The sequence below is a fragment of the Raphanus sativus genome, chromosome 5, assembly GCF_000801105.2.
Source record: "Raphanus sativus cultivar WK10039 chromosome 5, ASM80110v3, whole genome shotgun sequence".
Taxonomy (NCBI): Eukaryota; Viridiplantae; Streptophyta; class Magnoliopsida; order Brassicales; family Brassicaceae; genus Raphanus; species Raphanus sativus.
In genome coordinates, this window is record NC_079515.1 from 21,254,191 (window position 1) to 21,375,357 (window position 121,167).

The following is a 121,167-nucleotide window of genomic DNA, read 5'->3' on the forward strand; positions in this document are numbered from 1 at the left end:
TATTACACCAATGATTATATGCATATTTCCTACAGTATATAATAATAAAAGATGTTAGAAAATACGAGAAAGTGTATGAAATTCCATAAATTGGCTATCAACTTTTCAAATATATAATCAATGAAAAATAATCTAATATTTAAGTTTTAGGTTTAGTTATTATAGTCTAAGGTTTAATATTTATGAACTTTTATTCATGTTTTATAAATTATTCTTAAAATATAAATGATTTATAAGGGTTATATTATTTTTCATCACAAAGTTAAGATATTTAGATATCACTTAAAAGTAAATTGAATATTAATATCAAATTTGCGATAAAAATAAAATTCTCTAAAACATAGGATTTTGATTGTTTAGACTTCTAAACCCCTTCATTATCAAATAGATAAAAACTGCGTATAGTTCTGTTTTGATAATGAACGGGTTTACACTTTCAAATTCAAATACTCATCAGGGACAATATTTGAAATTCAATACAAAATTACACTGACTAGAAATAACCATGGTGGGCAGCTGCCCCATCCACTCTCCATTAAGTCTGGACACGGATCAGATATCCAGGATTTTTGAAAGTATTTGTGATATTTTTTGTGTGTTACAGATATCTAATTTTCGATTTGCTTTGCTTTGGAAAAATACGGATATTCGTAAAAATGGATATCTGAAAAATAAATAGATATTTGCGGATATTTACAAATATCATAGGTGAAAATGAAATTACTTTTTTTCTAGTCGTTACAAAAATCCATAAGTTCCAGCGGTATTTCTCAATTCTGTTCCATTTGGATCTCTTTCTTATAAAAAAAAAATTCCAATTGAATCTAGTCTCCGTTCATACGGATTTCATACATTCCATATATCTTGGAGTTAGATAAAATTTCATGTGATTCAGTAAACAGAATAGAAATTCCATTATTGCTAGATCGAATTCTATCGATATGATTCGGTGAAGAATGAGAGATGGGATGAGATTTTTAATTAATACAAATAATCTTAAAAATTCGATACAAATTTATTTTGTAAAATTTTTTTTTGCATGGTATGTAAGATAAAACTTAAAAATAAATAGTGAAATTTATTACATATTTTGTAAAATTTTAAACTTAGTTAACAATTATAATAACACAAAACTTAAGAAAAACTATAATTATCATAAATTTTTTCTCTTCCTTTTATGTAATACTATTATATTATATAAGTAATAATGTGAATATTTCCCACATAGATCAGACCCAGCCGGACAGAGCGTCTCTTCGGAACGACTCATGTCCGCCTACCACTTGATCTTAAATATGGGCGCCGACAAAAAAAAAAGTAATAATGTGAATAGAATTTGTCAAATTATATGTTAGACTAATAATTATATAATTCTATACATTTAAAACTTTAAATATAATTAAGATATACATGTATTTATATATTGTCGGATCAGATCGGATAGGATAATCGTTTCTCAAAATTTTAATATTTGTGATTTACTTTAATTTTAACGTATATTAACATTAGTATTTGATTTGCTTCGACGGATATCTGGATCGAAACTAATAACAAATAAAATGCCCAGCCCTCCCCCGGGGGATGATAGCCGAATAATTATTGACCAATGAAGAATGAATAACTGAAGCAAAAAAAAAGAAGAAGCAGATCGTGATTGGCTTAGAACTGAACCTTTCTCTTTCGCATTAAGCAGAAAGTGAATGTGACTGAAGCAGAAAAGAGACAATGCTCCTAACTTGTTGACTTGAGTTGACACGTCATCGAGAGAGATAGAGATTCCGTACACGGAAAACTAGTTGTCATAGTTGATAGTTCCCTGCTGAATTAGAGAATATTGGAGTATTTTTTTTTGAAGAGTATAGTTTAAAAGAAATTTATTCCTCGTGGAAGTATACATTATATTCATTGATTTTCAGAGGCGTTAATCACGGCTTAATTAGAAAAAAACAAGAAGAAGAAAAAAGTATTGGAGAATTTATAGTCAAAGAAGAAAAAATATGGAAGAATTTATAGTTTCAGTGGTAATCGAGGTTTCGGTAATATAAATGGTGTAAAACAAAACTTCAATACGGTTTAACATCGGTTTATATGGTATGCATGATAAATGTGATTTTGATAAAATAAATGGTGCATACTAATGTTTAATTGGTGAAAAAGTATTTTACATTTTTTACTAAATAAATATTAAAAATAGAAAATATGTTTTTAATCAAAAGTTTATAATTTTTTCTAATTCAAATTTGAAAACAAAGTTTTGGTACTGAATCATCGGATTTGACGAGTTTAACCAATTTTTACAAATTGTTTTGACCTAACTCAAATACGGTCTTAATACAAACAATAATCAGATGGACATGCCGGTCAAACTTGCAGATAGTCTAGTTTTAATACACTGATTGAAATTTAATACAACTAGTGTCTTACGTATACATTAATATGTAAAATAAGTGAATATTTGATACAAACGATTAATAGTTTTAAACTTAATATTTGTCCATTTTGACGGAAGTAATAGATTTTTAAATACAATCCAAAAAATGTTTAACGATAACTTGTTATGACTAAATAATTTTTATTATTAATACACCAATTAATTTAATTTTGATAAATAAAAATACAATAGTTCAATATTTATTTTACTATTTAAACTAAGTTTTTGTTCGTGCTAAGCTGGTGTATTATAAGTTTTTTTTAATTTAATTTGATTTTTGTATGATAATAAGCATAAGTCGCTGAGCACAACAATGCCTCTTTTTTCTTTGAACACAACACAACAATGCCTCATTTCAAATATATTATAAACGATACCCTCAGTTTTTGGTTCGATAAACGTAGTTTAACCTCTTGTTACACATCTTACATCAAACGCTATTTCAGGAGGATCTCAATTCAAGCATATTTACCCATTTACAGACGACACTATTTCTGGAGGTTCTCACTTCGTTGGATCAAGCAAGGCAAGTTGTGGCAATCATGACTTGTATAAATTAAACACATTGAACATATAAACAAAAAGGCTAGAACATTTAGTCAAAAAAATCTAGAAAATTCATATTCAGGAACCAGAAGTCATAACGGAAGCAAGAAAATTAGTTGGTAATGATGTCCCAACGCCATATGTCCCGGCTTCGTAGCCAGAAAGAATTGTGCTAGAATGCCATGGAAAGGAACAGTGTGTCTGTGTTTTGACTTTGTTTACAACAATTTTTTTACTCATAAATCATCAACTTGACAATGCATTGGTGAGAGTGGATATAACTTCCATCGAATAAAGACACCAAAGTGAAGCTTAAATGCTTAATCATTTGATTTTAAGATTAGAGATTGTTTGAATTAGAAAGTACTCCCTCTGTTTTTAAATAATACATGTTTTGAGATTTTCACACTTTTTAATAAAACATATTAAAATTTACTTATTAGTGCATAGTTTTTTGTTATTTTATATTTCCTATATTTCTAAATTAATAAAATTTCAAGAAATGCAATTAATGTTTTTGAGATTCACAATTATTCATAATTAGTTGACAAAAATTACATTGAAAATATGAAAAATACATCTTTTTAAAACAAAAAAATTCCTAAAACATACATCTTTAAAAAACAGAGGGAGTAATTAACTTACTTGGTAACAATATAAATATAGACTGATATAAATGAATGAAATGTTCAATGGCATATATTGTAAATAATCTAGTATTTTTTTAACGTCTGATTAATTATACTATTATAATGCAGAAAAATATTACATAAACGATTTTACAGCCGATAATTCTACTACCATATGAGAATAAACGTATGACTACATCACTCGGAGTCGCCCTACGAGATCCATGTTCGATGATACGTCATGCACCATTCTAAAAACCTCTTATAACTATTTTTCTCCACAATCTGCATAATTTTCGTTTTCTGGAATTTAAACTCCAGACCTTCCGGTGTATAAGTATTAGTGGAAGACCCTTGTAGTATTACCACTGCATAAGTACTACCACTGTAGTATTTTTAGAAAAGAGATGTGAAAAGACCCATTATAGTAACACCTAAATATAATGACAATTTTATTATTAATTTACATTTATAATTCTTTTTTTAAAATGCTTCTTCTTTAATACTAAAGGAATTACTGTCAGAAAATAAAAATGATATTACTTAAGTTACTGCCTTAAACTCATAAAGCGGAAACTGAACCTAAAACTTACTGCCTTCCTTCATGCTTCTTTCTCAACAATTTAACATAATTTTAATTATCTAATGTAAATTCTTCTTTTTTTTTTTGAAACTCCTTTAAATTCTTCTTATATATACATATATGATGTGTACCATGTGTGTTCATCATGGGAGAGGTTGGATTGGTGATAACTAGTAATTATGAAAACTTTTTTTGTTACACTTTCATTGCTCATATTACTTTTGCAAAAGTGCAAAAAGGCTATGATAAAGATAAAATCTTGTTGGTGCGAGTTGTTTGGTTACGCCAAATTTTGTTCTCTCTTTTTTCTTAAATCTGTTTTTGTTTTTCCTTCCTCACTTAATTTAGTGAAAGCGAACCATTACCCATTTCACATATTAGTGTTTCTACTTTTAATCAGTTGGAAGGTATTCTAGTGGATAAAATCACGCCGAGACGCTCTCTTGCGTGAATAATGATCAAATACCACAAATTCATATAATTGTACTAGGTTTATAAATTCATTCCAGGTATCGACAAAAGATATAGTGGGTAGTTCGAATTATTTATATTTGTCGATAATAACCTACTATACATAGTATATATGAGCCGGACCACCGACACTCCCAAAACGTCAAAATATTATCGAATGGATGGAGCTTCGAACGGGAATATGTTTCAAGTTTTAGCTTACATATAAATTACATTTTTTCAGTATGAATATAAATTACTTTTTTAAACACGATTATAAATTAAATTTTACTAGATGATAATCCGCGCCGTACGCGGAGTGAGTTTTTTAAAATATGTTGTATTGAAATATTACAATTAGAATGCATCTTGTTATCGAGATTTTTTTTACATTTGATTTGGGGTGGACATTGGATACTATTTGGTTCAGTTTAGTTTGGTTCGGTTCAGTTATATTTCGATTTTTTGTGAGTTCGATCCGGTTCAGATCTGCGGGTTCGGTTTGGATTTGGACTCAGATAACTCATTTTATTTTTAAAAAAATAAAATTCGTATATACTTTAAATTTCTCAAAATATAAAAATAAAAAAAAATTATTTATAACATATAAATGCGTATAATGCAAGGTAAAATACTTAAACTTAACATAAAATTTGGTTAGCTTCAATATTCGGATAAGAAATCAATAGATATTTGAAGTATTAGTATTTTGAATATCATTTAACTATTTTAATCATGTATTTTTAACTATTTGTAAATATTTTCAAGTATTTTGGACAACTTAATAACATTTTATATATTTTTAATATTCTTTTAGATATTAAATTCTAAAAAAAATTAATATATTTAAGTATATAAATCTGGTTTCGATATATTCGATATCTGAAATATTTCGTTTCGGATCATGTTCTGTTCTAAAAAATATCATCTTAATAACATCTTAAAATTTTTGGTAATTTATAGACGTTTTAAAAAATTCAAAATATAACATATATGAAAAAACTATTTTTTAAAATATGTTTAAGTTATTTTTTTTTGATAATATTAATTAAAATAAAATGTAGAGGATACAAATTTTTTTATCAAATATTTTTGATTTGTAATCATTAATTATCATATATACGTTAATCATATTAGGTAATTTCGTAGCTTTTATTTAAGGAAATAAACTTATGTAGCTTTTATTTAAGGAAAGAATTTAAGACTATTAATTAATATGATAATTAGTTTAATAAAAAATATAATATATATTTATATGGACCAACATATTTTTCTAAGGATTTCTGAGAATCATCCTAGTGATGACACGTGGTTACAAAACATGTTGTAATGTTCCAGGATTAATATATAGGGGATTCAAAAAATACATACAAATGACTATCGATCCTAGTCAAACGAATGGCCAAAATGGAAATCAATACTTATTGTACATGGTCTGATGGTCATATATTTATTCAGATACTGTGGAGAATATCGTGAAGTTCTTGATACCCTTTTGCAAGAAAATATAATTTGTGATAAGAGTATAAGAAATCCCAAATAGTAATGTCACATGGCATCTAAAATGATTAGTAAATGTGATACATACAAGAAAATGGGCAGAAAACCTTACTTTGTTATACACACAGATTGCAAAACCATAATGGATAGCAGCAACTAGAAAAAAAACAGAAACAAATGTCAACCCTTGGTGGGAGATTTTGGCCAACTTTATAATCTTTGCCTTTCTGGTGGCCAATAATACTGAAATTTTCATTTAGATAGGTAAAATAAGCAAAATTCCACATGCCATCAAATGCAATATGATGACCTAATATCTACTTATAACTATAAACTTGATTCTCCAGCAATATTTATTAAATCTATAATTATCTAATATTCTTTACTTCAATAATATAAATGCATCCTTCTATCAAAAAGATAATTATGATAGTTACGCTTTGCCGATGACCTCCTAATATTCTGCGATGACTCTGTCTCCTCTGTTAATGCCATTCTTGATATCCTCAAAGACTTCAAGCTGCACTCTGATCTGACTATTAGCATTGAAAAGACTTCTCTATTTACAGTTGGAATAAAACCACATGAACTGATTCAGATTAAAGCTTCCATGGGACTAACAGAAGGAACTCTTCCTGTGAGATACCTAGGAGTGACATTATGCACCAAAAAACTCACTTTCACAGACTGTGCTCCGCTCATCCAAAGTATCCAGTCCAAACTGCACTCATGGACTGTTCGCACCCTCTCCTTTATTGGTCGACTGCAACTACTATCAACTGTCATAGCATGGATTGTTAACTTCTAGTCATGCGTCTATATTCTTTTCAAAGCCTCCATTGTGAATTTGTGAGGTGAATAGGGCAAAAGAAAAATCCAAAAAAACATAGGTTAGTTTTGTGGTTGACCTCATGTTTTGAGTCAATTTTGCAAAAAAAACCAAAAATATTTATTAAATGGTAAAAATGTATTTATAACATTTTGGTTAATTAATTTAATACTTAGGGTTTAGAGTTAAGGGATGATGTTTTAGAAATGTGTTCAAATTTTTAAAAATAAAATTAAAATTTTCAAAACAAAAAATGCTATTTTGGTCATTTTATATTCTAAGTGCTATTTTGTGATAAAAACTTAAAATTGCTATTTTGTGATAAAAATTTAAAAAGTGTTATTCGAAAAAATTGCTCTTATTTCTATACAAAAAAAGAATAGTAAGTTGTTCCTAGTCAGTCTAGCAATTATAAAAAGTTTCCTTTTATTTTTGTGTTAAAATATAACTTTTAGAGTTTTTAGAATTTTTTTATATAACTAGATTGATCATAAAAAAAAATATGTAAGTTTGTGACAAAGAAATAAAACATAGTATTTTGTCTTTAAGATCGTTAAAGATATTATGTTTGATTTTATTTTAACAGTTATGATCACTAAATTATTCCTAATCAGTCTAGCAATTATAAAATGTTTATTTTGTTTTTGATTTTAAAAAATAACTTCAAGGTCGTTAATAATTTTTTTTACATAATTAGATTGATAATGAAAATTTATGTGTAAATTTATGACACAAATAGTTGTTGGATATTTTTTCTATAGTTAGAAGTTTTATATGGTGTTGGTGACTAATAAATCTTTTTTTTAAGTGACTGGTAATTCAAGTTTGATACTTTTTATGTAATTATTTTATTTTATTTTTTGCTCCGGATGTTTGTGTAGAATAAAAAGATAAATAAAGATGGTAACCCAAACTTTATGGACATCTTTTCTTTTGATATAAGAATTAGAAATGTTTGTAACGATTTTTCCAGTAATCAACTAAATACATGTAATGGTAGTTCTTAAAATGATAACCTATAATGATAATTTTTAAATTGGTATCTTTTTTTTATAATTCATGTATTAATAACGGTAAAATGGTTATGATCGGAAATGCAAATAAAACATCTAATTTTACATATTCAATTAGTTTTATATACATCCATTTCAACAATCCAATATAACTAGATCAAACTTAATCAACCGATTTAAATTCATCCAATTAAAATTCAAATCTGAATATATATTTGGAATTCCTATATATTTCTCTATATCTTTTGTCAATAACTTTCGCTAAAGCCTATTTATGTTGGACCCTTGGAAGGAAGTGGTCGAAACACGGAAGATAGACGAAAAAAGAACTGTGCTACTTCTCCTACGAAGTCGATTATTAATTATCATATAGCACTGGTCTTTTTATCATCAATACTATTAAAACAGAAGGCCCTTTTTTTAGGTGCCCTCCTGTTTCAACAATATTTACCATTTTTTGCCACTGTATTATTTTTAAGCTATGTTTTTAATTAAAATCAGTATTTTTGTAATTTTTTTTATTCAAACAGAAACACATATGTGATAGCTATGTAATTCTTTTTATTTTCGTAATACATTCAAAGTAATCGAATATACCCTAAATCCCTAATAATACTGAACGACATATTACCTGAAATCCCTAATAATACTAAACGACATCTATTTAGTTTGATTTTGTACCACTTTCAACCGTGGTTTTTCGAAGATTATACAGATGAAGCTTGATACAAATGCTTTGAAACTTCCATTCCTACGATTGGCAAAAATATGCTTGATGATTTTTCTATTCTATCCTCCACTGATCTCCCGAACATCATATGTGAGTTTTATTTCTTTGATGCGATTCTTTTGTGTTCATCCGATAAGCAATATGTGTTGTTGATTTTAGTTTTTTTTTCTGGGTTTCATTTTGATGAGTTTAGTAAGAAGCTGTACAGATTGTGAAGCCTGCGGAAGGAACAACCACACCCGCTTTTTTCTTCTGAGTTGTCATGGTCGCTGCTGATTTTCGGGCTAGGAGAGGAGGCGAATCAATCGAGATGAAGGAGAAGATTGATGTCAATAAGAAGCCAATGACTAGGTATATACTTCTTTGCCCGAATTGAGTTTTATTTTGGAAACCCCAACACTTGATTTTGCTAAGATCCCAATTTCTTTCATTGTATGGTTTTGTTCTTGCTTCCACTGTCTGGGTTTCTTCTTGCGTATTGGGTTCGTATCGTACTTATTCCGATTTCGTTTCAATTACTCTGTTTTATTCTCAGTGAACGGTTATCTTCACCCATCTTTAAAGAGCTCAAAGTTTAAGCTTTTTATGTTTCTGCAATGTCTTTACAGAAAATAGTTTCTTTGTCTTCCCAAATTGATATGCTGATGAATCATTAGTAATGAGTACCTTATTTGTCTCAGATATTTTAAGGAAGCCAAACATTAACCCTGTTGTCTGTTTATTTGACCCTGGAGAAAAGACTTCTGTGGAGGGTCCTGTCACACCTTTTATTCTCCATAATTCTTTTTCTCTGCTTATGTATTTCCAGCTAATAAGTATAAGTGTTCTTGCTTTGAAACTTGGACTTTATTATATGTACTGATGCTTTTTGATCAGCTTAATGAGCAGCGTCAAACTGATTCCTGAGCAGCGTCGAACTGGTGGAAGGGTGATATGGAGAGCAGGAAGCGTGATGGTGGTTTATCATGGGTGTGACTCCTTCTGCGATCTCTAATCAAATTGCCAGACCTGAAGAAACTCTTTTTTTTTGTTCCAGATGTATCTTCAGCTGGCATTAAAGCAACAAAATGCCAAGTAGTCTAAACGCACCTCCGGAAATCAAAGATCCGATTGTCAAGAACCCGATTCGCAAGGAGAGTATGACAGAAGAAGAATCTGAGTTTAACAGTCTATTAAACAGCTTAGGCTCACGTTTTCACGAGTGGTGGGGTACTGGTGTGATTCCGGTGAGCGCTGACTTACTACCTCATACGATTCCCGGTTAAAAAACACATTTCAGGCTTCTTCCTATAAAACTCTCCCTTGCCATTTTGCTCTTGGTAAGATGCTTTCTAATTCCTACTTACATTTTTCTCGGAGGGTTCTGTTTCGTGTGCCAAAATTTTTGACTTGAAATATGCACTTTACAGGTAGGAACAGGAATCACTAAGAATTGGCAACGCTATACTTAAGCCCTGGGAGAAAAGTTTGATTGCAAAGATTGCCGTGAAGCGAGGTATCCAGAATTCAAATAACAAACTGATGGCGGATGAGATATTAGTGTTTGTACATAATTCTCTTTCTCTGCTTATGTATTTCCAGCTTAGAAATAAAAGGGAAAACAGAATTTAATATAAAAAATAAGTCAATGTTTATATACCTTTGTATTTTTATATGTGGCCAAGAGAACGTACCCACACTGAAAAAAATAATATATAAAGCATGTATATATTTTAATTTTTAATTAAAATTTCTGACAAAAATAATTAAATCCATATTTTGAAATGGGTGTAAAAATCAATATTATTAAGGTAGAATCACAAAATTGGATCCAACTGGTGTCTAAAATTGGTTACAACCTTATATTATTTAAAATAAATAGATAATTATTGTGAAATTTGAAAATTCCTTTTAAACTATTTTAAATTTTTTATTTTGAATTTTAAATATTTATTTATTTATTAAAATATTAAACTAACAAAATTCAAAATAAATAAATATATAGATAAATAAGTATATTTATTATTTAAAAAATGATATCAGTCTTAATATTTTGTTTATACACTCCATAATTAAAAATAAGTCTAAATCAATTATTTATCAAATATAAAATACATATATATATATATATATATATATATATATATATATATATATATATATATATATATAATTAAGCTTCAGGATATAAATCGAGAATCAAAGTCTAACAGAAACAGAACCGAATCAATTTAACAAAATATCTGAATGGTTCTTACATCTCTAAAATAGAAAAACTAAAATCAAACCAAGAATCAAATGGGTATCCGAATATCTCAAACACATTTTATATATCTAAAAATATTAATTATATTTAGTTTTAAAGTTATCAAATAGTCTAAAAATATTATTTATAAATCGAACTGCCCAAAAACTAGGTTACTCTATTATTTTTTATCTGTAATATTTAAAAGTATCCTAATTTCTTGATAGAACTGAATCACTTGAATATATTTTATTCAAAAAATTAAATTTATCCTATTTATCCGTTATTTTATCCAAAATGAATTTTAACTGAACTATTTAAAATTAGCCAAAAGTGGGAGCCGAACTCAAATGTTAATTATCAACAAGATCAAACTCGACCAAAGCAAATCTCTGAAACTAAAACGCACACACACACAAACTGAAAAATGAAAAATCCAAGGTAACAAACAGAAATATATTTTTTCTTTATTTAAAATTTTCAAAATACCTGTCTTCCTCTTAAGGAATTCATTTGTTTGACGTTTTGGATTGCTATAACTGATTATCAAACTCCTCCTGCAATTCGATCACCATTCTCTCTTCATCCGCCAAGAATAACCACCTATTAAAAGACATATAAAGTTTAGGCAAACAAAACAAAGACTGAAGAAGAATAATAAAAAAACCATGGATTGGATTAAGTTGTATACTTTTTGAGATTGGGCGGAGTATGTTGAACCAACGGAGACGGCATGATTTCCCGGTGCGTTGAAGAAGACCTTTGGATTGAATTGAGCTCCACTCACGCGGACCGTATCTTTGATGAACACTTCGTCTTCTTCGGCTTTCCATGGCCCTTTCTTTATCAATTCTTCTTTGCCGCGTCCATGTATTTTTGTTTTAAATCGGTCTCTGTTTGGTAAATCGTGATGTTTTGTCTCAAATATCTAACCTGAAATAATAATTAGGAAACAAGAATATTTAACAAACAGATTTAATTTCTACTAAAATATTAAACAAAAAAGCTCTAACCGGTGATATAAGGAATCAAAAAGAATGACCAATTCCTATGCGTTCCTTAAAAATTACATCATTTATGAATAATGGTAATGACCAATTCCTATCTATTCCTTAAAAATTACACCATTTATGAAGAATTTTTGTTATGTGTAACAAAAACAAAAGTAATAAATTTTTCTTTTCATTTCTTTTATTTTGTTCCTGCAATTTTTTTCCTACTCATTCATATTCCTATTTTAATGGTCACCAGTTAAAGCCAAAGACAAATGAATACGCAGTTGACATATGAATTCGTAAAAGAACAAAGATAGAAAAGAGAACATGTTCATATTGGAGAGCAACGAATCCGCGGTGTCCTCCGGTTTTGGTCGCTGAATCGGCATAGATCGTAGAAGACTTTTTTTTTATGAACAACGATCGGAATCGACTTTGGTTTGTGTTACATAGAATATAACTTATGGGATTTTTTTAATATAACTCATGGGCTTAAGACTCATTTTGCTTAAACCCAATATTAAAAAAACAATTCATCAAACCCCATTGTAAACTAAGGTTTTTATTTTCAAGTATAATTTAAATATTGACTATGTTTATTAAAAAATTTAGTTTATTTATATTATTATTTAAATATCTCATATTCATCAACCTCTTTTTTCATCTATAATATTATTTAATTATCTCATATGAATATATATATATATGTAAATTAAAGAAGATATTATTATTAAATTTTTTACATAATAAAAATTTACCAAAGCAAAGTTTTCAATTTTTTTAACATCTTATAATTAAGTTTTAGATCTAAACATAAGTAAAAATACAAACTTATCATAAATAACCAAAGAGAATAAGTTTTTTGAAATACAAATATAAAACTTTAAAATAACTTATTCTCTAATCAAATGATTTTTTTTCAACCATTCACAATACTAACATTTTGTATATATGAAAACCAATATAAACCTAAAAAACAACTTCTAACATAAATCATTAAAACACTTGATATACATTTTATGTTGAAACACATAATATATACAAACATAAATTTGCCAAAGAAACATATCCGCCATTGTCACTTTCTCAAAACATAAATTAAAATCTCAACTATTTAACTCGGTATATTATCAAAACATGAGTTACAATCTAAAACGTGTAACTCGAATTAGTATTACGCATCGTTATAATAGTATAGATTATACTTCAAAACCAAATTATACAATGTTTGATGTTTAAACTTTACAGGAAACAAATCCCGTCCGTCCAAAGGAAACATACCCGCCCTCTTAACGGTTGCTTGCCACGCAATCTGTCGGTAAGATTATACGTTATCGTAGTTGATATATATATATGTTGGACCAAACCAAATTTATTAACGACAATCGATCTCAATCCAGATATTCATGCCTAAACACACTTATGAAAAATTGAATAAAAGCATAAATTTAGAACAAAACGATTATCCCGCCCTTTATCCCGCCCTCTAAAGGGCGGGTCAAAATCTAGTAATCAATTAATTATCATATAGCACTGGTCTTTTTATCATAATCAGTTTAGTATCATCATCACCGTAAGCAGTCATCAGTCTTCAAAACCATTTAATAGCGCTATCAATCTCTTGGCGATACTGGTTCGCAAGGGATCAGCATCATATGTTGCAAGCAATATAGCAAATGAAGAAGCATAAATATATGTGCCTATCTATACAAAACCAATTCAAGCGGTAACATTAGAATCAATATGATGACCGAGTGAGAAAGATCTCAAAGAGTGTTTTTGATTTTTTTTTTTTATGTGCTTCTAACACTTGAAGCCATGGCAAACTGAGAGCACGATTATAAGAATCAGTGCGACGATGATGGCGAGAACTATGAGCTTAATCTTCATGTTCTGAAGCCACATCTTCCTTCTCATCTGTGTTCCCGTTGTTCTGAAGTCTTGTGCCTGCAGCATTTAGAGTTTAATTAAACACGAGATAAGACAATATGGTGAACCAGAAAGACATTTGGAGATAGCTGCCACATGTCAAACCTGAGAGCGAAGGTTCTCGGTTTTGTCAACCAGAAGCTCAATTTTCTCACCACGGTCAAGAACCTGCATATTGAATTGAGTTTAACAGGAAAAACATGTGTGACATCATCAAACACAAGGAAAGAAAGAGTTGAGATACAAAAACCTTCTCGATGTTTTCCATCATAACACCCTTAACTTCAGAGACTTGAGCCTTCACCTTAGCAAGCTTGCTAATCTCATCAGGATGATCCATACAATACTGCATGTGCTCTTTCAGCTTAGACCTTCAAAAAAAAAAAAAGAGTCAGTCCAAAGAGAGAGAATCAACAACATTAGCTAAAACACATACATAAATACATACATACCCAAACTCTTTATTCAAACTGTTGGCCTGAGCAGTAGCAGCCTTTCCACCACCATATCTCTTGTTAAAATCCTCCTTCACTCTCTCCAAAAACGCCATCGGAATCTGCCTCCCAGCAGAATCAACCGCAACAACACAGTACGCTGCACAACATCAAGAAAACACAATCAATAGATAATAAATCAGGTGTAGATCCAGCTACTGTGAGACACAGATCTAAACCCTAGAAGCTTGGTACAATCAGCTAAATCAGAATACTCAAAATCTACACAGATTAATTAATTAATGTAAGCGAGAGAGTGTGACACTTACTGAAGCCATCTTCGACGAGGTAGTTGAAGGTGTGACCGTCGCAGTTGTAGGTGAACTTGTTGTTGGAAGAAGGGAGCTTCTGGAGGCACTGTGCGGCGACGGAGGTGAAGTTTCCTTTGAAATCAGTGAACTCCACGAGGATCACGGTGCCGCGAGCGACGAAGCTGTAGATCAACGATTGCTGCTGCTGCGCCATTTCTTTCACAAACCCTAAATCCTCTCGATCCAGTCGATTTTTAAATTAATGAATGGGCTTTGTCTCGCCAAGAAGTAACTAGAGATCTATTAAAGACTAAACAATGAGAAAGCGGGGAGTGAAAGAAGAAGAAAAAAAAAGTATAAACGAAGTCAAGGGTAAAGTAGTTATTCCGCCTATACAGATGGGTTGATTGTTGGCCTTAAACAATTATAGTGGGCTTAATTTTAAATATTGGGCTTTCAAAATTTATGACCAACTCTTTGGATATCTGAGAGATTCCCGTTACTCTTCCACTTCTAGATATCCTTGCTAACAAAGTCAAAGCTATTCGGCGTTTAAGTGAGCTTATGACAACTAATGATCACCATCATCATATTAGTCAAATATGTTTTACGCATTTTTTATTTAGAGTTTGTATTTTTGGTTGCTATTCCGGTGATCCCTACGATTATATTTACAAAGTTTGAAGAGCTAGAAGCTATTGAATGTGAGTTTGTTACACCACCGTCGAGCCCTACTTCTTCAGTCAAGAACAGTCTTAGAGAGGAACACACAGAGCTCATCAAGCTCATGGTTTCAATGGATGAAACACACCGAGCCAACGTCCATCAACAAGCTCCATTTCAGGAGGGTTTAATATTGGTAACGCAGAAAACGATCAAGATCCATTTGCAATTCCAAAGTGAATACAATTGGATCACATCGGAAGAGAAGAAAAAAGAAGAATACATCTAAGAAGGGCAAGTCATCTCACAACAACAGCTGAAGAAACACAAAAAGAAGGATCTTGTCCCCTGAAAACATTTTTTTTTTGGAAAATCTAGCAGTTAATTGGAGATTCAATATTTGATTTTTCAGACTGTATTCGCTTGAAATGTAACACAGTCGAGAGCCTCAAACATATCCAGACATTGTTTCTGATAAATACATATGATGTAACTTTGAAACACAATAATAAAACAAAAAAATTTATGGTAAAATGATCTAATGTGATCGTCAAAAACGTTCCCAGCAAAACCTGGGAGATCAAAACTATGTTTTGCAAAAAAAAAAAAAAAATCTCAGACGATCCGTTCGTAGAACAAGATATACGCTTCTGAATGGAGAACCTTGTCCAACGAAACCTGACGAACATGTGCATCGCTTACGTTATACCACACACTGGAGGAGGAGGAGTCACTCTCTTTAACTTTCTTACCTCCTCCTCCTCCTCCTCTAACATACGCCACATAATGACCTCCTCTCATTGTCCCTGAATGCTCCACCAATCCAACCAATCTGTAAACCGGCGGGTCTTCTCCACTACTACACCTAAACGAACCAACAAAAGAACGAAGAAACAGTTTCATATTGTGAAAGAATTAAGAAAAACAGATCATGTAGAAGAGAGGAGATGGTTGTTACCTTGGGTCCATATACTGTCGAAGATCGATGACTTCTTTGAAAGCAACATGACCATTTAACTTACTTAGCCTACCACGCAGGTCTTGGCTGAATCGCTTTAGATGTATGGTTAAGACAGGTGGAACTTTGTTTATAAGTACTCTCTTAGTTGCATCTCTTTTCACTGTCATCACTTTCTCTGAATCTTCTTCCCCTTCGGATTCACTGTCATTACAACTCATAGCTTCTCTTCCATTATCCTTGACACTACTGGAACTACCACTTGGATCTTCCTTCATATCTGTTTCTCCCAAAACTCCATCTTCATTTTCACTCACCCATCCGTTGCTGGTGGATTTACGTTTCTCCCTCAACCGTTGGAGTTTCAGGTTCTTTGAGCAGTTCTCGCAATTCCAAGCATTGTCGTCAGACAAAATCTCAGGCTTAGTGAAATGAGCCAAACACCTCTCTACAGACACTGGTGAATCTGAATCATCGATTTCTTCAGGATCAGACTCGCTGCTGAACGCCATAGAACCAACAACTCCCGAAGCTTCAGGCTTACAAGGAGGTCCAAAAACAGGCCCTTCAGTAGTAACCTCAGGCTCATCAAATAAACCGCCTAAACCAACAAAATCATTGTTTTCTGGTTCCTGATCACCAGCAGCAACAAATGAAGATGAAGCCTCGCCCTCACCTTCCAGAGCTGTTGTTGTATCATCATTGGATATGGTTTCTTTGTATGGCATGTACAGTACTTGCGAATCTGCAACCATCAACGGAAGCTCTTCCTCATCCCATGGATTCACCGAGGAAGAACTTTCCGCTAAACCAATGCAACTATCTTGATTGATTTCAGCAGAAATAGCGTTTGTCGCTGTGCATTCCTCAGGCTGCGTCGCTTGTACATCTTTTTCATCCGAAATGGTTTCTGCCTTTGCAAACTCGTCACTATCTTGCATCAGCATCTCTGCGTTACCTTCTGAAGTCTGATCACCCAATGAAACTGAGGTATTGGCAGGAATATTTGGACATGGAACAATTTGACTAGCCTCAGGTGTTGGGGTTTGATTACTTACGCTATCTTCCATATCAAGATTTGTCTCATCTCCAGAGGTTTCTGGTGCAATGATGTCCAACCAGAAGCTATCAAAACCAGTATCACTTGGTGTTACAACCTCTGATACCTGCTTATTGTCAAGGGTTATAACCGAAGGGGTCTCTGAAACCGCACCATTGTCAATAGGTGCAACACTGGAACAGGACGTATCCGAATCAGCTGTAGCTTTTCCAGGAGGGCTCGGTTCCGACAGAGCCTTAGTTGGTAGCGCTTTTGAAACTTTATTAACCTTTGACACATTCTTAGAGACTCTCTTCGGTGGAAGCTTAGCTTTCTTTGCTCGAGAAAGGGCTTGCTGCTTCTTAGAGGGAGTTTTCTTAAACGGTACGGGTAAAGAGAGGTCCAAAAACGGCTCATAGACTTTTGAGGAGTGCCCACACTCAATACAAGAAACAATGCTCGAAGTTTCGCCTCCAAACACAGAATCTACGAGAGTAGTAGACTTCTCATCTTTATCAGAAACACCACGCTTCTTTCTCCAGGCAGATTCTTCGGTGCTCAACGAATCCAGCAAACAACGTAGCAACTCGTGGCTGTCATGCTGGTCGTATCCCCTGAACTGTGGCGCCTTAGCACAGAAAGTCGCAAAAAAGGCTCTAGGGTTTATCACACTCTTCACACCCGCCTCTGGTTTCGTCTCAGCGAATAGTTTCCTCAGGGAAGAAGCAAGAGGCAGACCAACACCAGAAACATCCTCTTTGAAGAAGTGGCTGCGTAACTGATCTAAAGAAAGAAGGTTCTGCATTATAGAGTTAAAGAAACACGTGTTCCCAAGGTTAACTAAACCTCTCACAACATAACCATCTATTGCTTCTATACCACTGGTCACAGCAGCACTTTCTAATCTGATGTCGCTAAAGATACTGCCACTTCCTGAGCTCTGCTCTGGATCAGATGGAGCTAAATTGTTTAAAGACCGTTCTTTCATCAGTTTTACGAGCTCCAACAACACATCTTTCTTCTCAGCACCGTTTTCAACAGGGAGGAGCGAATTGCAGGGGAAGCACCATCTCAGCTGAGGGTTTTCCCATTGAATGACCAAACGGTGACGAGTCGATCTGATATGCTTGAGAACATGACTCTGCGGTGCAGTTGGCAAACCAACACTACCACAAACAAAACAGCCGCATTCCAAACAAACCCAAATAGCTTTTCTGTCGGAAGAAGGAGAAGAAGAATGTTTGCCCTTACTACCCTTTCCTTTCAACCCTTCCTTGCATTCATGACACTTGATCTGCCCGGAAGTAGTCTTAATCTTGTCCAACACTTTATCCAAACTAAGACCCTTGTCGAAATGCACACAAGCTTGCTTCTTCTCCTTAACAGCTATTTCACTAGGAGGATGTTGAGAGACCTTCTTGGTCAGATTCTCCTTAGTTGGAGTTGGAGCTTTCTTCTTCGCTTTCTTCCCCATGACTTGCTCCCACCCTCAGCTTATCTATCCAGAATGCAATAAAAGAGTGAGTGAGTGGTTCAAGTTATTACATCAATGAAGAAAAAAGCTGTGCATAAGACAATAAATTAAAAATTAAAAAAAAAAAGTTTAAAGCTTTTTGACGAGTTTTCAAATGTTAGAGGATTCTAAGGACTTGCCAGAAAGAGAGTATGAGTAGAATCAAAGATCCAGAAGAATCCAATGAACTAATAAAACCTAGCAGCAGGCACGACGATTCAATCTTACTACTACTCAGCTGAACCACAATCGTAATCGGGAAGAAAAAAAGAAGAGATTTTACCCACAAAAACCTCCTCCAATGGAGAATTAGTAGACGTGGCTAATGACTGAGGAGAGTTATGGTATCACTGCTTCGCCGCCGTCACAAAGGAGATCGAGAGTCCGTCAGTCATGTGAAAGGATTCGCTACCCACCACACCAGACCAAAAGGCTTGATTCATTGGTTCATCATTAACCGGCTTTAATTATAACCGGTTTGTTTACGCTTTTAAATTTTAATAATACCGACCGTTGAACCATTAAAATACATGACTTTTTTTTTCAAGTAATTTTGTTGTTGTTAAAAAATAAAAAAAAGTACAAAACTTACAAAAAGAAACAAGAATTTGAAGTTTTGAATTCATTATTATTTTTTTCTGTTCTTCAGGTATTTTAAATGTTGGATATAATTTCAAAATATCGATTAGCTCTGCATTTTTAGCTAATAACATCTCCAATGTATATTTTTATATTTTCTTTTTAAATAAAAAATCTATTATAAAGTTGATTTTAATCTAATGTATGAGTTGGAAATATAGAATAGTGCTACTTTTATCTTTATATATAGGAGTTGGAAATAATATTTCTCTATTTTTTCCTCAGAGTATATGGGAAATTTATAACAGATGCTTATTGAAATAAATCACCACTATACTTAAGAAAAACGTTTTTAGAAAAAAATATAAAAATAAATATAGAAATGGTCTAAGCTAATAATTTTTCATTTTTTCCCTTAAGTATTACTATTTAGATGGGATAAAATTGATAAAAATATATAAGAATAAGCTCCTATGCAACAAAACAAGACTTTTGAGCTTTCCAAAAGACCAACAAAATGTTTTAAAAAAATTTGGAATTTTCCAATTTTTATGTTATTCCTGTAATTTTTGTTCTTCGAATATTTTTTTTACAAATTGGATTTTTATTTTGGTTCAACCATTGCTGGCTGCATCATGTGCTTACTAGTTACTAGTTAATAATAATGTCAATAAAACTGAAACTTAAAATAATGAAGAACCTACTATGGAACAAAACAACGAGTTTTAGCATTCCAAAAGACCCAACAAAATGTTAAAACAATGGGAAACAATTCACTCCTAAACATGTTTTGTTGCGGAAGAAAGCTAAAATAAAACAAAAGACAATGTCTTAGGCCGCAAGTAACCATATAAAAGCATTCCCTCTCTCTAATCTTTCTTACCTGCGGCACCAAAACGAAACAAGAGAAGAATCTTCAGTTCTGCTGAGCAGCCACCACCACAGCCGGTGCTTCGTCTTTCTTTTTTTTTTTTTTTGACTAAAATGCTTCGTCTTTCTTCCCTGGAGATGTTTCCATCACAACAACATCACTAGCTTTCTCCTTAGGAGCCACCACTATCTCACTCGGATTAGGGTTTAGGTTTAGACCTGAAGGAGTAAGAGATGGCTCCTCCATTTCAGCATCAGAATGTGGCTCGCTTTCCCCTGAGTCACCGCTTGAATCCCCTTCTTCTTCTTCTTCTTCTTCTTCTTCGTCTTCTTCTTCTTCAGCTTCTTCCATTGGAACTTCAGCAATCTCTACGTTTTGCTCAGGAAGCCTCTGCTGCAATGGAACAGCATTGCTTATAAGCTGTCCTGTCCTAAGCTTCTCTCTGTAGTCTTCCATTTCAGTTCGATACCTCTCTTTGTCCTCCATTGCCTTCCCTTGGTAAACCAATCTCTCTTGTTCATTAAGCTTGTTCCAGAGTTCACCAATCATCCTGCTGATCTCCCTATCCTTACCGGGATGCAGAGGTTTCAGCCTTGCGTGCTGCTCTGCGAAAAAGAAGTTATAACCGCTTCTGTTAGGTTTAGGATGAGCAGGATCACGTCTTTTGATCTCTGACTTCTTCCTTCTCCTGCGGCGTTTCCTCACTCCTCCAGTAACAACCCCCTGAGGATAAGGACCATTGTTGTTCCAAGTGTTTGGGAAACCACCATGATGACTCTGTTGTGGAGTTTGATGAGCACCAACTGTGTTCTCTGGAACAAGCTGGTAGAGAACTCCTTTAAGCTTTTCTGATCCCATTGTCACAGTTACAAGGTAACCGTCTTCGAATTTCCCATCCACAACTCCAATCACATTTGCACCATTTAAAACTCCTGAAACAATAACTCACAGTTTTTAGTAAGTCACTAGTTTTCTCAAGTTAGACTATTTGTTTAGAGAGAGACCGACCTCCAATGTTGATCCTTGGTTGTGGTGTAAAGGCTAAAGCTTGAAGTTCTTGTGGAGGTCTTATGCCCCCCTGCATAAGCCCTGGTGCACCAGATGGGGTATGGCGAGAGTCTACAGAAGAAATGGTGCCAAGTAAACTCAAGAAGAAAATGTGTTGTTGTAATGAGTTAAGAACCTGGAGGAATGTGGCTATTGGATCTGAAGAAATAGATTTGCTCATAGTTGTTAAGGAGGGAGAAGTAGTATTTGCGCAGAACATATGATGCGTTTGTTGCTGTTGGAGGAAAGACAAATGTTGCAGTCACTTCTTTCCATCTCCTTTCATGAAGTATCTGCACTAGTCACAAAGATGGAACATGATCCCAAGGACAATATGTATAATAAGCCTGGAGTTAGACTATAGTTTGCAATGCAATACATACCTTATTGATTCCACCACGAGAGGTTACCTCAACGAAAAGCTTGTGCAAGTCCAAATCTCTCCCTCCTATAATAGGAACCCTATAATCACATAGGCAACATGAAGAATGGTTAGAACCGAAAGCTAAACTTGTACATTGAAACATTGGTCTTGTCCCCAAAAGTATTAAAGGTTTTTTTACAAAGGCCCAAAAGTATTAAGAATTATTAAAATTCTTAAACAAATGTTTATATCCCCAAAATCCCAGATCTGATTGTTTCAGATACATCATGCAAGAAGCAAAAGAACACATTTGGTTAGAATAACTACAAACTTACTCTCATAAGTAATAAGTAAGAAAGAGACTTACATGAACTTAGTACCCAACCGAGAGTGTAGCCTTTCCAATGAACCCATGAAGAGCTTAGGGTCAGCAACCACAGCTTCATACGTTGCTTCGGGTGTAACGCGAATATTGTCCATAGGTACTGACCCTTGCTTAAGACAAGAGCTTGATGCTGCCATCCCTTTACACACCAAAAAAAAAATACAAAAAGGTAAACACTTTAAGAACCATTAACCCCTCTTTACCACCCACTAAAACCTTCTTCAGCATTTACTTTACTGTTTATTAATGAAACAAAAAGTCAGAGACTTTAAGGCTCTGCATATCTAAAACTCAAGAGGATAATGATGACAACAAGTATAGATGCAAAACAATAAAGGCTTCAAGGAAAAAGCTGCAGAGGGGCCTCTCCATGATTCTCCTCGTCCCTGTTTCTTATATGCAAAACAAAACTTGAATAGACATATTGCATCGTGTTCAAAAAAAAAAGAATAGACAAATTGCCATTAAATGTAAAAGCAACTACACTTTTTTAAGGTTTCAATGACAAGGCCACATCTAAGCCCCACCCAGTCTCTTTCTCTGTGTCAAAAAGGAGATCTTTGTATGAACACAAACCGAGACAATTCTTTAAAATAGACATATAAAGACAACTTAATGTCCAACAACAACCATTAGTTCTCTGTTTATATGACCACACAAGGAATAGATTTTCAATAGATGCAACAGAGAAAACAATGATAGTATATATACAAAGGCCACACGATAGAATGATGATAAAATAATAGTAGAGGAAGATTTAAAAATGATTGAAAAGATCTCACCTTTGCTGACCATTCAACCTTGAATATTCATAAAAATCAAAGCTTTGGTTTCCTTTTAACGGTGAAACAGTGCATAGAGAAATATAATGGAGGGTACGTTGATGCGTATTGTATGAAGAGGAACCCAGATGAAGCAAATAAACAGATGGGGAGGCTATAAAATAGGTCAGATTTATATATTTACCAAAGGGTGATGAGAGGATTTGAGCAATGAGAAATAATGCACCATATATAAGGGGGAAGGAAAATTAGATTTTGAAGATTGGCCACAAAATCAGTTTTCAAAAGTTGTATTTTAATATTTTATTTGTGGTAAATATTGGCCAATGAATTTTATTCAAACCCAGATTTCATGTAAACAATAATCATGCATATAATTTTGTAACATTTGTTCGAAGTTGTTATGTTTGAGTGGTGCAGAATCATTGAGCTATAAATTAATTAGAGCGGTTTTATCAAATAAAGTCAAGAAGCAAAAAAAGGAAGATATATATATATATATACACACAATTTTAAAATAGTTAAAATTTTGATATAACCTTTTCTACATTTATAACAGAGACAATAAATGAGTAATGATGATTTTCTGTATTACTATTTGTTCTAAATGATGAGACTTAGCATGTAAGGCATATTCAACTTTCCAAGCATACATTCCTAGAATAGTCCAAATAAGAATAGAACATAATTTTTACAATTATTGTCTAAATATAGATAATAATTATTATTATATGAACTGGTTACATGCATCTAGTTCAGTGGTTAAAATTTATCAAATATGTTGATTCAGTTTACTTTTGCAAAAAGATTGAGAAAATATTAATCCTTACAATAAGAATAAAAATATCTTATCAGATTTTAAATAGAGTAATTGGCTAAAATTTTATTGATATAAGGAACACAAAATTACTTTCCGTTTGTTTTTCTCTGGATTATGAAACTAACCTTTAAATCATATTCAATTTGGTAAGCATGTATTCCTAAAAATATTATTGGTCCAGTGAAAAGTCTATGACAAAACATTAGATTACCCATTGTAGGGCGGAGCTAGAAAAACAAATCAATGGGGTCAAAAGTTTATATATATGAAATTAGCTAAGTTATTAAGGGGGTCAAACTACCGAAGATCAACCAATTAAGCAAGATATATTACAAATTTATGTCTAAATTTGATTCATTTTCAAAATTGATATGGGTCAATTGACCCACATGGTGTTAACTAGTTCCGCCACTGACCCATTGCCTAATTACAGATAATGTTTAGTAATTATTTTAAATAAATGCATGTATTTGGTTCGGTGATTAATATGTATATCCAGGGGCCTCGGGTCCCCCATTTTTAGTGGCCTCCATTTTACAAAATTTCATTATAAGTTTTCATAATTTTTTTTTCTTTGGCAACAAGTTTTCATATTTTTTCTTGGATTTCACTGGTTTGTAAAGTAAAAAAAAATATTAATATAAAAATAAATTAAAGTTAATCCATTATTAATATTTTAGTGAAAAAACAAAAACACAATAACAGAAAACACTAAAAATAAATTGGATCTACAATTAAATAGATCCCAATTTTTTATTTATTTAGGGACTCCATATCTCTAGGGAGTCCATTGTGTATATTATATTTGTTTATTTCTATCAGATTTTGATGTCGTTTTCCAAAAAAAAAAACACTTTGAAAATAATATTTAAGATATATTTAAGAAAACAGAATATAAATATTTTTCCAGTTTTAATAAAATTATAGTTATATAAATTTGTATGTATATTATATATATTTATATAAGAAAAGGGAGTGAGATAATGGGATACGAATGCAGTAACGTACGAAAGAAATTTCATTGATAAAAAAACGTACGAACGATATTTTATAGTTCTTTCATTTTATATACTGATAAAATATATTAAATAAATGTTCATGTGATTTTCATTTTCGAATGTGGAAATAGACCGGATGTTTTATATATATATATATAATGAAATGTGCCAAGTCAAACTCAGAATGTCTAAAATGAGTATTTGTGGTATTATAAACAAACTAGATTTTGATATGTGCTTCAGATATATTTTTATCATTGTAATACAATTTAATAGAATTTATATTTTTTTGTTAAAAATAAATAATTTTAATTTGTTCTATTTGTGTTCTAAAAATTATTTTATTATAATAGTCGATTTTAAATAGTTTTTTATATATCTGATCCAAACATGTGGTCAGATCGATAGGTCCAGTAACATAGTAACATATGTATAATCTGGTTTAATTTAATAAAAAGAATTGTAACTGAAAAATTAAGAAAACCGGGTACATATCAAAAAACCCCGCTATTAACCTATGATCCAATATCAGATGGTCCGCTGAGAACTAAAAAGTATAATGATGTTTCTGAACTTTTAGTGAAATAATTTATATTTTTTAATATTATATAAAATTGTAAAACGTCTAATTCTTTAGATTTTAATGAAATTTATATTATGTCATTTGATGGAAATGAAACAATGGTAATAGGAAAAAAAATTCTTGTTATGAAACTTTATTTTCTTTATTTGGTTACTAATAAACTATGGTAAATTTGTATTTTTATTTATTTTAGATCTAAAAATTAAATTTAAGATAATATTTTTTAAAAAAACAGAACACTCAAAATTGGCCTATCAGTATTATTATGTATAAAATGACATAAGAATAATATTTTTTTTTTAATTTTCATGCATATATTCATGTCCAATCGTTAAACAAACCTATACATAAAAAATAATATTCAACTAAATGGAAAGTATAATCTGCATGAAAATGAAAATTATTATCATTCATAAATATGAAAAATATTAATTATCTTAAATATAAATAATATTCTATTGTTAGTTTAAATAAATAATAATCAATATTAAAATTAAATATTGATGGCATGAAAATTTAAATAATTTTTAAAATAAGGGCAAAATCCTAATATGTATTATGTTTTAATAGTATAGATCGATGATATATATAAGCTGTTATATGAAAAAAAAATTAACGCACTGCTAAATAAAAAACAAAGATGACTCACAATAAATACAATATATATATATCTTTCGTTTAATAGTTGATCAAATTCAACCATATATATAGCAAACAATGGTAAAACAAAAACTATTATCTGTTGAAAAATTGACTTATATTTTGTTGTTTAGATTTCTCACTTCTGTAAACTTTAGTTTATCAGTTTCTAAAAGTAAAAGGTGAGGAAAATCTTATGAAAATGATATTTAATAATATATATATATATCTACCTTTTAGTTTATCTTATTAGTAGGAAGAATATCATGTACATTAAATTATTCAAATCCATAAGATTCACTATCTCAATAATTTACAAAATGTCATACCTGATTTTTGATACACTCAAAACAGATTACAAGAATAACAACTAATATTTTTTTTTTAAAAACAGCTATTTTGCGAGTAAGAAAAAACAGAAATTGTTGATAGTTTTGTGTAAAAACAGCTATTTTACACAAACGGAAAGCATGGACTGTTGTTTTGTGATTTTTGTGTAAGTCCAACTATTCGTGTTAAAGATTTGAGTAAAAAAAGCTATTTTAAAACCAGCTATTTTGTGAGTAAGAAAATAGTAGAAAATGTTGTTTGAGTAGCTGATGCAAAAGTTTTACACAATTAATATTGTGTAAAAACAGGGTGGTGTATCTCTGTCCCATTTTCATTTCAGACTCATCAACCTCTGATTCGATAATCTGCATTTTATTGATGAAATAACAGTACTCTTTAAAATCCCTTTATTCTTCTTAATCCATGGATTAGAGACATTAAGTTGTGTAATATTTGCTTCTGTTCTCTCGCTAAGAATGAGAAACATGTAGGGACTAGGGCATATACCTCGCAAAGCTGGGATTTGTATTACTTGCAATCTCGATGAGATTCATATCGCTTTTGATCATTCTTTTTTTTTAAATGAATGTTAAATTTTATTCATCAAAAAGCCTTTATACATCAAGTGTGACCCTGTTTTTAAGTAAAATTTTCTCAAACTAATTAAAAAAAAACCAAAAATGGACTTAATCACACTCTAGTTTGAAACCAGAATTGCATAAGGTCTCCCTTTCCCTTCACGCCATGATTCCTCATCAGAGTGAACTTGTTTCGAATCTTTTTGTCAATCATCTTCTTCAAGACAGGGAGGGGTAGCAGCTTTTCCCCATGTATGATCTTATTGCGTTCTCTCCAAACCGCGTATCACACACAGAACAGCCTCTTTCTTTCCAAAGTTTCATCTTCAATGATGCTAACTATCTCAGACTATACATTGGTATAAGAACTGCTGAGAACTCCTCCAACGATATGCTCCCAAATCTGAGAGGTATATGTGCACATGAAGAACAGATGATTCCTTGATTCAGAAGCATTCTTACATATATAAGACATAAGTAGCATCAATCCCCTGATTCCATTTAGCAATCCTATCCAAAGTAGACATTCTATCAAGCATTGATAACCAGGCCATGAAAGCAAATTTCGGTAGCCGCTTTTGATCATTTATGTCAGTCTTTCTCTTGTACTTGTGAGTAGTATAGGCGTTGCAGCATCCCACAAGAAGGTAAGTGTTTTGGAAACCTACTTGGCCAATACCATCACAACATAAGAACATGAAACGAATCAAACCCCACATCAGGTAGACGTGGACAGGAGGATCATCAGGAGGCAAACTCTCCGTGACAGATGAGAGATGGAGTTGAGTATAACCGTCAACGGGTTGAGTTAGTTTGGAATATTTAAAAACAAATGAACTTCTTAATAATGTTAAAATTTGTTATGAAAAGTGACATAGGATTCGAAACTGGTTTACTGGTCAAAGAAAGTTTATAAACCACTATAATAATATATAGTCCGAACTTTTTTTGGTCTAGTGTAGTGTTTGTATGGGAAAATGGTATTTTTCAACCCGAACAATTACGATCGTGTCAAATACTACCTGAACAATTGATCAGTGCCAAATACGACCTCAACTCAATTATAATTCAAAAATACTACCCAAACTTTTTAAAACGTGCCAAAATCTACATTAACCGTACGTAATATAAATTAGTCAACCGTTAAAAAAACAAAACGACGACGTTTTGGTTTAATCCTTTACTAAAAAAACATATTCATTCTAGGATTCGAATTCGTGCATTGATACACTTTAAAATAGACACTAACCACTGAACTAGAGTAAATGTTTGTTATATTATTACGAATTCGAAAGTATATATACTACTATATTTCTTCATCTTCTCCAAATAAAAATTTGGTGATAATTTTTTCTCATTTCTATAAATATATTAAAATGTTTTATAATTATCATATCTTTAATACACTTATATTATACTAAAATATAAATAATAAAATATTTGAAATGATACAAAATTAAATATACTTAAAATTTTGAAACTATTTATAAAGTTTTCTTATATAAATTATTGTAATTTCAAAAATTATTGTAATTTTCTATTTAAAATTACAATAATTTATATAAGAAAACTTTATAAATAGTTTCAAAATTTTAATTATATTTAATTTGTGCAATTTAAAATATTTTATTATATTTATATTTTAGTATAATATAAGTATATTAAATATAAGGTAAAAGAATATGTTACATAATGTATTCATAGAAATGAGAAACAATTATCACCAAAGTTTTATTCAGAGAATATGAAAAAGTATATATCAAAAATTTACTTTAGTTCAGTGGTTAGAGTGTCTCTCCTCTTTTAAAGTGTATCAATGCATGGATTCGAATCTCATAATGAATATATTTTTATGAAAAAAGATTAAACCAAAACAAAGTTGTTTTGTTTTTTTAACGGTTGACTAACTTATTTTACGGTCAATTTAGATTTTGGCACGTTTTAAGAAGTTAGGCAGTATTTTTAAATTATAATTGAGTTGGGGTCGTATTTAGCACTGATTAGTTGTTCAGGTAGATTTTGGCACATTTTAAGAAGTCTAGGTAGTATTTTTGAATTATAATTGAGTTGGGGTCGTATTTAGCACTGATCAATAGTTCATGTAGTATTTGGCACGACTGAAATTGTTCGGGTTGAAAAAGACCCTTTTCCCTGTTTGTATCTATCATTACAACATTACATAATGGATGTTAAGTTCTTAGTATTAGACAAAGAGATACTATAAATAACAGATGATATGAGTTTGGTTGCAATGCAAGGTGAGAGCAAATTAAAGGAAAGTTTATCCAGTTGATTACTTAATGGGCCACTTTTTGAGTTTCCTTTGCATTCTGAGTCACTTTCAACTTGTGACATACTTTCACGAAAACCAAAACCGTTTGTTGACACAATTGCTCTTAATGAAGCGAACCACAAACTTTTGTATGTTGGTTCAGTTTAGTTAGCTTTTTTCATTTGTTAGGTTTGATGTCTGACTTTTTTGCAACATTAAAAACCACAAAATCAAAAAGAAAGCTGTAAATCTGACGGCTGATGTTTATAAAAAGGTAATACATGACAATGTAAAAATGTATTTATAGCTTCTTCTCGAAGATAAGAAACCTTTGGTCTGAATATTCTTTGTTACGAATTGACTTTGAGAAATCATTAAAATCCTCTCTAAACAAACCGATTACATGATTTTCAATAATTTTCTGGGAAACCTGATAGTATTGGACCATAACATTAACTCCTCCATGTACACAGCTAAAAAGTTTTTAAAAACATAAATCATAACATTAACTCCTCCATGGCTCACTTGTTCACAACTAACCCCACCATAACTAACACTTACACAACTCGCATGTACACACATTACCTGTAGTTCACCAGTCCACAGCTGACCCAACCACATGTTACCCGTCCACGACTCAACCTTTCACAACTCACCCGTCCACAGGTCACAAGTCCACAACTCTCCCGTCCACAGGTCACTAATCCACAACTGTATCATCCACATGTCGCTCAAACTCCTCAGTCTCACAAAGCGCATGACGGATTAAAGCTAAGAGGTCAAGGTGACTTTCACCAAACCAAAAGTTTCATTTCAACGTCGTACGGAGACTTTGTGTCGCTTCATTTCGACGATGCCCTGACGAGATTCTTCCTCTGACTCACACCAAACCAAAAGTTTCAATCTTTAGAAGTGACCCATGATGAGACGGTAACGAATTCGGTACCAGAGTTCTAAATCTGACTTTTTGAATTGAAACCCTAACGTTCGAAGAAATGAAAATGGCGCTTGACTTGATTTCACGCAGAGAATGACTGCTTCCCAGAGATGATCTAAGTCGGTTTAAGACATGTGTTCTCGACGACAAAGAAGAATCACGAGAAGGAGGACGAGGTAAAGCGAACAGATCTACGAGATGGGTCCCAGTGGATGATGTCTTGCATATTTGCATTGTTTTAACCATTCATTCATAAGCATTTTCATCATATAGAATAGGATTTAGACATGTTTAGGTTGCATTTTGCATGCATAAGTCTCTATTAGGTACTGGAGTGCCAAGTGAGGTTATTGGAGACATTTGGATGCACTTGGAGCTCAAAAGATGTGAAAAGGAGGATGATTGGACGAGCAAAGCATCGGAGCGACCTTCCTGAAGCGACCCTACGGAGTCGCTGTGCCCCACCTCTCAGAGCGACCTTCCCAGAGCGACACCTCCAAGTTGCTCGCGTTCTCATCACTCGGAGACACGAAGAAACGAGGTCAGAGCGACCCCTCAGAGCGACCACCCGAGGTCGCTCCCAAAGCCAGAGCGACGTGCTGGAGCAACTCTCGGGGGTTGCTCCGCATCACCAGCTGCACGATTTTATTATTTTTGAAGGACCTTTTTGCAATTTATTGTGCACGTTTTTGCACTGAAAAATCTAATGTTTAAGTATGCTTTGTAGCCACCATTGGCAGATTATCTTTTATCTATTGAATACACAAAACTCTCTCAAGAAAAGTTCTCTTTTGGATTTGATTGTTCTTGTGTTCTTGTGAGTTTTTATTCTATTTCTCTATATGATTCATCTGAAATCCACCATGGGTTTAAGAGGAATCATGGAAATTAGTGAGTAATCACCTTTTGGATTCATGGGTTAGGGTGATTAAGGGTGATTAGGCTAGTTCTAGGATGTTTTAGGTATAGATCATACTTGTTCCTTGCTAGTAGAGTGATCTTAATGCATTATTTGAGTAGGCCACTCAAAGGGTGATCTCTAGGCATTTCCCACCCAAAAGGTGTTTGATGAAATGCCTGAGTCAACTCTCCTAGGCTCTTAGTGTACTTTGCCAAAGATATTTGTTGTTAAAGATGCTAAGATAGCTAATAGACTTGTTAGTAATGATTGCTTGCATGTTATTCAACCAAAGACATTTGATGTTTGAGACATGTTAGCAAATGAGCATTCATCTAGACATAGAGCCTGCTTAGAATTGTGTCTAGGCTTAAGGTTAATAGTTTGATTGATTCATTTGTCGTCCTTAGTTCGAAACTTGATCACCCAAGGTCTGAAATCCCTATACCCATGAGTTCTCCTTTTCAATAGCTTAAGAGTATCATTTTACTGTTTTGCATTAGCTTTAATCATTAGTTTAGAATTCATCAAATCACTGGTTGCACTTAGATTAGGCAAATACTTGCATTCTCTCTGATTTTAAATCTCTCAGAACTGGTTCGACAACTTACTTCCACTATACTATCATTTGACTTAGGAGCCTCAAAACTCCTAACATCAAATTGGCGCCGTTGCCAAATTCTGAGTTTGATTTGAACATTGAGATTTAGTCATTTGCTTGAGACTAAGTCATTTTTATTTTTGTAAGTTACTGATTCTCTTCTTCACTCTTTGTGATTTTCAGGTGTATGAACTTGAAGAGCAAGGGTACATCAAACCTTGTTCCAAGAGCCGCAGACATCAGAGCTTTAAAGAGAGAGTGTGCTAGAAAAAGAAGAGAAGAAGAGCAACAAGCTTTACTGCAGACACAGGAAGCTGAGATGGCTGATCCACAAAATCCTCTGAACCCCAATGGAGTAAACAATGTTCCACAAGGGCCCCAACAGCGACCAGCTCGCCCCATTGGCACTTATGACTGCCCCAACATCCATGGTCCTAGACTTGGAATCCGAGCACCAGCTGTGGCTGCTAACAATTTTGAGATCAAGTCAGGACTGCTAAACTGCATAGAGAACAACAAGTATCATGGTCTGGCTGTGGAAGACCCATTTGATCACTTGGATAAGTTTGACAGCTACTGTGGTATGTCAAAGACTAATGGTGTGTCAGAGGATGTCTTAAAGCTCAAGCTATTTCCTTTCTCTTTGGGGGATAAGGCACGTCAATGGGAGAAGTCTCTACAAAGTGACTCCATCACCATTTGGAAAGACTGCAAAAGGGCATTCTTGGAGAAGTTTTTCTCTACCTCAAGAACTGCTAAGTTAAGGAATGAGATCTCCAGCTTCCAACAGAAGAACTTGGAAGGATTCAGTGAAGTTTGTGAGAGATTCAATGGTTACCAAGCTCAGTGCCCCACCATGGATTCTCTAAGAAGAGTTTGCTGAGCACATTCTACAGAGGTGCTCTTCCTAAGTACAGAGCCAGACTGGATACAGCTAGCAATGGGTTCTTTTTGGGGAGAACAGAGGAAGAGGCAGAGGCTCTGGTTGACAACATAGTTAAGAGTGATGCAGTCTACAGTGGGGACCATGACAGAAGCAGCAGAGGTGATGACAATCAAACAAGGAATGAGATAAAGGCTCTTCAGGAGAAGATTGAGAAACTCATTGCTGATAAGGCCACACAAGCGCAAGTGAACTTTGTTGGCAACCCAAGCCAGAAGATACTTCCTACTGTCAATGAGGTTGAGGGTTTGGAAGGGCAAGAAGAATTGTGTTTCATCAACAGTAATGGTAGCTGGTACAAGAAGGAACCCAACTTTTAGTACAACAACTACCAACAGAAGCCCTATTCAAACAACCAGCAGAGTGGTTATCAGCCTAGAAACAACCAGCAGAGCAACTATCAGCCTCATCAAAACTCCTCTCCTAGCTCCTCTGCCCCTCAAGAGAGCAGCACTGATGCCTTACTGAAACAGATCTTGGAGTCTCAGACTAGAAGTGAGAAGCATGTGGGTTATGAGCTGAAGAACCTTCACTCCAAGATTGATGGGAGCTATAATGAGCTCAACAACAAATTCTCCAACCTTGCTTCTTCTGTCAAGAATTTGGAGAATCAGTTTGCTTCCATGAGCACCCACCAGAATCGCCAGCCAGGATCTCTACCTAGAAAATCTGATCAAAACCCCAAGGAAGCAAAAGCTGTCACACTCAGGAGTGGTAAGCAGTTACCTCCTAGAATCCTCACCAAGGATGCTGAGAAACAAGGTGAGGAGGTAGCCATCAATCTAGATGATGAAGTGGTCATTGTTGATGAGAAGACAAATGATGAGATCTTGGAGAAGATTGAGAAAGATAAGGGTAAAGGAAAGGTTGGAGAAGAAAAGAAGACTACAAAAGATGGTGAATCTGCTGCTCGAGAAGGTGAGAGCTCTTCTGTCCCTCCTCCCTATGAACCCAAGCTTCCATTCCCTGGTAGATTCAAGAAGCAGCTGCTACAGAAGTACAAGGCTTTGTTTAAGAAGCAGATGAGTGAAGCTCAGGTTACAATGCCCATCATTGATGCTTTCATGCTGATTCCTCAATACATCAAGTTCCTGAAAGATGCAGTAGCTGCTAAGAAGAAAGAGATGGAGGGCATGATGGTTCTGAGTCATGAGTGCAATGCCATCATTCAGAGGCTTGATGCTCCAGAGAAGCTAGAGGATCCAGGATGCTTCACACTACCTTGTGCTCTTGGACCTATGGTATTTGAGAAATGTCTCTGCGATTTGGGAGCTAGTGTCAGCTTGATGCATTTGTTTGTGGCAAAGAAGCTTGGCTTCACTCAATACAAGAAGTGTAGACTCTCTCTGGTGTTAGCTGTTCGATCAGTGAAGTATCCTATGGGCATCCTAGAGAACCTTCCTGTGAAGATTGGAAGGTATGAGATACCTACAGATTTTGTGGTGCTTGAAATGGGTGAGGAGGCTCAAGACCCATTGATTCTTGGAAGGCCATTCTTAGCTACAGCAGGAGCTATTGTGAATGTGAAGAAAGGGAAGATTGACCTCCATTTGGGCAAGGAGAACATCCTCCACTTTGATATCAAGGAGAAGATGAAGAACCCCACTGTATTTAGACAAGCCTTCACCATTGAAGAGATGAATCCTTCTCCTGCTGATGATCACTTTGATGAGCTACCACCTGAGGAAGATGGGGTGTCAACTCCACTTTCTGCACCTAGTCCAGCCTAATCCAAAGGAGGCAAAGTCAAGCTAGAGACTTAAAACAAGCTCACTTGGGAAGAAGTCCCATGAGTATCCTTGTATATATTGCATTAGTATTTGCATTATCATTTTATTGCATAAAACAATGGGAAAGTGAAGTTGTGTGCAGGTATTGAGCAGAAAGTCGGACACCAGAGCGATCTCATCGCAGCGACACCTCTAGGTCGCTCCACCTGGGAGCGACATGTCCAGAGCGAGATGCTGAGGTCGCTCGCGTCACACCCGAGTGGAAACACAGAAACCGACCTCAGAGCGATCTTCTCACAGCGACATACCAAAGTCGCTCCAGCTGGGAGCGACCTGTCGCAGCGACATTCACACCTCGTTCCACAGAAGGTAACACACAACCCCACTTTTCTTTGTATTTCACATTTCCATTTGGTACCTCACTCACACAGAGACTGTGTGATTTAAGTGTGGGGGAGGTACCAAGTATTTAATCATGTTTGTTTTCATGATTTTGAGTCTCATGCATTGCATATTACATTCTTATTTGCATAGAAAAATCCAAAAAAATAAATTTTTTTTTGAAAAACACAAAAAGAATCATTTAGTTGCATCATTTGCATTTTTAAGATTGAGTCTAGAAGCATATAGGTTGCATTCATGCATTAGGGGAATTTCAACCTTGTAAAGAGCTCATGCTAAGTACTGAATTTGTTGACCTTTGTAATCATGACAAGTAGCTTGAGCACCCTTTGGAAAGCTTGTAAACTTCGCGCCTTGAATGCTCCTCTTGAAACTCATTTGACTGTTGATACTCTCTCTTTGAAGCAAGCTCCTGTTTTAATGTCTCTTGCATATGGTCTCTTGTGTACTAAGTCATGGATATACACACCTGAGTTGTCCCATCCTTTTTACCATTCTTCTTGACAAACTCAAGTGGTACTCCACTCCCAAAACCCATACCTCCTTTTTAAACCATCATTATTTGTTGAGTGAGGCCTCTTTGGAAAGCTTTACATGTGCATAATGTTGAGAGTATTGGGAACGACAATGCTTAGTCTCCATTCTTGCTAGATTAGTCGCTCTATTGTCTAGCTATAGGAAGGGGGTGAGTGTTGTGATTGTGATTTGGGAATATGAAAGGTTTGACTCTTTGTGCTTAAATGATTAGTCTTTTTGGGATAAGTGGAGAAGTATCTAGCTCTTATTGTGAAAAGTCTTGGCCCCCAAATAAAAAAAGAAAAAAAAAAGAAAAAAAAAGAAAAAAAAGAGAATAAAAAGGGGGCTAGCAAAGTTGTTAGGAGCTCAGATTTGTTTTAAAATTGTGAAAATCCCTTATTGATTTCAAAAGGAAAGAGTCTGATGTGAAAAATGTTCTTGGGATCTTTTGGTGAGAGATGTGAGTTGGGTTTGACATTGAGGAATAATTGAATATCTTGTGTGCTTGGGAAAGGGTAGAACAATGGAGATTGAGCATTGTATGCATGAGTTGATCCCTTTCTTAGATATATTATGTGTAATGTCAAAGCTACTTTGTTTTGAGAGTAAACTACCTTAAAAGATCATTTTGAACCTCTGATTTCACTTGCATTAAAGTCTTTGTCTTACCGAACCAAATGACTTGGACCAGTTGACCATTTGTGAGATGTCTATTGAGTTTGCTTCATAAATGTTAGAGAGATGTGGATTTGTGGTTTGTAGATGCATGATTAATGAGTGTAGAGATCAAAGGAGCTGAGATAGGCCTAGAGAAGTTAGAGATGGATAAAGTCCTTCCTCTTGCTATTTGGTATGATTATGCAAGGTTTTTAGGTTGAGAACTAAGAAGAGTTTCTTTTGATTATGAGTCCCCACCTTCAAACCTCTTCTGCTTGGTTCTTGAAAGTTTACTTGTGGACAAAGTAAAGGACTAGTGTGGGGGAGTTGATGTCTTGCATATTTGCATTGTTTTAACCATTCATTCATAAGCATTTTCATCATATATAATAGGATTTAGACATATTTAGGTTGCATTTTGCATGCATAAGTCTCTATTAGGTACTGGAGTGCCAAGTGAGGTTATTGGAGACATTTGGATGTACTTGGAGCTCAAAAGATGTGAAAAGGAAGATGATTGGACGAGCAAAGCATCGGAGCGACCTTCCTGAAGCGACCCTACGGAGTCGCTGTGCCCCACCTCTCAGAGCGACCTTCCCAGAGCGACACCTCCAAGTCGCTCGCGTTCTCATCATTCGGAGACACGAAGAAACGAGGTCAGAGCGACCCCTCAGAGCGACTACCCGAGGTCGCTCCCGAAGCCAGAGCGACGTGCTGGAGCGACTCTCAGGGGTCGCTCCGCATCACCAGCTGCACGATTTTATTATTTTTGAAGGACCTTTTTGCAATTTATTGTGCACGTTTTTGCACTGAAAACCTAATGTTTAAGTATGCTTTGTAGCCACCATTGGCAGATTATCTTTTATCTATTGAATACACAAAACTCTCTCAAGAAAAGCTCTCTTTTGGATTTGCACTACAAGAAAACAGGTCTTTAACGACTACGCGATTAGTTGTACCTTGGTCGTAAAAAGGGTATTACGACCAATGAACAACTAATAACGATTGGTCGTAATCTGCTGGTCGTAATCACTAATTGGTTGGGCTTTAACGATTAAATATATTAGTCGTAAGGGAGTCGTACCTTTACGATTAAAGTAATTAGTCGTAAATCAGATGTAATAAATGTAGTCGTAAACGGGTCATAAAGCTTTAGTCGTAAAGGAGATGTAATAAATGTAGTCGTAAGTGGGTCATAAAGTGTTAGTCGTAAAGTAGATGTTAAATATTAGTTGTTAAGTAGTCGTAAAGTCTTGTTTTAAATAGAGGTAAATTAGTCGTAATATAACGACTAACTTACATCGAATCTGTAATTTTAATAATTCGATTTTAAATATTAAAATTAATTTTAATAATTCAATTTTACAAAAAAAAAGATTTAAAAAAAAATAAAATATTTTACGAATTTCATTTAAATTCATAAAAACATAATAATATAACATTCATAAATTCAAAGTTTTCAAAATACAAAATAATTAAAACCGAAAACTAAGCATTAAGATCATAAAAAAACTCAGAACTCCTCTCCTCGGCACGCCGAGTCAAATCCTCCTGCTCTTCCGGAGTAGGGTTGGGGACGAAGGTCGGACGCAGGTTCTTCCACGATGCTGTAACCGACGGGTCGACGTTTGGAGTTGTCTCTAGAAGCATATCGAACATGTTTGCCATCGACTTAAATTTGTCGTTGTGGTCGGCTAACTTCTGGTTCGCAGTTTCCAACTCCCTCTGGACCGAGGACTCTTCTTCCCTTTGAGCAGCGTGTTCTGCTCTCGCCATGGGAACATCATTCACACTCCCGATCCCAATTATACGTCTCCTTCTCTTCTGAGCAACCTATATATAATTTATAAATAGATATTATTAGTACATATATCAAATAAATATATGCATATATATAAATTAAAAAGGTCGAATATTTTACCTGCTCGAAAATTCGATCTTGTTCGATGGCAGAAAGCTGGACTGGTGGACCATCCGGGTTTTGTTGCGTCCGCTGAGTCTGGACCTCCTGAATCCGAGCTTCTACATCGTTGTAGATCTGCTCTGCTCGTGGATGTACGAATTGGCCATCGGCATGGGAGTGGGTCTCCTTGTAGAGTCGGCTGAGAGTCGGCGGCGCTCCTTCTTTGGCAGCCTATATTTAAAAACAACAACAATATATATATTATATATATATATATATATATATATATATATATATATATATATAATATATATGTAATGAAAATGTAGAAAAAATCTAAAACTTACAATTTGCAATGCCCTTTTGGCATGTGGAGTCTGTCCGGAAGTATGAGGTATTGGTAGGTTACCTTGAGCATCACGGGTTAGCCGGGCGGCCGAGCATTTAAGAGACCTTTGGACTGACTTAGGCAAAAGCCAATAAGCCTTCAAGCCAGTCCAAACGTCATTGCTGAGGTACGTTTGTTTTGCATCATCCCCGATAAACCTCCACTTGTCCTTCCAGTCGCCAACAATGTTTTTGAGACGGAGCATTGCCTTGTTGTTGAATGCTTTCTTCACCGTCTCATTGATCCCAGTGGACCAATGCCATTTTTGCTATAAAAAATAATGAAAAATATTAATTAGCCAAATTATTTAAAATTTTAAACATAAATAAATAAATTTAATTTAAAACTAACCGCGAAGCACTTGAACCAAGTAATGCTAACGTGGTTCGGTGTAAGAGTCCAATTAGGAAGGGCATGCTGAAAGTTTGCTCTGATGATGTCCCCAACGCTCTGGCCCACATCATTGTCCGCTTTAAACCTACAAAATTTTAAAGAATTTATATATATAATTAAATATTAAATGTAAATTTTAAAATAATTTAATTAATTTAAAATTAATTACCAAGTCGTGCCGGGTCGTAGATATGGATCGAGGACGGGTAAACCTTCTCGTCCTGGCATCCCGAGAATGTCTTCCACAGAATATCTTGCATAAGGTGCATTCGGTGGCACCATCAAATCTGGATGAAGACCAGGAACTGCAGGAGCCTCCTCTGGAGGCTGGTATGGAACCTGCTCTGGAGTCGGCTGTGCCGGCTGTGGAGGTTGTTGTGGATGTTGTGGCTGCTGATCATGAGGCTGCTGATCATGAGGCTGCTGATGATCACGACCCTCCTCATAAGTAAAGTATGTAGTCGGGTCGACGTAAGGCTGCGGATAGTATGCATGTGGATCGTATGGCGCCTGCGGAGACACATACGGGACGCTAGGAATTTGGCTCTCAGGGACAGTTTCTGGGGTGCGGGAGGTAGAAGCTGATGGATCCGTCTGGCCGAGAAAGGTACTCCCGTAAGAAGTCCCCCCGCCACGGTTTCTAAGTCTCTTTCTACCGCCAGCCATATAAGATCGTCAATCTGAAAAAAATTAAAAACTAAAATGAATTCAAATAATTAATTAAAAAAATTATAAACACATTTTAATATCATACTAACTAATTCCAAACTTAATCTAATAACCTAACTAAATTCCAAACCTAATCTAATCACCTAACTAATTAACCACCTATAACTAAAACAAAAAAAAAATTACCTAGAGAGGGAGAAGCTCTGAGGTTGTAAGAGAGAGGGGAGTGAGAATGGAATGAGCAACGAAATGGCTTCGTGGTGAGGAGTTTATATAGAGATTTGACTGTGGTCGTACATTGGTCGTACTTGTACGACTAAAAAGGACTAATAGTGGTACATTAGTCGTAATTGTACGACTCATTAATGACTAAATACACAAAAGTCGTACAAGGGTCGTACCATTACGACCAACTAAATACGAATGAGTCGTACATTGGTTGTTAATCTATAACTCCTTTACGACAAATGCACTGTACGACCACATTGGGACCAACGTTTAATAAAAAAAATTCGAAGAGGTTTATCAAAAATTATGATAAACCTCTATTACCAATTTTACATAAATTATGAAAAAAGAGAAGAAAGATAATGGAATCACAAGTAGAAATGACGAAACATAAGGAAGTGTCTGTTTCTACTTATGTTTCCATATCTTTCTTCTTTTTTTTTTCTAAAATTTGTATATATGGATTAATTTTCATGTGAGCAAATTTTTAAAGTCTACAAAAAAAAAGGAAGAGAAAAGAGATGGAATCACAAGAGAAAATAGAATCAACATAACGAATAGATAACCGAATTCTATTTCCACTTATGATCCCAACTCTCTTCACTTCCTTTTTTTTTTAAGATTTGTAAATTTTGTTTATGATATCAGATGGTAAGAAGGGAGTATATATAGGGGCACATTTGACAACTTGGTCATACATTGGTCGTAATTGTACGACCAATGAGGGGCTAATATTCAGCTTAATCGTACATGAGTCGTAATTGTACGATTGCTTTAGGACTATTTGACAAGTTAGTCGTACATGAGTCGTACCTACGACTAATTAGCTTCGTTATACCTTAAACCCTAAACCCCAAACCCTCAAACATCATATTGTATATGTTTCGGTCGTAACGTGGTCGTACCTAAGCCCTAAAACCTAAACCTTAAACCCTAAACCCTAAATCCTAAACTCAAAATCCCAAACCCCAAACATCATAGATAAACATCATAAGTTTAATACTCTTTCATACTCCAAAAATCATATATATATAATTATCATAACATTACAATATATAAAGTTAAACACAAACGTTCTAACATAATGGAAAAAAAAAACGTTATAACATAATGGAACTTGACACTCGTCATCAGAAACATCATCCGCTTCATCATTTTCTTCAAATTCATCTTCATTTGCTTCATTCGTTGCATCGTCTAGAAGTTCTTCGTATCCCGGATTATGCGGATCAATAAGTAAGATATCATCTTCTACTTTTTCGGGTACTTCAACTTCATTTACTGCATCTTTTTGTAATGGCGGTGGGTCATCATTCACAACTCTGCCCCGAGGTGTAACTTTTATAGCGGCTAACCAAGATATTCCAGATTGTCTGATCTTCGGGTATGGAACAAAACAAACCTAATCTGCTTGAGAAGCCAATATGTAGGGTTCAAATTTGTTGTACCTCCGTGAAGCATTTATATCAACAACACCAAACTTGCTATATCGAACACCTCTATTGACTGTGGGGTCAAACCAATCACATTTGAAGAGCACGCATTTCAGCTTCACTACACCGGGAAACTCCACTTCGATGATCTCTTTTAAGATTCCATAGCAATCTGTTTCACCTTTCACACATACTCCATAGTTCATTGTTGCTCGTCGACTTCCATATTCGTAAGTGTGAAAAGTGTATCCTCTTGTGAAATACATAGATGCAATGGTGACCTTACCGACCAGACCTTGTATCAATTCGTGAAACCATTGAGGATAAAAATTGATCATCATAATCAACCTGGAACATCAACATTTATTTGTATAAAGACTTAACCAAATATATAATTAATTTTCATGTTAATTAATTAGATACACGACGTACCTGCGTTTTTAACCATTTCACAAAGTGTTGGTCTTTCCTTTTGTTGAGATCAGCAGTTGATATTCCTGGTATAGCTTCTTCGACTTGGGCAACAAAATCGCTGTTTTAAAAAAAAATTATCATTAAATGTTATATATGTGTGGTATAATTTAACAGAAATAATAATTTCAATTACCTTTCAAATGATTCAATCTCCTCGCAGTTAAGAAGTATATATGTGTGGGTACTATGTGCGTCTTCAGAACTTGACTACCAAACTTCTTTTAGTTTTCCACCAAGCCGTCCAATCTGAGTAAATATGTCTGGAACATCTTCAACAATATATGTCGGCATAACACCACCATCATCATATCTGCTCGTATTCCTTTTTTTGGTCCGGACTTGTGACGCAAAGTAGTAGGACGTAAAGTGAGATGTTTCCTCATTCAAACTCCCAGCAACTATTGAACCTTCCACCCTTGCCAGATTTTTTGCTTTGCCTTTCAAATATTTCATAGCTCGTTCGTAAAGATACATCCATCCATTATGAACAGGTCCACGTAGCATTGCCTCATACGGAAGGTGGATAACCAGATGTTCCATGACGTCAAAAAATGACGGAGGAAAAATTTTCTCCAAATTACACATCAAGATCCGGATATTCGCATCAAGTTGTGTGATGACGTCTACAGTTAAGGTGCGTGCACTAAGATCTCTGAAAAAAGCTCCGATGCCTACACATAATTTACAATCATAAGTTTTTTTCCAACAAGAAGAAATAATAACTTTAATAATTTGTTACCTGCAAGTGCTTCGTGAACCTCTTTTGGAAGCAACTCCGCAAGTGCAAATGGCAGAAGTCGTTGCATAAAAACACTTCATTCCTGAAAACTTTTGTCCCTGATGATCAATACATCTTGATAGATTTGAAACATATCCATCAGAAAACTTCACATCTGACGCCACCCACTTGAACAACGCAGCTTTTGCTTGTGCTGACAATCTGAAAATGGGAACTGGAATTCTCCCATCGTTCATAATATGCAGTTCAATCCGAGAACATAATGCAGGTAAATCCAACTTTGAGTTCTTGTTATCTTTTGTCTTCCCAGGGACGTTCAACAACGTATTCATGATGTTGTCAAAGAAGTTCTTCTCTATATGCATCACGTCCAGATTGTGGCGCAGCAGCAGATCTTTCCAATATGGAAGTTCCCAAAATATACTCTTCTTGTGCCAATTATGCTGAGTCCCGTAACCATTAGGCATATTCGGAGGATTATGCCAATTACCGCCTTTGGCAACTGTGTTTTGTCCACCATAGTAATCAATATCCTTCTCGATTTCCTCTCCAGATAAATATGGTGGAGCGGTGTCCCTTACTATCCTTTTTGACCGAAAGTGTTTCTTGTTCCTTCGGTACGGATGGTTAATGAGAAGAAATCTCCGATGACAATCAAACCAGGACGTCTTTCTACCATGCTTCAACTGAAATGCGTCTGTGCTTCCCATACAATATGGACAAGATAGCCTCCCATGCGTCGTCCAGCCCGACAACATCCCATATGCAGGAAAATCACTAATAGTCCACAGTAGAACTGCTCGCATTGTAAAGTTTGTTCTCGTTGAACAATCATATGTCTGCACGCCTGTTGACCACAATTCCTTCAATTCTTCAATCAAAGGTTGTAGAAAAACATCAAGGGATCTTTTGGGATGTTTGGGTCCAGGTATCAATATACTCATGAAAAGCAATTCTTTTTCCATACACATCTCTGGTGGAAGGTTGTATGGCGTCAAGAAGACTGGCCAGAGAGAGTATTGTCTTCCAGACATTCCAAATGGACTAAAGCCATCTGTGCAGAGCCCAAGATAAACGTTGCGGGGGTTGCTTGCAAAATCAGGATAGACATTATTCAAATGTTTCCACGCTTTGGCATCAGAGGGATGATTGATCTCTTTTTCCTTCTGATCATGTTCTGCATGCCATCTCATCGACGCTGCCATCTTTTCAAATTGATATAATCTCTTGAGTCTATCCTTGATTGGTAAGTACCACATCCGCTGGTACGGCACCCTATTTCGTCCACGTCCTTGCGGTTTATATCTTGGCTTCTTGCAAAATTTACACTCTAATAATTCTGCATCTTTTTCCCAGTATATCATACAGTTGTCTATACACATATCAATCATCTCCGAAGGTAAGCCAAGACTATGAACAAGTTTCTGAAACTCATAATAAGATTCAGCACACAAGTTATCTTCAGGCAAATACTCTTTAAACAACTCAGCCCATGCATCCATACAAACTTCAGGTAAGTTATGATCAGTTTTGATATTCATCATCTTAGCTGCCAAAGATAATTTAGAAAGACCTTCTCTACAACCTTCATAGATTGGCTCATTTGCTGCTGCTAGCATTTCATAAAATCTTTTTGCATCCAAATTAGGCCCCTCTACATTTTCAACCTCCTCTATTACTGATGTTGTTTCACGAAATGCATCGGTAACCATATCATGCATTCTATCATGATCTAACATATGATTTTCTTGAATAACACTTTCAGAAGGCAAATGTGGTTCATCTCTGTTACGAACATTTTCAACATGATTACTACCACTAGCTTCATTCCTATTATCACCCTCTCCATGGTTAAACCAAATATAGTAATGTGGAGTAAATCCTCTATTTACTATATGTTTCCAAACGGTTTCACTAGCAGCAAACTTCGTATTTTTGCATTTACGACATGGACAGAACATTTTACCCGTTTCCTTTGTGAGAGGCGTCTGTCCGGCCTGGTACATGAATATCTCTGCTCCGTTCAGAAATTCGTCTGTTATTTTTCCTGTTGAATCTTTATGCGCATACATCCAACTCCGAAGCCATAAATATTTTCGGACATTTTTTTAACTATTTCCCGTTTTTTTTGCTCTTTTTGTTTTTTTGTGCATCTTAAGAATGAGGGAGAAGATCATATTTATAGAGAAATTTCGATTTTGGTACGTACAATGTTACAACTAATTTACGTTTAAATTATAACTTAACTACCAAAGTGCAACTTTTTTCTCGTAAATCAGTTGTTAATTAGATGTAAACAATTTTGATGTACCTAAGTCGTAATATTACAACTAATTTATGACTCCTTTAGTCGTTAATTAGATGTAAATTATTTAGATGTAAGTTAGTCGTAATGGTACATCTAATGTACGACTACATATAAATTTAGTCGTAAATTAGATGTAACTTTACGATTAATGTACGACTCAGTGATTTAGTTGTAACTTTACGTCGACATTACGACTAATGTTGACTTCGTCGTAACCTAGTCGTACAGCAGTCCGTAATTTACGACCACCTTTTGATAGTCGTAATATTTGGTTGTTAGGCATGCGTTTTCTTGTAGTGTTGATTGTTCTTGTGTTCTTGTGAGTTTCTCTTCTATTTCTCTATATGATTTATCTGAAATCCACCATGGGTTTAAGAGGAATCATGAAGATTAGTGAGTAATCACCTTTTGGATTCATGGGATAGGGTGATTAAGGGTGATTAGGCTAGTTCTAGGATGTTTTAGGTATAGATCATACTTGTTCCTTGCTAGTAGAGTGATCTTAATGCATCATTTGAGTAGGCCACTCAAAGGGTGATCTCTAGGCATTTTCCACCTAAAAGGTGTTTGATGAAATGCCTGAGTCAACTCTCCTAGGCTCTTAGTGTACTTTGCCAAAGATATTTGTTGTTAAAGATGCTAAGATAGCTAATAGACTTGTTAGTAATGATTGCTTGCATGTTATTCAACCAAAGACATTTGATGTTTGAGACATGTTAGCAAATGAGCATTCATCTAGACATAGAGCCTGCTTAGAATTGTGTCTAGGCTTAAGGTTAATAGTTTGATTGATTCATTTGTCGTCCTTAGTTTGAAACTTGATCACCCAAGGTCTGAAATCCCTATACCCATGAGTTCTCCTTTCCAATAGCTTAAGAGTATCATTTTACTGTTTTGCATTAGCTTTAATCATTAGTTTAGAATTCATCAAATCACTGGTTGCATTTAGATTAGGCAAATACTTGCATTCTCTCTGATTTTAAATTTCTCAGAACTGGTTCGACAACTTACTTCACTATACTATCATTTGACTTAGAAGCCTCAAAATTCCTAACATCAGTGGATTTCGAATTTTGAAAAGAAATTGATGTGGATCTGGTTTGGATGGTTTGGTTAGTAATAAGATATGAGGAACACAGTAGTACTCTTCTTCTTCTAGTTAAAGGACAGTGTGATCTTTCTCTCAACAGAAATTATATCACAAGTTGTAAGTGACTAAGAATGAAAATGGAAAGTGGGCCAGAATGTAAAAAATTCAAGTTTGCCAAGATAAGATGAATAAGATACCTAACCTAACTAGAGGAAGATACTTGTTCCTCGTCTCGAGAATTGGACAGGATTTGTAAAGATTTTCATTTAGAGAGACATCACATCAACAAAGTAATATCCACTAGACATATAAAGCATTGATAGAAAAAAAAAACTCAAACCATGAAAAGTTTTATTTATGTTCTTAAGCGACCAATTTAGTCATCCCTCAATGAACATTTCAGTAGAAATATAAATATTAAATACAAAAGAATCTCTATAAATTAATAAAGTTAGGACTTTAGATTTTAGATATTTCTATTTTTGATTATTTTTATTTATAAAATAAGAAAATATTTGATTTTACCGATATTTTTTTTTTGATGATCCTGGTATCCGGAGTCTCGAGAGGATCTGACTAACGCCTAATGACCGTTCGGATAATCTGAGGTACTAAGGGTTGGCCAAACCCGTCGAAAGCATCGAGGAGGGTTGGTAATCACCCATGTAAATCTCACCAGTGGTTAAACTCAACCTAAGAAGTCATGGGTTCGAACGCTGCTAATAGGTGATTTTCTTGAAGTTATGTAGAGAAAGATTATTAATTTATGATTTTAGTGGGACTATATATTTGTATGAAAATTTTAAAATATTTTTATCTTATTGTTTTATCAATTTGTATCATATTTTACACTGATCCAAATTAAGACCGACGAAATTTATTAATTTATAGAAATTATTAATTTATCAAGTATTAATTTATAGAAATTCTCCAATATGCAAGTAAATAGGATGGTCTGAGTATTTATGTTAGTGAATAATGTCGTAAGTCGTGGGAATTGCTAAACGAAAACATCGACCTATTACACCAACTAACTACAATGCTCTCTTATGTTTAATCTAAAACTCAATTAAAGTGAACAGTTACCGAGTTGATCACGACGATGATATTGAGACGGACATCAATCAACAGTCTCAGTAATTTACACATGAAGAACGTTTCTTCTATCGGTAATAGTAAGGTAAAAAGAAATACAGTGTGGAAGAGATGGAACACCTAGAGTAGACCTGGACATTTTAACCTGCATCCGAAGACCCAAACCGAAACCGATCCGAAAATATCTGAACCGGAACCGATCCGAAAGTTTATAAGTAACTTTTAGGTTCAAAAAATTTATACCCGAATAGATCTGGATTCGAAAAGAACCGATCCAAATAATCCGACCTAACAAGAACCGATTCATACCTAACTTAAAACGTGAATATTATGTAACATTTTCTATATATGAAGCTTTAATGTAAAATTTAGAATTCATTTTTTAAATTTTTTTTTAATAATTTATTTTAAGTTATTTTGAAATATTTTAGATATACATGATATATTTAAATTTTTGACTAAATTCGATGAAATTTGTGTATTCTTGTCTTTTTAGTTCCTAGATACACGAATCCGATGCAGATCCGATATAGACCCGAAAAATTATGGGTATTATATAAGTATTTTAATTATATACTCGAACCGATCCGGATCTATGAAGAACCGATCCGGATTGATTAGACGGTGTTAATCTCCGTCTCTATTTTCCGTTAAGTTCTATTTTTTAAAAAAATGCATCAGAAGTGATTCAAACCCGTGACCTTAGACAGACTCGTAGCAACGCAGAACCACTAGACCACTATGAATTTTTTTAAATTAAATGAATACTAATAGATATTATCATGAAACCTCTAAATCATTTTTCCCACCCTAAATCTCTAAATGATTTTATAAATATTAAAAATTGTAAATAACTTAGTAGTTGAAAATTTTGTGAATATTGTTAAAATATTAAAACTTTTTTTTGTCATCAATATAGAAAACATACTCATATGGACTCTGTAAACCACTCAGGTACTATCGCATCCATGTGAAAATTGTTAAATAACTTAACAATTAAAACTTTTGTGAGTATTATTAAAAATATTAGAAAATTATACTAATTATTAAGTTATTTATAAGTATTATTAAAAATTATAATTAAAAAAAAACTTAATAATTAAATAATTGTTAACTAATATTTTTTAATTATTAAAACTTAGAATTTTTAATATTTTAATAATACTCACGATATTTTTATTTATTAAAACAATTTTTAATTATTAAAATTATTATAATTATTAAGTTATTTATAATTATTAAAAATATCAAATAACATTTTTTAATTATTAAGTTATCTATAAGTTTTATTATTTTAATAATACTCACAAAATTTTTAATTATAATTTTTAATAATACTTATAAATAACTTAATAATTATTATAATTTTTAAATATTTTTAATAATACTCACAAAATTTTCAATTGTTAAGTTATTTACAAGTTTAACATTTATAAAATCATTTAGAGATTTATGGTTGGAGAAAATGATTTAGAGGTTTCATAATAATATCTATTAGAATTTTGATTTAATTTAAAAAGATTGCAAGTAGTCTAGTGGTTTGGCTTTGCTACGAGAATGTCTATGGTCACAGGTTCGATTACCTTTGGATGCATTTAAAGAAAATAAAAATAAAACTTAACGGAGATTAGAGACGGAGATTAACACTGTCTAATCAATTTGTTACTCGAGTTAACGTCATGTGTAATTTGGTTTAGTCAAACTAAATTGTGGTTTAAAATGGCTATTCAAAGTTTATATTTTTTTCAACTAAATTTGAAAGTTCGTGATTTAAATGTCAATTTTCCCAATATTTTTTGTTAACAATCTTTATTATTATTTTAGTAACATTTTCAATTAATATAAAGCTTTAAATGTAAAATTTAGAATTCAATTTTTTAAACAAATTTTAATAATTTATTTTAAGTTATTTTAAAATATTTTAGATATATATAACATATTTTGGCTATATTAGATGAAATTTGTGTATTGTTTTTGTCTTTGTAGTTCTTAGATATACGAATCCGATCCGGATCCGATATGGACCCAAAAAATTATGGATATTATACAAGTATTTTAATTATATACTCGAACCGACCGAATCCAACTCGTAGCTGGACCGAAGGCATCAAAGCAAGTCCATCACTTTTAGGCCTCTCAAGTGCCAGTCGAAGCCTTTTTGACATTTGGAAAACCAAATCTTATCTGTAGTTGGCTTGGTCAACGGACACTTAGGTCAAGAAACAATTTCGGTATACCGGTGCGGTTAAACTCGGTTCCGATCAATTTCCTCATATGAGCATTGAAGCAGCAACCGTCTCCAGACCTACAAAAGCCAGGTTCAAAATTATCATATTCATCAAATCAACATAACTAGACTAATTTAGGAAATGAGTCTTATTAGTGTTCGAAAGATTACATCAGTAAAGAATCTTTTTTTTTGAATGCATGTCGTAAAGAATCTAATAAGATCCAAATACTCCATTCTTTTTATGTGAACTATCTTTTTACTTTCAAAATTTATTTTATTTTATTATAATTATCATTTTATATTTTTAGTGCCCATATTAAATATTTTTGTTAATGCGTGAATCTACTTTATTAAAACAGAAGGAGTTTAAATAAATCTACCTATACAAATCATTTTGAATTCTTTATTTTTTTTTTTAATTTGTTTGGACTTATTCATTATTAACTTAACATAATATTATCTACCTATAACCATTAATGATCCTTTCTATGTCAAACCTATATTCACATAATGTTTCTTATATTCACGTAATCACGTGATATCAGGAAATATATTCTTTATGTTTTATTTAAATTATTCACTATAATAAGTTGCATGTACGGATTTGCATAGATTATATAAAGGTAGGTTGTGGTGATTTGAAGCTTTTGTTGAATGTTTTACAAATACATTGAATTTAAACTATAATATATGAATTCATAATACTTTTTTTATTTATATTATAACTTTTTTATAACATACATCATCATCTTACAACTTGGTTTTAACCGGTACAATACTTAACCGGAATCTTGGCCAAGTAAATATATTACAGTCATGACCCGAGTTTAGATCAGTGCGAAATATGAATATATGTAAAATACAAGTATTTTTTATCCTAAATAACGGGTTGGATCGGTTCTGGTATTTAGAATCCAAAAAATCAAAGAATTCCAAAAACTCAAATAAATATTCGAAAAATATTCAAATACCCAAAAACTTATTTTTATCCAAAATCTAATCTGAGAAATTGAAAAATACCTAAAATTTTATCCAAATACCCTAAAATATAATTTTGAAAATTGAAATTTCACCTGAAACCCGAAATCAAAACTTAAAAAAATATGTAATACCGACAATATATCTGAAATATACAAATAAACCTAATATACACAAAATGTTTTAGGTATTTTGGATAGCCTCGATCGAGTTTCAGGTAGAACCAAACAAAAACATAGATCTGCAGGTCCAAAAAAATATCCAATTGGTATTTTTCATCCGAACCAAACCTATATTTTCTTATCAGTTTTGTATTTTTATTAGTCTAGGTAAAATGCTCATGTCTTAAAAGAGAATTAAACAAAATTGTACATACAAAATCAAAAATAACTAATTCAAAAATTTGTGTAAAAAAAACTATATAAGACGCTTTGTTATATAATAATGTACAACGATTTCATAATATTAATTTATATCAAAATTATTTATAATTTAAAAATAAAGCGCGACTCAAAATATATTTACAGTTTTTTTTTTCATTTTTAATAATGATTTGCAAGTTTCATTATTAAAAAAAAAGATGCAAAGTGTACAAGACTTCAAGCATGCTCCCATTTAATACCGAACTACCATAAGTTATATTATTGAGCAAGATACTATTAACTAATTAGAATAACTCGCTGTTAATATTTTCAATATTAACCCTTTAAAAATGTTTGTAACTGTCTCCTTTGTATAAATTTTTAACATTTGTATCAGGCTAATTTCAAACAAGCAACAAAAATAAATATGTACATCAAACAATGTTTTAAAAGAAAAAATGTTTTAAAATAAAAAAATATACTTAAATTTTTTCAAAAATAATTTTTAACTATTTTTGAATCCAAGTTGATGGTATTATTCTTCAAATTAAACGTACAGAACAATAAGTCTTATGCAATTCACATATATATTGATATATCTAATTTTTGAGAGGCAAAACCAAAATATTTTTTTTTCCAAATTTTGTTAATAACAGTCTTTTTGACTTTAACATAATTGATTGTTTTCGTTTCATTATATTATACTTTTACTAACTCGATATCTCGGATCGATAACCATTCTAATTCGGATATGAAAACACTATGATTCAGATATGAAGACTAGATGAAAACATTGTACCAGACCAAAATGATTATAATAGAATCCTGACCATGGCATATATGCAAACTGTAACAAAATAATTGTCATTCGGTCTTAACAATCAACAAAAAAATATCCGCACTTCTTAAGCGCGGATCAAAATCTAGTTGTATATTAATGCTCTACTTTCATGTATATAAGTGAAGCTTATGTTTGCCATTTCGTACGCAGCAGTACCTAAACGCTTTTCTAAACACAATTTTTTTCTATGGCTGCGATGAATTATGTTTTTCTTTTGTCTCTGATTTGTAAATTATGTTTTTATTATCTCCGATAAAATCAATACAATTAAAAGGGAATCATTCCTAAATGAAATTTTAATTTTTTCCAAAAATGTCGTTAATGATGTGACTAACTAAAAAAAATATTAATGGCATTATTGTTTTTTGATTTTGTGGGTCTATTTCAACATTTAGATGGACTTGCTAACTAATTAAATGAGTTATGTTTTTATATAATCAAATTTTATATCCCATAAACCTTTTAATATCAATACCATAAATTAAAGTCTACAATAATTTTAATAAGTTGATATTAGAGATTGAAATTTTGTAGCTACACGAGGATAAGACTTAATCAAAAAAATTATTGGCCACTTTATATATTTAGCAATATTTTATATAAATTATAAATCTTTAAAATTATATAATAGTCCAAGTAATAATTTTGGATAAAACCATTGTTTAACTTATTTACAAACATAAAATAGTTGTGTGACGTATTGAAACTTGATCATGTCACAATTTATATAGTTAAAACGAAGAATTATCAATCTTTATATTGAAAAAACAACAAAAAGGTATCCGTCCTTTCCAGTACGGATCAAAATCTAGTATTTGTTTAAAGTAGCATTCGGGCTTGTTTGTGACAAATTAGATAAGACTCTTAATATTTACCAATATTAAAAGCAGTATTAATGGTAAAGTTCAAGGCATGGACCCGATTTTTTAAAAAGCTAGATTGACATATATTTGAGACACTTAAGGAATACTTATATTTTCAAAATTTTATAATGATAAGATATTTTTAGTGCTTCTATTATTGAAAACACATATTTCAGAACTCTTCTCTTATAATTCGGAAAAGATAAATATTTTTTTTATAAATTCCACTCCGAACTGAATGGATGTTCTAAATATATGCCTATGACTAAAAAATACATGCCGACAAAGATGAACAAAAATTTCATGTACATTTTCTATATAATGTGTACAAAAATGGAAACTAAATCTCATTATCTTTTATAAATTCTCATCCTGCACAAAGCGCAAGTCTCTACCTAATATCGATTATTACAAATGGTAATATAGTATATCATAGTTAACTAAGCCCAGACCTGAGAGTAAAAACATGGCACATCAGAACTGAAGCCAGAGATCATAGAGAAGCAATGGCATATGAATATAGTTTGATTCTCTGAAGTACACCAATGCTCTGTTTGCTAATTTGTTTGACTCTTTGTTTTGTGGGGTTAATCACTAGATCAGGTTTTAAATTTACTGAACATAAAAGACTTAATTAATGTTCAAGAAATCGATATCCAGGGTAATTAAATAGTTTATATGAAATTATTGATTATACATGACAGCTAAAGCCAATTTTTTTTTTAAAAAAAAAATTGATTTGGAAAAATTATTTCGGTTATTACATTAGATTTGATAATGAGAGAAATCGGTTTATTAAAATGTTTTTAACTAGCAAAACCGCAAATGATGTGCATCAAAAGCGCAACACCGCCGCCAAAAAAAACACAAGCTACGTCAAATCCTTGAGTACATGGAGACAAATGACAAAGATGCAAATGCAATGCCAACCCTCCGAACCCCCACCACACCTGTCACAGCTTAAGCATCAGCAAACCTGCAGCCAACCAACAATATATTCAAACTCAATATCATAACACCATTCAACTTAGATTCTCTCCCTACTTTTTAACTCTAATTCATAAAAACAAGTACCCGAGCTTAGAAAGCTTCAAGTGTGCCTCAGCGTAATCAGAGAAAAACGCTTCTTCATCCTGTTAACATTATATCAATCATAACATTTAGTTCCCTACACCACAAACTCAACAAAAAGAGAAAAGTTGAGAGAGAAAGGGTGCATACAGCAGCGTAATTCTCAACAAGAGGACGGAACACAGGATCATCCAACAGAACCTTGTCGGAGACAAGCTGAAGAAGACCTTCCTTCTCACCGCTCAAGATCTCCCTGGTCATACATATACATATATCAGCATTGGTGGTTCATGGATGAATATGAAAACCTATAAGATGGAGATACTCACTTGAAGTCCAAGCAACTTCGAAAGCAGACCTATCCTTGTGGCATCTTCCCAGTGATATTGCAAATCAGTTCATCAACATTTTGTAGACTGAAACCCAAAAAAAAAAAATTGTAGGAGTGATGATATACAAGCCAGAGTGTGGGCCCCAGATAAAGCGACAATATCCTTGTCAGACAAACCCATCTACTTCGTAAACAACTGCCTCAAGTAGTCACAACCCTTTGTAGCATCAGGGAGACGTCCCTCTGCTTGTCCTCTATTCCAGGTGGAAAGGGGTCTCAGGTCAATATTGGTTAAGGTAATCGAGGGTGAAGATTTAATGAAGGATTTTAAATGGACGGTTGGATATTGGGGTTGGTGGGAAAAGAGTAATACTTGTAGTCACGCTTTCTATTGCTCCGTGTTTAGAGACCCACTAAAACATCAAAACGAGTCGGTTTTCGACTTCGTTAGTGAGTTGACGAGAATAGCCTCCTGGTGTTGAACATGCATACATGTTTTTTTTTTTGCTAAAAAACATGCGGACATGTTCGTTGGTGTTTTTTTCGTTATTTTCAGTTGTTATATGTGTGAACGCGTTTTACGCACAAGTCGAAAAAGATAGGTTTTTAAGGTCCTAGTTCTCTCACCCATTATAGCTAGGGGCTGTCACGAACTGATTTCTTCACAGCAATCAGAACGTGCGGCCTTAGCAGCTTTCATCCTTGTGATTTGCTAAGTCAGTTTTTCGGAAATCGATCAGCACTTAAAGAGTGAAAGTATAAAAAAATTTAAAGAGAAGATATAGCTTATGAAGTGTTTCTCTTATTGAAAGCTGAATGAATTACAAGTGAGGATCTCAGCCCTTATTTATACAAAACCACCTCCTCAATGGACGGTAAGGATCGAACCGATCTAACGGTTAGATTGTTTCCTTCTTATGAAGTAACTTCAAAGTGAAATACTTCATCCTTAAGCTACTTCATACTTAAGCTTTCTACACACTTCCACACTCTTCTTATATTATTTTATACTTAGATATTTTACAAAATCTTAAGATTTAAGAAAAATACTAAGTATGTCGGTTTTAAACCTCGCGTAACCGACCCGTCTTGCTTCAAAAGAGATGGGGCGTGACATAGGGGTTGGTTTAAAAAGTGTGCAATTATGGGTCGGTCCGTATTCTGTTTACTCAGGTTAGAAGTCCCGAACCAGGTTCACTGATACTTGTGTGTGGTTTGGTTAACTGAGGCTAAACTGTTAGCTTTAGCTGAGGCAGTGTATAATGCAGATTTGTTAGATGCATCTGCCTATAAACAGAGTAATTAAGTCCGAGTTCAATAAAGTTGGCTATTTTATTATTACTTACTATGTTTAGTTGCTGTTTACTATGTTTACTATGTTGAGTTATTGAGAGAGAGAGAGAGAGAGAGAGAGAGAGAGAGAGAGAGAGAGAGAGAGAGAGAGAGAGAGAGAGAGAGAGAGAGAGAGAGAGAGAGAGAGAGAGAGAGAGAGAGAGAGAGAGAGAGAGAGAGAGAGCATGGCATTAAAATCTATTAGAAAAGAAAGTTTCCAGACATTAAATATTTAAAACAAAGTTCTTCTCCGACATCACCCTTACCGAAAACACACACGAGATTACTCTCAACCAAAACAAAACGACAAGCAAAAAAAGAAGAACAAATGGACACTTTTAGAAAACCCCTAAAACCCGAATCCGTTGAACGGATCCGACCTCTGACATCCCAACTCCAAGTCGTCTTCAGCTTCAGCTTCAGTCTCCTCCTCCATCTCGGTAGATTCCTTTGTGAATCATATCAAGATATGAAGAAGAAGATGGAACAGAACTTTGTATCTATTCAACTTGAGAAATATGTACAGCGGCTATCATAACTTTATATACAAAGAGACAGCAACTACTTGACCTAATGCTCACGTTAGCATATGCAAGCATGTAGGAAACCAAAACTGTTAAAGATAAAGGGATACATAGGAGCTTTGACATGAGCTGTCTTCTCCGTACGAGGATCATAACAAGAACGTGAGCTCTGTCTTTGACTACGACATCATTCTCCTCTGTTAACGGCTAGTACATTTGTTGTACTGGGTTTCATGGGCTTGGCGACTTCTTTCTGCTTCTCCGCACAAGGCCCAGACACACAAGACAAACCTTATGCAGCAGCTAGTGTCTTTGGCTCACTTGGTCTAGTACTCCCCCTCAAATTTGGAGTGGGAGAAACGGAAACTCCAAGTTTGATTCTCAACCGAACAAAGGACTCTCGACTCAGCGATTTGGTGAACACATCAGCAACTTTTGTAGCCACACTATCTCAGAAGTTGCCATGGACATCGTTCGATTCAGCTTCAGTTGATGACTTTGAAACTGTATCGTGACGTCTTGAACATCAATAAATAATATTTGAACCCAGTAGAGTGCAAAATCCACCAGTAGATCTTCTTGTTCCCTTACAACCAGCCCAATCACTGTCACTGTAACATACAAGTGTTGAATCAGAGGTGGACTTGATGCTGATACCCATATCCAAAGTTCCTTTTACATACCAAAGAATGCGTTTCAAGAGATTATAATCAGACTGACTCGGGGAGTGCATTCTTTGGCAGATGAAATTGACAGAGAACTAAAGGTCTCGACGCATGAGAGTAAGATATTGTAATTTGCCAGCAAGACTTCGGAAATGAGAAGGATCAGGAAACAACTCATCTTGGCCTGAAACTTTATCCAATTTAAGTGGAAGAGGAGTTGAAACCGGTGCACAATCCTTCATTCCCGCAATGACTAGAAGATCAGTAACATATTTTTCCTTGATTCATAAATAAACCATCTTCAGTATGATGCACTTGGATTCCCAGAAAATAGTGCAAAAATAGTGCAGCAGCTAGTGTCTTTGGCTCACTTGGTCTAATATCCTTCTCCATCTCCTCTTTGGCTTTCTTCATGGCCGCTTCCTCAATCATCTTGCTCCTCTCTTCCCTTCTCTCCTTTTCTTCATCTTTCTTCCTTTCTTTTTTAGTTTTTTCCAAAAGATCTTTCCCCAACGAGATTGAATCTTTGTGCGAAGCCTTCTCTGTAATAAAAGGCAAACGGATTGTCAAATGGATTGTCACAAATAAACAAACTAAAACTGATTCACCTCTCATCTTCTTCAACACGTTGGTGAACGTTCTCCTGAGCAGAGGACCGAGCTACCTTACAGAATCAACAAAGCTTTTCCACCACATTTTTCTTCTTTCTTTTATTTTTGCTTTTTGCTTTTGCCTTGGAGAGGGTGTGTTGAAAAGGCAAGTTGTCACTCTGTGTGATTTTGTACAATGCCATCAAGTTTCCAGAACAATACTGTCACACTAGACAATCCCACATGCGTGTGAGGGTGATGTGGATGGTTCTGCGTTTGGCTGGTTTGAAACTAAATGTTTCCGTTTGGAAACGTTTGACAACCAACCACTTGCAACATGGAGACCCCATAGTATAAAAGAACTAAAGAATAAAGAAAAGACAAGAGGCTTACTACTAGGTTGGGGGATGAAACGAGGTTTTCCATAACTTACATTGTTCTTCCCACTCTTCTTTTGACAATGCAGCATTTTTGCAAACCTATCTATACTATTAAAGCATGATCATATTAGTCTTTTTACTAAAAATACCCTTTTCTTTACTAACATTGCATATTTCATTAAAGGTAATCAAGTAATATTAATAACAAATCTATATTGTGTCATTTTTTTGGATCTAGCCCACTGCCCACATCATCTCTTTTGAGTCATTTGGGCCGATTAAAAAATCAGATCCAATTCTTATTTTTTTCTCCAAGTTCAAATAATTTATTTTCAATCATTCTTAATATTTTGTGTAGTGAACAAAAATTAATCACTTAATTATTATGTTTTTTCTTTTTAATATAATTTAAGCATCATAAAAAATTGAATTTTTTCATTGAAAAGTATAAATCTTTATTAAAAGTATATATTTTTTTATTAAAAAAATTAACCACATAATAAAATTAATTTATTAGAGTTATACCAACTTAATTAGTTCACTAAAAATAAAGTTTAATTTTCTAAACATAAATACTCATTAGATCTGGACGTTCGGGTACTCATTCGGGTACGAATCAGTTCTTTCGGGTATCGGGTTTTTCGGGTTTTGAAATTAAACCTCATTTAGATATTATAAAATTTTGGATCAGGTTCGAATTAGGTCTTTCTGGGTCCGGGTGGGTTCGAATCAGGTCTTTCCGGGTCCGGGTGGGTTCGGTTCTCATGCATAAAACCTGGAAAATAACCAAATAACCAAAGTATTTAAAACGGGTTCGGTTATTTATACTCACAGTAACCAAAGTATCCGATTCAATTCAAATTTTTGTATCCAAATTACTCAAAAATAACCAAAAGAAACCAAAAATATCCATTATATACAGTTTTTTGGGTAAATTTTTATCCAAATTATCATATTTTATCCAAAAATACTTAAGAATACTAAAATAACTACTATAGTTAACTTATAATATTAATTTAAAATATTAAAATAATTATAAATATAATTATAACATATGTTTTTAGATATATATTCACATTTCAGATATCTTCGGGTACTCATTTAGTTCTCGGTTCGGGTTGGGTTTGGGACCGGTTCTCGGATATAGCAATTTAGAACTCATTCGGATATTTACCCGGGTCTGATCGGTTCGAGACCCTGATTTTTGGGTCGGTTCAGGTTGGTTCTTCGGGTCCGGATATTGTGCTCAGACCTATACTCATTTAAAATGAAACACGATAAAGAAAGATAAAAAGTTTAAGTCTTTATAAAAAATCAAATATATGAAAATGTGACATTTACTAAATATTTGTCAATTTAGAAAAAAATAAAGGAAAATAAACCCGCGCTTTAAAAGCTAGTTATGGTTATAACAGAAAGATAGGATCAATGAGAAAAAAGCTTTGATTTGGTTCTAAATGTACATAAGCCTTGAAGAAAATTGTTGTGAGAAGAACCCCCCCCCCCCCCCCCCCCCCCAATTTCTGTAATAAAAGGACTCAACGAGCTTCTGAACATCAGGTGGCATATAATTGTCCTCAGGTGGTAGACATAAGATGACAGACAACTGACGTTCACCTGTCCACAAAGATTGTAATCAAGACCACATAACTTTGATCTTTGGCGTACCATTGAACCAACAAAACTAACAATGGTGGGATACCATGATCTGCAAGAATCTTCTTCCCCACCCTTTTAGCATGACGAACATCTTCTAGAGGAGCAATCTTACATAAGCATAGCAAAGTAGAAATCATCTTACTGGACCAAACTGATGAGCATGAGACCAATCAGAGTAGAAACAACATGACAAACCTCACTATGGTATTGTCAAACTTGGGTTTTGATTACACTCTGCATACACCTTCACTGTTAATCAGAAAACACAAGCAGAAGCTTGAAAAGAAAGAAATATTTTCAAAGAAAAATCCAAAATGAGAAACCACTATAAGAGACTGAGGCATAAAAGTGGGCTGATGTTCAGGTGGGTGTGCAGGCTTTATCAGGTATATGGATGATCTCCCATGCATCTGCATCCATTTAGTTACCTCAGCCTGATCTGTACTTAGTTCGTAGAATAAAATCACAAGAAGTAAGGAGATAATTAAAAGACACCAACTCTAAATTGAGTGAAAATTTAAATTTCAAAATAAAATGTTGATTCAATTATTTTTATAAATCAATAGCTAAAAAAATGTGTTTCTAAATTTTTTTATATACAAGTATTTTAGTAAATCAATCTAATCACATTCATTTGTGTTTGCATAGTTTTTTCAATAATAATTATAATTTTTTTCAAATAGATAAATAAAGAATCATATATAATGTACTAAGATAACCATATATTATATTTTGTATGGTTGATAGCTAGTGAAAGAAGAGAAAGAAATGCTTACAAAGATTCGCCATGTGCGGCGGCTGATTTAGGAGGCAAAGTGGCAAAGTTATTGCGCAAGTAAGTGATAAAAGCTCCAAACAAGAAGAGCCACAAACATAACCAAGAACATGATCTCAGTTACTGAGACTATCCCCAATGGTCCCTTCACTAACATTGGCTTTCTCAGTGCACTCCACACTACTAATCCATTCGTCTCCCTTTGTTATACAGAGAAACAAATTGTCAAAATAATGATGAAAGGTATACAATCAGTCTGCATGATACACCGGCTTAATCAACGAACTTTGTACCTATCGTTTTGGTGTGGACTCTTTCGTTTCTTGAAGTGAAGATAGACACATCCCAAACAAGCTACGACGATCATTGGTAACATATACATAAAAAGTGTCGTACCTTGTAGTGCAATAAAAGAAGAATATTAAGAGTTGTAAATGAAAACGCCAAATAAACGCTTGTTTTGTGTTTAGCGTTTGCGTTTTGCACTTTGTTGCTTGATTAAACAAACTTGTTTTTAACCAATTAAAAGAAGAAGGAAAGCAACATAAAATTTATGTTTATAACAGTTAGAGGTTCCTAGAGTTAGTGATAATTAATGGTTGGTGTAGTAAATCCATATGTATTATTGATCTCACAAACCTGAGGCACCAAAATAAGTTGATGCTCCAAACTTTAAACGCATATAAGGAAGCCACTTGTTGCGATAGGTTAATGTTGGCATCATGATCCAAAGCAGGATAGTTCCGACTTCCAAGGAAAACCACAATCATGAAGAACTTACTCACTCCCTTAATATTCTCCATCCCCTCTCCCTCTCTCCTTTCTTCTCTCTATCATATGATTATAAGAGATATGATCGCTTTAATTAGTGAGAAGGATCAGTTAGCGTGTTTTGGGGAAAGAAGGGTCGAGAAAGTGTATATATATACAAAGAGAAAACTTTGAGTGGGAATCAGAGGATTTGGGACTGAGCCCTACCCTCCTCAGCCTCACCTTACTCTAGCTAAGGTTAAGCAAGCACGATTCTACTTATTTCACCGTCTTTTTTCTCCTACTAAAACTTTTACCTGATACATTAAATGAGTGAAAATTCGAATTTCAAAACAAAATGTTGATTCAATTATTTTTATAAATTAATAGCTAAATAAAATATTGTGTTTCTAAATAAATTCGAATTCCAAAGAAGAAGATACTTAGCCTAGCTACCTCATTTCGAGAAACTTTCCATATGGTTTCGGTGATCAAATCAAATCGGGGAAATTTTCTTTAAATGGGTCTTGGCCAAAGAGGTAATGTTATCAATACAAAGGAATTCGAGCTTGTTTGCAATGCAAGGCAGAGAGCCAAAAGGAAATTTCAAGAGATAAAACGGGAGAAAAGTACTAAAAACGTCTTGTCAACAGCATCATCCTAGTGACTCTGTATATAGATAGTATTTGAGCCCTTCCCATGGCCTTAAATTGTGCTAGTTTCTCTGATTTCGTTCGTGTCAGAAAAAAAGGAAATGACCCGTTAATTAGTCAAACTTCCTTTACATTCATACGTTGCTGCATATTACAACAATTAAATAATATGATTAGTTCGAAGTCGGTTTTGGTGGTGGTTTAGTAGTGTGGTTTAGTACCTTCTCGTTTTGGTTTGTGATATAGTTTCTTCGCGCGTGGGATATATGTGGTTAGAATGGTAGTGGTCGACGTATCATCCGTATTAGGGTGTATTATTATTAGCTGAGGGAGAGTCTGCTATCTTTTTTATTTATTTATTCTGAATAGACGTTCGTGGTTTGTGTATTTCTTTAAAAGAAAAAAATTCAGCTCATACATTTGTAACGTTTGTGTTAATAAAGCACTAGGGCGCAAATAATTATATATATATATATGTAAAGCATTGATAGAAAAAACTCAACCCATCAAAGGTTTTATTTCTGTTCCTAGAAAGCGAACAATCAAAAGAAAAAAAAACTCAACCATCAAAAGGGAACAAATATCGTAGCAAAAGAAAAAAGCGACCAATTTACTCATCCCTGTTGAGATAAATAACTTAAAGGATCCTTAAAAACCTTTGAGTTAATGTAGTCAACAAAGGATCAGATTGATGATTTTCTTCATCTTCAGAGTTCTCAATGATGCAATCCATACAAGCCATATATTGTTCTTTGCAACAACCTCCTTCTCCTTTGGTGAAGAACTCATGAATTCCCAAAAAGACTTCGACTTCTCCTCCAGGAAAGGTGGATTCAAGTTCCTTCTCATGTCCATTCCGGTATACCACAAAACCTGTTTCGAAATATCTTAGAAACCCCAAATTTTTTTTTTTTTTTTTGCTTAATAGAATGGGCTTATTTGCGAGATATCTAAGTTTGACTTGTTAATTAGGTGCAGAGCATTGATTTTGACTGAATTAAGAAACTAACAATTGTGCCTACTTTCCTCCGGTTATAACCCTGCGACAAACAAGTAGACGGTGAAAGAGAAAAGGTAAGTCCACGTAAATCCAAATAAATATGGTTTGTATTTACCGTGCACTGTACAGATTTGAGGGAAGAAAATTAACCACGTCACACCCATTCCTAACCGCATACGGTCTACTGTTTTGGCCGCATATGAAGTGACCAAGCTTCTCCATATATTTAATACTATAACATCTGATATACTAAAGTATAACCCCCTGAAAAATTAGAAGAATGAAAAGATTTCATAATTGAGGATGCTCCTCACCTTATAACATACTATTCTATGGTATGTGGTATACTATGGTCATCGTGTTAGTTGGTGTAATCTGTGGAAATGGATAACTATACTCTAATATGAATAGCTATACCCTAATATAGATATGTCAACCCAAATCCAGCCTATAATTACCGGAAAACGCTTGTAGAAGTATACAAGCGCATCACCAGCTTAAATAATATTCTGTCATAGTGTATAGTATTCTATGGTAGGTGGTATAATATGGTCAACGAGTTAGTTGGCGTAATCTGGGGAAATGGATAACTATACCCTAATATGGGTAACTATACCCTAATATGGATATGTCAACCCAAATCCAGCCTATAATTACCGAAAAACGCTTTTAGAAGTGTACAAGCTCATCACCATCTTATATAATATTCTGTCATAGTGTATAGTATAGTTATCGAGTTAGTCATAGTAATCTGGAATTATATGGTTAACTATTCTCTAATATGGATATGTAAACCCAAATTCAGCTTATAATTACCTTGACTATTTAAACAAACATTCACCTGAAAACAGTGTGAAGAAGTTTATAAAGGCGAAGAAACCATATGTTGACAGGAGTGTAAATTGTAATGCAATTAATTAATACTATTTCATTTCGTATAGTATTAATCATTTTTAGTAATTTGGAGTAATCTGGGATAATAGGTTAAACATTTGGCCAGTATAAATCTATACCCTAATTTGGATCACTATACTCTAATATGGATATGTCAACCCAAATCCACCCTATCATTACCGTGATTAAGTATACAAATATAGTATTACAATAATATGGTTCTGGCCACTCACATCCACGTAATTATTACTATGAATAAGCGTTCATACTATTCCATGTAATATAGTATATTAATATTGTTGATTAAATTCCAATATTGCTGGTGTGTGGGTTATTTTTTACACTATTTAAATAAATATACCCTCATATTGATAACTATAACCTAATACGGATATGACAATGCAAATCTCCCTATCTTTTCCTTCTTTAACTAAACAAACTCGGTCTTATGTTTCATACTATTTCATTTCACATTAAATAGAATGACTTCCCATACTTGTCATCTTATATAGTCATTAAGACAATGGAAACAATGTATTAAAATACATTTAGTTAAAAGGGTACACATTGTTTAAGAGTCATAAAATATAGGATCAAAGTCATAAAACGACATAACAAAATAATCCAAATTCGAAGCTAAGAGACACGGAAATAACAATGAAGTATGGTCATAATGAAACAGGTGGTTAACCATATTTTCCTTCTTTAACTAAACAATCTCGTATCCGGACTCGAATAGTCTACTAGGGAGGTCTAATTCGTCCATGGTGATCTGCAAAAGAAAAGACGGCGGTCAATCTCGAGTCAAAGCAACATGTAAAGAATGGTATCTACATGGTAATAAATGGAATAGAAATTTCTTTGGAACATATTAATCACTATAAGCATCTCCTGAAAATTCATAGTGTAGTTGGGTCTACAACTTTAAGCGTTACTTAGTCAAATTAAGTACATTTTCGAATAGCAAAAACATATCCAGGTCGATCTATAAGTGAAATGGAATAGTGACAAATGAATTTGAAATGGTATAGTATACAATTTGTGGCAGAATACACGAAATGTCATTCCCAATAATGTCTACACAAATTTGATTGATATCATGGGAAAGAAGAACGGAAATTAGGAACCTAGTTTCCTTAGTAGAGTAACTAAACAAACTGAAATATATATACTGTGAAAAAACATGTTGCTTTATGTTGTATAACCGAAATAGAATAGTAACATATGGATACGACATGGTATAGTATATCGATTTATTTCAACTAGTGAAATGACAAAGGTAAAAATTCGAATTCTTAAACAAAATTTATTTGATAACCTGTGCAGGGGAGAAGGTAAATCGAAACCTAAGATCCTAAGTAGATGAGTATACGTGGTCGGTTAAAACCATGAAACCGCTAAGTCAAAAATGAAAACAATCAAGTACCGTACAACAAAATTGACTGTCATATAGGTTGTAAACCCCAACAAATTTCAGTCGTATAAAGAAGTAGATGCGAGCTTACTTGATAACGGCGACGAGTAGCCCGTTGTAATGTGTAAATCCGCTTTTAACTAAATCTGGGTTTGACACCACTGTACGGAACTGCGAGAAACGATGGAAGAAATTTTTGGTGAAGAACAAAGAATGGGATCCGACGAGTTTTGATAACAGTAGACGGAGATGATGAAGTTGTATGAAGAAGACGATACTATTCACCGTATCCAAGAAATAAGTAAGATAAAATAATGTATTTAATTGGGTGAAAATCAAACGACCACGAAGTAAAATGAACAGTCCCCTTTTCTCCTTTTTTAAATAAAACATCAGACGGTTTCCCGGTCAGTTGAGAGGGACAGTATGGCAATAATCTATAATGTGCACAGTATATATCGATAAATTAGGGATTTTAGTTAGTGGTTGAATTATAATTTGTTTGAAGGGTGTAGAGTCCAATTTCCCTAATAGAAACCCCAAATTTAAAACTAAAAAATAAACAGAACACATAACTCTTTCTTTGTTGTTCAAGATGCAACAAGCCAGTGAGAATGACAACATTGTCTTATAAATCTAAATGCAGAAAGAGAGATGAGGAAGAAAAACATACTGATATTGAGTGCAAAAGCTAAAAAATGGCAAAATCAATTCATGAAAGTAGCATATTGTATGGCAAAATAATCATACAGAAATATTACCCAAATATTTTTTGGGAAGTTTACTCAGCTGTCATATATTTTAGGACTTATGACCAGAACCATACAAATCTTTTTTTATTACTGGCCTTTTTTAAATGCCAAGCGTGTCCTTTATCCACGTTATGAAAAAATTGTATTTACGAGAATGCCATTACTTTTTAATGCCACATAAGCAAAAATCCGGCGACACGTAGGAATACGCTTCCGTGTTTCATTAAGTCAGCCGTGCAAGAATACGTCTTACGTTACGGCTGATATACGTATATGTTACGGCTGAATTATAAACAAATGGATGACTTAGTAAAATAGTCTAATTTAAGACGATATGTAAACCACATGTAATGGCTGATTTATATAAACCCGGTTGAGTTATTGGATAAAGGCTGACTTACGTACAGACATTATGGCTGACTTAACCATCGATGTATTGATTTCTGGAAAATTTGGTTGAGTCGTAGAAATGACACGGCTGAGTTAATGAACACATAATGGTTGGGTTATGGGATGTTTGACGGCTGAGTTTCTTTAATCAGCCGAAACTGGATGGTTTCACAGTAAACTCAGCTGTTTTACGGCTGAGTTATTAGCGAAAGATTAATTACTAGAATAACATTGTTTTAAGGCTGAATTTTTAAACGATACAGTTGGCTTATTGTATTTCATCCTCTTTATGGCTGGGTTATCGAAAAAGATTAATTACTGAACTAGTATCCACGTTTCGGCAGACTTATTAGTACATGAGGACTGACTTAGGGTGTCTGAGTTATATATTCTTTTGGTGGCTGAAAAACCGATTTTCCATGTCAGCTGCCATGTCATCAATTCGGATTTGCCATGTCATCAGTAACGAAAGAACTTCAAAACTAAATTTTAATCAGCCTTTTCATATTCCTCCCCTTTCACACCCGTTATTTATCTTCTTCATCTCTCTCAGTTGGTTATGGATCCAGTTATTATTGTTTCCGGTAACTGGATTAAGAAAAGCAGATATGTATTCAACGCTGATGGTAGAGGATGTAGAGTTCTCCCTTTAGATGAGAACTCTACACATGAAGATTTCGCAAAGTCTGTTCTCGATGATTACAGGTTGGATGAAATGAGTGATCATATTCAGCTAAGCTACATGTTCTCGAATAAATCACTGAAATCAATGGCGCACGACACTCCACCAGTGTACGTGTCCAATACTCGCCAGTTGCAAGGCTTTGTAACCCTAAGGAAAATCGAACAACTACGTCTTTGTGTTGAGATTACGGAGAACAAGGATGACAGAGCAAGAGAGAAGACTAAAACAAACTTCAGTTTTAGCTCAGAAGTAGAAGCGTCAGAAGTTGAGTCCAGAGACGATAATTACAGTGGGAGTTACGATGGTTGCAGTTCGGAGAAGGAAGAAGAGGACAATGAGATTGATTGCTCTAGTATTGTGGAAGGAGAAAATCAGAACGTAGGCAGATAAGATGAAACAGTCAAAGAAAACGAAGAAGATGATGAGTTTGATAGCCGATTTGATATGTTCGACGACTCGGACGGGGCGTCATCTGAAGATGATAACTTCAGTTCATACAGTGAGTCTCATTCAGAGGACGAAGAGTCACCGACGCTACCTCCCAAAAAGATATATCAGAACTTCTCGATGAGCGGGTCTAAAGAGGGTGAGGAGGTTCCTCTAAGGTTGGAGATGTCGTCGATGAATCTTGCGGTAGGGCAACGGTACGAGAGTAAAGCCGATTTGGAGAGACGACTGAAACTTCTTACAGTGAAGAATCAATTTGATTACGATGTAGTCATGTCAAACCCAACATTACTCATTGCTAAGTGTTGGATTGATGGATGTATATGGAGGGTTCATGCTGCTACCCAAGGGGAATCCCCGGCGTTCTATGTTTGTATTTACGAATCGAATCATTCATGTTCTTCAACTAAGCGTTCTGTTCGATCTCGACATGCAACACCAGCTATTTTAGGAGAGTTGTACAGGAACTTTCTCGGCGACGTTGGTCCGGCTGTTCGCCCTACGAGTGTTGGAATAGCTATCACTAAGCAGTTTGGTTTAAAGGTAATTACTTTGATCTAACTGAGTTATGTTAACGAAACAGCTGAGTAATATGTGTTTTGTAGCGGCTGATATATCTACACAACGCGGCTGAGTTATATTAAATTAGTGTTTAATTAGTTTTACGTTGTGCCTGACTTAATTGTATGATGTGGCTGAGTTATGTCTATCGTTTTTCATGTGAACAGATGGATTATTGGAAATCCCACCGGACGCTACAATTTGCAAGGGAAATCGATCAGGGAACACCTGAGAGTGGGTTTGAACGCTTGCCTTCTTACTTATACAAGATAATAAGGGAAAATCTGAGTACAGTTGCGCGTCTTCAAATCGATGAGAATGGAAAATTCATGTATGTGTTTCTTGCGTTTGGTGCGAGCGTAAATGGGTTTCCTTTCATGCGCAAAGTTGTGGTTGTCAACGGTACATTTCTTAATGGTAGATACAAAGGGACGCTTCTCACGGCACTAGCTCAGGATGGTAACTTTCAGATTTTTCCAGTAGCCTTCGCAGTGGTTGACACTGAAAATGATGATTCCTGGCATTGTTTTTTTACGCAACTAAAACTTTTGATTCCTGACGACGAGGGTCTTGCGATAATCTCGGATATGCATAACTCGATTGGGAAAGCAATTAAAAATGTGTATCCGTTTGCTTCTCGTGGAATTTGCACGTACCATCTATATAAGAATATACTGGAACGGTACAAAGGAAAAGATGCATTTCGTCTGGTGAATAAAGCGGCGAGATGCTTTAGGATGTCTGACTTTACTCAGATTTTCGAGGAGATTGAAGCGATTAATCCAGCACTCCACGGCTACCTCCAAAAGGCTGATGTCCGACTGTGGACCCGTGTTCATTTCCCGGGCGAGAGGTACAACTTGATGACTACGAACATAGCGGAATAAATGAACAGAGCATTGTCGAATGCTAGAGGTCTTAACATTGTTCGAATATTAGAATCGATACGGGTTATGATGACCAGATGGTTTGCTGAATGGAGAGAGGATGCCAGATCACAACGAACCATGCTTACGCGTGGTGTGGAGAAACTACTACATGTAAGTAAGCCTTTAGAAACATTAGTCAGCCTTTAAACTAATAAGTCAGTCTTTACAGCTCTTAAGTCAGCCCTTTTGATGTACTAAGTCAGTCATTTCACATTAATTATATATATTTTTAATAGGGTCGTGTAACTGCCGCCAGAGATTTGATGGTACAGAGGATTGATGATCATCACACTGAAGTTAAATATGGATCCTCCGGCGAGTCTTTGCATGTTGTTAATTTGGTAGAGCGAAAGTGCACATGTCGCCGTTTCGAACTCGAGAAATTACCATGTGTACACGCAATCGCAGCGGCGGAGCATAGGAAAGTTTCTCGTATATCCCTGTTCAGTCCTTACTATACCAGCAGTTATTTGGTTAGCGCACACGCTGAATCGGTCATGCCGGTTGATTCAGCGCAACCTGTTCCAGATATCGTGGCTAACCAACTCTGCTTGCCCCCGACTGTACGTCAACCACCAGGCAGACCGAAGAAAAATATGATGAAATCTGCTTTAGAGGTTGCGCTATCAAACAAACGTCCTAGGAAAGAGCACACATGTTCTCGATGTAGACAGAGTGGTCATAATGCGAAAACTTGTCCGATGTAAGCAAGTGTTGTAGGGATTTTCATGTTTTTGTATTACGGCTTAGTTTATGGTTTTAAAGTTTTTGTATTACGGCTGATTTGTTGATTTTCATGTTTTTCTTACGTCTGGGTTGTTGATTTTAATAGTTAATACTTATAGCCGTGCTGTTGTTTTTCATGTCCTTTGGAAAGCATCTCTACGACTCTGATATGCGTAACGGCTGAGTTATTGTTACCTTGGGCTGAGTTATTGTTTACAAAGGCTGGATTACCTTTTTAACGGCTGAGTTATTTTGAATTAGTAGTATTAAATAGGCTGAAGTCTGCTTTAGAAGTTGATAGTGCAACTTCTAAAGTAGATTTCATCATACTTTCTTAGATCATAATGCGAAAACTTGTCCGATGTAAGCAAGTGTTGTAGGGATTTTCATGTTTTTGTATTACGGCTGAGTTGTTGATTTTCATGTTCTCCTTACGACCGGGCTGTTGTTTTTCATGTCCTTTGAATAACGATTAACTCGTATTTCTACACGGTGAAAACAATGTCGGCATTACTGGCCAATTAGAGTCGAGGAAAAACATCGAAAAACGTTTGTCCTTAATAGGTCCTGTGTAACTTTATGAGATAGCACGTACATAAAACGTAATTATTGTAACTTTTTGCTACGAAGGTCGAGAATTAATATTAGATTACTCATGGCAATTGAATTTGATCACGCGCATAATAATGATCTCGATTCATACTGGTCTGGATAAACGAACCGTCTTGTTGAGTTATTGATGCATAAAAACTGAGTATAATTTATGTCACGATGGAGTAATATGAATAGGGTATAAAATAAAGGCTGAGTTATTTTGAATTAGATCGAAGTTATTATATAATTCATGTCATTTGGAAAGCATTTCTACGACTTTGATAAGGCTGAGTTACTGTTAATGGGGGCTGAGTTATTATTTGATGAGGCTGAGTTACTTTCTTTAAACGACAAATTTAATTTTAACTAACGCAATAGTTAATTCTTTAAAAATTCCCGCAAAAAAAAAAGGTCGTCAGACGACTGAGTTTCACACTGCCGATAAATTTGACTAATACAACTCTATATTCTATAACTTTACACATTTTCTCTGTCTCTTTAAATCAATTTCACCCGTGTGAGAGTAAATGGAAATTTTCCCTCTTCTAGAATTTTTCCCTGATTAGACTAATGTAGATTTCATTGTCCAGTAATTGTTTATTATTAAAATTCACGTGAATTAAAACATAATGTAGATTAAACATAATGTGGTAAAGATGTAACGATGAGTCTCGATATTATCATGGCAGCCACAAATTCTCACACGCATAATAATGTTCTCGATTTTCGATACTAGAATATGAACCGCATCTTTTAAAATAATTTTGATGCTGAGTACAACGAAATTTCGAGAAGGTTGACTTATATAATACATATTTACAAAGGATTAATAAAATACGAAACTTTACATCTCTACGACTATGATATGCGTAACGGCTGAGTTATTGTTAGTGTCAACGGGGCTGAGTTATTGTTTACTAGGGCTGAGTTAGTGTTAACGGGTGCTGAGTTAGTTTTTTCTAAGGCTGAGTTACGTTTGAATTAGTGCGAAGTTATCATACTATAATTCATGTCTGTTGGAAAGCATCTATAATTCATGTCCGTTGGAAATCATCTATATTAGAAATGTGGTCGAATTTTTAAGAAAAGAAACAAAATCTCATTTAAAAACCAAAATTATCAGGTCCAAACTCTTCAAACATGTCGACAAGCGCAAGCCAAACTCTAGTTATCATCCACTCAGGCTTATCGCCACCATGTGCCCAACACCTTTTCAACCATCGCATTTGAGATCGAAACATCGTTCTGGCCACCAGATTAAAATGCGTCCATACTAAAAAATTATGTCTCGGGTCCCAAATGTTTGTCCGCTAAAAGAAGAATATAACAGAATATTAGAAACACAGCGTTCCTTTAAACATATAACTGCCGTTTAATGGAATATATATACATAATCGGTGCTTACAGCGAGTATAAGAAACCAGCGTTCCTTAAAATGAGCGGGGATGAAGCGGTATGTCGGCCACTCATGAACCCATCATTCTCGAAGAATATTTGGGATCGCCTGCGAAAGATCATGTAAAAATCTAAACCACGTAACAGAGGTTTTGTCAACATAGACCCCTGGACCAGGGTTTAGAATCGGGAGGTTTTCCCGACCTGTAGATTTTAGAATGGCATTCACACTGCTGGCAAACTTTAATGACCAGCCAGGAACAATCTCCATATCCATATGGTATAGGTTTTTTTTAAAGAGAGAATGAATAGGGAAATTGGACATATATAGAGCCCAATGTAACAATGAATAGTCGCCAAATTCAAAGAATTTAAGAATTTAACCGTCGCGAATCAGTTACAATGATAGCTGAGTTATATCTAACGTTACGGCTAAGTTATATAATAACTGTGACGGCTGAGTTATATACTTTTGGGGCTTACGGTTAAGGTTTCTAAGACTAAGTAAAATCTATTTACAGGCTGAGTTAATTGTTTCTAAGGCTGAGTTAATTGTTTCTTAGGCTAGGTAAATGCTATTTGAAGACTGAATTATTTGTCTTGACGGCTGAGTTAATCTAATTTTCCGGTTATTGAATGATTTTATTAAACATGCTGACTTATCAAAAGACTGATTTATCGTTTACATAGGACTGAATTAAACCAAACTAACAAGAAACTCCATTAACGAAATTAAGTATTCGCACACAACTTATACGAGAACATGAAAACCAAAATATTCATTAAAGCATGTGGGATATGGTGCAGCATATCCAAAATAGCCTGCAGTTTTTGCAACCTTCTTCAAAATCGACTGAATAATCATGTCCATAAAGGCACTTTGGTGTCTTGATTACCTCATCATCCGGAAATTTGAAAGATGCACCATGTTGGTTCAGGAACGGCGCCCCAAATGATAACAGTCGCCACTCTAGGTCATCTCCCATGTCAATTATCGCGTCTGAACGGAGTGAATGGTAATTGTCTACTAACTGCTGGAACACTTTGCTGGCCGTCTTGTCTCTGCCAAGACAAACATTGAAAATGCCGCATGCCAAGGTTGATAAGCCATGCATAGGCACGTTTGCTTCTAATATTTTTACACTCGCCTCAAGTGCCCCAAGCGAAGCTGCATAAACGGCTTCATAGTAGATTGCGTAGGTGTTGCCAGCATTGACGCATTTTAGATGAAATTCGCGAAACTTACCATCGATCCCGATTTGAACACTGGGAAAGTAGACCATAGGCTTAACATCGCACTTCTTTAAGACGGACGGTTCATGGACAAGTGCGTAACCACGTTCCCAGCACGCAAGAAACCACCAAGATTGTAAAATGAAGCCTCTCCGACGAGCTCGATGATTTTTATCATAATTTCGTCCGGAAAATTGGGTAATACTGCGGCTGCCATACTATTACTAAGTGGGAATGACCAGCCAGGGACAATCTCCATATCCATATGGTATTGGTAAAGAGAGAATATAAAGGGAAATTGGACATATATAGAGCCCAATGTAATAACGAATAGTCGGCAAATTCAAAGAATAAAAATTTAACCGTCGCGAATCAGTTACAATGATAGCTGAGTTATATCTAACGTTACGGCTAAGTTATATAATAACTGTGACGGCTGAGTTATATACTTTTGGGGCTTACGGTTAAGTTTTCTAAGACTAAATAAAATCTATTTACGGCTGAGTTAATCTAATTTTCCGGTTATTGAATGATTTTATTAAATCATACTGACTTATCAAAAGACTGATTTATCATTTACATAGGACTGAATTAAACCAAACTAACAAGAAACTCCATTAACGAAATTTTTATTGTCTAGATAGTATAAAGGTCTCGATATTAGTTTCATCAGGTCTAATAAGGGGCGGCATAATTGATTGAAGCGACTAATAATGAGTCTCGATATTATCATGACAGCCAAAAATTCTCACACGCATAATACTGTTTTCTCGATTTTCGATACTGGAATATGAACCGCATCTATTAAAATAATTTTGATGAAGAGCATAACGAAATTTCGAGAAGGTTGACTTATATAATACATATTTACAGAGGCTTATTAAAATACGAAACTTTACATCTCTATGACTCTGATATGGGTGACGGCTAAGTTATTGTTAGTGTTAACGAGGGCTGAGTTATTGTTTACTAGGGCTGAGTTACTTTCTTAAAACGATCTATTTAATTTTAACCAACGTAATTGTTAATTCTTTAAAAATTCCCGCCAAAAAGGGAGGTCGTCAGACGACTGAGTTTCACACAGCCGATAAATATGACTAATACAACTCTATATTCTGTATTTTTACACATTTTCTCTGTCTATCTAAATCAATCTCACCCCTGGGAGAGTAAATGTGATTTTTCCTTCTTCTTGAATTGCCTAAAGAAATTCAGGCGGTAGTGGTTGAACGTGCGGCCCGTAACTCCATCCAAGATCTTTATGGCCTCAAAGCATCGTCGAGATCGATGAAGGCGTTAGCAGAGCGGGGTGGGGTTTACCATTTCCTCGATGTTTTATCCGTTCCCTGGGGACTCAATATGCCTTCTGATTTGTTGCAAGCTTGATACGCTGAGGGAAATCCAATCACGCTTTATATAAAGGGTGTACAGTTTTTCTACTCCTTTGACCTTCACAAAGAAGGGCTTTCTCTCATAAAGTGTGCAGCAGACGCAGGATATGAGCGTGCTGTGTATACACACGCAATGACTCGAGCAGTCTTTTGGGGTGAAGGGAAGTATTTTGACGGTATTCCATTTGAATCTGTTGACAGGATCGGTAAACTAGTGCTCTCTGTGAAATGGGGTTGGGGTTTGAGACATGGTGACTATTTTCGCGAGCATATGGTCCTGTTCATTTCTTTTTTTTATGTCATCGTTCTACAGATGCCAATGTGCAAATCTTGTGCAACGACAATGTCACTGAGGATGATAACATATGCAGACGCTGTTTCTGGATCAAGAAGCTCGGCTTGTTCTTACGTGAGTTTGAACCGATAAGCCTGTTAAGGGACAGCAGAAAGTGGTGAAGATGTTGCTGTATCAGAACTTGTCTTTTTATGTTATTTGCTATGACAATATGTATAAGTTGTTCTATGGTTAAGTTGTTGTTTTCTAATATTCGAATAAATGCTATTTAAAGGCTGATTTAAAAGTTTATTTGGCTAAGTTAAATATATCTTAAGACTGAGTTAATGGTTCGTCAGGGATACGTAAAATCTATTTAGAGACTGAGTTAATTGTTTTTAAGCCTAAGTAAAACCTATTTAAGGGCTGAGTTGATTGTTTTCACGTGAAACCCCAACCATCGCGAATCATGTAACGGCTGAATAAATAAAGTACTGAGAACAATCAGACTCTCACTAGTCAATTATTACACATTTTCTCTATCTCTCTAAATCAATTACACCCTGTTAGATGGAATTTTTCCCTCTACTTGAATTGCCTGAAGAAATTCAGGCGGTAGTGGTTGAGCGTGTGGCCCGTAACTCCATCCAAGATCTCTATGGCCTCAAAGCATCGTCGAGGTTGATGAAGGCGTTAGCAGAGCGGCGTGGGGTTTACCATTTCCTTGATGTTTTTTCCGTTCCCTTGGGACTCAATATGCCTTCTGAGTTGTTGCAAGCTTGCCACGCTGAGGGAAATCCAAGCACGCTTTATATAAAGGGTGTACAGTTTTTCTACTCCTTCAACCTTCAAGAAGAAGGGCTTTCTCTCATGAAGCGTGCAGCAGACGCAGGATATGAGCGTGCTATCTATACACACGCAATGACTCGAGCAATCTTTTGGGGTGAAGGGAAGTATTTATCTCGTATTCCAACAGAATCAATTGACAGGATCGGGAAACTAGTGCGATCTGTCAAATGGGGTTTGTGGCACACAAACGAGTTCAGAGAAAGAATGGCCTTGTTCATATCACATATTCTTCCTAAGTTCTACAGTTGCCAATGCGGAAATCCTGTGGAGCGACACTGTCCCTGCTTGTGACACATTAATATCACCAAGGATGACAACATGTGTCCCCCCTGTTTGTGGTTCAAAGAGATCAGCTTATTCTTACGTACCGGTTGCCCTTTTTAGAGACACAAGAAAGTGGTAAAGATGTATTGTATCAGATATTTCAAGTATGTATGTTATTTTCTGATATCTGACTAAATGCTATTTAAAGGCTGAGTTTAATATATTTGAAGGCTGATTTAATGGTTCACAAGGCAACGTAAAATCTATTTTGCGGCTGATTTAAGTTTTGCTAAAGCACAGTAAAATCTATTTAAAGGCTGAGTTAATTGTTTCTAAGGCTAAGTTAATTGTTTCTTAAGCTGGGCAAATGCTATTTTCCTATGTACCATTTGTTTTCACGGCTTAGTTAATCTAATTTTTCGGTTATTGAATGATTTTATTAAAACATACTGACTTATCAAAAGACTGATTTACGGTTTTGGTCAGGTTATCGTTTACATAGGACTGAATTAAACCAAACTGACAAGAAACTCCATTAACGAGGTTAGTGTCAACGAATAGTTAGGTTTATTGTCTAGATAGTATAAAGGTCTCGATATTAGTTTCATCATGTCTAATAAAGGGCGGCATAATTGATTGAAGCGACTAATGATGAGTCTCGATATTATCATGGCAGCAAAAAATTCTCATACGCATAATACTGTTTTTTCGATTTTCGATACTGGAATATGAACCGCATCTTTTAAAATAATTTTGATGCTGAGTATAACGAAATTACGAGAAGGTTAACTTATATAATCATATTTACAGATGCTTATTAAAATACGAAACTTTACATCTCTACGACTCTGATATGCGTGACGGCCGAGTTATTGTTAGTGTTAACGGGGGCTGAGTTATTGTTTACTAGGGCTGAGTTACTTTCTTTAAACGATCGATTCAATTTTAACCAACGCAATTTTTAATTCTTTAAAAATTCCCGCCAAAAAGGGAGGTCGTCAGACGACTGAGTTACGTTTGAATTAGTGCGAAGTTATTATACTAAAATAAGTTAAAGTTTAGATCATAACATAAGTTTGGCGGACAATTAAACATAAACAACAAAAAAGATCAAGTTATTAAGATTAAGAAATCGAAAGGGTTAAGCTTCCATATTTGACTCACCTAGATTCTACCAATCTATCTCATGAAACCTAAAAGCACCCACCTTCGCATGTGCAACCTTCAGATCCGCCTCAAGCTTTGCCTTCTCAACCTTCAGAGCTTCCAGATGAATAAGGTCTTCTTCAATCAACTCCAGCTTTGCTTTAATCCGGCAAACTTCAATCTCCTCGGCATGCTTGGCTTCCAAAGCAATCGTTTGAACCTTGTACATCGCCAGAATTGCCCTGTAATGCTCATCACTTTCCCTTTTCCCCGTCAGATAAGCCTCCTGAGTTTTGCGAAGTTCATCTTGTCTGTCATCTCGCATGTTCAATTATAAACAATTGAATTAGTACAAACCAATGTTCAAGAAACTATAAGAAGTAACGTCGATAGAACGTCGATGATTGATTATAGTATATATTTACGGGTCAATGATTAACGTCGATAGAAGTAATATCGAGAAAAAAATACTAAACTTACAAAAGCTTTTACTCTATTTTGGATGACGGAGATGCAGGAGAGGCTTGATATTAGGGTTTGCATAAATGGTTCAATTTATATACGAAACTTGTTTAACAGTATTTTATTATTTTGGTAAATAATCTTATTTATTGATATTGAATTAACTACTGATTTTGAATTTACTGAATCAAAAACATTAAACATATCTGATTAAATGCTATTTAAAGGCTGAGTTCATTGTTTCGTTGGCTAAGTTTAATATATTTGAAGGCTGAGTTCATGGTTCACAAGGCAACGTAAAATCTATTTTGCGGCTAAGTTAAGTTTTGCTAAGGCCAAGTAAAATCTATTTAAGGGCTGAGTTAATTGTTTCTGAGGCTGAGTTAATTGTTTCTTAGGCTGGGTAAATGCTATTTTCCTATGTACCAAACTTAGCACAAAAAAATCAAACAAAATACATAAACAATGATGCTTTTTTCAATCACATATACTCACGTGTATCAACATCGACAGAGTCTAAATTTGCTAGTAATAAAAAACATATGCAAAATGTAAACCAAACATAACAACTGGTGTTCAAAGGAAATCAACTGAATTCAACAGGATCGAATTCGAATTTAGAACATGGTCCACCGTTTTTGATCATATCTTTTCCTGTAAATCAAGAAACAATTTAATCTTTTAGTCACTATGGTTAAAGGATATCAGAGAAATGTGAATGATTATAACCTTCGTCAAGGTACTCTACTCGCCAGAAACGCAAAGCTAAGAAGGTTTTCTGGTATTTACTCAGCCTCCAACTCTTCATATCAAGCTCTTGGGCAATCTTTCCCAACGCTTCACATTCTAACTCACACCCACTACGTAGTTGTTGGTGAAATACAAATAAGATGAAGAGATATTTACCCATTACATATTTGTATTTACCTAATCTAAGAATATTAATTACCTTTCATCCTTAAGCTTAAATTCAATTTGAGATGGAGGTACACCAAACATCTCCTCATAAGGATCATCCTCAAACTCAACAAAAGTTCCAAATGAAGTAACCCATCCTACCAAGTCTACAAAAGTCAACAATTTAGGATCTTAAATATTGCTAATACTAAATCATCATATTAATTAAGTCAAGCAAAATAACCAGATGAGTCTACGTACCGATTGGATAGGTATTGTCGAAACCCCTTTGTATAACTTGTTGGAAAGGAACAGGTACATACATAGGGTTTTCTGTAAGTGAATACCCATAAAATACCTGTGTACGATCATTAAACATGATCTGGAATCGATGTGGTGTATTCCTAACTAAATCATCGTACGGTGTAACTTCAAATCGTCTGAAAACCTTCCATTGATTTTCATCAAAATAGCCAAAATAGTGTTTTTTCACACATACTTGCAGGAACTATCATTTCGATTCTGCAACCCTAAGAATTTATTATCATAAAAGGAAGAGAATTACTTCAACTAAAAAGAAAAATGAGAAAATTTAAATTAGAGAAGATGAAATTTAACTTACATTCGGATCAGACAAAATCAGATGACGTTCTGTCTCATTGGGAGCATGTTTCATTTCCCATACTCGTAGGATTTTTCCCCATACTTCTACATCCTTTGATGTTTCAGTGAGATCCGAAATTAGGGTATTGTTGCGTTCCATATTTTGTTGGTGAATTTTGCAGATAGAAAATAATCTTTCCGGAGTGAAGGAGACGATTTAACTTACTGTGGGGGAGTTTGAATGCAAGTGTGAGAAGTTTAGTAAAAAAGAAAAATTCTAAATCCAAGAGATGCGACTGTTGCACTACTTCGTAAGTGGTGAAATGTTGTTGTATCAGAACTTATCTTTTTATGTTATTTGCTATGACAATATGTATGTCGAGACTAACATTCTATGGCTAAGTTGTTGTTTTCTAATATTCGATTAAATGCTATTTAAAGGCTGAGTTAAATGTTTATTAGGCTACATTAAATATATCTTAAGGCTGAGTTAATGGTTCGTCAGGCTACGTAAAATCTATTTAGAGGCTGAGTTAATTGTTTTTAAGCCTAAGTAAAACCTATTTAAGGGCTGAGTTGATTGTTTTCACGGCTGAGTTAGGTTAATTTCACGATTATTAAGCCATTAATTGTTTATTATTAAAATTCACGTGAATTAAAACATAATGTAGTTTAAACATAATGTTGTAAAGATGTAATGATGAGTCTCGATATTATCATGGCAGCCACAAATTCTCACACGCATAATAATGTTCTCGATTTTTGATACTGGAATATGAACCGCATCTTTTAAAATAATTTTGATGCTGAGTACAACGAAATTTCGAGAAGGTTGACTTATATAATTTATATTTACAGAGGCTTATTAAAATACGAAACTTTACATCTCTACGACTCTGATATTCTTAACGGCTTAGTTATTGTTACTGTTAATGGGGGCTGAGTTAGTTTTTAATAAGGATGTGTTACGTTCGAATTTGTGCGAAGTTTTTACTAAGGCTGAGTTACGTTTCAACCATCGCATTTGAGATCGAAACATCGTTCTGGCCACCATGTTAAAATGCGTCCATACCAAAAAATTATGTTTCGGATCCCAAGTGTTTGTCCGCTAAAATAAGAAGATAACAGAATGACAATATGTATGTCGAGACTTAGTAATTGTTAGAAAGGGTATAACACTCCTTCATAAGTGGTGAAGATGTTGCTGTATTAGAACTTATCTTTTTATGTTATTTGCTATGACAGTATGTATGTCGAGACTAATATTCTATGGCTAAGTTGTTGTTTTCTGACATTTGATTAAATGCTACTTAAAGGCTGAGTTAATTGTTTATTTGGCTAAGTTAAATATATCTTAAGGCTGAGTTATTGGTTCGTAAGGCTACGTAAAACATAATATAGATTAAACATAATTATAATAGATAATGTAGATTAAACATAATGTGGGTTACATAAAACATAGTATTAGAGTCTTAAAACATGACAGAATAGTTGATAACTTTATATAACTTATCCAACATCCATGGTTCATCAAGCTTGCACCAGTCAGACACTATGACCCTCACATCAGCCAAGTCTCCTTTGGCTTCAACGTGCTCTGCTGTTAGTTTTCCAACTCAGCCACGAAGTCAAAGTTTCCTTCAGCCTTCATAATGATTTCAAGCAATTCTATTTTCGCAGCAATGGAATTAACTTTGCTGGAAGCCTGATGCCATTCAGTTTCAGATTGCCGTTGTTCCTTGGTCGTGCGGAGAAGCGCCCTGTAATGCCCCTTGGTTTCCTGTTTCCCTTTGTAAAAGGCTTCATCAGCATCCGATCCACCGACATCCTCGATAGGACGCTTCATATTCCTTTTTGATCCTTTCATCTACACTTGATGCTTCACCGATAGCAAAAACAAGTGTTAGTATATAAAATAATCAGAAAAACAAAGAAGGTTTTTAAAAAATAACTAGAGGAATAGACGAACTTATTTCGGAGATTGATAAAGGATATAACAAGAACAAATGAATGTTCTCTTACTGACATCTGGTATTGTATTTATAGAAAAAAATAACTATTTGCTTATACAGATGTCGTTTGAAAACAACTCTTCGGCTCCTGAAATAATTAATGGCTGAGTTATTGTATTGTTTAAAAGCTGAGTTAGTTTATTCTATAAGGCTGAGTTATAGTTAACTTAAGGTTCCAGTTGGCTCTCTGATTTAAACTTAACGGCCGAGTTATACTTTATTATGGCTGAGTTATTGTTTATGCGTAGAAAATAGTTTATTCTTAAAATTACCGCCTAATATACGAAAGGTTGCAAATAATATCATAATAAATAAACGACGCTGTAATGAAACCGTTTTGCTCTCTAATAAATATGGTACTTCTGGAACCATTACACTTCCAACTCGCTATCTTTTTTACACAATTGCTCTCTCTCTCTCAGTCAATATCACCCTATTACTATTCAATTCCAGAGAAAATAGAGTTTTTCCCTCTGCTTGAATTGCCTGAAGAAATGCAGGCGTTAGTCGTTGAACGTGTGGCGCGTAACTCCTTCCAAGATCTCTATACAACATCAGAGCATCGTCGAAGTCGATGAAGGCGTTAGCAGATCGGCGTAGGGTTTACCATTTTTTCAATGTTTTGTCTTATCCTTGGAGTGCGAGTATGCCTGATTCGTTGTTGAAATCTTGCTACGCTGAAGGAAATCCAAGCACGCTTTATATAAAGGGTGTACAGTTTGTCTACTCATTGTACCATTATGAAGAAGGGCTTTCTCTCCTGAAGCGTTCGGCAGATGCTGGATATGAGCGTGCTGTGTATACACACGCAATGACTCGAGCAATCTTTTTGGCTGATGGGTCGTATTTTAAGCCTATGCCAATAGAATCAGTTGAGAGGATCGGGAAACTTGTGCGGTCTGTGAAATGGGGATGGGGTTTGTGGCATTCTGACGAGTTCCGCGCGAAGAAAGCCGAGTTACTCTCATATTTTCTTCCCTCGTTTTACAGATGCCAATGTGCAACTTTTGATGACCGACAATGTTACTGCTTGTTGCACATTGATACCACTAAGGACCCCAACAACATATGCAGCCGCTGTAAATGGATCAAAGAGCTAGGCTTGTTCTTCCGTGATTTTGAACCGATAAGCTTGTATAGGGACACTCGGAAGTGGTGAAGATGGCATGTATGAGAAGGTTCTCTTTTTTTTGTTATTTGCGAAATGATAATGTAATGTTGGGTATGGTTTATTAAAGCTGAGTTAAGTTTCTAGAGGATGAGTTATGTTTTGTATGCATAAGTAATGGTTTATTAAGGCTGATTTATTAAGTACATACGGCTGAGTATCATAAAAAAAAACAAAATCTGATTTTTGATTAGAATACAACTTAAACGCTGAGGCTGAATTCTGCTAAACGTTGAGGCTGAGTTAGAATAAAACTTAAAAATAGGGAAAATAATGTTAAGGTCTTGATATTAGCGTGCAGACGAATATTCTACACCCTTGATGCGCGAGATTATTAACTTGTCTGAGCCAAGTCAAATCAAGAACACGAAACGTCCAATAATTATGTTTGTTGAATTGGCTGACTTATATTGTATGATATCAAGAAGGAGAATATCTTATCTAAAATCTGATGTAATGTATCAAGAACTTATCTTTTTATGTTATTTGCTATGCCAGTATGTATGTTATTTTCTGATATTTGATTAAATACTATTTAAAGGCTGAGATAATTGTTTTGTTGGCTAAGTTAAATATATTTGAAGAAGTAAATGGTTCATAAGGCAACGTAATATCTATTTCGAAGTATAATCTTACAAGAAACTCCATTAACGAATAATTAATTATCTCGATAGTATAAAGGTCTCGATATTAGTTTCATCACGTATAACAAAGGGCGGCATAATTGATTGAAGCAATTAATAATGTTCTCGATATTATCATGTCAGGCAAAAATTCTCACACGCATAATAATGTTCTCGATATTCGATACTAGAAAATGAACCGCATCTTTTAAAATAATTTTGATGCTGAGTATAACGAAGTTTCGAGAATGTTGACTTATATAATACATATTTGGAGAGGCTTATTAAATACGAAACTTTACATCTCTACGACTCTGATATGCGTCACCGCTGAGTTACGTTTGAATAAGTGCGAAGTTATTATACTATAATTCATGTCCTATGGAAAGCATTTTTACGACTCTTATAAGGCTGAGTTAGTGTTAACGGAGACTGAGTTATTGTTTACTAAGGCTGAGTTACGTATGAATAACATATGCAGATGTTGTGGGTATTTAATGTTGTGGCTGAGTTATACTAAACGTTGATGTTGAGTTATAATAAAACTAAAAAATATTAATTTTTAGTTAATACGTAGTTAATACGGATGTCTAATTATATATAATTTTATTTAGAACAGAGCGCGGTGAGGGATTCCTTTTCGTCTGCTTGAGTTCCGGTGATTGTATTTCGGCGGTGTTCCTGGAGAGAAGCTGAAACCACATTCGTCCCCCGAGCTCAACGAGCGCAGACCACTCATGAGACGGTTGAGATCCTTGGTCTTACGCATCTTAGTCGGTGTAGTAGCCTCATCTGATTCCGACCCACCTTGGTACTCTCTCCCATGCTTCCCTCTCAATGAGAAGGTCAAACTTTGATCTCCTCTCTTCATTCCCCCATTCTGAAACAATAAAAAACACAAACAATACCGTCAGTCCAATAAAATACGATATGTCCGACTTATTTAAATTATATGATGACTGGGTTATACCTTTAAGTTTAAATTTCCGAAAGTTTGTAATATTTAAAACAAAAATGGTGGAAACAGAGGAAAAAACAGAGCAAGTAAGTATTATTTCTACCTTGCAACCGAGAGAGCAGAAGCGGACAGAATCAAGAAGGCTTCTGCAACATATCTCACAAGTGCTTGTAACACCTTTTCCGACTCTTGCCTGAGGTCTTTCATTAAGGAACATAATATTTGCGTTGTTGATGATATATGTCTGAACACCATAGATATCTATGTACTTCTGTATGTCATTCACTCTCACCACGTTGTGGTAAGAAGATCTCCTTATCTGCAATTTCATTTACACTTTAAAATAAATAAAAAAGGAGACTGTTTGGGCTAAAGACAAGAAAGAAATAGATACCGTACCTGAACAAAACGATGGTCTTTATGTTTGACCAAACAGTAGGAGCAAAAGGCAATTCCAGCACAGTCCAGACAGAACAAGTTGCATTTGTTTTTGTTGGAATCAGCGTGGATCGAACAAGGGATGAAGTAGCTCCCTCGTAGCATTGGCATTAGCCATGGTGGGCTAATATAGTCTTCTGCGTGTTCCTCTGTTCTTATCATTGGGCCCTGTAAGTTTGAAGTTACAAATCAGAAGATAGAGAAGCGGCAAATAAAGGCAAAAAAACGTTGAGGCTAAGTTATAATAAAACTAAAAAATATTAATATTATATCGTCTCGATATTGTAAAGGTCTAGATATTAGCGTACAGACGAATATTCAACACCCTTGATGCGCCATTATTAACTTGTACAGCCCAGTCAAATCAAGAACACGAATTGTTATCAAGTATAATCTTCCTTAATTATATAATATTTGTTGAACTGCTGATCTATGCATCGGCTAAGTTATTACATTTACGGTTCAGTTATAACCAAACTAGAAAATATTCAATTTAGGGTATGGTTTGAGGTTTGGCTGAGTTATATATATTGTGACGGCTGATTTCCATTCTCCAATATGGCTGAGTTATAAGAACATTTTCGATGTTTAGGATATGTATGAGGTTTAGGGTTTCTGGTGAAATATAGAAGCGAAAGTCAAATAGTTAATAAGATTAAACAACATTAAACATCTTAAAGTAACTGGAAAGTCTTATTGAAAATAACAAACACAGATGAAGTGAAAGTCAAATAATCAATAAAATTAAACAACATTAAACAACTTCAGGTAATTGGAAAGTAACACACATATTCGTTTTGAAAGCTAGTTGTTCTACGCCGTGTTTCCTCCTTCATCGAGGATCTCTGCCGCCATCTTCAACCGTAAACCTTGAATATTTTCATCATTTATCCCATCAAAACTTACACCAAGCGCTAGACACTCCACAAACTTCAACGCATACACCCCACAATCGTCAGTCTGGGTGTTTTGTGGAGTGAACCTTCTGCTCCTCCTCCTGAATGCGAACTTCTTCCTACTCGGGGTTCGGAGATTGGGAGGAATGTTTTTATTCAAAATCTCGGGAAGCATGAGCGTTACCAGTTTAAATGAATCAAGCATATTCTTCTCACTTTTGGCTGTTACCACTCCAATGATTGAATCATAGCAATTAACCTTCTCCTTCTTCAGATCCACGTGAAAAGCCACCCAGTGGTTTCCGCCGGTTGGAAGACATCCGTACAAGTGATCCACGTGTTCATACCACTTCAAGTTTCTTTGAAAGTTAACGGGAAGCTTACCTCGTACAAGATTTTCATAACCATTCCCTGTGAACTTCATCATATTAGGTTTTATCTTGAACTGCTTGTAATCGTCAACCCACTTACTCAAGAACCAAGGATCAATGAAGGCAATGCGCTTGGTCCAGAATTGGGTGGGATCTCTCATGGACCTCTTAATGAGGACATTAATATACGCAGAGATATGCTACACAATAAATATTAACAAGTCAGCTGTAAACAAATATATAACTAAAAACTCTGTCGTAATTAAAGACTTACATTATCAAATAACCATCCATATTGGCTATGCGGCCACGGTCTTTCAAGGATGAGTATGCTGTAGAAGTCACCCTCATGAGCGGCGGATCTTACAACTCTTTTCTTTGCTGGTGCTGGTGGTTTGGGTGGAACTCTGGAGATGTGTTGCATAAGTTTATCCAATAAGGTCGGATCAACAGGTGCTAGAAGGTCATATATTGCTGATGAAGGCTCAACATTCTTCCTCATGCACGTCGTTCCATTGTCTCCAATGTACGGAAAAACTGGTCTTGAAGTACCTTCAGACAATGCAAACCCTTGTGGAGATAATTTAACCGTTCTCTCCAGATATTCCTTTACCACAGCAGACCTAACCAATTCCTGACTCTCCAAAGGCGACTCCGGCAAGATTTCATTCTCGTCCGCAAGAACTTCAGCTAATTCACTGTCCTCTCCAGAATCGTCAACCTTGCATCCTTTTACATTGGCACGCGGTGGAGTTATATTCTTTCTCTTCTCATTATCGGCTTCTTGATTCTTTAACTCAGCCTTTTTTCATTATTTAACTCAGCCTGTTCTTCATTCATTAACTCAGACTGTTTTGCTTCACTGAGGCAGCCACTTTTCTCTTAGCGGCAGCTTTCTCCTTCCTATTCAACACAGCCTCTGCCTGCACAACTTTTTTCTTATCTTCTGCATCCTCATCCTTTACAGTACGGTTGCACATGGAGCGACGAGGTAAGTCTTCAGCAAATTCACTGCCCTCTCCAGAATCTTCAACCTTGCATCTTTTTACATTGGCACGCGGTGGATTTATATTCTTTCTTTTCTCATTATCGTCTTCTTGTTTCTTTAACTCAGCCTTTTCTTCATTCATTAACTCAGCCTGTTCTTCATTCATTAACTCAGCCTCTATTGGTTTCTTTAACGCAGACTGTTTTTGCTTCACTGAGGCAACCGCTTTTCTTTTAGCGGCAGCTTTCTCCTTCTTCTTTAACACAGCCTCTGCTTGCACATATTTTTTCTTATCTTCTACATCCTCATCCTTTACAGTACGGTTGCGCGTGGAGCGGCGACGTAAGTCTTCAGCCTTAGTTGCCTTTGCAGGAGAAACATATATAAAGTCAAGAACATTAGCACACTCATCTTCAGCATGTGTTCCAAACTCTTTAGCCAAATTTCTTTTCATCCTTCTCTCCTTATCAAGCTCCTTGGAAAAATTGGCACTAGGTCCCATATCTTTTCCAGGGGTTTCAGCAAACAGTGGACTATAGACAGACTTCTGCTGGGTATTAGGCTGCGGTGATGACAACGGTTCAGGCTGTTGTACGGCGGCGACGTTTGAGAGGTTATCTTTGTTTTGGGGATTTTTTCCTATCCCCATAACTTTGAGACGCTCCTCCACTGCAGCTTTCATCATGTCATCTATCGACTTCTGGTCCACCAATGGTTTTTCCAAATCGCGCGTCCATCTGATTAAATTTTCTGGAAATTTTATCCTGAGTACTCGCAATGGCCATCAGACCCGCGTTGTTCCCCCAATCTTTGTTGCCTTCCTCTTCGCTAGAACCCTTTCCCGTTGCAGCAGCTTCACCCTCATTGGTCTTCTCGTTACCCTTCCCCTCCACATTTCCATGCACTTCCCAAAAAACTTTTACAAATCTACCTGCATGTATGTCTGTTATCAAACTAACGAGTTGTGGGTCGTCAGGTTGACACGGCCATTCAGGAAACAACTCTTCAATTGACTCCTTCGAAACTATTCTTCTAACACGCACCTGTAACACCAGGTTATAATGTAACTCAGCCACCAAATAAACACAACACTCAGCCATTAAGTCTAATAAATCAGCCATTCGACAAAATCAAAACTCAGCGTTACACCTTACCTGGTTATTCTGTTTTATCTCGGCAGACAACAAGTTTTCGAAATTTCCACGAGTACGCTTTCCACCCCATCGTAAAAGTGGAACGTCTTCATTGTTCACCACTCTCCCAAAACACTCGCCAAAGCAGACGATGGATTCATACGACCAAATCAATAACGCATCCTTTAGACCGGTTAATCTGTATGACCCCCTGTCTGGAGCCAACGTTTTAATATAGTCAATGAGAACTTCATATACAGCTGAGGGTGAGGACCTGGGTTCAAGTCTCACCAACAACCTAATTATGGTGAGGACCTGGGTTCGAGTCTCACCAACAACCTAATGATGTTAAAGGGTGAGGACCTGGGTTCGAGTCTCACCAACAACCTAATTATGGAGATAGTGAGATCTCATAATAGAGGGGTTGGGGTCGGTGCGCTGCAGTGCTGTGAACCTGGGGTCCATGGGTAGGTGTTCCACGGGACGGGTTGTCACAACCAGACTCCATATCTCCTTCCTATGTATTCGCAGCTGTCTACATAGTAGATAGTGTACTGTTCTACCAGATCACACGCTTTTGCGTTCAACTAGCCTAGCAACTACTCCAATGGGAGAGTTCACCAGTGCTTTCCATACATCTTTTCCTAGTGTTTCTATAATATGAGGTAAATCTCCTGAACAGAAATTGTGATTAATTGCTTTATTTTCAAGGTTAGAAGACCCTACAGGATAAAGTCTTAGAGGGTAACCACGTGATTTAACATCAGAAACATCCATCTGAACAAATAAACAAACATTAACTCAGTCACAACATATAACAATAACTCAAGGAAAATACAGCAATAACTCTGCAACAACATTAAAATAACTCAGACACAGCATAACAATAAAATCATGGAAAATATAATAATAACTCTGCCACGACATTGAAATAACTCAGCCACAACACAACAATAACCTAATCACAACTACACCCTAACTCACTCGAAACATAACCCTAACTCAGTACTAACTCAGACGAAACAAAACCCCAATTCAATATTTAACGTCGTGTCATCCTACCAAAAAGACGAACTTATAGATATGAATGCGGCGAAGACGATATCGTACAAACGAACGATAACGATAATGGAGATGTCACAGATATTTTTAGGAAGAGGAAGTAAACACAATGTCGACGGCAATTTCGTATCCTTGCGGTTCCTTCTCCGTTTCCGAAAATGTTTTTTTTGTAATTATTTTGTCAATCAATATTACTAGTTGATGAGACTATCTGAGCAGGAGCATGTGTGATAAAGTAGTTGAGAATATTTAAAACTAATCAAAGGCTATTTATGTCATTTACCAGAGATAACAAAACATTCTCGCTTTTATCAATTTGATTTAACGGCTGAGTTATATATTAATAAATGCATAGTTTTGTTTACATACGACTGAGTTAAAACAACTTAAAAGTTAACAAAGGCTGAGTTACATAACACGCGAAAGCTGACTTATGATGACAAAACATGACTAAACAGAGAAGTAGTAGTAGCAAAGTATCGCCATTCCAGCCACACAAACAGCCACATTTCGCAAACACCGACTCTCACTCAAACATTCGCCTCCTTTTCTCTCAGATTCTGTCTTTACTCCATTCGCCAACCGAGCAACGTTGACTCACAACTCCGAGAGGTCTCTAGTCAAGCCATTTAACACTACCTTAATATCTTCAACATCTTCAACCAAGCACTCATCCGCCCATTTGAATAAATGACTCTGTTTTCACCAATGTAACCAGATCTAAGTATTACGTTTCCGAACATGGGAAATAAGAACCAGAACTAACCTTATTATATCATTTTGCACAGCAATAGTACAATCTTCCTGGATTTGTTTCGCTTCCAGATGTAAAAATGTCAGATGGTGCACCACACCAACACTCTATCGGCGTTCCTCTTTCCGTATTCGTACGTCGTCTGTAATAATTTCCTGAGGTGAAGGATGAGGAAGCCATTGTTACAATAAATTTCAAAGTCCTTATAAACTAAAAAAAGTTCAACTTTGTAAAAGAAGAGATACGACATCACAGATATAATACTATTAAATATATAAAATACAATATAATATCAGTGTCTCGATATTGTAAAAGAAATATGTATCTGTGCCAGCCATATATATTAAAACTCGTAATAATGAGTCTCGATATTGTCATGGCAGCAGCCAAATTTTCCCACGCGCATAATGATGGAACTTCCCATATACCGCCTCTTAAAATTAAATCGATGCTGGGTTATTTAAATACAATGATGACTGAGTTATACCTTAATTATGTTAGATATGTGGCCGAGTTAACATTCAGAAACAGAAATAATGCGTTTCAAAATACAATTATGGCTGATTTATTGAAACAAGTTATGGCTGAATTATATAAAATGTGAAGCCGATATTATATTCAGAAACAGAAATAATGAAGTTCAAAATACAGACACGAAAAGACTTTCAGGAACCAAAATTATCTTGACCAGACTCTTCAAACATGTGGCAGAGATCAAGCCAGACGCTGGTTAACATCCAAGTTGGCTTCTCGCCTCCTTCCGACCAAGTCCACCTCAAATGGCGCATCTGACAGCGAAATAGACTTCTGGCCACAAGATTAAAATTATGCCAAACTGTCAAATGATGCCTTCGATCCCATGTGTTTGTCCGCTACAGCAAAAAAAAAATACAAAGATTACAGACCGTTGTGTACCCAAGATTACAGACTGTTAATATATATGAACAAATGTCGGGCCTTACAGCGAGTTGAAGAAACCAGCTTTCCTTAAAATGATCGGGAATGTCGCAGTATGTTGGCCATGCATGAACCCATCCTTCTGCAAGAATCCTCGGGATGACCAGGGAGAGATCAGTTAAAAAATTAAACCATGTATGGCTGGTTCTGTCAAGCAAGTCACCCGGACCAGGGTATAGAACAGGGAGGTTTTCACGATTTGCAGAGTTTAATACTGCAGAGACACTGTTCTCTAACCTCTCTGAATTTGCAGGAACAATCGGCATGACTTTTGATGGGGATAGAGAGATATTGTTTAGTTTTTTTCTAGAGAGATAAAGGCATAAGAAAGGGTATTATAGAGGGCACTATATATAGATAAACATAGAGCGTGAAACGGCGGGAATTAAAATTTCTCAAAATTCATTTATCTTATTTCCCGCCAAACGACAACATTTATCAAACGTGGCGGCCGAGTTATATAACCTATTACGGCTGATTTAATATTTAGGATTTAGAGTTTATGGTTTAGTATTTAGAGTTAAGGTTTGTTTATTTAGGGATTTATGTTTATGATTTGGAGTAACGGTGTGATAAATATAACAAATAACATAAATTTAGTCTTAAAATGCATTGTATATAGTTTAGGAGAGTTGTATTATGATCACACTCTATATCTACATGTAAGGTTTTAAGTAATTGTGAGACAACATATACCTCAAGATCATGATCGATTCTAAACTCGCAAATTAAATAAATAATAGACGTTCAGTTGATTATATATTCAGTTCAAATTTAAAATTGGACTTTCAATATAACATTTTGAAGTATAAACATATCAATTACTTCAATTCAGGGTATGTTTGAGGTATGGCTGACTTTTGTCTACCTTAACGGCTGATTTATGAAGATGACGCCGCTGATTTATTAAATATTTTCCTATCTTAGGGTATGGTTTGTGGTTTGGCTAAGTTATATCTAACGTAATGGTTGCTCATTCAAACAAGGCGGCTGAGTTACGATAAACAAATCAAAACTTTAAGTTATGTACAAAATATCTAGCCATAAGTCATACAAAACAAACGATAACCTCATCTTCAATCATCGCCAAACGCCCCAGCCAAAATATTGGTTCCTTCATCGAATACATCTGCTGCCATCTTCATTCTCAGACCTTGAATATTTTCATCCGATATCCCATCGAAAGCTACACCAAGCGCTAGACACTCGACGAGCTTCAATGCATACACTCCACATTCGCCTCTCAATTCGTTCTATGGAACAATATCTCTTGTTCTTCGTCTGTATGCAAACTCCTTCTTGGTAGGGACTCGGATATTAGCGGGAATAACGAGATTCAGCATATCAGGGATCATACGAGTAAGCGGCCTAAAGAAATTTAGCATTCTCAGCTCACTTTCGAGTGTTACCTGTCCAACGACTGAATCATAGCAATCAATCTTCTGTTTATGCAGATCCACGTGAAACCCCACCCAATGATCGCCGCCAGTATTAAGCACTCCGTACAAGTGATCTACATCTGTAAACCACTGCAACTTCGTCTGAATGTCGCTGGGGATCAAACCGTTTACTAACTTCTTGTAACCAGTTCCTCTGAATTTCGACGGCGACCATTCCATTTTGCCTTCAGACGATGTATAATCGTGAACCCATAATCCAAGGAACCAAGAGTCTACAAAGGCAATGCGATTGGACCAGAATGGGCTGGGATCTTGTTTGGACCTTTGAATGAGGATTCTAATATACGCAGCAATATGCTGCACAGATAATATATAACTCAGCTGTACCATACTTATAACTTAGCCGTAAAGTAAATATAATTCAGTTGCATACTTACACATTGATCCAGCCATCCATATTTATCCTTTGGCCAAGGTCTTGGAGTGATGAGGATTCTGTAGAACTCAATTTCCTCGTCAGCTCCTCCATGTCGAATTTCTCTGATAATTTAACATAACTCAGCCTCTGCAAAATATTTTTATTAGCTAAAATCAACGAAATGGTGCAAAAGTCCTTACTCGTGTGGCTTTAGGTGTTGCAAAAGATTCTCCCTTTTAACCGGATCAACAGGTCCTAGGGGATCATATATTGCAGGTGAAGGTGAAATACCCTTTCTCATGCACGTCGTTACATTGTCTCCGATGTGGGGAAATGGTACAGGAGGACCAAATTCCGCACTCCTTTGAGACCCATCTGGAGATAATTGAACAGCTTTCAGCCGATACTCCTTTATTCTTCCACACCTTTTCCTCTCATCTTCCTCCACATCAGATTCCGGCAACAGTTCGTCTGTTTTCGCCTCACTTTGCCTAGTCGGAATGGTTATTCTTATTGTACCACTGCGAGATCCTTTTGAACCAGAAATATCCTTATTTAAGTCAGACTCTTCTTGCTTCTTCTTCTTCTTTAACTCAACCTCTTCTTTCTTCAGTTTCTTCTGTAACTCAGCCTCTTCTTTCTTCAGCTTCTTCTGTAACTCAGCCTCTTCTCGCTTATTCTTCCTCTCCTCAACTTCTTCTTGCTTCTTCTTCCTCCTCAACTCAGCTTCTTCTTGCTTCTGCTTCTTCCTTAACTCAGCTTCATCACTCTCCGAATCAGCCGCTAAGTTTTTTCTTTTACCCCTACAACCGCGTCCAAATGGTGGTTCTTTACCAGGAGAACCAGAGACCAAATCAGCCTTTGTTGCATCGGCATTACCAAACGCATAATTCAAGTGCTTTTTCACCCCACCAGCCTCATCCCTGACAAGCTTCGAATTCAGCTTTGCTCTCATACCTTTCGCATCAGCTTTAGCAATATAATCTGCCAGATTCTTGTCAGAATAGCCTTTATCAGGGGTCTTTTGCGATTGGTTGACCTTCACAGGGGATGCAGTTTGACCACTACTGGGCTCTGGCTGTCGGTTTTCTTCTGAGACCGTCACGTTTTGGGCACTTTCTACAACCCCCAAAACTCTGAGACGGTCTTCAACTGTTGACTTCACTGTATCTCCAATGGTATCCAAAATACCTCGGGAAAAATCTCCTAATTTGGTGTCATATTCTGTTAATCTCGAGTCAAATTTTTGGTCCATACTCGCGATTTGAGCAACTAGGTTCAGCAGAACCGCTTCGCGACGATCCTTCTCCTCTGCACTCTCCTTCACCTCTACAACAACAGTTTCAACCTCATTGATTTTCACCTCCTTCTGTTTCTTCTCTTTCTTCTGCTTCTTTGAGGGTGGCTCAGCCTCTGACGAAACTACAGCCTTCGTTTGTTTGTTGTTCTCATTCGATTGCACATAGAAATCTCTAACAAACCTATCTTCATGTATATCTTTAATTAGGTTATCAAGTTGTGGGTCATCTGCTTCATCTACCCACTGAGGAAACAGCTCTTCTAGACCCTCCTTCATCACCATTTTCCTCACACGCACCTACCACACAAAAACATAAATCAGTCATTAAAACTAACAATTCAGACATTACATTACAGGATTCATAGGTCTGATTTAAACCTTACCGTTCCATGAACACTAATCTCCTTAGCTATTGTAGTAGCAATAGCAGCACGCGTACGACTTCCACCCCATCGCAAAAGCGGAATTTCGCCTGGACTCTCTAATCTGCCATAAAGCTCTCTGAACACTGTGACAGATTCGTACGCCCAAACCATTAACACGTCCTTGAAGCCGCTAAGAGGTGTACGACCCTCCTTGTGGTTGCAACAACTTGACAGAATCAACGAGAAATTCATAGGCAGTCCGACCCCAAGGATAAGTCATCATGGCGTCATCATCGAATACTCTTTTTGCACTTTCAAAGGGTATTCTACAATTATGATGCAAGCCATAAAGTCCCACGGCTTGAAGAAACAACAGCCCATACCATTTCCGCTGATCAGCACTCCACATTCGACACGACGTTAAAGCCTTTGTAAGTTCATCTAACTTGGGTCCGTACCCAAGCGGCACGTTCAACAACTCCCACAACGCTTTGTAATTCTCTGGATCAGGTTCAAAACTTTCTTCTGGCAGTGGATTTGTGTTTAAACCCGTGAACTCACCAAATTCAATTAAGCTTAACCTGATAGGTTGATCAACAACGAGAGATCAAATCTCCTTCTTATAGACTCGCAGCTGTCTACAAAGTAGATAATGTACGATCTTACCAGACCACACCATTTTGCTCTCAAACAGTCTAGCAATCAAACCAACACGATACGTCTTTAGATTATCCCACACATCGCTTCCAATTCCTTCTCTAAGTTTATGGATATCCCCAAAACGGCTATTTGTATTAATGAGTTTGTTTTCAAGAATAGATTTCCCTTCAGGGTAAAGTCTTGGAGGGTAATCCCTTGTTAGATCTTCGGAAATATCCATCTGATCAAAAAAGACATATATATATAACATATTGGACAAATCAGAAGAAAGGCATAAAATAAACAAGCCACAAAAAAAAATCAGCCATTATCACATACATAAATCAATCACAAAGAATACTAAATCAGTCACAATTACCTTCTATAAATCAGTCGTTAAGGATCCTAAATCAGCCGTAACGAATACTAACTCAAACTCAGACAAAACATATATATCAGTAACAATTATCTTCTATAAATCAGTCGTCAAGGATCCTAAATCACCCGTAACGAATACTAACTCAAAATCAGATAAAGCATATATATCAGTAACAATTACCTTCTATAAATCAGTCGTCAAGAATCCTAAATCACCCGTAACGAATACTAACTCAAAATCAGACAAAACATATATCTAACTCACAGCATCAGTTATACTCACTCAAATACTCGAAAAACTCAGAGCAAAGCCTCGAAATATACCAGAGAATACGATTACGAAAATTTGAGGAGACAACCAATCTGAAGAAGAAACTTACGGATACTAGAGAAGACGATAACAAGACGATAACGGACACCCGATTTCAGAGAAAATACTAGAGAAGACGATAACAAGACGATAACAGAGATTGTTTCAGAGAATTCGCTTTAACGAGAAGAGGTGTAGTGAATACGATTCGACAGCAGTTAGGTGGGAGAACAGTGTCGGAGAGTTGAACGTTCGTCTTTAAATTTTTCTTCCTGTTTTGTGACATGGTGTGATTAATACTGATGTGGATTTTCAAATTAAAATTAATCACAACTAAAAAAAATAATAAAAGGCTTAAACAGTAATTTACTAGGATTCTGAAAACACTCTAGTAATTTTCAAAAAGATTTGTACTAGTCTAGTCGTTATCCAACTTTTTGTATTAGTCTAGTAATTTTCTCATATATTTTTTTCGTTGGAGGAGCTTTTGCGCAGAGCTTAATCTGAGGACTTTGTTTCCCACACAACTGGTTTACAAAACAGACCCATAGTTACCACAAAGAAAGAGAAAATCAGTGCATAAAGAATTGATGGTTTGAATAGGATCTGGTGATTACCTTTCGTCAATGAATCCCCTAGTCTATATTTGAGAAGTGATTTTGACATGTGTTATCACCATATTAATTTTAAAAGAAAAATTATGACATGACACACTCACATTGATGACATGGCTTGAAATAAATTATGACATGGATATTTACATTTAGTGTTGATTTATATTTAAGATATTTTTTTAAAAATATGATAATAACTTATAGATAATTATGACATATTTACATTTAATATTGATTTATATTTAAGGTAAGTTTTTAAAATATGGTAATAATTTATATATCATAATTAATATAAAATAAATAATAAATTAAATAAAAATATAATAATAATTAAAATTTCGAAATATTATTTAGCTATATTTTTATAAGTATATTTTTTAAAAAAATAATAATTTTCATTAAATAGTAACATGGACATTTACTTTTATTGTTGATTTGTATTTTTAGTAAGTTTTTAAAATATGGTAATAACTCATAGATCATCAGTAATATAGCAATAAATAATATTATGTTATAAAAAGAAATATAATATTATTTTGGATTTTTCAATAGTTAATTTTATTTTATAATAATTATTAGTAAAACAATTATTCAAAATTATACAGTTTTTAAATGTAATTTTCTAATCCAATACTATTAGTTTATTTTTAAGATCCACAAATTTTAGAAAATTATTTAGTTTTATGTTTTGATAATTATACACTTAACAAAATTTTCTCTTACATTTACAAAATTTGATTTAATATATTTTACAAAAAGATATACATATATATTAGTATATTACTAAATATACATTGAATAAAAATATTTTTTAATCTTAAAGTTTTACATATGATTAAATAAAGATTGTATATTGTAAGAAATAATAAAATCAAAAATTAACAAAATCAAAAAATTAACAAAATTTATATTTCAAAATAAATTTATATTTTAAAAGTTTTATTTCTGCACATTGCAGGAAAACACCTAATAGCATGTAACCCTCATCAACGAAGTCTTTTGTTAACATAGATAGATTTATTCTGTATCAAAATTGATAGACTTTCGTGTCTTGTGCATCTTTTTAAAAGAACAAAAAATCAGCTCATACATTTGTAACGTTTGTGTTAATAAAGCACTAGGGCAAATCATATATATATATATAATATATATATATATATAAAGCATTGATAGAGAAAACTCAACCATCAAAAGGTTTTATTTATGTTCCTAGAAAGCGAACAATCGATAGAAGAAAAGACTCAACCATTAAAAGGGAACGAACAAATATAATAGAAAAAAAAAAGCGAACAATTAAAGGAACCTAAAAAGCCTTTTAGTAAAAGTAGTCAACAAAGGATCAGATTGATCTTCTTCTTCTTCTATGACGCAATCGACAGAAGCCAGATATTGTTCTTTGCAACAACCTCCTTCTCCTTTGGTGAAGAACTCATGAATCCCCAAAAAGACTTCGACTTCTCCTCCAGGAAAGGTGGATTCAAGTTCCTTCAACGTTCCCTTGTCAATTTCTCCGTCAATAATCTCTTTATACTTATTATGATAGTAATCAGAGTGGGCTTCCATACACTCCAACATGGCCTTCTGCTTATACTCATCAGGGCATTCTGCAAGTGCCACAAATGATTCTTTGCAAGCACCTCCTTTCATGTAGTCAGAAAACTTAACTTCTTCGTCGTCGTGTAAATCTGCGGCTTTGAAAACCTCAGTCACCACTTTTTTACTGAGTTCCTTCACCTTGGGAAGAGCCATCGCACACTCCATCAGTTTATTCACGGCTTCTTCGCAATCGCCTACATGTGGAGAACAAGTGGACGGCGGCGGGACTTGGTCGTTTGAAGAATGGGACTCAGAATTCACCATATTTGCTTAAATGGTGGCTGTGTTTTTAGACAAAATAAAGTAGCATTATATATATATACACATATATTGGGGATCTGAGCTTGCAACGCAAGGTGAGAGAAAATGGAAGTTTTCCAATAAGAAGAAGATACCTAGACAAAAATGACATTTATAGATACAGGGGATGTGAGTTTGCTTGGGAAGCAAGGCGAGAGAAATATGAAAGTTTGCCAAGGCGAGAGAAATATGAAAGTTTGCCAAAATCGACAACCATTAATATAAATATACATACCTTTAATATAAGTGCAACGAGATTTTTTTTTTTCCCAAATTGAAATTATATAAATGAAAGCCTAAAGGCCCAACAAACAGACAACAAGGACGAAGCCCACAACAGACAAGCCAACAAGGGCCGAGACCACAACGGACCCAAAAACCGCGAAATACAACACTGGTCCAACAGTCCACATCCACGAGGCCCACCAGACACGACCGACCTTGCACCACGTGTTTGCATCCTCTTCACCCAGGAGCCACGTGTCGCACCCACCACGACTCAATCGTCACCACACTGCCTCCTCTCCGACAGTCGCGATCGGAAACTAGATTCATCGGGGGCGTCTGAGATAAGATCCATAGATCGCCGGAATCCGTGGTCACAACCTCACCGTCTTTTCTTGGCTTGGTTCACCGAGATCTTCATCGGGTCTCACCCGAGATCTCAACCACCGCCATCGAAACCACCGACTTTGGTAAAGACCATACTAACTCATCTACATATATAAATAGCACAATATATTAAAAAGTAAAATTTCTAAACATTTTTCAAAAAAGATTGTACGGTTCCTGATGCAGTTTGGGTTTGATATTGGTTTCGGATATAACACTTTATGAGCCATTCAATTATATAGATCATATCTAATAGAATATGAGACTTTGATTTTCGGATTGATTCGGAGTCATGCTTTTTCTGGTATGAATATTCTTGAATAATTTATGGTAGGTAAATACTAAGAAAATATAATATGTTGCAAACTTTATGAATAAAGTTTAAAAATAATTTTTGTAATGCATATGGTATAAATATTAGTTATGCAACTTGACATATTTAATATATTTACCAAAATTATATATATATTTTTAAAAAATAAAATAAATTCTTTTTTCAAAAAAATATAACCGTCCTTGAGTCAAAATCTAGTTAATAGGTTAAAACGTTACATAAACACGAAGTTACAAAAAGGCATCATCAGCTCGTCTCGTGGAAGCTTGTTTTTTTTGAATAAGTGTGAAAGGTTTTGTTACAAATTTTATGATATTTTTTTTAAAAAAAAACAAATGTTTGTCGTTTGATCAAAAAAAAAAAAAAAAAACAAATGTTTGTCGAAGCTCATCACTTCTCTTAGATGTTGTACAAATTTTGAAAGAAAATTCAAATCTATGTTTAGTAAAGAAAAATGTATACTCGTTGAGCTATCTTAACTGTGTGAACAATGATGATAGACCTCTTTTTCTTCTGGTTTTGTTTGAAACAAATTTCAAAGGCTATAAACAGTTAAGATCCAGCGACCGTGGAATCTGTCTGAGAAGTTGAAACTGGATCTCTAACACTCTCCAACCGGCTGTCACAAACATTATCCGGTGGGCATTTACGTGACAGAAACACTCAGTCCATGAATTCGTATAAAACGATTCAGGAGACAAAACGTTTATGAGGCCTTCCAAAGTTTGTCTTCATCATTACTCGTCTCACTGCTTCTTCCAATCCAGCCGTTTTTCCTTTCGCTCTAGCTACGAAAACTGGAGCTAAAGCTTTCCTGTCCTGTCTGATTGTGCTCCGGAAACCGTACCTAATGAGATTGTTGGCGAAGTTGCTCGGTCCATCATACGTTGGCATAAAAATATTCGGACATGAGACAGACCATGTAATCCACAGCTGATCCTATTAATCCTTGTGAGTTTCGTGACAGCTCCTCCGAAGGGTCCACCGAGCTATGGTTGTCAAGCCGTGGGAATAAGGTTCGAAACGGTTTCATGAACCGTTCCCCGCCGAAAAGTTCACCAGCCGCTAGGTATATCCTTGTGGAGTTGTCGAATCTCATTGCTCTCACTATAAGACCTAACTGCACCCACGAGACAACTAACCCACCATGTGAACTTTTCGAACCTTTGTCTTATATAAATTGCATACAGACAACCAATTTGCATGTCTTGCAAAGAAGTTGGTTGCCTTTGTATTATACAAATTGCATTACCTAGCTAGTAATAATAATTACAGAAAATCTAATTAATATTTTGTAGGAAAAAATGCAATTTAATAAAAGGGACTATAACTTGTTTTTTTTTTTTGCAACAGAAACAAACCTGTCAATATCATGCCAAAACGAGTTTGCATCTAATTCAGGTAAAACAAGTGTAGCATTAAGAAGACAAGAAGAAGAACTGATCTTCCAAATTCATCTACTCAAAATACCAAAGACTCAAAGTCAACACAAGAAGAAGAACTGATCTTCAGCTACAAAATCACTACTCAAAATGCACATATTCTCCCAGAGATCTTCCAAATTCATCTACTCAAATACCAAAGGCTTAAATTCAACACAAGAAAAAAACTGATATCTTCAGCTAACAAAACTCAAAATCCATACTAAAGAGTGAAGTAACAACCTTAGATGAACGCGTAGGCTCGGGATGTTAGCTGAGAAGAGGAGCGAGCGAGAGAGTACATATGAGTAGAACTATGACTCCGACAAAATTGCATCTCAGCAACCCAAAAGAGGTTCAATCTCTCACTTTCGCATCGGCACGTTCGCAATCAGGAATTCTTCTTCTACAGTGATTTGAGAATTTGAAAACTCTCTACGTTTCTTTCTCATGAGATGTAGTTTTCGGATTACCCAAGTCGGTTATCTTGATCAAACCGGCCGGTTTATTATTTTCGAATGAGCTTCGATTATTATTGATTCATTATTGTTTTAAAAATCGTCTAAAATTTACTAAGTGGTATTGAATCTAGGAATTTAATTGAATCTGAAAGAATTCATAAATAAAAACATTTGCAGTATTTTAAAAGGTTTGATTGTTGTAAACCATACGGTTCAAGGAATGTTTCATAACCGTCTTTGTATTGCTTTGATTAAACCGGCATCATTATGTGGATTGGACCTTGTTCCTTTCATTTATACTTGGCCGACTTCTCCTTGTATTTTGGAGAGTCCCACATCGACTAACTTGTTGTTAAGTCGGCCATTGCTCTCATATATATATGGAGCCTTTGTTTTGATAATGAATAACACAACAACACCTTCAAATCTTCTTCACAATATATTATCAGCACGAGATTCTAAACCCTAGCTAAAACCCGACGGCCATAAACTCTAATTTCGACCGCAACTTCAAACCGTCATATCTCCCTAACCGTGAGGATCCAGACGACGAGCCACCCACCAAACTGAAGCTCTTGACGAGAAGAATCCAGCGCCGCAGACCACGCAGCGATCGGACTCCAGACGCGCCGTCACCTCCAGTGCAAGCCGCGCCATCAACAAACTCGGAGATCATCCCAAAACCCTAGCCGCCACTTCCCTTCTCTAGATCTTCTTCCATCCGATTTTTTAATCTTGATACTAATTCAACTTTGAATCCTTCTTTGTTGAATAATCAAGGTTTCTAAGAGAGGAACCAAGGAGAAAAGATCGGCAAAGATTAAGGTAAGATCTCAAGAACCCTAATCTTTACTTGTGGTTCAAGCAATTCGGATTTCAAACTTTTCTTCATCTTAAATCCGATTTAAAAGGTTTTTCGATTTGATTTGGTTGATTTTAGTTCTTGTTTTATTTTAAAATCAAAACCCTAATTTGCTAGAAGTTAAAATCGATTTTAAAACCCTATTTTAAAATTAGACCTAATTCTTGTAAATCAGTTTTATAAATCTACAAATCGATTTTCTTAAACTTCTAAAACCCTAATAGATCATATTTGATCAAATCCGAATTTTAAAACCCTAAACCCCAAAATTCGGATCTCAAAACCCTAAACCGTTTTACATGACTTTTATTTTGAATGGACAACAAGTGATACCCCTTTTAGGATAACACGCTATATGTCCAAACAAAACATAAGGTCAATGTTTAACCTAATCCTAAAATCATATTTGAATTTTAAACCCTAATCCTTAAAGTTTAAATCAGATTTTTTTTAAGAAACCCTAAATCTAAAATAAGATATGCATGTGATTACATGACTTTTGTTTTGAATGGACAACAAGTGATACTCCTTTAAAGATGACACGCTATATGTCCAAACAAAACATAAGGTTAATGTTTTCCACATCTTTTGGTCGATGATGCACACCATAGTGTGGCTAGACCATGATTTTCTTTTAGGTCAATGATGAATACCAATAGGTACAACTAGACCATATGAAGTAAAGGTCGATGATACGTACTCTTAAGTACGATTAAACCATAAAACAAAATCAATGGTCGATGATCTTCACCCTCAGGTGCAACTAGATTTTTCACCCGTGATTCACGGTGATCATCCACGATGATCCGCGTTGATCTATGATCCATGATGATCCATGATGATCCTCGATGATCCGCGATGATCTACGATGATCAGTGATCCAAGGTGATCCACGGTGATCCTCAATGATCCTCGATGATCCACGGGGATCCACAATCACCGGTGATCGATGATGCGCACCACAGTACAGCTAAATCACGATCCCTTTTATTTGGTCGAGGAAGTGTACCAAATGGTACTACTAGACCATTAAACCGCATGGGTCGATGTAGCATACCATATGGTATGGCTAGACCATGCACTCATCCATCCCACTATTTTCAAGGGATTTATAAATCAAACAAGTTGATTAAGAGATGGATGAGTTATGAGAAAAATAAATTTCTAAAAGAATGCAAACTGGCCGTGTGGCCCTCTTATTTTTTTGCTGGCCGTGTGATCCTGATTGAATAATAGCCGTAAGGCATTGATCACGCAAAGATGGCCGTGTGATCATGAGTGGCCGAAAGGCATTGATCACACACACAAGACGTATGGCTTATTGTTTACATACTGGCCGAGTGCCTTTTATTTCTTGGATACCCAATGACATCAGAAATTGTATGTAATAACACAAATCATGTTTGATATGATTTCAGATGTTGAGATTCCAACCATTGGATTGTGATACCCTAGATATCTCTGGATAGAACTATGTAAGATGGACAATCAATATCTCGGTTATACTAAAGATAGAAGGTCTTAGTGAATGTATCATCAAGGATGATCATGGAACCGAGAATGAGAAATATATGACATTAAGAGTAATGCGTCATCATCTAAATGTGGAACTGAGAAATCAGTACCAACATATACAAAGCCCTCGATGCCTTTGGACAAGTCCAGATACACTAAGGTGATATTACCAAAGGCAAGGCATGAGTGGATGAGCCTCAAGTTCCGGGACTTTGGGTCCGTGGAAGAATACAATAATGCTCTATCCAAAGTAACTCATACACTGATGTTTTGTGGTGAAAAGTTGACAGAGGAGGAATTACTTGAAAAAGTTTTCTCCACAGCAGATGCAAAAGATCTATTCCTACAACTAACCTATCGAGATAAAGGTTTCACCACATACAACGATATGTTCTTATACTTATCTCAAAAATAAACAGATGAAAGATAATATGAGCGGCTATGAGGCAGATAGTGATGATGAAGAATCCATGGGAGCCACGTCCAAAGTGACAGATGGAGTGGCCGGCTTGACCATTGTCTAAAGCCTTTAGACATTCTGATTTCATACTTATGATTTGGTGTTTTGTTTTAAATATAATTTGTCATTCAAATTTCATAGCATTAATAACAATTTTTCTTTTATCTTGATTGATTTGCTTGAAAAATATTTTTTTGATTGACAAATGAGAATGAAAACTCGAGAAGAGTATGTCTAGATCACCACGCCTAAGGCATGGCCTTAAGAGGCACAAAATTAATCACCTAAGACCCATTAAGAAAGACCCAAAATCCCCACTGGCCGTGGACAAGGATACCACAATAACCGTGGTTGTATATCCAATCATGGCCGAAGAGGGAGTAAAGGTCGAAGTGGCATTTTCAAAACCACCTCAAAATGGTTTCAATAATAAACCAATGGGCAAAGCAAAATGAAATATTCCTTTAGCTTATGAAAATCGCCAAAGGCATACATATAAAAGAGGTCGAGACTACATTCTCCCTACTGATCTAATACTATGCTAAGGATCAGTGTGATAAGGCATAAGAGACTAGGTAACCAGAATGGTTCACCAAAAGAGTTAAACACTTATGGCATGACCGGATTAGCCATTCTGGTCTGAAATTGATGCAAAGTTTACTAAGGCACAAAGATTTATCCCATAAGATCACACGTTGTGAAACATGTACACAAGGGAAACTCATTAGGCTTCATTGTCCCAAGTAACACGAAATATTATCTGATCATGAGGGTAATGAGGACAAAACGGACCCGTGATCATGACCAGACTACAAATCGTGTACCATGGTCTAAAACCATGCTGGTTGTCCAAGCATTACGTTTAAGTGAGGACAAATAAACGTATTTTATAGCATGTTCATGAGAGGGAGAATAGACACTCCGTGTGGTCCATGACCATACAATAAAACCCGAACATGACAAGCCTGGCCGAAGGCCATAAGGCATTATAGCTTGGCCGTATGAGACTTCAAAAGTCTATAAGCTTGGGGACATCACAAGTATACATGTATAAAAGATGAGATACATCAGGCCATATAAAGTGAGCATAGATATTTCCGTCTAAAGATGATAAATGGTCATAATCCAGATATAGACCATCCTAAGAGTTTATGAATAAACCACCACATACCTATGTGCCATATAGGATGGAAAACCTCATATAAGGATGAGATGAAAATCGGGAATATATGTTGGATAAGAGAACATGATCTTTCTCCCACGAATTCTAAGTGACCATGAGCCAAACATAAGGTAATAATATTGTGGCCAAGGTACACGGATTGCATACAAGATGAATCCGACTATCCAACATCATGGAGAAAGAAATAAGCTGGTAAAGTGGAATGGTTTTAACCTTCCTTGTCTTGGCATAAGATCCTCGGACCAGATATATATATATGTACTGGACGTCCATAAACAAAGAAAGAAAGATAGCCAGACAGACCCGAAAGAATGAATGACTAAAGTCATACCAGCTTAGCACCACTATATAAATGTCCTAGTAGAGACATAATCAAGTTGCTTAAAAGTCTATACAAGATAGACCAGTATGTTCCATAGACAAGGAACCTCGGATAGAAAAGAGATAAGTGCTCATAATGATAGATCCGGGTTCATGAAAGAGTAACCATACTAGACAATGAGATAAGACCGGCCGGTCCTAAGGTACAAGTATCATACAATGTGACCTTGCAAACTACAAAGTATTCAATGATCCTGATAAGAATAAAATCTCAATCGATTGTATCATGTTTAGAACGCGATAGAACGTGATGGAACATTATATAAGGTGTCGATACATACACACTCATAAGTGATAAAGAGAAAGCACTTGAGCATAAGAGATATGCGAGGATCACTAACCCACGTAAGAGTACTCATCATAGAGAAATGAATGGGACGTGGAGTTATAGTAAAGAATGTATATGATGGGCATATTAGCCAAATACATAAGATAGACGCCATTTAACCTGTGAACAGATGCGTCTTGTGAGGAAAATAAAATCGTGAGCTGTAGAACATGAAAGTACAGAGAAGTGGTCGTACATGTTGCTACATAAAGCATTCAAAAGGAATGGCTTGATCACACAAGGATACTCACAGGGACTAAGGAACAAGGAAATGAATTCCTATGTGGTGAATGCTACTACCCAATATCGAAATTAATAAAGATTTGGACATCTAAGAAAGATGTAGTAGACATTGGATATATCACTGGATATAAAGGTAACATAAGATACCTTGAGAAATGAGAAAGAAGTTCTCATAGAACAACATCATTCTTGCATTGTTCATGGACTGAAATGCAGCTGCATACATATAAGACTAAGTGATGCTTAGTAGAAAGTTCTATAAGAACTTTTCAAATCAGTCCATATAGTAGTCAATATACTCCTTGTGTTTATACTTAAAAGAAATGATGATTAAGATGATTGATTCTTGGATAGGCTATGAAGAGACTACGATGATCTATAATGGAGATCAATAGCCGTATATATGTGTTGGGATCTATGATCCAACGTACCAAGAATAATAATGTGATATGGTTAGAGAATCCATCAGATTCACGACCAAGGGATCCATATCAACTAGGATCATGTCCGACCTAGTTCGACCTTAATCATCATTGGTCCCGACCAATGAATCTCGACCAGTCCATCTCGACCAGTCCGTCCTGTCCAGATCGTTCCGACCAGTTCCTCTAAGGTCTTAATCCGACCTAAACCATCCAAGTGAGAGGAACATCCTATTGACGAGATATGATTATGAACGCCATTTTTTGGGGTCAATGGTTATGGACGAGATACATAGTGGACGAGGGCATAATCCGGATGGATTACGAACGAGAGCATGATCCGCATAGATCAGCATTGGACGAGAACATAATCCTGATGGATTATGGATGATGTCATGATCCGGACATATCATGGACATACAAAGACATTCATGGTCGAATTTATCTAAGAGAGATAAACCACATGATCCGAATGGACCATGAATATCATGAAAGCATTTTGCTGATGCAGGTTACCAATCCAACCCACACAGTGCTAAGTCCCAAACTGGTTACGTTTTCACATATGGAGGGACGACCATTTCATGGAGATCAGCCAAGCAGATCATATCAGCCACATCATCCAATTACTCGGAGATATTGGCAATCCATGAAGCAAGTAGGGAGTGTGTCTGGTTGAGACTCATGACACACCATATTCGGACAGCATGTGGGATCACAGATGGTAAGGATGGGTCGACCATTCTTTATGAAGATAATGCAGCATGCATAGCTCAGCTCAAGGATGGATACATCAGGGTGACAAGACTAAGCACGTTCTCTCCAAGTCGTTTTCACCCATGATCTACAGAAAGAAGGAGAGGTCAAGGTACTCCAAGTCAGATCAAGCGAGAACTCAGCCGACCTCTTCACTAGGGCATTACCAACTTACACGCTCAGGAAGCTTATGCAACAGATTCGTATGCGTTCACTGAGAGACCTTCAGTGATAATCACTTCAGGGGGAGTAATGCGGCTGTACTCTTTTTCCTATCCATGGCTTCCCGTTTTTACCACATTGGGTTTTTGGGTTTACCATGAAAAGGTTTTAACGAGGCAGTATACTAAACACATTACAAACCCTAGATGGTTATGGCATTTAGGGGGAGTGTTATAAACCATATGGTTTAAGGAATGTTTCATAACCGCCTTTGTATTGCTTTGATTAAACCGGACATCCTTATGTAGATTGGGCCTTGTTCCTTTCATTTATAGTTGGCCTACTTCTCCTTGTATTTTGGAGAGTCCCACATCGACTAACTTGTTGTTAAGTCGGCCATTGCTCTCATATATATATGGAGCCTTTGTTTTGATAATGAATAACACAACAACACCTTCACATCTTCTTCACAACATTGATGAGATTGTAATGCATTTATCTAATTCATATGCTTACTTTTATCATGGATCTTAAAGGAATTTACATAAATTTGAGTTCGTGAAATGCAAAGGGCAAAATGAGTTAACATCTTCAGTCGTTGATCAAAACCATCTCTATCGATGCTACCTAAACTATTTCAGCCATTGGTGTTTAAATGCATGGTGGGTTGGGGAGATCACCAACCAAGAAGGTGATACATTATCACTGTCTCCGATGATGAAAGATGTGCGGAAGCACACAAGCGAACGTCTCAGAAGGCATTAATTTGGTTAATAGACACTGGGTTTCTTCAGCAACAAGGCGATATTGACTTTATATTTGTTAATTATCATCCACAAAGGTTTCTTTTATTCTTCACGTACTTCTGGAAAAAAATGAAAAGTATGGAGAAGCTATTATTTCTGTTTTTCTACGATTCATCACAAATATTTCCATAAGAGCAAAGAATTGGTGATTTACATTTATATAGGACATTTTCCATTAAATTCTTATCAAATAACATTACTACAAAATTTATCAAATATTGAATAACAACAAAAACTAAAAGAATGATTCCAAATGCTTAATCAAATAACACAAGAATTTAAAATAATTGATGAAATCTATCTATCTATATTATTATTTGAGAAATGATTTTGCTTATGTGTAATGTTCTCCAGGATTTTAGGTATTTGACATATTATATAATTAATAAATTTACTTATGTGTCATGTTTTCCATAATTTTATATATTTGATTTATTATATAATTAAAAATATTAATAATATTAGACTTTTTTTACATTATCTAATTGATTATAAATTAATTATCCAAAAAATATGTTTTAAAAAATAAGATAATTCTCATATAGATATTTTGTTGTTATCTCGAAAATACAATTTTCGGTTATAAAAGATTAAGATATTATACAATTTATAATTAAATATTAGTCAATCAAAATTTATTTTGGTTTATGTGTCATGTTTTATATGATTTTAGGTATTTTCTTATTATATAAAATACAATTTTCGGTTATAAAAGATTAAGATATTATACAATTTATAATTAAATATTAGTCAATCAAAATTTATTTTGGTTTATGTGTCATGTTTTATATGATTTTAGGTATTTTCTTATTATATAATTCAAAATAATTTTATATTAATAAGATTTGATCATAAATTGTATTAGCTAATTGATTATAAGCTAATATTATAAAATAATCAAAATAATTTTTTTTTTTTGAAAAAACATAAGATACTTATTATATATAGATATTGTTGTAATCTGAAATTAATATTTTTTTATTATAAAACATTAAGATACAAAACAATTTATACTTAAATATGAATCAATCAGAAATATTTGTATTAATTATTTCTAATCTATAAGTGCCTTTAAAATTTTATCACGATTATAAACATAATCTTACATATTTGACTTATTATATATTTAAAACGAATTTTATATTAATAATATTAAATTATATTTTATATTACCAAATTGTGTATACATTGATAAAATAAATTATCGAAATAAAAATTTTTTTTTTAAATAAGATAATTCATATATATATAATGTTGTTATCTGGAAAATAATATTTTATAAATTATCTGGAAAATAATATTTTCTATTATAAAATATTAAGATATAGAAAAATTTACAAGTAATATTAATCAATCAAAAAGTGATTTGTTTATGTGTCTGTTTTTTTCTTGATTTTAGTTTTTTATTATATAACTAGGTGTTTTGCCCGCACATGCGGACATAAATTTCTTATAAATACTTATTAGTTTATGTCTTAACAATCTAAAACCAGCATAATAAATTATTATTTATGTTTTTAAATAGTTAAATCAAACATCAAAATATTTATATATGTCAAATACTTTTAATCAAAATATATACTTATTATTGTGTTAAGTCTTTTTAAAACACTCATATCTTAGAGATAGTTTAGAAAATATATTTATAGTTTTGGTTGACTAATATCTAATAATAAATTGTTTGTATCTTAATTTTTTTTTTAACTTTTATAATAAAAATATTGTTTTCAGATAGGCACAAAAAAGAATATATATAGAAGAATTATCTTTTTGATAATTCTAAAATATTATTTTGTAATCAATTATTTAATATAGCAGATAACATATAAACTTTATATCATTAAAATAAATTAGTGAATAGTTAGAAACTAATAATAAATTTATAACCTATCTAAAAGTCTAAAACCTAATAAAAATATGACAAATAAGAAAAGGTAATATAACATATAAATTTAATATTAATAAAATAAAATTCGTTTTTATTTATATAGAATATTCATCAAGGCTATTATTTTAAATTAATGATTTAGTGACTCAACTCAAAACAAATAATACATCAATGATAATTTAGCTTAAACTTAATAAAAATATGACAAATAAGCAAAATTAGCTAAAATCATGGAGAACATGACAAGTAAGCAAAATCACTTCATAAATAATAGTATAGATTAAAAAAGAATTCAATATTAATAATATTAGATTATAAATTATATTATTTAATTGATTATAAAAAATATGATAAAATCATCAAAATAAAAACATATTTTTGAAAAATAAAATAATTCTTATATATCTATATATTGTTGTTATTTCGAAATAATATTTTTATTATAAAAATTAAGATATATTACAATTATAATTAAATATTAATCAATAAAAATATTTGTATAAAATATTTTTAATATATAAGTGCTTCAAGAGTTCATCACAATAATAAACATATATACTTTGAAGAAACTGTTATCATATATAAATGTTTGACCTTTGATTGAATTTTGGTTAAAACATAAATAATTATTTACTATACTTATTTTTGAATTAATAAGATATAAACTAATAATTATTCGTAAAAAGATTATTCCCGCATGTGTAGAAAAAACACCTAGTCCTTAATTGAATAAAAATGGAATTTAATAGAAACTATAATTCCTTTTAATTCTATCAAATTTCACCATCCAATACTTCCACCTAAATACTAATTAATTAGTGGATGTCAAAAAAAAAAACTAATTAATTAGTAATTCTCTCTTAGTATTTTGAAAGATTGCTATATATACTATTATTTATGAAGTGATTTTGCTTATGTGGCGGCTTCTCCATGATTTTAGGTATTTGATTTAAATTTTCCATTTATGATATAATTAAAACGAAATTACATATTAATAATAGAATATTATTATATTTTTTTAAATGATAATTCTCATATAGATATTTTATTGTTATCAAGAAAATCAAATGTTTATATTATAAAGTATTAAGACATAAAACAATTTATAAATAAATATAAATCAATCAAAAAGTAATTTTTTATGTGTCATATTTTTATGATTTTAGGTTTTTTATTTATTATATAATTAAAATAATTCTATATTAATAATATTAGTTTATAAGTTATATTAGTTAATTGATTATAAACTAATATGATAAAATCATTGAAACATATTTTAAAAGTAAGATAATTCTTATATATATAATGTTGCTATGTGAAATTAATATTTTTTTATTATAAAACATTAAGGTATAAAAACATTTATAATTAAAAATTAATCAATCAAAAATATTTGTATAAAATATTTCTAATATATAAGTGCTTTTAAAAATATTTCACAGTAATAAACATAAATTTAGGTATTTGACTTATTATATATTTAAAACGAATTTTATATTAATAATATTAGATTAAATTTTATATTTCCTAATTGAGTATAAAATATGAAAAAAAAATATTTTAAACAAATAAGATAATTCATATATTTATTTTTTGTTACCTGGAAAATAATATTTTCTATTATAAAAGATTATGAATAGTATAATTTATAATTAAATATTAATCAATCAAAAAGTGATTTGTTTATGTGTCATATTTTTCATAATTTTAGGGATTTTTCTTATTATATTGTGAAAAAGAATTGTATATTAATAATATTAGATTATAAGTATATTAACTAATTGATTATAAACTAATATGATAAAATCATCAAAATAAAACATACTTTAAAAACATAAATAATATAATTACATATATATATATATATATTGTTTTATCTGGAAATAATATTTTTTTATTATAAAAGATTAAGATACAGAACAATAAATAATTAAATATTAACCAATCAAAACTAATTGTATAAAATATTTTCTAAAACATTTATAATATATATGTGACTTTAAAAGTTTATCACAATAATAAATGTATATATATATATATATATATATATTTATGCTTGATTTAAATTTTTTATTAAAGCATAAAAAATATTTATTATAATAATTTTAAAATTAATAAGACATAAACTAATAATTAGTTTTAAAAAAATTATTCCCGCATGTGCGGGAACAACACCTAGTTGGTTTATTGTTTTTCCAATTTAAATATTTGACGAAAACAGGGAAGATGGAAATATGTATAACTCTTGTGAATTGTAGCTTTGATTTGATAAAAAGCCTAATATCTGAGCGACCAAAGTACCAAAATATTTTTTAAACAAAATTGCTTCATCGGTTCACATCCAAAAATATAAATCAAATCTACTAGGCCGAACCGGGACTCGATGTTAGTTGAACCAAGTAGTAGCTTTGGACAACTGCTTCAAAATATCGGTTATCTCGTTAACCGGTAAATCACATTACTAGCTTGCTTGATGTCTCTCTGAATGTAATGATTATGACTAATCTGTTGATGGTTTCCAGGAGTAAGTGCATCTCTTGGACAATTGAGTGGCGGTTTCACTCTACAGATGTGGTTCTTGTTGACCATGGGTTAGTTTATTAGTTTCTTCTTCTCTTTGACTGATAATGTCACGTTTGTTTATTTGCTCTGTTTGAAACAATCAAATCCATCACAGAGTTGGTGAGGATACAAGTCTTTGCTCTGTGATTGAGAATCATCTTAAGCCAGGCCCTTGGATTCATAAGCTCAAGCCTTTCTGTGATGTGGATCTTGTTTCTCTCAAGCTTTTTATTCGCCAATACCCTAAGGTACTCTCACTACTATCATTCTCGTCTTTTTGCTTGTCTACTCTTGCACTATATTTACTTTTCTCCCCCTTGTGTTGCAGGGTGCAAAGGCTCCTTTCAAGGAGCTGGACATCAAGGCTCCTTTGAGGCAACAGCTTGCTAAAGTAGCTATCGTAGAGTACCCGGTGATCCATGTATATCTACCTTCACACAGCTATGACTTTGACGTTATCAGAGATTTCGACCATTTAAACACCACACCTGATCCTAATGGTTCCTCCTTATACTATGGCCACAGAGATACAAAAGGTACAATAATAACCTCACGAGAAGAGGAAACAGAAGAAGAATGCAAGATTAACTCCGGTGAGCCAGAGGTTCTTGATATTATCAAACAAGTCTCAGAGGACAGCAAGGTTGAGGGAGGGGTTACCAAGAATCCACATATTCAGGTTGATCCACCAGAACAAGGGGATGCTGCTGATAACATGGTGGTTGAGTTTGAGCAAGGGTTAATAGACACATACTCTGATCTTTTCGCGGAGATGGATCCAGGTGACTATTTCAACTTTGAATGTGAGTTTGCAAATGGATTCGATTGAGATGATGACTGCAATCTCCAAAATCTAGCTACTGATGGACTAGAAGAAGGGGAAATCATAGAATGATGAATCATCATAACAGAAGACATTACTAGCTCCCAGTGAAACATTTTGGGTCAGCAAAAGGATTATATGTTCATGCCTAAGCTCCTTTGTTTGGTATCAAACAAAGGTTTTATTGAATGAGGTAGTCGCAACGTTGTTGTTTGTGTTTTGAATGAATGTCATGTGTATCTTGATTGTTACGTACGCCCGAAGTTTTTGTTCAGGCTTATTTTATTTTACTAAAGCAAATATATTTGTAGTGTTTCAGACCGTTTTCAAAGTCCTACAGTCTTAAAGGCCAAAACACCCAAAGATAACGACCAGGAGAGTCAACAAGATCTAATATAATACCCCAAACATTATCTAATAACAATAAACGAGCAATGAGCAAGAGAGAATACAAAACCAGGAAATGCAGGTGCTCTAATCAAATTTTTGGATAAAACAGTGAGCCTTCAACTGCTTTCTGTCTAAGGGAAGGGACACGTGTATCTCGATGAGGGCCTACGCACTTGGTTTGGGGCAAGAAACCAAGACTCAACTCTACTATGAAGCAAACGCATATTCTTTCATTGTTTAGTGATTTGTTAATTCTCTACAAAAATATCAATAGATGCACTCGATGTAACGTAGGATTTTGATTGAATGATATTTACATACATTCAAGAAAAAAAAAGAGAACACAAAACCAGACAAGACCAATATATATGTTCTGCATTTAAATGAAAGATTCCGATACTAATGCCAGATGTACCTATCAAGTGCTCAAGCAAATAAAATAAGAGAACAGAGTAGACCCCCTCTGTTTTCATGTTTGTGTAAGGAAAATTTGAGTACCAGTTTTATTTAATTACGGATGAATGATCAACACATGAGTAATCTAACAATGAAACGGGAATAAAGAAAAGAAAAGCCTACGCACAGCTGACTTTTATTTCATGGGATAATAAGTATCACAAACAATATCTATGTCCATATACACACATACATATTATGTCGAAACGGTTACAAAAACCCTTACAACTTGTTTCAACAAAACCAAAGGCATAAACTTCACTTCAAAGACTAAACAACTTGTAGAACAATATCGGTTTGTACGAATAAAAGACTTGTCCAATCCCCAGTCCAAACAAGACTCCAGGGACATATCCCACTACTGCTGCTTTCCAGTTCAACACTTGTTCTTTCTTTGAAGGTTCTGTTTTTTGTGCATCTGGTGTTGATGGTACCTTATCTCTAAAGCAACTCTCTTTAAGAGGAAGACCACAAAGATTGAGATTCCCTTCAAAAGATGATTTAGGCTGTCCTCCAAACTGTGTCCCCCGTGGTATCTGGCCTGTGAGTTTGTTATTTGAAACATTAATGTGCGACAAGAACGAGAGGGTTGCTAGCTCCTGCGGGATATTTCCTGTGAGTTGGTTCCGAGATAGGTCTAGTGACTCCAGCCTCGTGAGATTAGACCAATAGGATGGAATATGACCTGTGAAACCATTGTTGGATAGGTTGAGCACTATAAGTGACTTCAAAAGTCCTATAGATTCTGGAATCTGTCCTCCAAATTTGTTTTCAGAGAAATCAATGGCGGTGTAAGTCCCAAAAATCTTTTCCAGCTCCATGTTTATTCCTTTGTTTCTCAAATGCATGGATGGGTGATAACTAAACCGGATATTATCTCCCATGTGTTGATGTGTTGATGTAAAGATGGCACAACAATAGTACTGCAGAAACTAAATCAAGAGACAAAGCAATACAAGCAACCACTATGCTTTATTAAAAAAAATTTTAAACAATTTATTACAAGATCTGCTTAATTCAGCTTTTACACATCTAGTGTTAACACCCTAACACACGCTAATGAAAGATTCCTAAGCTATCCGCTTATGTATCTCCACCGTCAAATACTTCAACCTCTGCTTCAGCACGACCCAGAACACTTCCAAGAGTTGTTCTCCCTCTCTATAAGATCAGCCTACGTGTCTGTGTGTCTCTACAGACGACCCCATTGCTATCTTATATCATTCTCCATGTTCCTAAAACCCTAATCTCTAAGGAAACACAATATGGACACCTTCCATAACAATAAGTGCAACTTTCATTTTCTTGGAATGCACTTATTCCTCTTTCTTTAAGTAATAAACTTGCTCCCCAAGTTTATTCTTCTTTCCCTTTTCTCCAAGATACACCCTTACTCTTCAAGTCTACACGACTCCAACTCAGCATCTTGACTCCACATGGTCTTTACCTCTCAACACGACGTCTGTTTCATCAACTACGTCATCGACTACTTCAGGGCAGACATCTTACATCTTCAATCTCCCCCTTTTAGCTTGTGTGCCAATCAAGCACAATATTCTTATGGTTCAACAACCATGTTCCCCACCTGGAAACTTCTACGCTAAATGTGCTTGGCTCCCCCACAAGATGTGCACCACACCATACTTTTCTCCCCCATGAGATAAGCATCATCTACACCAGAACGTCCATCACCATGCTCTTCTCCCCCATGAGATGTGTACTCCTTGGACCAGAACGTCACCCCTTCTCCCCCTGCTTGATTGCATACTAAGCTAAAACAGATGCTTAGATGTCAAGCCTTACAGAAGAACTTCCTCTTCAATCTCCTCCTTTTATCTTCAAAGACCTCATGTAATGAAACAGCCTTGCTGAACTCCCCCTGAGTCTAGGCTCCAATCTTCCACTTCTTGGAAGTACTTAACCAAGTACGTCAGCACCCGACACACACCAATGACACCATGAGCACGCTATCTCCAACGCACCACACACTCACCACAAGCTACACAAGATGGCTAACTCCACCACACAAAGCGCCAACACCATTACCACCAAACTAAGTCCTCATCAGACTCCATCAGAAACTACTTCAGACACTGCTTCGACACCAAGCAGTAACACACACCAATATATAATGAAACCCCTTCTCTCTTCTGTGAGGTCTGGCTTTCTCATAAGGTACGTCACTCCTTATATAGAACTTGCTTTCCATGCGATCAATACACGAACTCCAATATAACTCTAGCTTCATGCAACATGTTACGTACTACCTCATGTAGTACTCCACGAGCTACTACACCAATAATACTCTCCCCCTTTTTGACTATGGATGTGAACTCATCACCTACATCTTCAATCTCCCCCTATGAGTCACATCATGGTCAAAAACTAATTTGTAGTTCGCCACCCTCTAAATCGAGGATGAAATCCCACTCCACTATCTCCAAAGTGATTAAGTCTCCTAGACCATGTATTCTTGGATCTTATCTCACCATGATTAGCTTTCTGAACCAACTTGAAACAATTACGTCGAACATGTCCTTGAACTCCACAAGAATAACATGTAGGACCATGACACCTCATACCATAGACTTGCTTCAACTGATTCTTCTCCCTCAAAAACTTGAAACATATTGGCCTAATGTGCCCAACCACACCATAATGATGACAAACAGGCTGAATTTTTTGTTGAAATACAGCCTTCAAATCAGAACCTTTACCCGACGTAGCCGCTGTAGCAGTACACATAGCAGTACGCATAGCAGTCACATTCTTCACACCAGTTGCAGTCTTCACTGCAGTTTTTCTATTGGATGTCTTCTTTGCAGACATCTTAACCTTTGGTCTTGTAACAGACGTAGTTATAACCTTAACTTTTTGTTCTGATACAAAAACACCTTCAGCTGTAGAAGATTCCCTTTGATATCCAATGCCACATCGATCACTCTTTCCAATACTGAGAAGATGATCTAGTTGCTTCGTCCCACCATTCAGCATCCTCAAACCCTTCTGAGTCTCTGCAAGTTGAGCACCAGCCAGCCGTGCTTCTTCTTCTTTCTATGAGGCACACTTAAGTGCTTCAGCAACTTGAGCTTCTAACTTGACATTCTCCTTAGTCAACTTTGTATTCGCCTCAACCTGCTTAAGCCAATTCTCATACAGTTTTTTCATAATTCCCAGCAAGATCAACGTCTCCATCATCATCACCATCAACATCATCATCACCTCCACATGAAGCCCCTGACACAGACGCTGTCGCAGATCTCGCTGTAGATTTTGTCATAGAACCAGACTCAAAAGTTGTGAACGCCACCAAGTTCTTCAGTTGCTCCCCATCATCTGAATCAATATCAGACTCATTCCTGACGTCACTATTCTTCTTTTGCTTCAGTAAATTCTCACAACTCCTCTGAGCATGCCTGAATTCATTGCCCTCAAAGCTTTTGAATCTTAATCTCTTGAAAGTTGGACATTCCCTTTTAAAGTGCTCATATCCTCTGCATTTATAACATTGCACCTCTGAACTGTCACATGACTCGCCAGCTTCTTGTCTTCGTTTTCTCAAACCAACTTTCTCATGTCTTTGCCACTTTACCACTTCCTGTAGTACTTGGTGAAGCACGCGGATCATCTTGATCACCTCATCTTCATCCTCTGATTTTTGACTTGTTGTTTCATCAACTGCCAAGTTCACTTTAGTATGATTGCCCACGCCATCAAGTTCCATCTCATGAGATTTTACCATACCTACAACTTCGTGAAAGCTCAATTCATCTATGTTTAGAGACACAAACATTGCTGCCTTATACGCTGTGAATCTTTCGGGCAGACACCTCAAAAACTTCTTCACCAGTTTCTTGTCTTTGTATTCCATGCCCAGAACACGAATCTCTTGTGCTAGAGCACTGAGTTGAGAACTAAAATCTGATACAGATTCATGTTCTTCCATCTTCAAGTTCTCAAATTTAGATTTAAAGAAATCCATCCTAGAACTCTTAACCTTCTCAGTTCCTTCAAAGTGTAATTGCAGAATATTTCATGCCTCTTTTGCATCCTTGCATCCTTGAATCAGATCAAGTTGCTTTTTCTTGACTGATGAAAAAATACAAGATATAGCTCTTGCATTATGCCTTGACATCTCATTTCTCACGCTTTGTCCATTTAGCCAATGGTTTATTGACCAGAACACCATCTTCATCTATTGTCTTGGGACCTTTATAGCCATCTTCCACTGATGCTCAAACATCCATATCAACACTTTGTAACCTTGTTTTCATCATCACTTTCCAATGCCCATAGTGTTCAGGATCAAGCATAAGTACTATATCGTTCATCTTGCCTTCGGGATCTCCACCAATGACTTAGGTGACCCGCTCTGATACCAATTGTTGATATAAAGATGACACAACAATAGTACTGCAGAAACTAAACCAAGAGACAAAGCAATACAAGCAACCACTATGCTTTATTAGAATCTTTTTTAAACAATTTATTACAAGATCTGCTTAATTCAGCTTTTACACAGCTAGTGTTAACACCCTAACACACGCTACTGAAAGATTCCTAAGCTATCCGCTTATGTATCTCCACCGTCAAGTACTTCAGCATCTGTTTCAGCACGACCCATAACACTTCCAAGAGTTGTTCTCCCTCTCTATAAGATCAGCCTCCGTGTCTGTGTGTCTCTACAGACGATCCCATTGCTATCTTATATCATTCTCCATGTTCCTAAAACCCTAATCTCCAAGGAAACACAATATGGACACCTTCCATAACATTAAGTGCAACTTTCCTTTTCTTGGAATACACTTATTCATTTTTCTTTAAGTAATAAACTTGTTCCCCAAGTTTATTCTTCTTTCCCTTTTCTCCAAGATACATCCTTGCTCTTCAAGTCTACACGACTCCAACTCAGCATCTTAACTCCACATGGTCTTTACCACTCAACACGACGTCTGCTTCAGCAACTACGTCATCGACTACTTCAGGGCAGACATCTTACATCTTCACCATGTACATCGGCTCTCTTTCCTCTTGAGGAGTACTGATCAATGGTGTACTCCAATTGACAAAATAATCATGTGGTAGGCTTCCGATGAATTGGTTACGTGATATGTCAACCATCCTCAGTTGTGGAAATGATAGAGGATGTTGAGGAGAATATATAGGACCGTGGAACATGTTTGATCGTAGGACAATGACTTTTAGATTCGGTAAATCCTTCAACCAAAACGGAAAGGTGTCAGCGATTATGTTGCCCTCCACGTTTAGATACTCTAGGTACATGCAATTTGTAAGAGACCTTGGAAGCTTCCCAGTTATTTGATTGTGGCTGACGTCAAGTGTTTCCAGTGAGCCACTTTTGTCGAATATGTCCGGCAGTTTCCAGATGAGATTGTTGTTTCCGAGATCCAGATAATATACTGATGAATTAATCAAGCATCCGTGAATTGAACCACTGAGGTTATTGTGAGATAGATCAAGGACACTTAGGTAGCTTTGATTGCACAATGAAATAGGTATGTCTTCTGTGAAACTATTGTTTGATGCAAGCATGTACTTCAATCTCGGTGAGATAAAAATCAAACTGACGCAACACTATCATCTAAATCCACTCTATCGCTTACAGTTTTTATATAACACAAGCATACACTATCGTTTATATATATATATATATCAAACTGATGAAATACAAGTCATGTATACAATCTAAATCAAACCAATGCTAACCACCGAGAAAATTTCTTATAATTGGTTTCTCTGAATCTAAAAACAGACTATCATAATAAATTAAAGCAGATCTAAGGATTCATCGAATATATACCAAAATATTCAATGCACATGGGTTTAAAGTTTAAACCAAAGGATGGAAACCATCAAGACCAAAACAAATTGTAATTTCAAATATTTAATTACATATTAAGAGATCATACAATAAATTCTATACAAAATGAGAAAATAATCAATATTTAGATTCAATTTTTTTATTCTTAGCAATTTATCTCTGAAATACTTTTAAATAATATCAAGATCATTTAACTAACTATATTCCATATGTTTAGTAAATAGTTAACAAAAAAACCACAAATACATAAAAGCCAATATTCACCAATCTATATTTATTGAAACATTCACCAATCTCTATGTAAATGAATAAATCATTAAGATTTTATATGGCATATTATTAACCAAATATACCATGTTAAATGAACTCTAAAACTGTTTCGAGAAAAATAATATATATATTATTTAAAAGCACACATTCCTGTTTTTTCTTCTTTAATGAAAATGTCGATTTTCCAAAATATCTATAAATTTAACAAGAAAAAAATAATTATCATTAACATCAATTTTTTCTTTTAATTTATGAGTGTAAAAATATTCATACCCATTAATTTTAAGTCATTGCATCTATGACCTATTAAAAAGCTCGATCCACCAACTATGAATTTAATTTTATTAATAGGTATAAATCCATTGTACTTATAAACAAAAGAAATATATTATATCTATATTAAAATTGTAAAATCATTGATCATTACAAGACTTATAAATTAAAATGCTTGACAGAAATACAATGCATTAATATTATATGACAACTTGAATAGTTTATTCAATTTTATGTAATATTATAAAGTATATGAAAAGTTAAATAAATTTTTCTAAATAATATATAAGATTTTCCGGGTATTTTTCCGGGTCAAACGGTGTCGCTACACGTGTTAATGGCGAATTTCTTGGATTTTATCAGATTTTTAATTAATAGGTTTACATTAAATATGAATTTGTGGAAACATATTAGTTAGTAAAATCTCTGAGAGAATGCTGCATGAAAAACATAAGTCAATCCAAATTATATACAGCCACTGCATTTATTGGTTTGACTGCCAAGTCTGAATTAAATATAAAAATGCTGCTTATATCTTGATATATAAAAATTAGGTCTAATTCAGTTCCATTTCAATTCTGATTTTTTTGTGTAATTACAGATTTATTGATAAAATACAGGACAATTTAGGGTTTTCAGATTAAATATCGCGTTGTTCGGATTAAAAATCTGATAATTTGGATAATTTTAATATTTTGAATAAAAAGTATTCTGGTAATTCGGGTAATTAGGTTTATAAATAGTATTTTCAAGATAACTATTTGGTTTTTAGTTTGGTTTCAAATTTTTGTTCTAGAAATATATGTTCGGCTTGGTTATATATGAAATTTCGTTCGATATTGGTTTTTTTCTCTTCAGTTTAGTATGGTTTAGTTCGCTATTCCGGATAAATGTACCCAAACTAATACACTATTTTATATAGAAATTTATTTAAATGAAATTTATTTATTTTCGAAGACAAAACCGTGTTTTCTAAGCGCAGGGTCAAAATCTAGTATGAACTTAGAATATAAGATAAAGTGGATGTTCGAAAAGAAAAATGGGTCAATGCTTTTGTTTTTCTTATGGTCTAAGATGAAATGAAGAGTATAAATTGATTTATATCTGCATAAAGTAGTAACACTGTTTGCATAATTTGTCCATGTTAAAAAATGTGGCAATTTATTTTTGTGTTGAAATTTTTTTTGCCTCTTCATACCAATATTGTATCCTATCCATTTGGTGATTCTTTTATCTTTCTCCAGCAGTTATCGGACTTAAATTTACCATCTTCCAAAGACTGTCGGCTAGAAATTCGGTAAAAGAGAAAGAAAGCACTTAATGGTTTTCATTTAAGAAAGACATATGGACTCCACTCTTAAAGCTACACTAGATTTTGACCCGCACACCCGTGCGGATATTATTTTATTTTATATGAATCAAATATGATTGGAAATGTTTTTCAAATGTATTTATAAGATGTTGGTATCCATTCGGATTTAGGTACCCATTTGGTATTAGTTTGGATCTGTTCGAATTTCGAGTTTTGGTGTTTGAAGATTTCAACCATATTAAAGTATTAATAAATTTTGATCCAAGTTCGGTTTGGATCTTTGCGGATTTAGTTCGGATTTTAGATATAATCTTTTTAAATTACCTTTAAGAAGTTTAAATTCAAATATTTAGTTTTCTCAAATTTTAAAAATAAAATTAATATGTAACATATGAAATTGAACAATATATGCCAAAATATTTAATTTAACATAAAAAATGGTCTACCTTGAATATTTAGATAGATAATAAATATATATTAAATATATATTGGTTATTTTTAGCTATTTAAAATATTTTCTTTTGACTATTTTCAAATATTTTGGATAATTTCAAAAAAAAAATATATATTTCGATATTTTATGGATATTAGATATAAAATAATTAATATATTTAAGTACATACATATGATTAGGATATATTGGGATATCCGTCATATTTAATATGGATATGGTTCAGTACTGTTCCTCTAAATACTAATTTTTTAACTCGTTTGGAATTTAATCAGTTTCGATTCAGGTTCGATACTACTTTTTTTATCGGATTCGGTTTGGTTCTTCAGATTCAGGAATCCGAATTTTATTCCTCACATTTTTGTATAATAATATTTTTGGATATTCAACAATCAAAACGATATCAAATGTAATTCGCCTTTTGTATAATAACATTTTTGGTTGTCTCCATAAGTATTTAATTAAATTATATATGGCTAGTTTTTATTTTGCAAAAGTTATTCAAATATATCATATACATTTTGTTTTTTATATAATTTAAATCTACAACAACATATATCTTTTTGATTTATTTTTATATTTAATTTAATTTTTATCGATGGTAACACATACCAGTAAAACTTCACAAAATTTTCCATACTAAATTTATAATGCAATAATTAAAAATCGAAAACACCAAATATATAAAAAAAATATTTTAATAAATTATTTAATTATATTTTAAATTTTCCACCCGGTTTTGTACGTTTCACACCATTAAAAAGTGTAACATCTTTCTTAACTCTGCCATTTAACATGATTTGTGATTGTGATTGTGAATTGAAGCAATAAAAATAGATGTATATTTAAACACAAATATATGACAAAATGATATGGGTTACGTAATTTACGTTAGATTTTGCAAGATTATAGAGATCACAAAATTGAATATTCTT

The 121,167-nt window shown here is 34.5% G+C and overlaps 10 protein-coding genes, 3 long non-coding RNA genes and 1 other non-coding gene across 19 annotated transcripts; 3 read left to right on the top strand and 11 right to left on the bottom strand.

Annotated features, from left to right (window-relative positions):
* Window positions 1-8,384: 8,384 nt before the first annotated feature.
* LOC130512889 (uncharacterized) lies at window positions 8,385-10,344 on the top strand. 4 transcript variants are annotated; one of them, XR_008946495.1, is made up of 5 exons: window positions 8,385-8,801; window positions 8,905-9,062; window positions 9,392-9,680; window positions 9,748-10,030; window positions 10,121-10,344. It is a non-coding gene; the product is annotated as an uncharacterized LOC130512889 (long non-coding RNA). The 4 variants fall into 4 exon arrangements; XR_008946496.1 differs by having other exon boundaries at window positions 8,387-8,801; window positions 9,588-9,680; XR_008946493.1 differs by having other exon boundaries at window positions 9,392-10,030.
* An 889-nt stretch (window positions 10,345-11,233) lies between these two features.
* LOC130512702 (uncharacterized) lies at window positions 11,234-12,555 on the bottom strand. Its single transcript, XR_008946284.1, has 2 exons — window positions 11,627-12,555; window positions 11,234-11,538 (listed from the first exon to the last, which is right to left on the bottom strand). It is a non-coding gene; the product is annotated as an uncharacterized LOC130512702 (long non-coding RNA).
* A 1,045-nt stretch (window positions 12,556-13,600) lies between these two features.
* On the bottom strand, window positions 13,601-14,935 carry LOC108857252 (vesicle-associated membrane protein 721). Its single transcript, XM_018631213.2, has 5 exons — window positions 14,623-14,935; window positions 14,312-14,453; window positions 14,110-14,230; window positions 13,965-14,027; window positions 13,601-13,877 (listed from the first exon to the last, which is right to left on the bottom strand). The coding sequence occupies exons 1-5, from the start codon at window positions 14,816-14,818 to the stop codon at window positions 13,734-13,736; spliced, it is 666 nt and encodes a 221-aa protein (XP_018486715.1). The 5' UTR covers window positions 14,819-14,935; the 3' UTR covers window positions 13,601-13,733.
* Window positions 14,936-15,648: 713 nt separating this feature from the next.
* Window positions 15,649-19,219, bottom strand: LOC108856443 (ubiquitin carboxyl-terminal hydrolase 2-like). 2 transcript variants are annotated; one of them, XM_018630235.2, is made up of 3 exons: window positions 19,061-19,219; window positions 16,226-18,762; window positions 15,649-16,132 (listed from the first exon to the last, which is right to left on the bottom strand). In XM_018630235.2, exons 2-3 carry the CDS (start codon window positions 18,736-18,738, stop codon window positions 15,883-15,885), a joined length of 2,763 nt encoding a protein of 920 aa, XP_018485737.2. In that variant the 5' UTR covers window positions 18,739-18,762; window positions 19,061-19,219; the 3' UTR covers window positions 15,649-15,882. The 2 variants fall into 2 exon arrangements, with proteins under 2 accessions (XP_018485737.2, XP_018485738.2); XM_018630236.2 differs by having other exon boundaries at window positions 16,226-18,757; window positions 19,061-19,197.
* An 884-nt stretch (window positions 19,220-20,103) lies between these two features.
* Window positions 20,104-23,017, bottom strand: LOC108860331 (high mobility group B protein 15-like). Of its 2 annotated transcripts, none has more exons than XM_057010359.1 (6): window positions 22,806-23,017; window positions 22,006-22,162; window positions 21,658-21,736; window positions 21,411-21,567; window positions 21,236-21,316; window positions 20,104-21,159 (listed from the first exon to the last, which is right to left on the bottom strand). In XM_057010359.1, exons 1-6 carry the CDS (start codon window positions 22,816-22,818, stop codon window positions 20,336-20,338), a joined length of 1,311 nt encoding a protein of 436 aa, XP_056866339.1. In that variant the 5' UTR covers window positions 22,819-23,017; the 3' UTR covers window positions 20,104-20,335. The 2 variants fall into 2 exon arrangements, with proteins under 2 accessions (XP_056866339.1, XP_018489733.2); XM_018634231.2 differs by having other exon boundaries at window positions 21,236-21,346; window positions 22,806-23,015.
* Window positions 23,018-32,218: 9,201 nt separating this feature from the next.
* On the bottom strand, window positions 32,219-32,324 carry LOC130495311 (small nucleolar RNA R71). The gene has a single exon (XR_008934583.1). It is a non-coding gene; the product is annotated as a small nucleolar RNA R71 (small nucleolar RNA).
* Window positions 32,325-40,351: 8,027 nt separating this feature from the next.
* LOC130494932 (uncharacterized) lies at window positions 40,352-43,141 on the bottom strand. The gene is made up of 6 exons (XM_056985778.1): window positions 41,956-43,141; window positions 41,409-41,868; window positions 41,169-41,255; window positions 40,739-41,071; window positions 40,408-40,612; window positions 40,352-40,366 (listed from the first exon to the last, which is right to left on the bottom strand). The coding sequence occupies exons 1-6, from the start codon at window positions 43,139-43,141 to the stop codon at window positions 40,352-40,354; spliced, it is 2,286 nt and encodes a 761-aa protein (XP_056841758.1).
* Window positions 43,142-52,412: 9,271 nt separating this feature from the next.
* Window positions 52,413-53,903, bottom strand: LOC108860751 (uncharacterized). Its single transcript, XR_001950742.2, has 4 exons — window positions 53,104-53,903; window positions 52,925-53,027; window positions 52,778-52,836; window positions 52,413-52,679 (listed from the first exon to the last, which is right to left on the bottom strand). It is a non-coding gene; the product is annotated as an uncharacterized LOC108860751 (long non-coding RNA).
* Window positions 53,904-66,012: 12,109 nt separating this feature from the next.
* LOC108858499 (uncharacterized) lies at window positions 66,013-68,212 on the top strand. The gene is made up of 4 exons (XM_056985779.1): window positions 66,013-66,558; window positions 66,744-67,429; window positions 67,472-67,616; window positions 67,742-68,212. The coding sequence occupies exons 1-4, from the start codon at window positions 66,013-66,015 to the stop codon at window positions 68,210-68,212; spliced, it is 1,848 nt and encodes a 615-aa protein (XP_056841759.1).
* Window positions 68,213-81,752: 13,540 nt separating this feature from the next.
* LOC108858500 (protein RGF1 INDUCIBLE TRANSCRIPTION FACTOR 1-like) lies at window positions 81,753-82,700 on the bottom strand. Its single transcript, XM_018632415.1, has 3 exons — window positions 82,500-82,700; window positions 82,204-82,419; window positions 81,753-82,022 (listed from the first exon to the last, which is right to left on the bottom strand). Exons 1-3 carry the CDS (start codon window positions 82,698-82,700, stop codon window positions 81,753-81,755), a joined length of 687 nt encoding a protein of 228 aa, XP_018487917.1.
* Window positions 82,701-83,351: 651 nt separating this feature from the next.
* Window positions 83,352-85,478, bottom strand: LOC108858501 (uncharacterized). Its single transcript, XM_018632416.1, has 3 exons — window positions 84,669-85,478; window positions 84,080-84,607; window positions 83,352-84,005 (listed from the first exon to the last, which is right to left on the bottom strand). The coding sequence occupies exons 1-3, from the start codon at window positions 85,476-85,478 to the stop codon at window positions 83,352-83,354; spliced, it is 1,992 nt and encodes a 663-aa protein (XP_018487918.1).
* A 4,297-nt stretch (window positions 85,479-89,775) lies between these two features.
* Window positions 89,776-93,062, bottom strand: LOC108858502 (uncharacterized). Its single transcript, XM_056985780.1, has 7 exons — window positions 92,854-93,062; window positions 92,566-92,763; window positions 92,201-92,408; window positions 90,718-92,114; window positions 90,537-90,639; window positions 90,109-90,456; window positions 89,776-89,952 (listed from the first exon to the last, which is right to left on the bottom strand). Exons 1-7 carry the CDS (start codon window positions 93,060-93,062, stop codon window positions 89,776-89,778), a joined length of 2,640 nt encoding a protein of 879 aa, XP_056841760.1.
* A 2,291-nt stretch (window positions 93,063-95,353) lies between these two features.
* Window positions 95,354-96,159, bottom strand: LOC130512786 (uncharacterized). Its single transcript, XM_057011111.1, has 2 exons — window positions 96,115-96,159; window positions 95,354-96,000 (listed from the first exon to the last, which is right to left on the bottom strand). Exon 2 carries the CDS (start codon window positions 95,981-95,983, stop codon window positions 95,417-95,419), a length of 567 nt encoding a protein of 188 aa, XP_056867091.1. The 5' UTR covers window positions 95,984-96,000; window positions 96,115-96,159; the 3' UTR covers window positions 95,354-95,416.
* A 14,190-nt stretch (window positions 96,160-110,349) lies between these two features.
* Window positions 110,350-111,551, top strand: LOC108858503 (uncharacterized). The gene is made up of 4 exons (XM_056985781.1): window positions 110,350-110,444; window positions 110,531-110,663; window positions 110,744-111,197; window positions 111,273-111,551. Exons 1-4 carry the CDS (start codon window positions 110,350-110,352, stop codon window positions 111,308-111,310), a joined length of 720 nt encoding a protein of 239 aa, XP_056841761.1. The 3' UTR covers window positions 111,311-111,551.
* The last annotated feature ends 9,616 nt before the right edge of the window (window positions 111,552-121,167 follow it).

Excerpts from the sequence above, each read along its gene's own strand:
- LOC130494932 (XM_056985778.1), bottom strand. The coding sequence starts at position 43,141 with ATGGCAGCGTCGATGAGATGGCATGCAGAACATGATCAGAAGGAAAAA. Across the intron at positions 41,256-41,408 it reads GGAAAACTAAAAGAAGTTTG|CGATTTTGTTGCCCAAGTCG; the intron begins GTAGTCAAGTTC and ends TTTTTAAAACAG. Across the intron at positions 41,072-41,168 it reads GACCAACACTTTGTGAAATG|GTTGATTATGATGATCAATT; the intron begins GTTAAAAACGCA and ends TTGATGTTCCAG.
- LOC108858502 (XM_056985780.1), bottom strand. The coding sequence starts at position 93,062 with ATGGATATTTCCGAAGATCTAACAAGGGATTACCCTCCAAGACTTTAC. Across the intron at positions 92,409-92,565 it reads AGTGCTGATCAGCGGAAATG|TTGTTGCAACCACAAGGAGG; the intron begins GTATGGGCTGTT and ends GATTCTGTCAAG. Across the intron at positions 92,115-92,200 it reads AGATTAGTGTTCATGGAACG|GTGCGTGTGAGGAAAATGGT; the intron begins GTAAGGTTTAAA and ends TTTGTGTGGTAG.
- LOC130512786 (XM_057011111.1), bottom strand. The coding sequence starts at position 95,983 with ATGGTGAATTCTGAGTCCCATTCTTCAAACGACCAAGTCCCGCCGCCG.
- LOC108860331 (XM_018634231.2), bottom strand. Across the intron at positions 21,737-22,005 it reads CGGTTGGGTACTAAGTTCAT|GGTTCCTATTATAGGAGGGA; the intron begins GTAAGTCTCTTT and ends ATGTGATTATAG. Across the intron at positions 21,160-21,235 it reads ACCAAGGATCAACATTGGAG|GAGTTTTAAATGGTGCAAAT; the intron begins GTCGGTCTCTCT and ends TTATTGTTTCAG.
- LOC108858500 (XM_018632415.1), bottom strand. The coding sequence starts at position 82,700 with ATGATAAGAACAGAGGAACACGCAGAAGACTATATTAGCCCACCATGG. Across the intron at positions 82,420-82,499 it reads AAGACCATCGTTTTGTTCAG|ATAAGGAGATCTTCTTACCA; the intron begins GTACGGTATCTA and ends ATGAAATTGCAG. Across the intron at positions 82,023-82,203 it reads TCTGCTCTCTCGGTTGCAAG|AATGGGGGAATGAAGAGAGG; the intron begins GTAGAAATAATA and ends TTATTGTTTCAG.
- LOC108856443 (XM_018630235.2), bottom strand. The coding sequence starts at position 18,738 with ATGGGGAAGAAAGCGAAGAAGAAAGCTCCAACTCCAACTAAGGAGAAT. Across the intron at positions 16,133-16,225 it reads CGACAGTATATGGACCCAAG|GTGTAGTAGTGGAGAAGACC; the intron begins GTAACAACCATC and ends TGGTTCGTTTAG.
- LOC108857252 (XM_018631213.2), bottom strand. The coding sequence starts at position 14,818 with ATGGCGCAGCAGCAGCAATCGTTGATCTACAGCTTCGTCGCTCGCGGC. Across the intron at positions 14,454-14,622 it reads CCTCGTCGAAGATGGCTTCA|CGTACTGTGTTGTTGCGGTT; the intron begins GTAAGTGTCACA and ends GATGTTGTGCAG. Across the intron at positions 14,028-14,109 it reads TGATGGAAAACATCGAGAAG|GTTCTTGACCGTGGTGAGAA; the intron begins GTTTTTGTATCT and ends TTCAATATGCAG.
- LOC108858499 (XM_056985779.1), top strand. The coding sequence starts at position 66,013 with ATGTTCGACGACTCGGACGGGGCGTCATCTGAAGATGATAACTTCAGT. Across the intron at positions 66,559-66,743 it reads CTAAGCAGTTTGGTTTAAAG|ATGGATTATTGGAAATCCCA; the intron begins GTAATTACTTTG and ends TCATGTGAACAG. Across the intron at positions 67,617-67,741 it reads GTGTGGAGAAACTACTACAT|GGTCGTGTAACTGCCGCCAG; the intron begins GTAAGTAAGCCT and ends TATTTTTAATAG.
- LOC108858501 (XM_018632416.1), bottom strand. The coding sequence starts at position 85,478 with ATGATGAAAGCTGCAGTGGAGGAGCGTCTCAAAGTTATGGGGATAGGA. Across the intron at positions 84,608-84,668 it reads AGAGAAAAGTGGCTGCCTCA|GCTGAGTTAAAGAATCAAGA; the intron begins GTGAAGCAAAAC and ends TAATGAAAAAAG. Across the intron at positions 84,006-84,079 it reads ATGGATGGTTATTTGATAAT|CATATCTCTGCGTATATTAA; the intron begins GTAAGTCTTTAA and ends TTTATTGTGTAG.
- LOC108858503 (XM_056985781.1), top strand. The coding sequence starts at position 110,350 with ATGACTAATCTGTTGATGGTTTCCAGGAGTAAGTGCATCTCTTGGACA. Across the intron at positions 110,445-110,530 it reads GTGGTTCTTGTTGACCATGG|AGTTGGTGAGGATACAAGTC; the intron begins GTTAGTTTATTA and ends AATCCATCACAG. Across the intron at positions 111,198-111,272 it reads TTTCGCGGAGATGGATCCAG|CTACTGATGGACTAGAAGAA; the intron begins GTGACTATTTCA and ends TCCAAAATCTAG.